Genomic DNA, 144,179 nt, shown 5'->3' with positions numbered 1-144,179 from the left:
GCAACCTCACAATTTTCATAGTTTCTAGAATTCTAGTTTTAAGCCTAAACCAAAATAGATTACTATGGCAACAAAATCCCATGTTACCTCGGGAAATTACAGTGTACTAGGATCACTTGAAAGAGAGGGTTAAGCTTAAAACAGATAAAAGAAACTTCCAGATAAAACAAGTTAGAAAACAGCCCCAACTGGTATTAAATATTGCTATTCTGTCAGTCCTGTCAACATGGCCACCATAATTCTTGCAAGAAGGATAAAATGTCAGATACAAAGCTTTATAAATCTGAACACATTTTTTTCTTCTTCAAACAGATTGATTTATCCTGGCTAAGAAACACCATCTTGGAATCTTCCTTCATCATTCAGCCAGAATATTTGTTACTGCCCCAAACCATTTAGATTTGCTATCTGAGAAACACTAGATAATTTTTACAAAAGTAATTTGCATGTTATTCTCACAACGATAATATAAAATAATTGACCACGATGTACTATGCTGTCTTTTGTGGAACTGTTCTTGAGTAAAATAGATTGCGACACAGAATCAAACAAGAGTCTATCATCAGCATATTTTATTTTTAGTGTGCCTAAATAAACTTGGAGCCTGATATGCAGCACAGAACTGAGACAAATACCATTAAAGCTTAGGACTTACTTTAACAACAGGAAATTCTTGTACTTTTCAGGTGAAAGAGTGAAGTATGCTCTCAGAATAAAGACACAAGGACACAGGATTTTAGAGTAATGTTAATGGGCAAAATTTAGGCCACAACTTTATTGGTTATAGAATGTGAGTGGTATTGGCTTAGGCATTGGCATCCACAGACTATACCTGACTCCTGCCCACCTTGCAGGGAGTCTGGTAAGGGTAAACCACCAGTAGGGGGAGCCCCACCGATGTGGATTGGGTGTGAGGGCAGGAGATCTGCGGTGCGAGGCTGAAAGGGGGGTGATTTGGTATTGCGCCGTGGTTTAAATTGGCCCCTGCCATGCTCCCCCCGAGCCGCCTGATTGGCCACTTGGCTACCTGGTGTGGCCGGGCCTCCCCAGCATAAGGTGGGATGCAGTCCCACCCCCCACACTGAGGGGGGAGGCTTGGCAGCTCGCCCACAACGCATCCCCACTAAGAGGTGGAGCCGATTTATCAGTTGTTTGTGAAATGCTTCCCTAATTGTTCTTCCCAGAATGCTCTCAGTCAGTCTTACTACTAGTCTGGTATAAAACTCATGAGTAACCTCCCAAGGCAGGCAGAGCCATACGTAAAAAGGGGGGGGTGGGGCTATGGCTCTGGATATGAATATTTACCCACATTGTAGCCATGCAAGAATCAATTGGCAAAACACCAAAGAAGAATCAAGACAAGGAATATGGACAACAAGCTGTATTTATTAAAATACAGTGGTACCTCGGGTTAAGTACTTAATTCGTTCCGGAGATCCATTCTTAACCTGAAACTGTTCTTAACCTGAAGCACCACTTTAGCTAATGGGGCCTCCTGCTGCCGCCGCGCCACAGGAGCACAATTTCTGTTCTCATCCTGAAGCAAAGTTCTTAACCCGAGGTAATATTTCTGGGTTAGCGAAGTCTGTAACCTGAAGCGTATGTAACCTGAAGTGTATGTAACCCGAGGTACCACTGTATAACTATAGAATCTGCAATCAGAATGATTCAACCCAGTTTACCAAAGTCAATGAGGTCCATGCCGTGAGGAGAATTGGTGGAAGCAGTTCTCCCTTCTCTTGAGCCCACTGTCAGCCACATGCTGTGATCACACAGCAAGGCCCGAATAAACTCCTCCCCACACACTCCACGATCCTTGGGTATATAAACCTGACATATCCACTACGGCTCCATTGGCCAACGTTCACCCTGATGTGCCGGACAGTTCCAAACACCACTTTGGCTCCAATATTAGTTGGGTATTTTCAAAAATCCACCCAACCACCAAGACCAAATGTCCATTAGCCAAATTTAAAGAAAAACACCACTCCAGTCACACATCCAACACCCAACAGTGTGAAGCAGATGAAAAAGATGTGACACAAGCCAATTAGTGTCACCCCCCAAAAAATTCCCACTCAAGTCTCCTTAAAGAAGTCAACTAGCAGAGTTCACACTGGAAAACGGGTGGGACGATGGGTGTCTCAATGAGAAGAGGGAAGAGTGAGGTGGAATGAACTTAAATAGCCTGGGCTTTACTTCTCCCCTATAGGGCAACTTGTTCATGTGGTGCCCCATGTTACCCCTGTGGGATAGTCCGTCTCTCCTCTTCCTGCAGGTCCAGAATAATTATTTTTTGGAAAAACAACAACAACCCAATTTTTCCAGTATCCATACAGGCAAGCAAGAGACCTGATCACAGTTCAAGGACACATTATGACAAGGTAGATGCAGATGAGGATGATGTGGAGCAGGACCAGTGAGAACTGTGGCCTGAAGAGAAGAGGCGCGTCCTGGGAAGAGATCAGATCCTTTGCCCTTCTCAGAAGTCATCAGAAAAGTGTTGTGGTAGGCGCCTGTGACTTCAGATGAACTTTGCCAACTTTAAACATATTTAATAGAATAAGAACCGGATTGGAATTGCTTGAAAAGAACGTGGGTTCATGTTTGTGTTTCAGTTCCAAGAAAATGGAAATGTCCATACCTTCAGCGAAGGAAATGAAGCATGCTGATCCACTATCAATATAACTTCCCAGTTTCAGGTAGAGTGATAATGGACTCCAAAGAGAGCCTGGTCTGTTTTGTTCTTTAGTGTAGATTTTATACATGCTGTATTGTGCCTTGTGGAGACATAAAAGTGTGGGAAGCAATGAGCGGAAAGAAAAATGACAAAGGAAAGAACTTTAAAACTTTTTTTTTAAAAAAAGATGCTAATTGAAGTAAGGACTGAGCTAAAAGAAACTGAAATAAAAATAGTTTAGCTTGGTGTGTTTATTTATGTATAGAGGAAGGTTGAGATATGTGGCTTGCAGAATGTGTGTGTGTGTGTGTGTATGGCCAGAAATATCAGAATCCATTATCTGACTAAACACCATATTTGCATACATGCCTATATAAATACTAATCTAGTCCAGAGCTTGAATTTATCTGTTTCAGGGGGATGTGGAGGCAGTGAATTTATATCCCCGCCTTGTGAGCCCTTGCAAATGTGACAATGTGCTCCATGTAGTATTGCAAGGACATAATTCCCCTTCCTTCCTTCCTTCCTTCCTTCCTTCGGCCAAGATCCTGCAATGGGTGTATAGGAAGGCACTGTGTCCAGCCCTGGGAAAGGGGTGCAGCACTGCAATATTAGCTGGCATGGTGGCAGGTCTTAGGAAAGGATTTAAAAATTGATTACCCCATTGCTGGCTCATTTATCATTTTTACAGAACCTGCCCTTGAGATCCCCCCGGATCTTCTAGAACTTCTTCCTGTCTAGTCAGAGCCCATCAGTGTATATGCAAAGTTAAGACTTTTTTTGCCTCAGTGTGCACATAGAACAATTTCACATTATTTAATTTCGCAAGTTCTTCAAGTACTCTTGGGTTTATGATATCCTGACCTATTGACTTCCTAATTTTCAATATGCCATTTAACTATGAGAACTTCAGCCCTTGTCACCTCTAATTGACATAGCTCTTCAGACACTCTCCCCAGAAAGAGTGATTCAGCTCAAACATTTTATGTGGTAATAATAGAAATACAAATAACCAATTTAGTTTATTTGGAATCTCCCTATCCTATCCTCCTCTTTCTCCTCTAATGGTCCTACTGCTTCAATGGCTGTTGTCTACTTCTGGTGTATTTCAAAAAACTGTTATCATTTGCTTTTGATTCAAATATGTTTTTCAACAACGCAACAGAGAGGGTGGTGGTAAAATAGCGAAATGCAATGTAACAAAAGATAGTATAGCCGGGGGAACCATTACACAGTTAGAAATCTCAACAACCATGACAATAACAGAAGCAATCTTTTTCTTAATGAACATTCAGATATTTGAACTTGATAGAAGAAGAATCCTCTCATAAACCAACAGTTACCCCACATTCGGACGCTGTTCCGGTATACATCACATTTCCTCCCCCAGAGGAGCTTAATCACTGAGCTAACAAAATTAAAAATAAAACAAGATTCCAGTCAACAACTATTTCCATATGAGGTAAATAAAGTGTGAAGAGAATGCATACGTGCAACATTACATGTGTAGTAAAATGTAGACAGCACACAACTGTTAGTTTAGAACAAGGGTAAATCTATAGAAGTAAAAAATGTCAAAATCATTGAAGGATATAAAATTAATATGACCCACCATCACTGATGTGACCCACCATCCATGCTTCCTTTTAGATTGCCTTCTACTCAACATTGGTCTTGCCAGAGTCTGTGTTCTTCTTCCACCCCATCAAAACCACACTCTCCCCTCCCTCCTCATGAAAGCCACCCCTCCCATTAACTTCATACCACCCTCCACCCCTTATAGGTTTCCAACCCCCTTTCTTCTTTTCTGACCAGAGGGCTAGATCTTTATCTCCTGCGCCCCTGGCAACCCACCTGTCAATCACACAGCATCTTAGTGACACCAGGGGATGCTTCTTCTTGAAGCCTTGCTTCAAGGGCTTTCAAAGAGCCCTTTGTAAACAACAATGTATATGTGTGTATCATCGCAAATAAAAGTGTGCTTGTTATTGAAATGCAAAGCCAAAGAAGCTCAGGAGTCAAATTACAAACTGATATCCATGGCTATAGCTGCATCAAAGGCCTGGGAACTGATACTTGGTACGTATGAAAGTGAACATAAAAAGTGGGGGCAAAGGGAGTTAAACTCTCATAACTCAGAGTCCTAAATCGATTATTTTCGAGAGGTGGGGAGGAAATTCTCTCTGTGTGGGTGAAACATTGCATGCCAAGATGCAACCCGAGGGGATCTTCACACGCTAGACTTTGAAAATATGAGCTAATGCCAGAAATGTTGGCAGTGTTCGCCTACTAATACATTCAGTGCTATACTCTGACAAACTCTGTATGGGAGTTGCTAACACACCCTCATATTCTCCTCAGGCCTGCCACTTACACAGATGCATAGAACAAAAGTATTTCTTTAATGAGTCGCTGAACGTTTTGAAGTGTGACTTTATTGGCCCATAGAGGAACTGTTATACATCAGGAAGGACAACTTTTTACATAAAATCTGGCCATTTTTCTGTTCTTTCATTATGTCCTGCCAAATGAGAATAATCCAGAGAAGTTAGTCATACTTAAAGTGGATTTCAATGGGATATAAAGAATATTTATCTGTCTATGGATTGCTCCCTATCACCCCACTGGGTTCATCACGACGCTGCCCACTTTTGGTGGTGAATCCTGCCAATATAATGATGTACAATGCTGAAAAAGAGTGGGTGCTCTTCGTGACAACAGATAGAAGCCACTTCCAGTAGTTCTAACCACATGGAATAAATATATCTATACTGTCGTACCTTGGAAGTCAAACAAAATCCATTCCTGAAGTCCGTTCGACTTCTAAAATGTTTGAAAACCAAGGTGCAGCTTCTGATTGGCTGCAGGAAGCTCCTGCAGCCAATTGGAAGCTGCGGAAGCCCCATCGGACGTTAGGCTTCCAAAAATAGTTCACAAACTAGAACAGTCACTTCCGGAGCTGCGACATTCGGGAGCCAAACCGTTCAGAAACTAAGCTGTTTGACTTCCAAGGTAAAACTGCATAGGAAGTTGTACTAGTAGCTAGGAATGTTAGAGAATACTAACAAAAACAAAAAATGAGTGAAAATTGCCGATATCTGCTTATTCAGTCTGTATCCAGAATGGAAATCAAGCCAGCAAATACAATCGTTTTTTTGCTGTGTTCAGTCCCCAAAGATGCATAATTGAGCCTTGTTTTCCACTATTTGCATTGCATTTCATCTGCGCTGAAACGAAAGGGATGGAGCAACGTAATGAAAATAGCATGTCTTTAATTGCCTAAATTATGCAAGTTACATAAATAACTCACTACAGGGGACAAAATGATAAATAATGCAATTTGGGGTGGAAGATGAACTGCAACAGAACAGAAATAGTGTTGCATGTGATGAATATAGGGTAGGAAACCATAGCTTCTTTACATTCCTAGTAGTAGCTTAGTTATGTCTCTACTGGTTGCACATCAAGGTCCCCAAGACACCCCAAATAAGAACACAATGACACTTGATTATTTTTTAAGGTTTTGGGCATAATTTTGGCCACAACTTTATTAAAAATAAAGCAATGTGAGCGGTTGCTTAGGCATTGGTAGCGACTAACTGACCCCGCACGGGGACAGCTCTGACATTCGCACCCCCTGCGAAGTCAGAAAGGTAAGTCACCTGGGAAGAGAGATGGGCCTGGGAAACATGCCTCACTTCTCCTCAGAATGCTCCCAGGGGCTCTTGCGTGGCCCTAGCCCCTTGCCAGGGGGTTCGGACAAAAGCATGGCGAGCCCCTGGGTTCCTTTAACGGAAAATCCTTGAAGCAGCAGCAGCATTTTGGAGGGGCAGGCACAGCCAAATCCATACCCCTCCACCAATCAATGCCTAACCACAACCTTACAAGTTGTGACGATTTGCTACGCAGTAGGCAAAAACCAAATGGCACCAGCCAATCAGCCAAATGGACAAAATTCCTACCAGGCCCCTGCCCCAAAGCAGACGACCCCATGACAGGCATAGCAAGGTCAAGCAAACAGCCTAACATTAGGGAGGGAGGGCGGGTGATCCTAAGCACACAGCGAAAGAGGAAGCTTGTCACTGCGTGCAGTGTATTTAACAAACAGGGCTGTCAATCAATAAATGGCAACATATAAATCTCCCTAGTAACAGCCCGCCCCTGCTAAAGATGGCCAAACTCTTTTGCTCAGCAACAGTGAGGTGTCTTGTCAGCCCCCACCGCAACACATGCTCTCCATGAGGGAGAACACGCTTTGGCAGTAGCTGTCTGCATTTTGAGGCAGGAGTCTTTGCTTGCCCTGCATGAAGATAGGAAGGACTGAGTTTTGAATCCTTTGTATGCAAATCATGCAAGCTATGACCTTTCCCTGAAAACAAGGTGGCATCAGAGTGATGGGAGTCAACCTCTATAAGGCTTGATAGGACATAGGCTCAGAAAGAGATACTCTGTTCTCCATATATTGCCAAGAATGTGCTGTAAGCCATAAAATGGTGTTTAACAGACTAAAGACAATGTATTATCCACATGGTTTAACTTGCTGCTCTGAGCTCAGATGGAAAACCGTTCACAATTTTTTATACCTGACTTAATTCACAACCAACAATTTTTTTTAAAGGGCTTGGAATTTGACTTTATATTTAATTTCCTGTGTTTATGGTACTTATAGCAAGTTGGTATGTTCCTTCACATCTGCATTAGCTTGCTTTTCTTCCTCTGTTTTTACTTACATAGCTCAGCTTCAACATTTTTCAATCTGCTGTGTTTTCGTGGACTTCTGAAAAAGATTTTTTTCAAATCAATCAGGGTTGGTAAACTGTTTCGTAGGGATGTGAACAAATCTGTACATTTTCCCAACACAAGCTCTTTAATAGATTTTTGCATATTCTAGCAAGTCTCCTTGATGTGCCTTCCAGTCTGAATTTCATACTTGAAGTGTTACATCTGCTGCCGTTTCCACAAATGTGAACCTCTTTTCATTAAAGGAGATTTCCACTGGATTAACCTTCAGCATTTTGAACGTGTCATTTAATCATTGCTGCTATTTTCTCATAATAGAAAAGAGCAAGCCTTATGACTGTTGGCTTTATATAAGCAATACTGTACAAACAATGAGAGCTTTGTGCTTATGCTGCAGAAATGTGCAACCGTGTTATTTCAGATACCCAAGGTTTCGGAATTCTCATGGGTAACTTCCCAAACATTACTCCACTGATAAAAACACATGGCCAGTTTTGCACCCATTTTAGTCTTTTTAGCCTTGGGTTCTGTACCAGGTGTTTCATTAAATAAGCCAGATATTCCGAACTATGGCAGGATCATTCTTTCCCTATTGGCTGCATGCGCCAATATTCCTGCTGCCCCCTACAACCTGTCAAAGACTGTCATGCTGTACTTCTGACATGCTAAAATCTACCAATGCGACCTGACCCTCCCAAATAAAATCCACTAGTTTCTGCTAACTGATCTTATCAGTTAAATCCAGCCTTGTCTCCTACCTTTGTAGGAAATGTTTAAAAGGCTGCATAAAGCAGAGACATCACCTTGCCAACAAAGGTCCATATAGTTAAAGCTATGGTTTTCCCAGTAGTGATGTATGGAAGTGAGAGCTGGGCCATAAAGAAAGCTGATCGCCGAAGAATTGATGCTTTTGAATTATGGTGCTGGAGGAGACTCTTGAGAGTCCCATGGACTGCAAGAAGATCAAACCTATCCATTCTTAAGGAAATCAGCCCTGAGTGCTCACTGGAAGGACAGATCCTGAAGCTGAGACTCCAATACTTTGGCCACCTCATGAGAAGAGAAGACTCCCTGGAAAAGACCCTGATGTTGGGACAGATGGAGGGCATATAGAGAAGGGGACAACAGAGGACAAGATGGTTGGGTAGTGTTCTTGAAGCTACCAGCATGAGTTTGACTAAACTGCAGGAGGCAGTGGAAGACAGAAGTGCCTGGCGTTCTCTGATCCATGGGGTCACGAAGAGTCGGACATGACTAAACGACTAAACAACAACAAAATCATATTTGATGCCTCCACAGCACAGGAGTTAAGCCTCACCTCAGCGCCTTACTTTGTGGTGGCTATTTTTGCTTTGGGGGTCTCCTGAATAAATTTGTAGGCTTCTTAAACCCAGAGTCTTTTGATTCTATAATACACATTAAAAAGGGGAGGGCAGGACTACAGGGCAAAGCAAATGGACCACAGAGGAAGTTGCATTAAGCTATGAAACATAAAACTGCATTTGAGATATTTTTAATGACCTATGGGTCCTTCATATCATAGGGGGCATTTATATAAAATAAATGAACTATGACAACTAGAGCAAGTAAAGGGAAATTTTATGACCAGGATGCATGACCAACAAAATATCCTGAACACAAGTAGAATACAAGTAGAAGCATTCTTGAGCATTCATCCTTTCACTGGGTCAACTGGTGTCAATAATAATAATAATAATAATAATAATAATAATAATAGCACCTTAATATTCACAACGTAATTTGGTCAAAAAAGGTGAGCATCAGATTTGAGTAAATGTGGTAATAATAATAATGGAAGCAGCTCTCATATTACACCTACATTTTATTCAAGCTTAGGTTATGAGGGCAAATATAAACATGAAAGTTGCAAGGGTGTTAGGCTGATAATTGCCTGCTTACAGTCATTTACTGGCCACTGAGTTGGCATGGGGACAACCTAGGTTAAATGCAAACAAGACATTCGGTTGTCATGCATGATATCACAAACAACACAAGCTTTAAGCATTGGTAAAGTGAGAGACAGTTAAACATCCGGCTGAATCTGATTTATTTGGAGGCCGTATAGCCTTTTATTATAGGGGAACAGGTTTATACTGCTTTGTGGATTTGGTTACCTACTCACTGAAATGAACTCACTTCAATCTGCTTCTGGTCTGGGTTCAGCACTGCAATAGCCTCAGAAGCCCTGGTTGATGACTTGTTTTGGGAGATAGGGGAGTGTGACCTGGATTTCCCCAGCAGCTTTTGATATCATCAACCATCAGGGCAGATACTGAGATTTCACTGGAAGAGGCTACCACATCTTCTTGTTTCTTTGGCAGCAGGGGCAGGTGGGGTGCTCGTGGGGGCACTGCCCCATGGGCAGTGGCAGAGGAAGCCTCTCCGGCACCCGGGGTAGGGCGAACCACCCAGCGCCTGTACGGACTGTGCATGCACGGCAGCCCATACGGACGCAGCGCTCGCAGTGGCCATACTGGCAGCGTGCATGCCCTCGGCCACTCTACAGCTAGGGGGGAGGCAGCAGGCCATCTTGTCACCCCCCAGGGTGGCACCCGGATTGGACCACCCCTACCCCCCTCTGTTCTGTATGCCCCTGCCCATGGGATTCCACTGTCTGAGGCAGCTTCCTCAGTCTGCCTTTAGGCAGCGCAGCCCTGTCAACCTGTTAGTCTTTCTGGGCTAACTCTGTGATGTGGGCATTGCAGATACTATATTATGGTGGCTCTACATCTCTCGGTAGTACCATTTTCGTAAAATAGCATTGGGGAGACCTTTGCACAACAGCATGTCAATTGCATTGTGGGGTCTTGCAAGGTCCTTTCCTTTGCTCATGCTCTTTAACATCTATATGAAGTCACTGGGAGAGGTCATGTTGTGAATTAGGGCAGGATGCCATCAGAATATGCACACAACACCCAGATCTGTCTTTATTCCATCTGAATCAGGTAAAGCTATGCAAGGTGTTGGATCATTGCCTGGAGGTGATAAAGGGCTGGATGAGGGTCAGTAAACTTTGTCTGAATCCTGACAAGATGCAGAAATTATTGATGGGTTGAGCCTCTGTCCAGGATGGTCTGTCATGAACAGAGGTGACATCCCCCTTGAAGGAGAATATGTAGCTTCCATATTGTGTACACATTGTCACTGGAGTTTAATGTTGTAAACCCATTATGATTATTTTGACTGAAGGTAAACACTCTGCAGTCTGGATCAATGTGAGTCAACATATAATTGTTCTGTTTTCCAGTGGCTACAGGCTTCACATGTATATCACTGGACACAGAGATGTGTGGATGTGACAATTTCAGTTTCCCCTCAGTTTCTATTTCACCCCCAATCTTAAATGTGGTTCTCCATGTTTCCACATTTGTTCCCAATATTATATATTGAAATTTAGTGTGATTCTAAACACATGATATACACATTTCATATGCCATTTCTCCTAATAAACACATTTTTGTAAATAGTTTTCTCCTAATATTATGAATTTTGTCACCTATTTTCACCAATATATACAGTTTCATGTACGCTATAACGAAGTACATGCATGTTTTACATATTCCTTGGCTGGAGAACTTCATTGCACAATTCAGAAACACGTGAATTCTGAAGATTGACTGTGTTTCAATCCTCATATTGTTTGGGAAAGTGTGAATTAAGTGCATTCACCTTTCAGTATGAAGAATATCAAATTTCTCCCCATCTTTAGTTGTTGGAACAGGTTGGAACAAGAAAGCTCCATGCTATGGGTGCAGTTTCCTGGAAATCACCATAGAAATGACTGGAACCTTTAATAATTATGATGTCAGGCTGTCAGCATGTTAGGATTTCCCCCAGCTACTCACAATGCCACATTGGGTCTCCCTTACCATGTAATGGAACATCTTTATTATGATAATGATATCATTAAACAGTCCACTTCTGGACAGCAAATCCATATGGAAAATCAGGCTTTATTTCTGTATTCCAAAATGACATTTAGTCCAGAATGATTGTGGAGTAAGTTATTCCTTTTACCCCCTCTGCTTGTGAACATGTGTGAGCCAAAGACTAATACAACATGATATAATCAATCCATTCCAACACTAATGGTTAGAAGACTGCCTCCTTTCCTACAAGCCCTCTTGGGTGTTAAGAGGAGACCCTCTCCAAAGCTCAACCGCCCTTAGAAGCTAGTGGAAGTGTCTTGGGAGAAGAATTTCCCTGTGTTGTAGATCTCCTTCTCCACAGAAGTGTGACTGGCACCTTCCCTGTACAGTTTTTGGCCAATGCTGAAGATGCATCTCTTTAGCCTGGTTTTTGACACCTGAGATGCATACTTGTATGTCAGGGATTGGACTGAGGAGGAATGGTGGAGACTGCCCCTCTCCTCCTGAACCTTCCAGAGAAGAGGAAGTCCATATAGATTTATAACAGTGGTTTGCAGAAGGTCATGGCTCAAAGATACAAGAGGGGCAAATCTGTGAAATAATGGGAGAAGAGGAGGGGGAAGAAGCAGAGTCGGAGCAGCTAGTGGACACATTATCACCAGAAAGCATTCCAGACCCCCCCCCCTTTTTCCCAGGACCCGGCGAGCAGTGAAAGTGGGAGAACAAAGAGGTAAGAGGCAAATGGCCTTAAGCTAAGGTTACCAGACGTCCTCGTTTCCTGGGGGCAGACCCCAGATTTACAAATCAGTCCCCTGACAACATCCTATCATTCCTACTGAAGTTGAAAAGCGTCCCCAGATTCATTGAAAAAAATCTGGTAACCTTACCTTAAGCAGCCACTATAAGGGGGGGGGGGTGCTGTTGACAATTAAGATGGGATGGGAAGGGGCGGAGATTACTCAGAGCAACACCATTACTCCAAGAGGCAGTATTCCTAAGCCTCTCTCCGTGAATATTGAATAAAATACTTGGTAAAAGCTTTTCTTGTCTACTTATCCCTGGCAGCCTGCCGTGGGGAAGAGGATCAGATTTCCTGAAGTCTGACACCCTACTTTTGTGATTGTAATGTGTTTCATGCTGTTTTTATTGTTGCAACTTTAATTGTTGTAACCCACCCTGGGACCTTAGAAGAGTGGGTTAATTATAATTATGTTAACAGCAACAACAATGCATTGCGAGGTACCATCAGAGTTCGCTCCTTCCCACATGGCTTCCATGCCAACATTTGCTCTAAGAAGTCCACAACTTGCTCACCAGGAGCCATCTTGGTTGTACTACCACTAGATCTTTCAGAAATAGACATCATCTCTAGGTGAAATTTTGTCAACCATATCCTAAGCGGAACAGGGGTATGAATCCCAATTTAAAAAGCCAGTAAATTATTAAAGCAGCAACTAGAAATTATGGCCAGTTTAGAAAAAGAAAGAAAGTGGAATTGTGGGGTGATGTAGTTAGGGTATTAAAAACACCACTTTATTTCTCAGACTTAATAATTCACTCCCTGGTCTTTCAGATTCCATATAGATTCTCAAGGATTCCACAAGTGCCATAAACATGTATTTTATTTGCTACTGGGGGGGAAAAGCCTCTATAGCTGCAACCTGCTAATTTGTCAAAAGTGGACAGAATTGTCAATATTTGCAATTAGCCCAAGTGTGTACTTTCACAGGTTGTCTTTTTCCAATAAGTCATCTTTTTTCTGGTGCTTGGGGTTTTCTTAAAACTGCTGCATGATTTCTCTCCCCCCCCCTTAAAGTGGTAAAATGATATCTGGGGCAAAATTACATGTGACTTTTATCACGTATTTTGCCCTCTAGTGCAAGCTTTCTCTTCCACAAATTGCCAGTGTGGGAGTCCAAAGAAGGAAACTGACACCTTCTCGCCCACTTCATTTCTCTTCCAGATTTGGGTGGGTACTTGCCTGCAGTTTTCAGTAAAAGTTGTGTGACTTCTAACATTTGAATGTTCCAAGTGATGGCTATAAACTTGTTGTTGTTGTTTAGTCGTTTAGTCGTGTCCAACTCTTCGTGACCCCATGGACCAGAGCACGCCAGGCACTCCTGTCTTCCACTGCCTCCCGCAGTTTAGTCAAACTCATGCTGGTAGCTTCGAGAACACTATCCAACCATCTCGTCCTCTGTCGTCCCCTTCTCCTTGTGCCCTCCATCTTTCCCAACATCAGGGTCTTTTCCAGGGAGTCTTCTCTTCTCATGAGGTGGCCAAAGTACTGGAGTCTCAGCTTCAGGATCTGTCCTTCCAGTGAGCACTCAGGGCTGATTTCCTTCAGAATGGATAGGTTTGATCTTCTTGCAGTCCATGGGACTCTCAAGAGTCTCCTCCAGCACCATAATTCAAAAGTATCAATTCTTCGGTGATCAGCCTTCTTTATGGTCCAGCTCTCACTTCCATACATCACTACTGGGAAAGCCATTGCTTTAACTATCCCTTCATGGATCACTGCCTTGCTGTGGCGAAGGGGCTTGAATAACTCAGAGAAGCTATGAACTATGTCGAGCAGGGCACCCAAGATGGACAGGTCATAGTGGAGAGTTTTGACCAAACGTGATCCACCTGGAGGAGGAACCAGCAAGCCACTCCAGTATCCCTGCCAAGAAAACTCCATGGACAAAGACAACAGGCTATAAACTATGAAGTGTTAAATTGTTTGGAATCAGACTGTTTGGAGGACAATTTTTTCCTTTGTGAGCTTCCCTGTTAGTTACAGTCACCTCTGGAGACCCCTCTCTAAATCATTCCTCTTGTCAGAGATCCATTGGTCTCTGAGACACAGGACAGGACCTCTTTGGTTGTGGTGCCAAGCAATGTCTTTTCTCCAAGCAGCTCAGTTAATTTCTCCAGGTCTTTGGCTTGATAATGAGCCCTTTTCTCCCTTCAGAGAGTCGTTTCCACCTGCTCAAAGGTTTGCTCCAAGGTCATTCAAAGTTGCATCACAGAAACTGTGTTTGGTAAACTTCTAGTCATTCCAGTAACAGAGGCATTCAATATATATGAATACAAGTCTTTTCTGTTTGAGACCACGAAGACAAAATGTTTTTCAAAAAGATGTACAAGGAAACAATCAAGCAGAGACCTTGTATTTACAGAGAATCTGAGATCAAGGGCAACTCACATTATTTTTCCAGATGTCCAATGTCATACCAACACACATAAATAGTTTCTAACCGATTTACTAGATCAGACCTGCAATTGGCCATTGAGATATAAACCTATCTGTCCTTTTAGGGGGGGGGGGATGTTACAAGTGTGTTGAAAGGAGAACATTTTGTTCCTGCTGCTGTTAAAACAAGATCTAGGGTTGTTTCAGTATATTTGGCAAATTGTAAGCGGGTGGACTTTTTTGTGGGGAGGGAGTTATTAAGGTTTTTACATTGGTTCTTGTTTTGCCTGACCACATTTTATCATGGTTCTTGTATTGCTTCTATATATTACAGAATGTCTCTTTGCTTTGCTAGTTTGAATTGTGGCAGAATTTCTTTCTGATGGCTTTTGATATGGCCTATTGGTTTAAACACACATATCTATTGATCTATAAACAGCAGGGGCTGCCAAAGTGGTCAAAAATTGACAATGCACAACATACTGTTTGCTCTACCTGTTCAGCTCCTCTTTGTGCTGACTCAGGTTCCCTTAAATTGAACACACACTGCTAAGCATTCCCACATTTCGCTGTATTTCAGGAGTGAACACCCATCTTCCTTTTTTTTCTGAGCAGAGGAAAGATGCAAAAAGCTCTTCTCTATGAGCAAATGTAGTGGTGGTTTATGTGGGTCCTGTTCTCCACTGATAGGTTGAGCCTGCAGGGCAGCATGCCCATACAGTGGTACCTCGGGTTAAGTACTTAATTCATTCTGGAGGTCCGTTCTTAACCGGAAACTGTTCTTAACCTGAAGCACCACTTTAGCTAATGGGGCCTCCTGCTGCCACTGCGCCGCCGGAGCACGATTTCTGTTCTTATCCTGAAGCAAAGTTCTTAACCTGAAGCACTTTTTCTGGGTTAGCGGAGTCTGTAACCTGAAGCGTATGTAACCCGAGGTACCACTGTACCATTTTGTGGTCTTGTCTCTTTTTCTGCTCTTTTGGGTGTTGCAACCATTTTGTATTGTGACATGGCCATCTTGCAATGATGCAATAACCCCTTCCATGAAGAGCTATTGGGAGATATAGAATTCCACCCACTCCGCCCCCACCCCTGAAAATCTGCATGTTTAGCAACTATCTGGAACCAAAACAAAACATTGGCACAAGGAAAGCAACTTTGCCAACTGGGTTGATAGTTTTGGCCAGTGCTATTTTTCTAGAAAGAGGTGTTAGAACTCACCATGGACACCTTCCTTGTTCTCTTATAATGGCAATGGCACCCAACTGAGAGGTGCCGGAACTGAGTTCTGGTCAGTTCCAGCTGAAAAGAGCCCTGGCTTTGGCAACTTTAAGGCTGCCAGATATCTTCTCCAGTAATATCTGGTTCGGGTGAGTGGTCAACATCGCTTTTTTTCATATACATGCATTTAGGATTGAGGTATTTGTTATATGTTGTTGTTGTTGTTTAGTCATTTAGTCGTAACCGACTCTTTGTGACCCCATGGACCAGAGCACGCCAGGCACTCCTGTCTTCCACTGCCTCCCGCAGTTTGATCAAACTCATGCTGGTAGCTCCGAGAACACTGTCCAACCATCTCGTCTTCTGCTGTCCCCTTCTCCTTGTGCCCTCAATCTTTCCCAACATCAGGGTTTTTTCCAGGGAGTCTTCTCTTCTCATGAGATGGCCAAAGTATTGGAGCTTCAGCTTCAGGATCTGTCCTTCCAGTGAGCACTCAGGGCTGATTTCCTTAAGAATGGATAGGTTTGGTTATATGTTAGGAGGCTCAATTTGTTCGGGGGCTAGGAAGCTCATGCTCTGAACTGCATTGAAGAATATCTCCCCACGATGCCAAGGTAATATAAATTAAACATTGTTGCTACTTTTTGCTTGAAGATCTATTCCACTATAATTTGCCATGCCCACTGGTTAATGAAAGCTTAAGGGATTTCACTAAATTGTAGATGATTGCAATTTTTGAAATTTGTATGTTTTTATTGCCATGGCAATTAGGATCTGAAAATCCCACTTGTAATGAGTTTACCTTTGCTGTGCTATTCTCTCAGGCCTATAGTTACACTAAGTCTTGTGCTTAAGTATCTTGCTAAACCTATGAATTAAACTCTTATAGATTTTTGCTCCTTTGTGTATTTTTTAACTTGGTGCATATGATCTCCTGTGAGTCTTCTTCAAAAGGATGTATTTTCCCATTAAGAAAATGATAATATTCATTATGGTTGTTCAGTGCTTGCTTTTATTTCCCTTGCTGGCAGAATTTGCAACATTATTTAGGTATAACTTCCTCTTTCATTGTTGGGTTTCCTGAAACCATCTCCAATTGTAACTCATTAATGGTCTTATGGATTTCAAATTGATGGACTCCATTGATTTTCTTCTCCCATGAAACCACCTATGTCATCTGTACTACATTTAAAAATGTTACCAAAAAAAAAAAATCAATCGAAAGGAAGTTTTCAGATGAAAATGGGTAGGGAAGAAGGCTCACAAAGTAGTACTGGCCTGTATTTTCTATCCATTGTTGTTCTCAAATTAAAATGTTGTCAAAGCAGTGAACAAGTTGCCCCATGGCTGTTTCAATTACTATTGTTTGCAATTATCATTATGGCTTTTAATATGCAATGCGATTAATGATCTTTGTGTGGGATAAATCCAGCCTCACATAACCAACATGTGCAACTCTAATTAATGCACAAAGGGTTTAAAACCATAGAGTAATCTGTCTTGCCAGGCTTAGTTAGGTCATACAGGCATACATTGGGAGTAAAGGTTAGCAAAGTCTTTGTTCTTTTTATTTCACCATGTGAATCCGTTGTGTAAGGCTATCTAAGCTGAATGCTCCAAGGTTAGACCATGTGGCTTTAGCAAGCCATCTTTTGTTTCTACACTAAAAAATTAAAAACATTTACAATTTTTGAACCTAAGTTGTACTGCCCGTCTTTTCCTGCTACTGTATGGAAAAGCATGTGAATATGACATTTTGTTGTTGTTGTTTAGTCGTTTAGTCGTGTCCGACTCTTCGTGACCCCATGGACCAGAGCACGCCAGGCACTCCTGTCTTCCACTGCCTCCCGCAGTTTAGTCAAACTCATGCTGGTAGCTTCGAGAACACTATCCAACCATCTCGTCCTCTGTCGTCCCCTTCTCCTTGTGCCCTCCATCTTTCCCAACATCAGGGTCTTTTCCAGGGAGTCTTCTCTTCTCATGAGGTGGCCAAAGTACTGGAGTCTCAGCTTCAGGATCTGTCCTTCCAGTGAGCACTCAGGGCTGATTTCCTTAAGAACGGATAGGTTTGATCTTCTTGCAGTCCATGGGACTCTCAAGAGTCTCCTCCAGCACCATAATTCAAAAGCATCAATTCTTCAGCGATCAGCCTTCCTTATGGTCCGGCTCTCACTTCCATCCATCACTACTGGGATGTAGTGATGACATTTTAAGAATTAGTAAATAAACAATTTTTAACTTACCAAACGTGTGGTCTCTTTCTATGCTAAGGGAAGTGGGAAACTCTGGAAGTGGCTTAGAAGGGGATATCTTAAAGGTCTAACAACTTATATTTCCATGCTTTGCTACATGTTTTGTGATTTTTATATCTGCTGAGTACTTGCCCCAAACCTTGATCTAGGCATCTGGGAAATTTTCTTTTTATTCTTTAACCAAATTATCAAAAAACCAACACTTTGTGTTCAGTTGGACTTACTTCCAGATATGTGTGACACCGCAACCTTGCTCTCTCACAATGGCAGAAATGGGTGGAGGGGAGACCTAGCTTGTAACATTACCTTGCAAGCCTCAGTCATAAGGCCTGGCCATGTCCTTTTCTGCCAAGCTGCTTGAGGTTTATAGTTTCCAGTGTTTCACAGCCCAGTTAATTTTATTAGGAGGCAATAGAAACTATATCTCATGTACAGCACAGTCTATAGCATATGCGCCGCTGGGGTGCAAAGATCACCCCAGCACCTCCAAATTTAGTTTAGCCCCCAAATTAACTTTTATTATGATGTAAGAGTTAATTTTGTGTGCACGGTGCCATTGAGAATGACAAGCGCCGTCGCTGAGTCAAGCGCCGCTGTTGTGAATGACAAGCGCCGCCGTTGTGAATGACAAGTGCCGCCGCTGGCACGGCGTGTCTTTGGTAAATGAACACACTAAGTCGAAAGTCCTTTAGAATCATAGAATAATAGGATCATAGAGTTGGAAGAGACCACAAGGGCCATCGAGTCCAACCCCCTGCCAAGCAGGAAACACCATCAGAGCACTCCTGACATATGGTTGTCAAGCCTCTTTAGTGAAACAGTAGGTATACATTTCAGTAATACCTAGGTATATATGTATTTTGTTTTTTTAGCTTGATCAAAATTATTTATTATTTCATAACTGGTAGTTAAGAGCTTAGGCGGCATCAGTGGTGGGCACCTGGCACCCCCCAGAATTCGGCACCTGTGTGCCCCGCACCCCTTTCACCCCCCAAGTAAAGACGACCCTGCTCATGTATCCTGAGAAGAAAGAATGCTCCTGAGTATTGCAGGAATATTCAGTCATTCAGTCCTCTCCTGCTATTAGAAAGCCATCATCACCATCAGTTTTCAGTCCTTCGCATGTTTATTTAGGAAAGGGATGGAGGAGCAATAAGTAAGAGGATGAAATGGCTGGCATAAAATCAACTATCAGTCAGGTCAAAACTTTGGAAGTGATTTGGACTTGGTTCATAATGGGGTTAGGATTTCCAATCTGGAAGCTTTTGCTTCAGATGCTCAAAATTCAAAAAATCTCCAGTATCAAGGGTTAATGCTGTTCAGTGCTCTTTTTGTGTAAATCCTATCTATATATGCCTATTCAAAATCAGCCACTTTGGTCTCAATAGGACTGCCACCCAGGTAACCCTTTTCACTCAGAGATAAATCCCCATTTGGGCTACTTTCCAGGGATCACCTAGGCAGCTTCAGAGGCCATATTGAACATGGACTGCCTTCACACTATAGTTTATTCCGTTTTGTTGATGACTTCCTAAACTGTTATTTTGGACATTATATTTGAGCTTTCACATGATATACAGGCCACTTCTGGAAAACTAATGAAATGGAATGGAGTATAGTTCAAGTTTAGCACTCTTTTCCATGTTATTTAATTCCAGGGGGAAATCCATTTGCAGGAGTTTTGCTTGACTATTTCACCACCTTTTTCATGGGTTCATGCTGCAGCTGGTCATGTGACAAGCTATCAGATGGCATACCGGCATGCACTGCACTCACTCCCCATTTCAAGGCTTGCATATCCCCCCCCCCAAGAGAAAGCATGCTGATATTTCAGCATAGAAAATCAGGTCAAGAAGGTAAAGCAAAGAACAATGGGGAATGTAAAGAGAGAGGGATGGCATAGAGGAGTTACATGTGTAAATGGTATTTACTGCAACGTGGAGGTATATCAGTTGAGATGTGTTAGAATACGCATGTGCAGTGTGAAAGGAACATTAAAAAATGGGACAAAAGCTCCAGCCTTATAAGGTAAAAAGGTAAAGGACCCCTGGACGGTTAAGTCCAGTCAATGGCCACTATGGGGTGTGGTGCTCATCTCGCTTCAGGCTGAGGGAGCTAGCATTTGTCCACAGACAGCTTTCCGGGTCATGTGGCCACCATGACTAAACCGCTTGTGGTGCAATGGAATGCTGTGACAAAAATCAGAGTGCACAGAAGCACCATTTACCTTCCTGCTGCAGTGGTACCTATTTATCTACTTGCACTGGTGTACTTTTGAACTGCTAGGTTGGCAGGAGCTGGGACAGAGCCTTATAATCAGTAAAACTAATGCAATGAACCCCACAGGCAAGTGGTGCCATTGTGAGAGGCAAAAATGGACAGAACATCAATATGAATGTTAATTTTCTACAATACACTAGTTGTTGTTGGGGGTTGTTTTTTACATTTTTATGCCCTTCTCTATCCTCCATCCAGCTGAGGCTTGAATACTTTGGCCACCTCATGAGAAGAGAAGACTCCCTGGAAAAGACCCTGATGTTGGGAAAGATGGAGGGCACAAGGAGAAGGGGACGACAGAGGACGAGATGGTTGGATAGTGTTCTTGAAGCTACCAGCATGAGTTTGATCAAACTACGGGAGGCAGTGGAAGACAGAAGTGCCTGGCGTGCTCTGGTCCATGGGGTCACTAAGAGTCAGACACGACTAAACGACTAAACAACAACAACATCCTCCATCCATGCAAGCAAAAATTATTATCATATTTAAAAGGCTCATGAGGATGTGTAACCTGAGGAGAATTTTGAAGTCCAGACAGAGAGACCTGGAGAGCTGCATTTGGGCCTCAGGCCTAGAATTCCCTGTCACTGGAATATAGGATTAAAACCTGTTTCAGTTATACTCGTCACATCAGACTATCCTGACCAACCTTTGTGCTATTTCTTTAGCCGTCGATGCCTTATATCTCAGGTAGTGGGCTTTATACACAGGGGATGAATTGGGGAACCAGTTGCTCAAGTTGTACTTCAACTTCATTTGCTACAGCTTGTACTGCAAAAACTCTGTCTACAACAAAGGCAGAGCAGAGGAGGCAGAGAAATCCCGGGAGATCAGATTGAGTAAAAAGCCTCATTCTGGTACTCTGGTGAAATGGAATATTGAAACGAAGATTCTGCAAAGGCTTGAAGAGTGCCAGATCACTCAATGGGTGTGAGAGTGAAAGAGAAGTGATGGGGTCCATTTGTCTTCTTCCATCCCTTCCTTTATCTCAAATCTTTGGAAGAAAATGAAACAAAGTACACACTTTCCCCTTTTGTTGAAAACACAGGCTCAGCGGTTTTTTGTGCCAGTTTCTATTTTCAATTTGAATTATGTCCTATTCTGAAGGCTCAGCATAGATTACAGTAACAAAACCAAACAAACATCCTTGCCAATATTTAATACTTTAAAAAATCTTATCTGAAATCTTCCAATACCAAGTGAACACCAATCTCAATCATTTCTTTCCAAAATGCATCCTCTCCACACTTTCAGTACTTTCCATATTCCTTTTATATTTATTCTCAACCATTTGAGTCTTTCCATTAACCTATGTCCACTGTTAAGGATGTGGCTTCATACCTGCACCAGTGGAGTAGATGCTGAGAGAAACCACCAGCAAGAAAGTTACTATAGCTACTGGAGATAAGAGCAGGGTTGATATAAGGCATATAGGCTAAGTTATCAGTTTATGATGGAGATGTGGTTGTTTTACCGCTTAGACCTTGTGGCAAGGACTGGTTTATATCTGGATAAAAGCTTGGTCCACTCAGATGATGAACCATACAAAGTCCTGCTAAAATGTTATTGTACAGACCTACTCTAATTGGGTGAAAACATTTATGCATTCCATGCTTCATAGTGCTGCACAGAATGTCCTAATTTTATTTTTATTTTAGGACACAAGTGTGTAAAATCAGAGTCGTCATAGTGACCCATAGCTAAAAGTAAAAGTCGGCAATTGTGTCCTCTTTGTTGCTCTTCAAAATATGGCAACCCTAGTTAAAACTACGGTACAAATGAGCTTCTTGGTGGGGAAGCGGGATATAATTGCAGTTAAGTACATTTTAAAAAGTGGGAGTGAATAGGGCTGCAATGCTATGCCCATATACCTGGGAGTAAATCTCATTGAATTTATTGGGACTTATTTTTGAGGAGAAATTACTAGGGTTGTGCTGCGAATGTGCAAACATATTTGACAGATTAAAACTAGTAGAAATACTTCAGAACCAAACATTTCAGCCCTGAATCCTTTTCTTGCAAGAACAACCTGTGACAGCAGACATTTACTTTTCTAACATGTCACAAAAAGCAATGTGCGATATGGCACAGGTGTTTTGCTCTTTAGAGGGAAACAAGTCAAATATCCCACTGGGTGTGCCTGAGCTCTTTGGAATCTGGCTCAGCTTCTAGCAAAATTGTGAGATTGAAGAGGTGTTGCCTTTAGAACTGGTTAATGCGCACGGACTGATGAAAATCTTGAAGGAGACAGGGGCTAGGTGAAGAAAGGTGACTGTCAAATGAGTTTACACAGACATGAATAATTTAAAATTTGCAAGCAACCTTTGTTCACAACATGCAGCTTACAGTCTCAATATATCTGAAATGTCAAGGCTTTTTCTCTGAGTTAACAGATGCTAAAGGTCCAAAGTAAAGCGTTAGTTCTTGGTATAAATTAGCTGAGTGCAAGGCTTCTTTGCCAAAAAAACAGGAAAATGTACATTTTGGGGGGTGGGGGAGGACCAATGCAACCCCCAAATAGATCATGTACTTATTAAAAAATGCCTTATCCCATTTTTTTTAAAAAAATGTATAATTCAGTTTCTGAAAAAAATGAATGGAAACTTTTAGGACTGAAACCTGACTGAAATCATATGTACATTGAAAAAAAAGGAAAGACAACATGATAGATTTTTTTTTTAATTAATAGATGTTGGAAATCTTCCTGTAAAGGCAATGCTGAAGTCTGATGGGTCGCTCTAGCTAACATTAACTTGATTTGGGTGTCTGTGTGCAAGTTTTCCTTAAGTAAGAAGGAACTTTCCCTAGTATTTCCCCTAGTATAATACAATTCTGTGTGTTATTTTCATGAATGCATGCATTTCTTTGTGTACTTTACTTTGGTATATGCATTTTTGTACATGTCACTTAGCCAGAGAACTTTATTGCAAAATTCAGAGAAGTGGGAATTTTTAAAGATAGCTGTTTTTATTTGCCTAGTGTTTCAGAAAGCATGAATTGGGTAGATTTCTCCCTCTTTCCTCTTTGTGAGAGCATGGAGCCTTGTACCAGTCAGTCTGGTTAGCTATCACACTGCCCCATCTCAGATATGTGGGCCTCTCTCTTTCTCTTCCTCCAGCATAATGTATGAGGGAAGGTATAGTTCATTCAGGGCCTCCCATAACATACTGTGTCCTGTTCTGTGCAGGGAAGGGACTGGGACAGAGGAGGAAGAGGAGGAGGAGGAGGAGGAGGAAAGAGCATTGTGGATCGAGGGCCCGACCCCCGCTATGTGAAATAAACACACAAGGACACGTGATATAAGGTTAATGGGCAAGGAAAGGCCACAACTTTATTGATTACAGCAGTGAAAAGGTATTGGCTTAGGCATTGGATGACTATAGGAGGTGGGTTTATTCAACAGTAGGTGGAGCCTGTTGATGCTAATCCAACTATAGGCTCACCCCTGATGTCACCGAGGGTCGTGCCATGGCCTCCCGCCAAGCAGGCATCGGACGGAATACACGACCGCCAGATTCCTTTAACGGAATAACCCACGGTAGATAGCATAGGCGATGGCCACACCTAGCCCTTGACACACATGAATCCAATGCCTAACCTACCCACCAATACCACAAAAGTTGTGACGATTGCTACGAGGTAGGCGAAAAAACCAAAAAGCCTAATGCCAAATGGAAAAATTCCTACCAGGCCCCCCAGACAACCGGGGCAACCAACCTAAGGTCCATAGCAAGGCCAAAAAACCTAGACCCTGAGCTAAATGGGAGTGGAGGGTGGGTGACTCGCTGCGGGACGATGACGACTGAGGAGGAGGCGGAGCTGGAGCCGCAGCATTAAGCTGCTAAACACGCCCCCCGGAGACACCTGGTTGGCTGCCTCCGGTGGGCGTGGGCGCCAGCCAGGTGAGGAGGGGCGGGGGCTAAGGCCCCCGGCCAGGGGCGGAGCTTGGGCTCCCGCCCACAACCACTCCCCTCTCTTCCAGGGAGGAGAGTCTTTGTCACTCTTCCATTTCTTCTGTCATTATAGCTGCTCCTGCCAAGCCAAAGCAAGGTAAAGCAAGGGAAAGTGAACGTTGATGGGTTTGTTTTTGAGAGAGGATGAGTTAGAGATGTCTTGATGTACCAACAAAGATAAGAAGAGGCATAGAACTTCCTCTCTAGGTGCTCAGATATAATACAAGCACAGGGAGGGAGTTTGGTTTTTAAGAAAACATAATTTCACATTTCGGGAAGTCTTCCGAATCCCCGCGATTTTTGTGTGAGGCTTAAGCAAACTCCTGTGACAGCTCTAGTTAATACCAGTAGGAACAGGAAAAGACTTGCCATGCTGTTGGGAGCACAATGTATTATCATGATATTACAGTGGCATAACATCAGCATTGCCATGGTGTGACAGCTAGTTGGTGTAGCAGAGGGTTGGAGAATCCATGGCTCTCAAAATGCTGTTGAACACTAACTTCAATCAGCCCCATCCAGCACTGCCAATGGTCAGGGGTGATGAGGGTTCAGCAACTTCTTGAGGGTCCTAGGTTTCCCACCAGCAAGACCATAAGATTGTATTGCTCAGATATGAAGGAGATGCTACTGTCTGTGGGGGAAAGTGCTATTTTCTTGTTTCATTAGAGGTGAAAATTTAGATGATGATGTAAATATGCAATTTGCAGAGAGATACAATTTGCTGACAACAGAAAAATCGGGCTAATTGCTTCTACAAGATTGTTGGCCCACATAATAGGTGACCCGCTTCTCATTCTCTCTCTCTCTCAAACAGACACATTAACCTTACATTCTCGCTCATCACCGTACTTGCAAATGTACCTTGCGTGAAGAAAGCCAAATAACTTGTTTTATCATTCATGAGTGCTTTGGTGTGTTTAATATTTTTCACTTGGAGCTATAGAGGGAGATAGTAAGAATTAAGCCACTGAGCTGGAAAATCAGAAGGCATACATGGAATATAATCCTACTGCCCAGTGTAGCTTCAGTTATCAACTTGCAATTGTAAAAACCACTACAATGTGATTGATGTTGCATAGGAGGAAAGCATTTGGTGACCATCAATGGAAAACTCAGGAGCTGGATCCTGATATCTCATCTCTATCTATAAAATGCATCTACCATCTGGAAATGTATTAACAACGGGTCAATTGTGTGCCTGTTCAGTGATTTATGTTAGCTCAGTAAGGGGTGTGTGTGTGATTCTCTACACATATAACCAAACTGAAGGTGAAATCAAAATACAATAAAGAAGTATTGGGGGGGGGGAATTCAGAAAAAGTAGCAAGTTGTAAATGGGCTGTTGTTGGAGATGTAATCTGAAAAACATCCTTGATCAATGTCAAATAAGAATTTGAAAGGTCTTATATTGTTGTCTGGGGCGCGGGTGGCGCTGTGGGTTAAACCACAGAGCCTAGGACTTGCTGATCAGAAGGTCGGTGGTTTGAATCTCTGCAATGGGGTGAGTTCCTGTTGCTCGGTCCCTGCTCCTGCCTACCTAGCAGTTTGAAAGCACGTCAAAGTGCAAGTAGATAAATAGGTACCACTCCAGTGGGAAGGTAAAGGGCGTTTCCGTGTGCTGCTCTGGTTCGCCAGAAGCGGCTTAGTCATGCTGGCCACATGACCCGGAAGCTGTATGCTGGCTCCCTCGGCCGATAAAGTGAGATGAGCGCCACAACCCCAGAGTCGGCCACGACTGGACCTAATGGTCAGGGGTCCCTTTACCTTTTATATTGCTGTCTAGGAACAAGCAAGCAGGACAGGAACATCCTCTTAACATTGCAGGGCCATACCATGATTCTTTGCAGGACCTGCAGCCACGAATCATAAAGCCACTGGCCAAAGCTTGAACATCTACTACAGGAGTGGGGACCATTTTCCCTTGTGAAAACCCTTTCAGGGACCACATGCCTCTGATGGGGATGGCAAGAGGCCAAAGTGGGTAAAGCAACAAATGAAATTCTACTATAGGTTACATTCAAGCCACATGATTGCCAGAGGTTTATTTTAACACACATGACCACACATGTATTTCTCCATCTTACATCTGGGCAAGGAAGAGGCATTTTCACCGTTCAAGAACTCACATTCCAGACACTTGCTTTGGGGCCTGAGGCTCTCCACCCCTGGTCTAGCAAATCCATAAATTCTGCCCAGTCCTGATAGGATTGTCAGAAATTGTTCTGGTTGATGCATATTTTCCATCAGTTAAGTTGCTCATCACAAAAATGCAAACAGGTTGATGCACATATTTGCATAGCTGGTCCTCAGCACATGTTGTGTAATTAAAATAGGAGCTCTGTCCAGAATAAACAGAAAGCTTGTGATGGGCATGTTTGGGGCATAATCTTTGTTGTCATGATTTATGTCACATTAAAAAAGAAAGAAAAAAAGAAATTCTGTTGGGTAAACTTCCTGAATGGCTGCTCACTGATGATGGATTCACTGCTTTGATGGGCCAAATTAAATTATGCACCCTCTGTTGATACAATACAGTCTGCAACACCTTTGTGTCTTTTTGATATAGAGTTGTCATTCAGGGCAACTCCCACCGTGTTTAATTCAAATAATTAGAAAACTGTGATGATACTGTGCTTGAAATGAGAGCCCTCATTTGCTCCTGCTTTTGTTCTGCAAACACAATGAATGGCTGGACTGCCTGTTTCAGGCCACATTTTAGAAACTAACAACCCAAAGTTCTCAATGATCAGAATCTTTTGCTTTGGTTCATTCACTTCATAATGCAGTTTCAATTCCAGTGAGTTTCTCCCACCAGTTAATAGAGTTCCTCTCCCTTCCTCCTGCCCCAAATTTGGGAGACTTCAGCCATTCCAGGCAAATGAGTACACAATTACTTACATTTATCTGTACATTTAGCCCCCAAACCTTATATTTTTGTTACATGCTTCTTAGTTCTCTTTCAGGTCACTTGAGGTGATGTTACTGAGTTACTTTTGAAACAGTCGAAAGGCTTTCTAAGCTCTCAGCAGGGGGACTGATACGCTACTCCAACTTGCAGCGTAGCATCCTGCTGAACAAACCCCAGGAAGAAGACTCTAAAGAATGGAAGTCATCGCCTCCTTCCCTTACTGAACAGTATTTCATTACACTTGTATATGTTGGCAAGTGCTGGCTTTTAGCGCTGGTAATGTGATGTAACAAGGCACAAGGCTTTTAAGTAATCATAGACAACTTCTCAATAAAATAGAAAGTCATTGTTAAAAACCTTCCACAATAGCTGGGTGACGGATGGGATGTCAAAGAACCCATTAGATGTTACCTGAAATGTATGTGTATTGCTCTTTAGCAAAAAATGGATAACTGCTTCAAAATCAATTACTTTTCATTCGATCTCCTTGATTAAACTTTGACCAACTAGCCTAGCTTTTAAGGCACTGGGTCTGCGTGTGTCGGCCCTTCCCCCACCATTCTTCTTCAGAACTGTTTGCCTGCAATTTCAGGAGACCATTATACCCTGTTGTGCAGTGTTGTCCTAGACTACTATCAAAACGCAGGGTAGCTGGGGATAAAAGGTTCTATTTTACTTAAGACTGTGAGGTTTGGGAGAATGGCATGCTGTGTTCACGGGGAGTAAAGTTAAGCACCTGCATAAATCTTAGACAGATTGGAAGTTTGCATTAAACGCCTAGGAGGCACAAGTGATGGCAGCAAGGGGGGGGGTAGGAGAATAAACAGAGAAGCTTTATAGTTTCAGGTGTATAATATATCAGGGACGGAAAAGCAGCTTGATATAAGACAAGCTGAACCTATCATAAATATGACAATTTTCTCATACAGCAGAAGTATGATTTTAATATATATTGATACAGAAACGCAATATGTGGAAAACAATATTCTGTAGCATCTTGAAAACACGTTCCTATTTGAAGCTGTCTGGCAAAACATTAGGTTCCACTTTAGCAGCATTAGGGTTTTCAAATTTGCATGGTGTGCACTTTGTAAATTCCTTAAAATAAACACACATATAAATAAATTGCAGTTATGGCCAGCCTTAGACCTTAGACTGTTTCCCAGCCAAGGAACATATTTTGCTTCCTCTTGTTTTGAACACCAATTTTTAAAAGCTAGGCACTTACCATTTCACAACAATGTTTCACATTTTGCTGGTAGGCTTGATCCTTGGCTTGTAAACTGATAAGCATGATTGCATTTTTGTATTTTTAATGCTGTATATCAGGCATAGGCAAACTTGGCCCTCCAGATGTTTTGGGACTACAACTCCCATTATCTCTGATCACTGGTCCTGTTAGCTAGGGATCATGGGAGTTGTAGTCCCAAAACATCTGGAGGACCGAGTTTGTCTATGCCTGCTGTATATAAACATTTTTTTAAAAAAAATACATCTAATAGTGGAAAACATGTTACCTCATGAAATTCAAGACAACCATTGTCTTTTTACAAACTTATTCTGCTTATTGCAGCTACCTGTGCCCTATCCCATATTGTTCTGAAGGGCTCCCAAACCACAGATGCAGCTTTTCAGTTTTAAGACTAATATATGTGCTAGCAGCAAGAAACTGAACTATTTCCAACTTAAGTGGATAAGTATTAAATAGTGTTACAGCCTTCAAATGTTAACTGTTACTTCAGTATATCACTTTTCTTACCTTTGTCCTTGTAAACTAAAGCACATTGTCAGAGATGGCGGGTCGACAACACTGGGCAATGTCTTTTTCAAAAAGAAAACAGCTAGTGGCACTAGTCTTTGGGGCATAGTTAAACCTGGCATACCCTGAAGCTAGTACCAATAGAAGATCAATTTCAGCCATAGAAAATAAACCAAGCACAAAATTGGTTTGATTTCCAATTTATTTCAAATAACTTGTTATCAAACGAAATGCTTCTATATTGCTTAATAAAAATTGATGGGTGAAAAATTGTTGCAATAGCATACCAAATCCCAGTGCTCCAGGTGGTTGCTTCAGTGACCCATTCTTATATCTAACTGGGATGAAGATGGACATACTTTTAAGTATGATGGAAACTGTTTCAATGTACGTTTTCTGCCCTCTCAGAATGCAACAAATGTGTGTTCAGATTCAGACCATTTCCGCAAAACTTTGGTGTGTCTGCTTAGCCATGTTCAAGTGTTAGTTTCCACGGGATTCTGATTATGTGTTGAGAGATAGCTGGGCTCTAAACACAGAGGTCCATCTCATGGGGACAGCCTATGCACGTCTGATAGGTTCCATAGCTACATGCAGTGCTTTTCTAAAAAATAAAATAAAAATGTTTAGGGATACTCTCATTTCCCTACTCATATTGAAATACTGCCCCTCAATGAGGCCAAAATTAGATTCACAAAATGTTTAGGGGCATGCGTACCCCATAGTCCCCCCAGGAAAAAAAAGCACTGGCTACATGTGTGTACAACATAGAGCCATTGCTAGTGTGAAATGCAATGGTAGTCCTACTGTGCTGTCTCTGTACACAATCTGACTTAGGCCAAATTCCCACCATACACTTAAAGCACTAGTAGATTCACTCATGGCTTCCCCAAAAGAATGCTGGGAACTGAAGTTAAAAAGACTCCTAGTCCTGCTACACAGCTACAATTCCCAGAGTGGTTTAACAATCATTCTTCCCTGGTATCTCTGAAAATTGTATCTCTCTGAGGGGAATTCTTCTTCATCATCATCTTCATCTGTGATTGCTTGTAGGCGAATAAGATTGCCTTCTGTGAATATGGTCTGAGAGGCATCTCTGTGACTGTGGAGGCCAATTCTGGATCCACACGGTCAAGATTTGCTAAGTGTGCCTTGCTCTTAGCTCGTTTCTCCCTTTTGTCCCCAGTTTGTGCTTCTTCAAAGTCCATGCCACCTTTGGTAGAGGTTATTCTCCAATTGAAGTGCTTGTAGGCCAGTGTTTCCCAATTACCTGTGCTTATATTACATTTTTAAAGATTTGCCTTGCAAGAGTCTTTAAAACTCGCAGCACCTATAACTAACTATAGTTCTCGGTATCCCTTGGAGGGATCTGTTAGAAGTGATATAATAATGCTTTAATTGTAGGGTATGGGTATAGCCTTAAAGCCTGAATGAGACTTGTACCCTAGTATGTTTTTATGAAGGTCAATAAAGAAACATTTTAAATAAAGTGATAAGCTAAAACCATAAATTAGCCACACATTCTAGGCCATTTCCTCATTTTCAGTCTGGCAAAGGAAAGTAAATATAGACTGGAACTGAAAGCTGGGAAAGAAGTAGAATTTCCTACACTCATGTTGACCTGCTTAATACAACATTGGTAGTAAAAACTGTTATTACCTCTATATCCTGCAAATCAATCCATGCTGTAAGCATGATTGTAGAGACTATTGAGTGACTGTCAAGTCCCTCAGCTATGAGAAGGCTGAATAGTAGCTTTTAGCATGTCTGTCATTTCCACAGGGATATGCCTGTCAAAAGAATACCATCTGAAGAAAAGCACAGTGTGTCACGGCTTAAAAGGATGGTGCCATACCGAGAGAAACTGGAAAGTTCACAAGTCATATTAAGAAGCTAAATGGAACTCCCTCTTTAGCTCTGTGACTCACAGGGAGAAGTCAGACCAGAAAGCACAAGGCTAGCTGCCATTTATAAAACTCCTGGATCTTCCATTGCATTATGAAAGAAGGATAGAACATTCTGAGGCAAGCTCAAATCTCAGCTGGAAGTTCACCTTGATCTTGAGTTCTCAAACATCTGGAATCCAGTGGTCATTTGCTTTTTGACAGGGCAAGTGGGGTAGTAGCAGGGAAGCCATATTCCATAAAATGAAAAGAGAACAGTCGTGTTACCTTAGAAACTCCCAGAAAGATGAAAATCCCCCTGAGGCTGCTTCTTCCTTCATTGGTTTTGTTTGTTTGTTTGGATGTAGTCTTGCATCAGTGTTCTTAGAACGAAGGTAATGAGAAATCTGGGTTCAAATTCACACTCAGCTGTGAAGCTCATTGAGTGACTGTCACCCTCTCACTTGGGCCTGTCACCATCTCCCAATCTAGCTTACCTCAGATGGTTGCTAAGAAGTTAAAATGGGGAAGAGAAGAGCCATCTATACTATTCTGAGTTCTAAGTAAGGCAGGCAGGGAGGGAGGTTCCCAATGAAGTGCTTTTGCTGGTGCAAGGTTTTTCACTTGCAAAATGGAATTTATCTCCCTCTCTGATACCTGTGCACCCCTGCGTCTCCCCCAAATCTGCCAAAGAGGCTTGATGGAAGCCCAGGAACACATTGGGAGTGTGGTGCATGTGGATAGAAGAGGGGTGATAAGTTCCATTGAGCAGCCAAAAGCCCTCAAGCTAGTCAACTCACTTTATTGAATACCACCCATTGAAGGGAAATGGAAACTCCGAACCAGGTGGCCATGGGGGCCACCAGCTTTATTTCCTGCAGTTTATACTCAAACCTCAGTTGTCAAATGTAATCCGTTCTGGAAGACAATTTGACTTCTGAAACGTTCGACAACCAAGGTGTGGCTTCCGATTGGTTGCAAGAAGTTCCTACACTCAAGCAGAAGGGCATTCGGGTTCCGAAAAATGTTCGAAAACCGGAGCATTTACTTCTGGGTTTTCTGTGTTCGGGATCTGAAATGTATGATAATGGAGGCATTCAGGAACCATGGTTTGACTGTATTTATTTCTTGAAACTATCCCTTAACCACTCTCCATCAAAAGATTCTAGGTTGCTGAACAAAAGAGGGAATGTCTCTAAGCCCCAATGCCCCTTGGTCCCTATTCCTGACATAGCAGCATGAGGCTAGGGTCAAGAGGAACAGTGGGGAAATGAGTTTCCCTTTTCAATTCAGGGCCCTAAAATTAAAAAATAAAGTGTTTTCACACAACCTGCTACTGCACCCCGCTGCCCCATAAGTTTATTCAAGAAAGTATAAAAGAACCTAAAATGTAATAAATGAAAGATACCTTTTACAACATGATAGAGCCAGAAGTTAAAAAAAAGATAGTAACCTTCAGTCTCAGCCTACTTTAATCAACCAAATCTTTAGCTGACTATTCTACTGATTAAATTTATTAATGACTGCAGCCCTGATCTACTGATTAAGTTGATTAATCAGTAGATGGGGAGTGCAAACCTGAATCAATTTAATCAGCAGGTTAAGGCTACAAACTTCAAAGTGGTTCAAGTTTGCAACCCTACTTTCTGCACTACACAATTGGCTCAGAAATGCCCTTAACAGAGTGGCCCTGAGGACACAGCCACATGGAGGGTATAGCTTATGAGATGGCATAGCCACAATGACAGGTACTGCTTTCTAGGTTTATTTTTAACTGAGGTAGCACAAATTCTCTGACCCAAAAATATGCACAAGGTTCCCCCAAATGGCAAGATGAAAAATGATACGATGATACATCGAGTCATTAGCCAAGGATGTACAACACTGCATATTTCCAACTTGGACTCATGCTGTCTCACAGAAATGCTAGCAAGCCTTACAATGATGCTGTTTCTATTCTCAGGGAGAAGAAAATAAAGCAACATCCCGTCTCTGATTTGATCAGACTTAGCATTATATTATTTTTATGATGGATAACTTTACACATAAATATTAAAATAAACTTGTTTCTTGCTTTATGCAGTGTGTGTGAAAGAACTCTCAGTAAGAGCTTTTGTGGGGGGGAAATGTAATGCATTTGTCTCCTTAATCATATTTTAGTGATGGATGATCAACTCTGATTTCCTTTAAAATGTTTTAAAACTCTGAAGCCTATGAAGAAGAAAAAACACCCAACAATAATGGTAGAACAAAATGTGCAGATAAGAAAATGATGGAGCGTTCCCTAGTAATTCAGCTATACGGGGTGCGGGTGTTGATAATATAGAAGTCCTCTCCTTGTTCAGTCATAGGGAACACAGGAATGATAGGCACTCCAGTGGCTTGGAGCAGAATAACACAACACAATGTTCCCATCTAGTTTTTCTCAGCATGTGCTCATAATATATCAGGGAAAGACCGTGTGACCTCATTTACCCCTTGCTAGGTTCCATAGCATAAGAGAACATACCAAACAGCTTAGGTGAGTCCTTATGAGTTTTATGTATGCCGTTGTTGAGCACCAGCCCAATGCATTTAAGAAAAGGGATGAACGGAAGTATCAAGATATAATGTAGGTAACCTTACTTTGAAACACATGGATATGAGTGCAGTGAATGATCCAAGAGCAGCATTGTTCCAGTTTGGCCATGCAGCTGCTGTGATCCATTGTCTCATTGCTCGGTTTTGATCAGTACAACAGCACTCTTTCTAGGGAAAATAACCAAATTATGGCCAGTGTTACAAATTTGCTGGACACTTATCTACACCCTGGGTGTCCTTCAATACTGTTTTGAAAACACAGGTGGTTCAAAATGCTGCACCAGAATAATTTCTAGTGCTCAGCCCCTCCCTAACCAAATAACACTAATCCTACACTAAAATCACACTGGTTAGGGATGCTATACAACCAGAATTTCCCAGACATTGCCGGAATACTGCCTGAGAAAATCCAGATGTATGGCAACTTCTGTTGGCAGTGTTGTTTTTTAAAAACAGCTGAAAACCTTCACTTCTTTTTTTTTGCTCAACAACTACTTTGGGGGGAAATAAAAAACCCCAACAACCTTTGTATCTGGATTTTCACTTTTTGAAATATGGCAACCCTATAGGCTACTGATTAATTTCCAAGCTGGGTTCAAGCTGCTGATTAGTGTTCATCCAGATCTAAATGGCTTGGAATCAGGACAGCTGATGGATTGCTTGTTCCTTGAACCTGACCATCAACTACAGCCATATTTTTAGTCCCTTTCTGTGTTCTGCCAACAAAGGCTCCCTTCCAGCCCTACAATTCTATGATTCTAGATGTTGTATTTATTTCTAAACAAAAAAACAAAAAAAAAACCAATTTCCAGCTGTCAAGAAATTACTGACCATTTTAAGTGACTTGCATACTATAGGAAAGAATGACATACAAACAAACACCTTGAAGAAGAAACTGGTAAATTGGATACATTTGTTCTCTTCTACCCCAGTGCTGTTTCAAAAAACAGACTTTTACCAGATTAAATCAGATAAAAGCATACTAGAGAAGCAATGAACATTCAACTGGTACTTAAAATGAGGATACTTATGCACTCCTTTAGTGTAACAGACCCCTTTACTTTTTATTTTTATTTTTTCTCTGTTCAGGGTGTTCTAATATTGCACTGATTGCTTCTCAGTACAATTATGTTTATAATTAAAAAACATCCCAAGGCAAAATATGAATAGATCCTCAAAAATTCAATTCAGAAACAATCTGGAGTTAGCCTGCTATATTATTGGATGTGCCAAAATTTAATCGAGACACCAGATTAGAACTGGATCATTTCTCAAGACATCCCTCGACAGACAGGGTATTGCTCAAAAACTTCAATTCCCTGGTGTGAAGCAATGAGATGATTACTTACACCAGGGTCTGAAATTTCCTGACTCTGCCATGCTCACAGATCTAAAGTGGGCTCACCCTATTGCAGGCTGGGAAGACCACATTGTCCCTGAAAATAAGGTGAGAGCCATGTGTAGGGATGCTGACGACTCTGGGAACTTTATTTCATGGTTAATATACATATCATAGGAGCCCCAAAGGCTTCAGCAAAGAATAAGGTTTTCACATTATCTCCCATCTATGCACACTACCTCTCGTGTCTAATGCTAGCTGAGATAAAGATGGAGAACAAGGAAGCTACTTTATATTGAGTCAGACTGTAGCCTTATTAGACTACCAATTGGTGGGCTCTGCATTGCTCCCGGACGGGAGGAAGGAAGTCAAATGACACCAAGGGTTGGTTCAGAGAAAGAGTTCTTTATTTCTGCTCTCCGGAGCAGCAGAAAGGCACTTGTGTAGTCAGTCCACAGCAAGTCCAAAGATTTGAGAAATTTCATGCAGTATATATATCCTCCAGGCACCCTCTCCCTCCTTCCCCAGGAATCCAACCACGTCAGCCTATACACGCAGGATGACATCACATATGCTCCTGCTCCGGTATTCTTAACCATAAAAGGGTTTTCCTTCCTGTACTTCTCACCATAAAAGGGTATTCCTTCCTGTACTTCTCACCATAAAAGGGTATTCCTTCCTATACTCTTATTTTGGAGCAAGAGGTCACCAACTCCAAGAACACACTCTGGTGCTGTTCTCGGACTAGGTCTGTGCGTCAGGATGTAAGATAAGACCTAGACGTGCCATCCCTATTCCACTGGAACAGCCAAGGCCATCCTTGTCGCCATGAACTGATAAAGGAGAGGGCTCTGAGCACTTGTTTATACAGCTGGTTTTTTGTTTATACATTGACTCAGAGCTCAAGTTAATGAATTTTAGCTAAGGAAAAATAGAGATTTTGGTGCCTGTTTAAAACTGCCTGCACAGTCAGTTTTGGGTTTTGGGAAACCCATTCCTTCAAGACCATTGGTCCATCTACTGCAATATTTTCTCTACAAATTGGCAGTAGCTCACCAGAGCTTCAGGCAGCAAATTCTTCTAGCGCTACCTGGAGATGCCATAGTTTGAAGCTGGGGCCTTCTGCATGCAGAGCAGTTCTACCTATGAGCTACAGCCCTTCCCCAGCAAAAAGTCTGCCACAGTTTCATTTCCAAGTTCTAACTCTCACCAATTATGTAAGATCTTTTCTGGTCTGCAACACCATAGTTTTCATGATGATCAAACTGGGAAAAGAAAAGTTAGAACTAACAAGGAATTGCCTCCAAATACTGATTTGAAACCATTATTATTGTTGCTGAAGCGTGTTTGCAAACCAAGGGTTTGAGGCAATCCTTGCTATTACTGACCATAATTTAATTACAAACAAACTCAGACCCAGCTGTCAGGAAACAATGGTCATGCTGGCTTGAAAAAAGTAAAAACTGAATTTTAAGCAACTTTATCACCTGGAAAATCTAGAGCCTTGCCACTGGTTTGACAGGTGGGCCAAATTCTGAACAGGAAACATCAATAGTTGATACTGCCATGGCATTTTCAATCCATCATGCCGTGTTAACAATATTAGCCTTATTGAAATGAATCTGGCTAGTTATGATGTTTTGGCAGAGGAGCAGCTCATATAAGAAAAATTACATTTGGGATAAGGCCACACATAAAAACCCCCACATAATATATATATAAGCGCACACACATAAAAGTCAAAGATGGAAATAAGACAAATAGGTCTGGGATTTGAAGAAATACAGAAGCTAAGCTAAAAATGAATTAAAGGAGCTACCACAATAGGTGGAGGGAATAAGTCTGATTCTGTGAATAAATCAATTATGACAGGATTAATGTTCCAACTTCCAGTAAACAGTTATACATGGCTATCCTCCATATCTATATTTCTTAGGAAGAAAAATAAAAAACTTTTCCCAAACAGCAAGCAATAAATGTAGATGAACCACACACACACACACACACACACACACACACACATCTTCTTCTTGTTGTTGTTCAAGAGAAGCAAAAGATGACAAAGTCTTAGGCTGCAATCCTAACACTTACTAAAGAGTATATCCTATTGAACTGAGTGGGGCTGCACTCTCAATAGACATACACAGAATTGTGTTAGTATTTTTTTTTAAAAAAGAAATAAATTCCAAGACATACAAGCAACAGCAAGGAGACAAAAGGAGACTGTCAGAGCATCGAACCTCCTTCCCAAAGCTCTGGAAGCTTCTGCCCAGCTTACGGAGGTAGGTGTGATGCTCTGGCAGGGTTTGAGAACTCTCTCCTCTCCTTCCCTAAGCCAGGCAAGAGCTTCCTGTCTTAGGGAAAGAGGCAGGAGGGTTAATTACCAGCACTTTTTTCCTAGGAAAAGAAAAAGCATTGGGCCTTCCTATTCACTTACACTTGGGAATGGGATGTAGGCTGGACAGTCATTCCTTCAGTTCCTGCAGGCGGAGATTTGGTCACTCTAGTGGCTGTCGTTAATTCAAGCTGAGGGTTGCTCCCATGCGTGTAGAGTGCTTCCTCCCTGCATAGGTTTTAAATGAGTTTTATTCTTAAATAAAGTGGTTTTTGCTCAAACCCAGCCTTTGTGCCTTTGTCCTTATTCTGCCATCAGTTTGCAAGAACTAGAATTTTTCGGGGGGGGTGTGTGTGTCAAGGACAAGACATTTGTTCTACCCAGCTCATCAGATGGTGCTGGAAACCAGCCTCAAATCTTGTAGAACTCCAGGAGTTGTGAAGCCCACATGGATGCAAATATGGAAATAATACTGTCAGAGCGACAAACTATTTCAGCTGGAAGAAACAGGGGGATGCGGAACATTTTGCTGCTGTTTCTCCAAGTTAAATTCCCCCCTCTATACTTAAAATATATTACCAATTTTCCAAGGCACTTGGTAAATGGTATACACTTAGACGTAATTTACAGTCTGCACGAAATGCCACTCTCAGCTTGATCTAATTTACAAATAGCACATGCCTATGGTGCCTGTCTTCTTACTTGTCTGCCACCCACAAAATGCTTCCGCTATCAGTGGAATGGGTTTGGTGCCCTACAAGTTATATTTCTCATAGATTATTAAGAGGGAGAAAAACATTAACATATGCTAAAAATGAACCATGAGTATGAAATGCTTCTGACAGCATTGGGAATGGAGCTGGAAAAAAGAGATACTCGGAGAATTGGTCTCTGCCTATGAAACTAGGCAAATTTCAAGGGTTTAATGGAAATACAGAAACATCATGGTGGTAAGACGAGCCCTTTTAGATAGGACCAAACCCCCATCTGGTCCAGGATCCATTTCTCACTGTGGCTGTCCATATACCTACAGGCTTGGAAGTAGAACTTGACTACATTGGCACTCAGACCACATGTGATATCGAACAACAGGTATAGAAATATATACTGAACCTGATACTGGTATTAGTACATACAGTCATCGTGGCTAGCACCCACTGATATCCTTTGTTGATGTATTGCCACAATAAACTTGAAATGAGCCTTGAAGCACAGCCTTGAAGCATGCCTGAAACACCTGCTTAGCAATGGGTATTCTCCCCAGCAACAGGTGTCCTTATCAGCACATGTCTGGAGAGATGCAGTTGGGTGTGAGGCAGTCAGTGTTGTTCAGTGCGGCTGCCAGAATATGTGAAAGTCTGTGAGTCTGTCTCTCTGGCTGAAGAGAACAGAGATCTGTATATCGTTCTGTTTCTCATTTCACATGAAGACCAGTAGTGTTATGCTACTTGTAATGTAAATAATAAAGACCTTAGAGAAGAACTTTAGAGCAGAAATAGGATCAAGGAGCAAACAAACAGAGGTGAAGGGAGGAATCCATTCCAAGATGGCATTCTTGCCTCTTCTGTTTTGTTGTACCTAGAGCAGCTGGCAAGACATCTTACCAGTGGCTCACAGGAAGTTGAAACTGGAGATAAGGGGGTTGTCTTGCCCCAGGTATAGTCTCAAAAAAAGAAGAAGTTCACTTCCTTCCAGTGGTGAGATGGGCGGTGACAACCCACACAAGATCACATTACAGCAGAGGAACTGGATGAGTGAGGTGATTATTTCTGTCATGGGAATTTGCCAAGAGAGAGCTGTGAAGACACAGGAGGACCTTCTGAGTAACTCTACTGAGACAGAGAAAAGGAACCCCAAGAGCTGGCACTCAAGCACTAACAGTCTTATCCTCCATGAACTGATCTAATCACTGTTTAAAACCCATCCTGCATGGTCACCATCACTAGATCTTTTGGTAGAGAGTTCCATAGTTTAACTATGAACAGTACTAAGTTGTTGTTTAGTCGTTTAGTCGTGTCTGACTCTTCGTACTAAGTAGTAGTACTTCCTTTTGTCTGCCCTGAACCTTCCAGTATTCAGAGCATTGGATGGCCTCAAGTTCTAATGTTATGAGAAGCTATCTAGCCTTGTTCATGCATAGAAGGAAAGTGAGTAGCAAGGAACGTGGCCCTTCCACACGGCATGTTGCTGCACCCTCAACAGCTCTGCTGGCCTCACATGAGGGTGACTGACAGAGGTGGGAAAGCCTTCATACATTTATTTCTTCAAGTGGAAGCTGATTGTTCAGGGAATCAAGAGAAGTCTCCATGTGTAGAGGTAAATGTGCAAAGGCTACCCCACATCACATTTGTTGTTGTTGTTGTTTAGTCGTTTAGTCGTGTCCGACTCTTCGTGACCCCATGGACCAGAGCACGCCAGGCACTCCTGTCTTCCACTGCCTCCTGCAGTCTGGTCAAACATGGTCATTCTGTTTTTGACCATTCACATGGTCATTCTGTTTTTCCATTATTATTTTTTAAATAGACTAATAATAATAATGTCTAAAATAGGTTCATTCCTTTTAGTGAATCTCCTCTGAGTAGGACTAAGTTGAATGTCACCCATTATTATGATTATGCAGCTGTGAGAGCTGTTGATCTTTTTCAAAGATCTATCCTGAAAGTTTCATATAGGTGAGTCTAAAAATTTATAACAGAAATAAAGATAAGAGTTATTTTAAGAGGAGAGAGAGTGACCTTTCTCTTCCACTTTCAGTAATTGGTAATTTGTCCCTAATTGCTCATTTGGCTTATTTCCTGTGGTGTTGTTTCTTTTGATTATGTTGTCTGTGAGTTTCTTAGATGTCAAATTTATTTAATCAAACTAGGCAATATACTTGCATCAGATAATCAAACGGTTGTTCTATGAAGCTAGCTCCCCTTCTGTGAAGGCAGCTGATTGTTATGTGAAGCAGTTCTAGTTTTCCTTTGGAGAAGAAACATCTGTCAGTTATGCTTATATTTTGTTGCTGAGAATCAGAATTAGTGGGCACTAGGAAACAAATTTGCAGGTATTAACAACAGGTGTGTTTAAATGGAAATCATACAGATTTTATGATACCTGACCATTCAAATAAGCCAATGGTTGGTGCCAAACTAAACATAAAAAGGCAAAAGTTCAGCCCAAATCTGTTGGTGAGGGGTGTCCAGTACTGAAAAAGCAAGATGGAAACAATTTATTAATATTGCACATGTGGAAACAATAGGGTGAATAAAAACTGACTCTTCTTGAAATAAAAATTGTCCAGTCCAGAAATCTGGTTCAAAAGTTTTACTAACAGAACTTGTTCCAAAACAGACACTCCAAACAATTACATTAAATCCAAAGAGTTGCATAAAATCATGGGCTTCTCCAAGCACAGGTAAATCATCATAGAAATACAGTGGTACCTCGGGTTACATACGCTTCAGGTTATACATGCTTCAGGTTACAGATTCTGCTAACCCGGAAATATTACCTCGAGTTAAGAACTTTGCTTCAGGATGAGAACAGAAATCGTGCAGCGGCGCAGCGGCAGAAGGAGGCCCCATTAGCTAAAGTGGTGCTTCAGGTTAAGAACAGTTTCAGGTTAAGAACAGACCTCGAGAACGAATTAAGAAGAAGAGAAGAAGAAGAAGAAGAGTTTGGATTTGATATCCCGCTTTATCACTACCCGAAGGAGTCTCAAAGCGGCCAACATTCTCCTTTCCCTTCCTCCCCCACAACAAACACTCTGTGAGGTGAGTGGGGCTGAGAGACTTCAGAAAAGTGTGACTAGCCCAAGGTCACCCAGCAGCTGCATGTGGAGGAGCAGGGAATCGAACCCGGTTCCCCAGATTACAAGTCTACCGCTCTTAACCACTACAGCACACTGGCTCTTAACCCAAGGTATGAAATTACTTTATCCAGAACTGAAAACAAAACTCTGTCTCTTTCCACACAGCCTGCACTCCAAACTGAGGCTGTATTATGCTAGAGCAGGCATCCCCAACCTTCGGCCCTCCAGATGTTTTAGACTACAATTCCCATCATCCCTGACCACTAGTCCTCTTAGCTAAGGATCATGGGAGTTGTAGGCCAAAACATCTGGAGAGCCGCAGGTTGGGGATGCCTGTGCTAGAGAGAGTCACTGGCATAATCCTTTCTCTTCAGCTGCTTGAGAGAGACAACAAAGGCCACCTCACACAAAATGGAGATTTGCAATTGAATACCTTTCTCATTTGATCTAAGTTAAACACCATGTGACAGAGTAGCAGAGATATGTCATCAGTCAATCATTAAGCTGTTAGGCACCCAGAGAGCTCCAGTACAGCTCAATGGAATTGTCCAATACCGTATTTGCACTAATATAAGCCGTACCCGCAAATAAGCCACACATTTAAAATTCAAGAGGGGGGGGGGGAGAAAAAAAGACAATATCTGGGCTGCTTCCTGGGTGGGGAGCTGCGCCGCTTTGCCAGCAGCCTTCCCCCCTTCCCCCTTCTTTCCAGTGGCTTAGAGGAGGCTTGGGAGCGGCAGGCAGGCTGTGCGCTGTTGCCCCATGCTGCTGCTGGGGGGGGAGCCATGCCGCAGCATGAGATCATGAATATAAGCAGCATGAGGTCATGAATATAAGCAACACTTTAACTTTCCATAGTTGGAATTTGGGGGGGGGAAGTGTGGCTTATATTTGGGCCAATACGGTATCAAACCTTTAGCAATACACATACCGAGTTATTTTCCATTTCAATGTACAACTGAACAATTATACTTTACAATGAGAGGGACATGGGTGGTGCTGTGGGTTAAACCACAGAGCCTAGGACTTGCCAATCAGAAGGTTGGCAGTTAAAATCCCCGCGACGGGGCGAGCTCCCGTTGTTCGGTCCCTGCTCCTGCCAACCTAGCAGTTCGAAAGCACGTCAAAGTGCAAGTAGATAAATAGGTACCACTCTGGCGGGAAGGTAAATGGTGTTTCCATGCGCTGCTCTGGTTCGCCAGAAGTGGCTTAGTCATGCTGGCCACATGACCCGGAAGCTGTACACTGGCTCCCTAGGCCAATAAAGCGAGATGAGCGCCACAACCCCAGAGTCGGTCATGACTGGACCTAATGGTCAGGGGTCCCTTTACCTTTACCTTTATTTTACAATGCTTGTTTGTAGTATCTTTGCAATGGAGTAAGATGGGAGGAAGCCAAAATGTTGTCTTGTGCCCTGCCTATGCAACATGACCCATGCCCAGAAGCAGCTGTTCACTGCTGAACAAAACCCACCCTCTACCAGCCCTCCTGGGCTAGGATTTCATAACAGGGGAAGGAAGATGCAAACATTCCCTTCTCTTGGTTGATGTGCAAAATACAGATTTTCTTTCTTCACTCACAGTCATAAGAAGAGACATTTTGCATGTTATTCTATTTTCTAAAAAACTAAACCAATGCACAAACCATTCTGCCTTAGAAATTGACAGCTTTATATTTGCATGAGGGTCAGAAGAACCAGGTTTTTTTTAAATGGGAATATGGCATGCAATATATATTGTCCATGCAGATATTTGAAAGAAGAACATACATGCCAACAAGTACAGTTACCAATTATGTTAATATTAAGACATAAATCACCTTCCCCACCTCCTTTTTTTCCTCCCATTTTTGGCATCAGAAGCCCAGATGGAGTGTCTAGTGCATGACGACGTTGTTTGTTTTGCCTCTTTTTAAATGGAACCGATTTTTCCATTGGTATTATAAAATGCCACCAAAATGATTTACAGAGATAATAACATATTGTGCAGGCGGGCTTCAATTCAAAATTGTCTTTTGAAATATCCTCCCAAAATACCCTGCATATAAAGCATAGCTCTCTAATAGCCAGATGTCAGCTGTAAATCCCCATTTCTGGAGGAAATAATTATGACATGATCTGGAGTAATAGGCGACTACATTACTTATTAAGAGCTAAAGTCATCAAAAATGTATGAAATTTGATATTCACATACACCCTTGCCCAGGAAGAAAAAAAGTAGAAACCTACTTTCTGAAGCTTAGCTTTACACTCTTCCTTTAATAAATCCTTTCCATCTTCGTATAAATGTAACATCTTTTCCACCCATTTGAGCAGCTTAGAGTCAATAAAGCTGTCTGCTTTTTCTATATTTTTGTATACATCCCTTGTCATCAGCTAAACTATAACATAGGCCATATTTAAAACAGGAAAAGTGCTGAAACACTAACTCCTAGTATATTGAGATGTGTTTCTTTGTTGGTTTTAAGTACCTATAAACAGCTTTTCCAAACATCAATAACTAATCTGCTGTTGTAGGTTCAGTTCCTTGAAAAGGAACAGACCATGTTCACATCTGTGCCATACACATTCAATGTGCATTTGAAGTAGGTGGCTCCCCGCAAAGAATCCTGGGAACTGTAGTTTATTAAGGGTGCTGAGAATTGTAGCTCTGGGTAGAGTAGGCTACAGTTGCCAGGATTCTTCAGGGGAAGAATGTGCTTTGAATGTACTTTTGATGTAGGTGTAGATATGACCTATGTTGTCGATGCTGCCACTGCTGCCATGAATGGCACTGGCCCAAGAGATCTTTGCATAGGAGTGGACATCTGCCTCAGGAAAGCCTACACTTGAGCAGCTACTGTTGCATAGGGACTTTCCTCGAACAGAGTATCAGAGGGGGAGGAGAGACAGGAGGTTTGGGACTGTCTTGCTGTCTCTGTCTGAATCTGTGCTCACACTAAGACTCTTAGACTCTAACCCTGTCCTGTAATGCCCTCCTTCTCCTGACCCCCCTTGATTGCTCAACACCCCCTGCTACTAGCACCTTCCAACTCTTGAAAGACCTACACTGGCTCCCATTATGTTTCCGAGCACAATTCAAAGTGTTGGTGCCAACCTTTAAAGCCCTAAATGGCTTCGGTCCAGTATACCTGAAGGAGTGTCTCCTCCCCCATAATTCTGCCTGGACATTGAGGTCCAGTGCCGAGGGCCTTCTGGCGGTTCCCCCGCTGCGGGAAGCCAAGTTACAGGGAACCAGGCAGAGAGCCTTCTCAGTAGTGGCACCCTCCGTGTGGAACGCCCTCCCACCAGATGTCAAATAGAACAACAACTACCAGACTTTTAGAAGACATCTGAAGGCAGCCCTGTTTAGGGAAGCTTTTAATGTTTAATAGGTTACAGTGGTACCTCAGGTTACATATGCTTCAGGTTACATACACTTCAGGTTACAGACTCCGCTAACCCAGAAATAGTACCTCGGGTTAAGAACTTAGCTTCAGGATGAGAACAGAAATCGCGCGGCAGCAGCGGAAGGCCCCATTAGCTAAAGTGGTGCTTCAGGTTAAGAACAGTTTCAGGTTAAGAAGGGACCTCTGGAATGAATTAAGTACATAACCAGAGGTACCACTGTATTGTATTTTAATATTCTGTTGGACGCCGCCCAGAGTGGCTGGGGAAACCCAGCCAGATGGGCGGGGTATAAATAAATTATTCTTATTCTTATTCTTATTCTTATTCTTATTCTTATTCTTATTCTCCCTTCTTCAGACTGCTCTTTAGTGTCCCACCACCACAATCCAGGCTCTCAGTCATCATCTTCTTTGTCTACCCGGCAGGGGGCAGCTCTTGAGTGGACTGCTTCCACTACTCTTTCTCATCCAACCGTTCCCTGACAGTAATGAGCATTGATACTTTTCCAGTAAATACCATTGACAAGGGCCTTTGGGAATACTAAGATGAAAATTAGCAATTAGCAAATATTCTCTGAAATAAGACAACAACCCTATCCCACATACTAAGTCCCATTGAATTCAATGAGATTTACTTCGGCGTAGACATGTTTAGTATTGCACTGTAAATTAAAAGTTAAACAAGGACTTGGGATTCCTTGATTGTTACACATGCTCATTGACTTCAAATGTATTTAAAGAATTTCACATGGACTGGCAGTGGGCCATCAAATCAATGTAATTCTGATGAAAAGAGCAATACGTGTTTTAATGGCCTGTTGCATGTTGAAGCATCTCGGTTACAATTATGAAAAGGAGAAAACCTTCCCAATGGCCACCTTTGCAGATAAAGTGAATTACCAGTCTGCAAACATTTGCCACATTCCTCCACTGTATTTGCTGGTGTCACAATAATGGTAGGAAGGAACTGAGTTAGACATAGCCCTTCATACTCAAATCCATACAATGATAATCCCACATAAGCAAAAGCTCATTCTATTCATCAGTCTAGAGATTCATAGATCTTCAAGCTCTGACAGCTTTGTACACTCAGCAAATGCAGTTTAAAGAGCATGCATGTGGTTTAGAGGTGCCAGAGTGAGCGGTGATTATTCTACAAACACCTTTGAAGGTTTGATGAAATGTCAAAATCTATGAATGTGCATAGTTCAAAAAGGTGGGGTTATTATTTTGGGGGCTGTGAGTAATGCTTGCTAAAAGCACCGCTATGCTACTTTTTTCACTAAGTGTTTAGGAAATTGTGATGATGTATAAGTGGCTAAGAAATGGCAACACTCATGAAAGGCCAGGAGGCAGCTTAGGAAGTCAGTTGGGGTGAGGTGGGAGGACAGACTTTCATTATTAGGCATTTTAATCCAATTCATGTTTTTAGGACATGCGATCATCTCCAATTGAGGAAAATTTCCCAGGTCTCCAATCGTTAAAACCTGTGAGTCTCGTCCTTCTGTCTTCCTGTGAGCTCAATAACTTTCTAAGTCCTTAAGGGAAATGGCTATATCTCATTGCTAGGGCATCTGCTTTGCATGCAGAAGGTCAAAGCTTCAACCCCTGGCATCTCCAGGTAGGACTAGCAACCATCCCTTGTCTGAAATGCTGGAGAGCTTCTGCCAGTCAAAGTTAACAATACTAAGCAAAATGGACCAATGGTCTGACTCAGTATAAGGTAGTTCCCTATGTTTCTCCTCCCAATCACAGAGAAGCAAAAGATGCACAGCTCCACATGACACCACCGCCGCTGCCACCACTCCCTTATCCTTCACGATGGGGGTGAGTTTGTCCCCCTCACCTTAACAGAGAAAGCTTTGTGAGACTTCTTTCTAAGAGGGGAAGAGAAAAGACATCAATGTCCATGAGTGGCCAATCAGTTGTTGTTGTTGTTTAGTCGTTTAGTCGTGTCCGACTCTTTGTGACCCCATGGACCAGAGCACGCCAGGCACTCCTGTCTTCCACTGCCTCCCGCAGTTTGGTCAAACTCATGCTGGTAGCTTCGAGAACACTATCCAACCATCTCGTCCTCTGTCGTCCCCTTCTCCTTGTGCCCTCAATCTTTCCCAACATCAGGGTCTTTTCCAGGGAGTCTTCTCTTCTCATGAGGTGGCCAAAGTATTGGAGCCTCAGCTTCACGATCTGTCCTTCCAGTGAGCACTCAGGGCTGATTTCCTTCAGAATGGAGAGGTTTGATCTTCTTGCAGTCCATGGGACTCTCAAGAGTCTCCTCCAGCGCCATAATTCAAAAGCATCAATTCTTCGGCGATCAGCCTTCTTTATGGTCCACTTTTACTTCCATACATCACTACTGGGAAACCATAGTTTTTACTATACGGACCTTTGTTGGCAAGGTGATGTCTCTACTTTTTAAGATGCTGTCTAGGTTTGTCATTGTTTTTCTCCCAAGAAGCAGGCATCTTTTAATTTCGTGGCTGCTGTCCAATCAGTGGATGGCCTCAAAGAGACCTGTGACACCCTGTGCCTGCAGCATCCTGCTGACCCACCAGAGAAGTATTAACTTAGCAAGTATCCTCTAAGGAACCGAGTATTCTTTTGGTTGTGACTGGTTGGCTTTTGTTGCAGCTTTTTCTCCCCATCTACTCCATACTTCTCCTCTTTCCTGGGTGAGATAACACTTCATTGGCTGCTTATTTTTTTGTCAAGAATTTGGCATTTGACAACTCTGATGCAGTTGTCCATCACCATTACTGGTCAGCATCTGAATGCACTTGAAGTGAGGGCTATCTTAGCAACCATCTTAGATTCCCAGTCATGTGAATTGAGAGGTTCTGATGCTCTTGAGACCTGAAAGACCCACTTTGTTGAAAGCTGGACAGTAGGAGCAGGATGGAGGAAGCAAGTGCTCCCTCTTCATGGTGAGCTGGCAAATGAAACGTTCACATTCAACTAAGAACCAGTGCTGAGCTTCAAGCCAGGGTGGATTTGCCCGGAGGGAAAGACAAGGGGAATTTTTATTACATCCTCATTGTCTCTACAAAGTGGGAGTTCCACAGCTAATGTTAAAGTATTGCTGCAGATCCTGAGTTATTTAACAGTTGTGACCTTTGCTACCATATTCCTATCTCATGTGTTTTCACTCTGGCATGCCTGGAGCAATATTGTACAGTTTCATTCTTAATCAAGATGTAGAGTTAACTTTCTAAAAGGATCAATATTCTTTTTCAAAAACAAGACAAAATAGATACTCAAGGCAGAGACCCATTCATCCAGCTGGAAAAGCCCATTGGAATAAATAAAATATCTTTAATTATTTCCAGAAAGTACCGTATTTTTTGCTCTATAAGACTCAGTTTTTCCCTCCTAAAGAGTAAGGAGAAATGTGTGTGCGTCCTATGGAGCGAATGCAGGCTGCGCAACTATCCCAGAAGCCAGAACAGCAAGAGGGATTGCTGCTTTCACGGCACAGCAATCCCTCTTGCTGTTCTGGTTTCTGGGATTCAGAATATTTTTTTTCTTGTTTTCCTCCTCCAAAAACTAGGTGCATCTTGTGGTCTGGTGCGTCTTATAGAGGTGTGTCTTATAGAGAGAGAGAAACGGTACATGACATAGATTGATGGGAATGCTATTCTACAGAAAAGGGGATTTCTAATATGAAGATAACAATATGCTAGATTATAATTATACTTTGGTGGTCATTCCTCAATGAACAGGGTGTGTGTGTGTGTGTGATATCATAGAATTGTAGAATTGGAGACTGTCTGCAGGCAATGGCTTCCACCTGCCTTACTACACCCCCCAGCACTGGGAGCCATTCACAGACCATGACTTTAAGAACAGCAGAGGCAGCTGGGAGGAGAGTTCAGGGATAGGTTTTTTGTTTTGCTTTGTTTTAAATATTTTTTAAGCTGTGTGTCTTTGTTTCTGAATTTAATCCTTCCACATCGTTTTGTGTGATATGTGGTATTTTGTGTACTGTGATTTGCTGCTATTTTTATCAATTATAGATGAGTAATTCTTTATTGTAATTGATGAGTGCAAACTAATTATTACTTGCTGATATTTACTTTTGTGTTTACTGTTGGATTCGAATGCATTATTGCACATTGCTTTATTTGGTATAAGTTGTTTATTTTAAAGTTATTGTGACTTTTTATATAGGATCTGATTGTTACTGTTAATGCTTGATGTTTGTGTGTGTTGGAAGCTGCCCAGAGTGGCTGGGGTGACTCAACCAGATGGGTGGGGAATAATAATAATAATAATAATAGTAGTAGTAGTAGTAGTAGTAGTCCAACCCCCTGCAATGCAGGAATCTCAACTAAAGCATCCATGAAAAGCGGCCACCCAGCTTCTGTTTAGAAACTTCCAGTGAAGAAGAGTCCACCATCTTCTGGAGAAGTCTGTTGCTTCACTGTCAAATAGCTCTTACCATCAGAAGGTCTTTCTGATGCTTAGTTGGCATCTCATTTCTTGTAGCTTGAAGCCATTGGTCCAGGTCCTACTATGTGGAACAGGGAAAAAATAAGCTTGCTCCATATTCCATGTGACAGCCCTTTAGATATTTGAAGATGGCTATCATAACTCCTGCCAGTCTGCTCTTATCCAGGCTAAACATACAACAACTTCCTCAACCATTCCTCATAAGACTTGGTTATAAGACACTTGACCATCTTGGTCTTACTCCAAAAGTCTGGGTTAGGTTTTAAAGCACTGGAAGCTTCTATGACCATGTGGAATTAGTTGCAAGAGTCTTTAGATATTGTCTGTTTGTTGTAACCAAATGGATTCCTTCATACAGGGGTGTGTGTAAGTACCCAATCAATGAATTAGGAGGCACCAGAAAATAAATATGGGGGCCAAATATAGATGAAATGGCCTCCATATATACACCAGGGATTTTCACCCACCCATTTAAAACCAAAAACAGAACACTAAATGTAATAATTCATGAAAAGTCACATGTGAGGGTAGACAGACCCTTCAGCGCAGTATCCATTGCAGTACAAAGCTACATCTGTTCATGACTAATATCTGTAGGAATTTTTGCACTAGGTTTGCAGGAGTCTGGCTCAAAAATCTAGGACTAAGCTGCTATTGTAAAATATTTAAGCTGAATAGATATTCTGGGACAAAAAAATGTAGCCATGAGTGGCTTGGGATGATTAATAGTTCAGAAGCTGAAATTGGTCATAGTGTAGCATGACAACGCACAGGTACTCATCAAATTGTCACCCATCCAGAGCGACAGTTTCTGATTTCAGTCTAGTGCCACACTGTCACTCATCTCATTTGAAATGTCACTCATAAGCAGAGCTTCAGTGGATGAAGTGCTGTTCTGGTGGCAACTTCTTTCACCTTATGGATTGTTGAGCCTTCTGATAGGAATGGTTGAGCATGGTGCTTCTGAGAATCCTACAAATTTTGCAGCCAGTCACCAAACCCATGAGAAGTTAAAGTACTTCAAAAAGAGGGGATGTTTCTAGGTGAATGCCCTTATTGTCCTATACAGATGAAGAAGGGACCATTAGAATCACATATATTTATTTCATGGATGAAAGTTTTGGGTCAATTCCACTGCTGCTGTGGGGTGTGTCAATATTCTGAACGATTTGGCACTTCTCCTTTTTTAGCTATTAGTCCTGCTACTGAACTTCTATTTCCACCAACTATTATCTATTTTTGCCTCTAGCTTATATGACAAAGCACACCTGCAGAATGAAGAAATGCTATTTTCAACCCCCAGTCCGTATTAACCTGTTTACATATTGTGACAGTTATGTCTATACATAATTTTACGGCAGTCCAGCTAGGGATATCTGTGCATGGAAGCAAGCATTTTTGTTTGAGAGGTGTGGGGGTTTTTTATTTAAAAAAATGTCCAAGAACATCTGTTTTTGAACAGAGAAGCTCAGTAAGGATACAGCATGAAGCTGGATGAAGAGCCGTATACACAAATGTGAGCCACGCTGGGATGGATCTTTCAGCTGGGATTCTGTATAAGGGATCTTCTCCCAGGCATTTGGAGTAAATTAGCAACTACTTTGGTTATATTTTAATTACACATTTCACCCATTTCAGTTCTACATATTTCTACATCAGTGTGAGATTTATTTATTTTTTAGAAGTCCTCATGGAAATTTATGCTTCTATACATTTTTTTTTTTGCAAAGCAATTTTCCCCCAATACAATCCATTTCAGATGTTATTTCACTACATAGCATGTGTATTTTTGTTCACATTAGTTGACTGAAAAACTGCATTGCAAAATTCAGAGAAGTGTGAGTATTGAAGGATGGTTGTGTTTATTGGAATCCTCTCTTCACTCCTGCTAGTCAAAAAGAGAGGGGGGCAATTCTGATTCCATTTCCAATGAAATTCCATTCACAATTGCAGCGTGTATATGTTTTACCACCACACAGTGGTACTGATTCAGTTTGCCCCACTAATTTTTATAAAAATCAGCTACACAAAGGACAACCTACATGCCAAATATCACACACAGTTTGATCATTATATATCAGAGAATAAAGCAAGATTGAGCAAAACAGACAGGATTCATTATTCATAGAGATTAATTAAGGAAGCAGATATTATTTTCTGTGAAACAGTATATACTGCTGCATGCTATTTTGTGTATGTGGATGGGTGATGGGGGGAAGTTGTAATAAATTTAGAGAATCAAATTGGAGGTATGTGAGACACAGGACAAAATGCATGTGAGACAGAGGGCCCTGGAAGAATCTAAACTCATCACAAATGACAGCTTTACAGAAGGTGATAAGTATGACATTTCTCAACTTGCCTGGGAGCAGGTCTTCAAGACGGGTCTGTAGCTGCTCTCATTTCATACAGCTGTACAAAGTCTGATCCCTTCCTGTGTCAAATGCTATAAACACTGGAAGCATGCTGTCTTGCCTTCTGCATGGGCATGTTTTAAAGAATTTCATCAAAAGGAAGCCACAACAGTTTATCTGAAAATATGCCAGATGACAAGCTCCCAGGGAACTGAGCAGCCTTGCAGAGTCCTTGGCAATTTGCTCTGGGTCTTTTGGCTTCACTTTCCTTTGGCTTCACCCACTTTCCATGTTTTCCTTCATAATGTGTGCAACGTTGAAAACATCTGTCTCACCCGTCTCAGGGCAATCAGCAGCCAATGATGATAAATTCCCAAATGTCATGAAAAAAATGTGTTCCCAGCAAAAAGAAACTATCTTTGTCTTTCTTTGCCTGCTAGTTGAATAAGAACCAATCATCAACTGTGAAAACGGAGGAGTTGGGAGAATGAAGTGACAACCTTTAAAGCAAGAGGCAAGCCATCCAGATGCCATCAAACTGCAATTTCCATCAGCAGTGGGGGACTTAGGTACTATGGTGCTCTGTGGAAGGCCAACCCCCCCCTCAAGCCCTTGCACTGCTTTCTGAAAGGTGGATGAAGAGGTGACTGGCCCAGAGAAAGCATTATCTAGGGTTTGGGAAGGAGGACTCCCTGTCAGAGTGTTAGGGACTAGCTAGATGACGAGAAGTGCTGGAGACCGCCTGACCAAGAGGCCTCCATGGAGAGTGCAGGAAAGGACAGGTTGAATCCGGGTTCATGGTGGTGGGAGACAGGACATACCCCAGAGGAGGAGGAGAGCTAGGAGATACTGGAGGATGAGGAACAGGGGAAAACAAGCAGATGCTCCAGCCCTGAGCAAAAGCAGGAGTCAAGCTTAATAGATGCAACACGGGCACCAGCTGACAGGGTGTCTGTTGAAAGCCTGCCAGCTTCTTCTCCCTCCCCTAAAACATGGCAGTTCTGCTCCACGTAACAGAGCAGAAAACTATGCAGAAACAGAGAGGGTCCCTTGGGACTTGCCATAGGTAGTGGGAGGGATCTGACAAAGAGAAAATATACTAGATGGGGAGGAGCAAATCACTCTGAGCAACAGTTTACGGTGAGGAGTATACTTCATGAATCTCCAGGTGTTTCTGTTTTGATTCTAAATAAAAGCTGCTAGCGGTACGTTCGTTGTGTGACGTTCTCTCTCTCCGCTCTTAGTTAGTTTTGTTTCCTGTCAAGCTCCACTGTGATGCAGAGCCCTTGTGCCTTCTTCAATGAGCTTTGAGATGGTGTTCACACGGCCCTAAATCCACCCCTGTCATCCGCCTCAGCCAGCATGGCCAGAGGATGATAGGCTTTGTAGTCAAACAGCTGGAGGGTCACAGGCTCCCCATCCATGCTCTAAAACAGGATATGACTGGCTGCATGGCACCTGACAAAGATTACATGAACAAGTTTCCATTCGAGGTGGGATCCTGTATACATTTCTTAGGTCTGTCAGATCTAGGAACTGTATGGTAATGGAAGAAAAGTGCTTGTCTTGTACTAGCAAAACTAGCCACTTTAAATGTCATTGTGTCCATCTTGCACCAATCAGGTCAGAAGGTCAAGATTTTCAAAAATTTCAGCAGTAGAAAACGAGAGGGATTCCTAAGTCTATAACTGAATGTGTGTTTGGAGCAATCTTTTCATAAACAAAAGCTGTGTGCATTCACGGATATTTGTACTAGTATTCGTGGCACAAATTGATATTGTTGCTAACCCTAACCCAAGATATCCTTAATTTTCTGTTGTGGTTGTTGCTGTTGTTGCTGTTGTTGCTGCTTTCTTTCCAGAGTAATTTCTGGCTCTGCGACCCTGATAAATATGAAAAAAACTTACTTCTGAATATATATTTTTTAATGAGATATAATTAATTGATGAGTCTTTGGATATGTTCCAGCTAATTCTACCCTTCTAACATATTTATTTTCTATACTAGAACGCTAAGGCAACAACTCAATATGTTAGTTTACAAAAGGTTATTTAATGCACTTTGCCTTCCTTTCCAAAACATTTGATTTCTTTAGTTTAGTGCCAAATGCAGTTTATTCTGAAAGTCGCTATGACCACAAAAATAAATTTCCCTAGAAACAGAAATAATCCTCTTATCAAGAGTACCACCTAAGCCTCCTGTCTGCTTGTCATCATAAACAGATTTTTTTTCCTAATGCCAGGAATTTCTCTGTCTCCTTCTTTTTCAAAGAAAATGTTGTGGTAAGAATTTATATTTTCATGAACACCAGTAAAGGGATATGCAAGAAAAGCCAAATAAGATTCAAAACGCCAAATACAATCATGGGGTGGATGAGTGCTAATACCCTGAAATTGAGGGTTTGAGTTGGTTTCTACTCATCTCTGTAGTAGATCTCTGCATCTCCCTTGCTGTTCAATGCTATTTTCTCCAGGGTCTTCTTTCTGATCTTTTCGGCTGCCAGAGCAAAACAGGGCTACTTTGTGAGTCACTGAAATGTTTACATCACTAAGAAGCCATAGGGCCTTCTCTGCCAGGGAGAGTCATCTTTCCTGTACAGGTGATAGGGTAAGAAATCACCTCCTAGGTCCAGTGTATAGTGGGCAAATCTGTAGTATAAACACTTACAACTGGGAAACACTGACTTGCGAGTACTTCAGTTGGAGAATAAAAGGTAAAGGGACCCCTTTAGTGAGATTTAGCTGGACCATTAGGTCCAGTCATGCCTGACTCTGGGGTTGTGGTGCTCATCTCGCTTTATTGGCCGAGGGAGCCGGCATACAGCTTCCGGGTCATGTGGCCAGCATGACTAAGCCGCTTCTGGTGAACCAGAGCAGCGCACGGAAACACCATTTACCTTCCCGCCGGAGTGGTACCTATTTATCTACTTGCACTTTGACGTGCTTTTGAACTGCTAGGTTGGCAGGAGCAGGGACCAAGCAACGGGAGCTCACTCCGTCGTGGGGATTCGAACCGCTGACCTTCTGATCGGCAAGTCCTAGGCTCTGTGGTTTAACCCACAGCGCCACCCGCGTCCCTTTAGTGAGATTTAGCTTTGAGTACATATGGAGAGGATTCCTCAGCTAATCTAGGTTCTTTTAAATCTGGGTATATTATTAACTACCCTGGCAACCACAAGGAAAAAGTCAAGCCAGTTGACTTCATCCTAGCTTTATATTTCTCTAACACTTTTTATCTCTTTGTCATTTTGACATATTTTTTGTTTCCTTGGTACACACAGCCAGAGATCAACCTGGGGGCAACCTGTAGTCAATTTCACCACTGAGCTAGTCTAGCCAAAGTAGGAAGAGAAGGATCACTTTATGCATCTCCTACTGAGGCACGTATAACTAGGGGTGCAGGAGGCAGGCAAGTCTGACAAGGAAAGGCCTTGGCTATTGTCATTTGAAATTACATATAAGCTCTGTAAATCCTTCAGTGTTCAGGCTTATATTTGCCCAAAATGCCAATTCCCGTCCCCCTAAATGAGACCATTTATGACACTGATAAGGTAAACACAAGGGAGCAGTAAGTGGATTCCCTTGAGTAATTACAGCCGTCAACAGTGGCTAAGCTTATAAGACAATCATTAACTGAACCCAGCATCTGCTCATTATGTATCTGAACAGGAAAAATAACTCTGCATGAGCCCCTCTTTTTGCCAGTCACACAGCACCCTGAGGACAGGCAGTAAATAGAGGATTTTTTAATGGATCAAAGTGGTGCCAGTCAATTCTCTACTGCTCTTAGCTGGTATTGAGAGAGCTAAAGCTCGGAACACCGTTGGATTCATGTTTATGAATAATTGGAACAGAGCCTTAGCAAATTTGCATCTTTTTCAACGGGGGGGGGGGACGGACCTATATCATATGTCACATTTTTAAAATAACTTTTAACTCTGCAAAACACCTCACTTGTCATACTTTGCTCTACTTTTACCAAAACCAGATCTCTTCTTAAATTCTTCCAAGCTAAACGCACCCCATTTTCTACATATTATGGCATGGCTCATTGAGAGCTTCACAGTCCCCCCTCCTTTTTGTAGATCTGGGAAGAAAGCAGAGGCAAAATTTTATCAAAGTCCTGAAGGTTATGTGCCTAGAAGATTGCATTTTAATGAATTAATTTATTCATTTATATTATTTGTATTTTATTTGGGAAGTATATGCTCATTTTATATGAGTACATCTATGCCAATTTTATACCAAAGCATTAATCTTGTCAGTATTTGAAAGTAGCAATGTAAGGGTTCTTTGTCAATTCAGCCCATCCTTTAAACAAGAAAGGACCATTGTCCTGTCTCTTAACTGAGACACCAACTCTCAGCTGCAATGTGTCCACAATGTACCAACACATGCTGATCAATTTGAAAGAACAAATTATGACTATTGTTTAATCACAAGAGACTATATGTTTTGGCTTGTTTATTCGCACCATTTCCGATTCCATCTACACATAGTGAAAAGTCTCACACCTGCACATAGCGCGAAAGGTAAGGTGTTAAGAAGACAGAAGATGTTCTGAAATCTGCCTTTGGAGTTGGCTCTTATCTTCATTTCAGAGTCTACAAGTGAACAGCTGCCCAGCGTTCAGCGGCGCCTATCAGCAGCATTCATCTCCCTTGAAACATATCTGTGCTTTCAGGAGGGAGTCAAATTTGTGATTCCATATGATAAATTTGCCATTCACTGTATTAACCATTTCTTTTGTTATTCAATATTATTGTGTTATAAGAATTCTGAGTCTCAAATATAAATAAAATGTTTATAAATGTGCAAGGCAATCACATACATAAATATATAAACCACATTGCTGAAATAGTACAGGAGAGCAATCCTGATGCCATTTTGACTCTCCCAAATTGACCTCAAATATTTCTCTGCAAGGAGGAAGGAAATGAGAAAGCCTCCCATTGTCTTTTGCTTGCCTGCCTTAAGGATGTATTTGTGTATGAATAAGGTGAGCCTGTGACCTGGATTCAGGAACTAAAGTATTAACCATCACAAAAAAATGGCCAGACTGCCCAGGTAATGCTTCCTCTGCTATAAACTGCCTCCTTCTGTCATGTATGTATGGTGTTTTAGGGGAGTGGTCTTGGGCTACAGGGTGGGCAATTTCAAAAGTCTATAGAAGGGCTTGTGGACCACTGTTCAGGGTTCTCCTCCCTCCTGTGTGTGGTGAGTGGGGATGCTGTTGCAACAGCTTAATAAAAATCAGGCTTACTAGCTGCTTTGCTTTTCAATATACTCTGGTTGGCCTCTGTTATTTTCTCCTGCCAATAGGGGACCCACTTAAGGACTCTCTACAGGCTCTTGGATACCCCATAAAGGAAAAGAAGCCGTTTTTTCTTATAACAATTGGCAATGGAAGACTTTTAGGTATATATTTTCATTGCAATTATGCAGACACATGTATTTACATAAGCTTGTTAATCATGTGCACAATCTCATTAATTGAGCAGACTTTCTCTTACTTATCCTCATATCAATCCTACATTGCATAGGTCTGTGTTCTTCTCTTTTTAAAAAACTGAGCATACCAAGCAAGAGAGATGGTGATTAGCCCAAGGCCTCCTATTAGACCAGAGAAACACTTCAAAGATAATGTCACACAGATGAGTTAACCTTGAACACCATCCTGCTATGCTTAGGGAGACAATTGAAAAAATATTCAAAGGGTAGTTCAGGCCTCCACAACCTGACACAACCTCCACAAGCTACTAAACAAAATACAGTTCATGAGGCATGGCTGGACATCCACAAGAGGATGGGTAAACCTCCTGTTTATGCCACCTGCTTGGGACGCTACAACACTGGGGTTGACAAGCACATGAAAGGCCATACGGCAACTCTGTTGAAGCTTGGTGCCATTGTATGATCCTTCAGTTTCCAGATTTCCAGGTGAAATCTGTTGCATTTCAAAGAACCTTCCCTCTTCACTTTAGCTACTCTGAAGCACAAATTCCAACCAGACATTTGTCAATCAGGCCTTCACTCCCTGGAGAACAGCAGCAGCTGTATGATTAGCAAATGCTTGTGTCACTCTGCCTTGTATGAATTCAGCCGCTGCTCATACATGAGTACTGAATCTGTAACCAACATCCTACTGTGCCAATATGGGTTTAAAGATTTAATTCTGACTTTGAGAGGAACAACTACTAGCCTTGCCAGCAATGTCAAGGCAAGGTGTTTTTGTTGTTGACATGCCTAACCATATCACTGAACAACTTGCCACATTAATTCCGAATTGATCTTATTTTTAGGGGTGAATAATAGACCGTACATGAGTGGCTAGACTCTTGTGAAGGAGATTTCAGCAATACTGTATAAACATACTTTGAAAGTCAAATAATATCTATCTATCCATCCATCCTTCCATCTGTTCACCCAGCCATCCATATATCTATCTCTTAAGTCTGGATATAAACCTGACAGATAATTCATTCTTTTACCCTTCTTCTCTCCTTCTGCTCAATCTGGGACTTTCAGTGTACCTGAACTTTGTTGTGGTGCAAGCCAAGCAGGCAAGGTCTTGCTGGACAATGAGGGTGAGGATTCCAGCCAAGCAGAGACCCACAACCCAAGCTTGGGAGAGTCTTTTTTTTTTTTTTAAATATTTTTTATTAAACAGTTTTTATAACCACACAAACATAACATAGAAGCAACAAATACATAAACAAACAAAAACAAAAACAAAACAAAAAACAAGTACCATTTCATATCTTAATTTCTTATACCTTTCTTCCCCGACTTCCTCATGCCTCCCTTTTCTGTATTCCAAATTCTAATCAATTACTCAGCAAATCTTCCCTTATTTTACTTTAAATTTAAGCTAATCTTCCTTATTCTCCTTGTCTTAACCATTACTAATAGTAACCATTTACTTTCCAGTCCAACATCATTCTAACTTTCATTAATTTTGTAATATTTCTTTAGATAGTCCTTAAACTTTTTCCATTCTTCTTCCGCTGCTTCTCTTCCCTGGTTTCGGATTCTGCTCGTCATTTCTGCCAAGCCCATGTAGTCAATCCAAGCTTGGGAGAGTCTTGTGGCCAATCCCACCTCAGGTATCTTATGCCCCTCATAGCCTTTACTATGTTGATCCTGCCAAATGCTATTTCCGCCCTATACAAAATGTTCTTCCACCTAAGAAAAGGAAGCCATAATATTCACTGTTGGAAAGATAAACAATGCCCAACCAAGTGCCAATCAGGTTGGGTGAAGAAGAAGAAGAAAATTTCTGGCTCTGTTGACCAGCAGCCCAAATTTCATAGTGAAGGCTCTCACCCAAGGGTGGGTAGGAAGCTTGTGGGATGGAATGACCCAAACTCTGGAGGGGGAAGCTTTATAAAAGCTTCTACCCCCTCCTCCTCCCCCAGGGATCCACAAGAGAGTTTCTTCCTGTGGGTCCTGTGGGAGCATGCCATAGGCAGAATTGTGTCCTCAGTTACTCCTGTTAGGATATTTCCGTTCCACCTTAAAAGGGAGCAGGATGTTTGTGTCACAGCCTGCGTATTTCCTGTCTCACAGGATGTTTATGTTGTCAGTTGCTTTCGTTTTCCTCCTGTTTGCCTGAGCAGACCGAAGCAGACGGTCATGGTTTCTTTGTTCTGACCAATGCTGAATAAACTGTAAATATGCTCTCCTGCTGTGCATCTTTTGCTGTGTGAATTCTGCTGATAGAGTGTGCACAAGCCTAAGAATGTGGCTATCTATTCTTGAGGCTTCGTGTCACTATTGCTGATACTGCGTGACTACGGGAGATCGATGGAACGTCCGGCAGGAGCTTGGGGGCTCAGATGGACTTTGTCTCCCTGGCAGTATCCCAACAACTCCTTCTCTAGGCCTCATGCCTCTGGGCAAAGGTATTCCAAGCCAATTTTGGCCTGGAGCGAGACTTACTGATTTAGGCTACAACCTTAACCATGTCTGATCAGAAGTAAATCACAGTCAATTCAGCTATGTGTGGTTAGGATTGAAGTTTCCTTTATTATTTAGATTTGTCAACTTTGAGATATATATTATAGAGAAAGAGAGTGGTGGAGAGGGAAAGGGATACACATTTATACCCACACACTGCCAAATTCTAAATAATAATAATATGGGTATCTTCCAATAAAATATAAAGCAAAGAATAAAAGTTCAGCAATACTCATTGTAGTACTTATAGGTAAAGGTAAAGGGACCCCTTGACCATTAGGTCCAGTCATGGCCGACTCTGGGGCTCATCTCGCTTTATTGGTCGAGGAAGCCGGCGTACAGCTTCCAGGTCATGTGGTCAGCATGACTAAGCCGCTTCTGGCGAACCAGAGCAGCGCACGGAAACACCGTTTACCTTCCTGCCGGAGCGGTACCTATTTATCTACTTGCACTTTGATGTGCTTTCGAACTGCTAGGTTGGCAGGAGCAGGGACCAAGCAACGGGAGCTCACTCCGTCATGGAGATTTGAACCTCTGACCTGATCGGCAAGTCCTAGGCTTTGTGGTTTAACCCACAGCGCCACCCGCATCCCATTGTAATACTTAATACCTTGTAATTAAGAGTTACAGGAAAAATCTTCACGTAGCACCAAATAGATCATAAAGGCCCTGGATTCAGATCCTTCCACAGTTAGGGTGCCACCACCCAAAATGCCATTTCGCTACACATACCACTTTCATATCATTTCATTCTCTTTCAGAGAAGAGCTTCAGTGTAGAAATACAGGGGCCAGAGGGAGGAGGCAGTCCTTCAGGTAACTATATTCATGTTCAAAACTTCAGAAGTCAAAAACAGCAGTTTGAATTATGTTGTGTAGTGTTCTTCTCTTGTCTCCTTTATGCTTGCATTTCTTTCCCAAATATGAAAGCACAACTTTTTACCTATAGATAATAGACTCAGAAGCTTCACCAATCACAGATAGCACACCATCACTTCTCTAAAAGTGGGGAAAGTAGAATTTCTGAGTATTGTTTTTTTAAAAAAAAAATGTATAAGCCTGTAACAAATAAAACTACAACTACACATTATCAGCTGTGGATTTGCTGACAGAAGCCAATTCATGACAATCAGCTAGAAATACATATATTTCTCTGCACAGAAAATAGAGTTCTTATTTAAACAAAATAACATTGTCCCATATCCAATAAGAGTAATTTGAAAGGGAATGATTTGCTTTTGGATTCCTGCAATTTATAGAAACTATTAGATTTGTGCTAGTTATTTGTATGGCATTTGGGGGGGGGAAACAAAACAAAACAAAATGGCACATTTATGTTTTAAATGTGTGTTGATTGTTCTACTTGTCTGGGGAAAGTAGTGCACTGTCTGTTTGCAAGCTGTAACACTGTATTTATTTTACTGCCATTCTGTTAAATTAACCTTAAAGAAGGAATAAATTCTCTGCAGTCTAAATTATCTCTAAAAATATTCCAGGCACATTGCTGATATAATATGGAAAGGAGCTTACCTTTAATGAGCTACTGAATCCTGCAGCTACCAAGCACCATAGCTAGCAGAAGACTGTTATTTCCCACAAACCTTTAATTTCAACTTAAACGTGCAGTTTCTTATCATCTCACTGTACTAACCTTTGTCTCACTGTGTTTGCCAACAAAACAGTTGCTGATTGTTCTGACAGCCTGTGATGATTTTTTTTAACCCCCTTAGAAATATTTGCAGCACATGTAACACTGCCACAATGATTTAGGTCACTGTTTTTTGATAAAATTGGTATTTCCTTTTTACTCCTCGAGCATTATAATGGTGAAAGGAATCTTATTTTTCAGTCTCCGCATGAATGTCTACTGCTGACATTACTTCCTAAAATAATTCAAAAGCCACATGGACAGTCATTTGATTCTCTTTGTAAAATATTCCCCAAATGATTCTGACATGTGCTAATTATTCTAGAGTCAGAATAGTATGGTGTGTTTGTGTGTAAGGGAAGAGTTAAGGATATCATGTATACTCACGACAAATTCAGGCGTTTGAATGCACACCAATTTAGAAGTGAAAGAGACCATCCAAAAAGCATGGTACTGGAAGCCTCTTACACTTCATTCTTCATGCTCATCACAAATGGTGGGTATGCCACAAGGTTCCTGTAGTGGTTCTAGGGGTTGCTCGTGCGTAAATCGACACCACACCTGGCTAGGTTACCTGGGTGAACCCTTTCTGTCTGGACAGCCTCTCACCTGTGGCTGTCTCAATCACTGGCAGAATCCGTCAGTGGGCGTTTCTTGAATTTCTTCCAGCAAAGAAGCTCTTTGACGCCTAGTCGCCGCCTACTCTCCCTGCGCGGAAGCCTTCTGCGCAGGGAGGGTGTGGGCAGCGGAGGATCCGTGCTCTCCCCTCTGGTCTCCGGTGAGGAGTCATGGAGCCAAAAACTTGATGGGCTGCTTCTCTCCCTCCCGGGACGCTCTCTGGAACCCCTCTAGAGCCCTCCCTCTCCCTCAGGATCCGATGGCAGTTCCCTGACAGTTCCCTATATACTTTCCTATCTGTACTATTTGGAGAGTTTTGGAGAGAGTAGAAAAAAGAAATTATACCTTTCTCTTTGATGACTATCTCCTTGTGCTGTTCCCGGCGTGTTTCTCCTGCTCTACCTCGCTCCAAATCTTTTGCTTGTTTCCTATGACTATTCCCCAATATGTAAGTGATTTACATTGTCTTACCCTACTCCCCCCCCCCCGCTTCATCTACTGTGTGGATGTGATCCTGTACCAGACCTCATCCTGTCAGCTCTTTGGCTGTGTGGAAGAACTGGGTCTAGTTCCTGTAAGCCTGGAAATGGCGCCCATGTGTGTCAGTGCTATTCCATCAATTACATTATACTCAGTGCTATTCTTTCTAGAAAAAGAGGTGCTGGAACTCACTATGAATGCCTCCCTTGTTATTATAATGGCAATGGTGCCCACTTGACAGGTGCTAGAATTGAGGTCTCGGCTGGATCTACACTTGTCTGTAAAAAAGCTTTTTGAAAAAACAAACAAAAACAAAACATAATATACAGTAGCTCTCAATGCAATTTCTCATTGGTGGCAGATCGTTGCTCACATTTTTCTAATGCATTTTTAATGTTTTAACTGACCAGTGTAGATTAGTCCCTGGTGAGTTCCAGCTGAAAAAAAGCCCGGATTCTACTCCTTCTCTACTAAAAGCCAGAACATCTCTGTAAAGGTCCCAACTCACTGGCACGGATTAATTCAAACAATGAAATATGCCTTCTAACTCAGTGGTACAGCTTTGCATATATAGTGTGCCAGGTTCAATCCTGGTCCTCTGGATTGGGCTGGAAAATCTCCTTACCTGAAATGTTGGACAGCTGTGGCCAGTCAATGTAAACTATACTGAGCTAGATGGAGCAATAGCTCTGACTCATTATAAGGCAGTTTCTCACCTTCCAGTTCTTCAGTCCATATATATTCTTCATTACACATCAGTTTGCTAACTGTAAGCCACCAAATCACATTGGCAGGAAAACAATGTTTGAACGACATCGAACATTGTGAATTTCACAGTGTACCGCTATTACAGAAACAATTGTGCTAAATGACTTTGTGCTGATCCACTTTGAAGAGTGGCAGAATCAATAGTACTCAACCTTTCTCATATCATACCTGCGGTGTATAAATGTGCCGGCTCAGGAAAGGCAGTTTAGAAAGTTCAAGGCCTACATACCCTGTGTAGGGTTATATGTGTTGCACTGGCTATTTTAAAGTTTGGAGCTTCAGCAAAGCCAGTCTATGCATAGTTTTCAGCACAATGTTTAATCTAGAGATACCTAAAGAACAGACAAAATGTAAGAAGAATCCTTATGGATCAGACTAATGGCCATGGCTGTCAACTTTTCCCTTTTCTTGTGAGGAATCCTATTCAGAATAAGGGAATTTCCCTTAAAAAGGGGGGAAAGGTGACAGCTGAGGTCCAGCGCTGAGGGCCTTCTGGCTGTTCCCTCATTGCGAGAAGCAAAGCTACAGGGAACCAGGCAGAGGGCCTTCTCGGTAGTGGCACCCGCCCTGTGGAACGCCCTTCCAGCAGATGTCAAAGCAATAAACAACTACCTGACATTCAGAAGACATCTTAAGGCAGCCCTGTTCACAAGTTTTTAACGTGTGATATTTTACTGTATTTTTGGTTTTTATGGAAGCCGCCCAGAGTGGCTGGGGAGGCCCAGCCAGATGGGCGGGGTATAAATAATAAATTATTATTATTATTATTATTATTATTATTATTATTATTATTATGGCCCAACTAGACCAGCATCCTGTTGCCACAGTTTTCCCCCAACAGCTGGTATTCCTAGTCATTGATCCTCCATGCAGCAGTACCAACTTGATTTTTTTAAAAAAATGGGGGGGGCAAATAAGTCCAACCCTCACAATCAAACACATGATGTGGTGCACTCATACCATTGGAATGTCAATGTCCATCAACTTTGGGGGCCCCAGCCCCCTCAAATATTTTATTGAGGAGCCAAAGGGATCTCGGCCTCTAGGAGGTAGCTCCTATGCCTCCACAAATTTATCTAACACCCTCTAAAATCCATCCAGGTTGGTTGCATTTCCACAGCTTGTGGCAGTGAATTCCAGTAGCCGTGAAAAGCGGAAGTGGGTGGTGCTGTGGTCTAAACCCCTGAGCCTCTTGGGCTTGCCGATTGGAAGGTCGGCAGTTCAAATCCCCGCAAAAGGGTGAGCTCCCGTTGCTCTGTCCCAGCTCCTGCCAACCTAGCAGTTCGAAAGCATGCCAGTGCAAGTAGATAAATAGGAACCACTGCGGCGGGAAGTTAAACAGTGTTTCCATGCTCTCTGGTTTCCATCACAGTGTTCCATTGCACCAGTAGCAGTTTAGTCATGCTGGCCACATGACCTGGAAAGCTGTCTGCAGACAAACACCGGCTCCCTTGGCCTGAAAGTGAGATGAGCGTCACACCCCATAGTCACCTTTGACTGGACTTAACTGTCATGGGGTCCTTTACCTTTTTTATATATACCAGTAGTGGTGTATTTGCTGGGGCAGAGCTGCAAAGCCAGTCTCCCGACATCAGAGTCATGACTGCTTCCCTGGATATATATATTTAAAATAATGTTACTATTTGTACCCCACCCATCTGACTGGGTTGCCCCAGGCACTCTGGGTGGCTGGATGGGGCTCCGGCAGATGGTGGTGTCAAGATTGAGGCCATGAGGCAAATCAAAACTTTATTGTTACAGGCAATGACCAGTGTTAAGGAAACAAGATAGAAACACATATATAATATTATCCGGATGTGTATAGAAGGACAAAATAGAATAAAGTAAAGAAAAAAGGTAGCATAGAATAAAAATAATAATAAAAAATGGGTTTCTCATTTTAAAAGTCATAGTCATGTCATGAACTCCAAAGATGAAAATTGTGAGGTGTCTGGGGTCAGTCCCTGTTTGGTTTTGTTTGCTACAGCACAGTACTTGGCCACACCAAGAGTGATAGATGCATTTTTATTTGAGAGGAGTAGACGGACATAAAATGCACCTGAACATCCTAGCAGATTTAATAGTAAGGGTTTGCTAAATATTTTATTCAGATCTTTGTAAAAGGAGTAAAACAAGAGGAGATGATTCCCTGGCTCGACCTCTCCAGAGTTGCAGGGGCATGTACATTCATGGTAGGAAACTTTTAAAGTATCTTCCCTTCAAAACTGCTGAGGGAAGGGTATTTAGGCATGCCAGGGCAATTCAGCTTTTGGACTGAAAGTGCAGAAAGATAGCTGGTTTATTGAACTAGAATGGTCTGTCAATTAGAGGATACTTGGAGGATGAACCTAGGCCATGTTGGTGTTCAAAATCTACAATGCATTGCTTGAGAGCTGTTCTAACCTTTCCATATCCCAGAAAGATGAGGGAGCTCAAGGAGAATCCATATAGCTGAAGTTAGTGTGGCAGGGTTTGGTTTCATAGAGATTGAAAGCTGTCCTGAAGGGCTATTGGGGCTAAGCTAGTTGACTGGAAGGTTAGCTTTAACTGTAAGTAGAAAAATGTGGCTGCACAAGCAACAAAAGTCCTGCTGGAGAAGAAAGAGATGAGGTCAGCCTGCAAATCCATCTGCTTGTCTCTACCTGGTAGCCATACTGACCTTCTGACCCATGACTTTCTTCAGGACTCAGAAGAGGGGGAGAAACAACAGTTGTGGTTTACTACCTGACCGCTTTTGCCTTGCTGCTACTGTAGATATGGTGTGGGAGTTTCTTACTGTAGATGTTTGTGGGTAACCATTTATACCAGTCAGAGTAAAGCCTAGGTGGGTTGGAGAGATGGAAGCTGTTAAGTTACTCAAAAGCCACAGAGTAAGGATGTGTTGCCACAGTGTGGGACAGAGGCGGAGCAAGTGAGTTGCTCGGAAGTTTAAAATTTGAGTAGGAACTGTTATTGTTATTGTAGTTTTGCTTGTTTGTCTTATGACAGTAATGGTTATCTGTTGTTTATTGGACACACAACTGGGAAAAGAAGCAAGTACTGGAAGCAATATCCCAGGGATGGGGAACCAGTGGCCCTCCAGATGACCACAACTTCCACCATCCCTCACCATTGACTGGGGCCAATGGGAACTGGAGACCAACAAGATCTGGAGGGGGGCTAGCAGGGACTGACAAGACACTGAAGAGTGTGCAGCAAGGGAAGATGGGCTGAAGTCTGACTCAGGAGAGGGGGGCAGTGGTTTGTGGGGAACTGTAGCAGCCAGGAGGCCAGAATCAGAGTCAGGGGAAGCTTCAGAGTTGGAGCATAGAGTATGGATAGGATGGGTCAGAAGAAAAGGAGGCAGAGGCAAGTCAGACAAGTGAAAGGCCAGGTGCTTCCTATTCCCTCCTGCACCGTTGTGATGAAGAACCAGGAGGAAATTGAAAAGAAGAAGTTGCCTCACAGATGCAGTCTCCAGCTGTGTTCATGCAGACCACTAGGGGAAGTTCCATAAGCTGGTGGAGGTGGAGTGGTCACCTATTGCTACAACTGCTCCTTAGGGTGAGGACCTGGGAAGAGCTGCCTAGCCTTGAGTGGGGTGAGTAGATATCTAGAGCTGTAGAAGTGTCGTCTTTGACAATAGGTTCAAAATTGGGAAAGGAGTACGACAAGGCTGTATTTTGTCTCCCTGCTTATTTAATTTATATGCAGAATACATCATGCGAAAGGCTGGGCTGGATGAATCCCAAGCTGGAATTAAGATTGCCGGAAGAAATATCAACAACCTCAGATATGCAGATGACACAACCTTGATGGCAGAAAGTGAGGAGGAATTAAAGAACCTTTTAATGAGGGTGAAAGAGGAGAGCGCAAAATATGGTCTGAAGCTCAACATCAAAAAAACGAAGATCATGGCCACTGGTCCCATCACCTCCTGGCAAATAGAAGGGGAAGAAATGGAGGCAGTGAGAGATTTTACTTTCTTGGGCTCCATGATCACTGCAGATGGTGACAGCAGCCACGAAATTAAAAGACGCCTGCTTCTTGGGAGAAGGGCAATGACAGGCCTAGACAGCATCTTGAGAAGTAGAGACATCACCTTGCCAACAAAGGTCCGTATAGTTAAAGCCATGGTTTTCCCAGTAGTGATGTATGGAGAGCTGGACCATAAAGAAGGCTGATCGCCGAAGAATTGATGCTTTTGAATTTTGGTGCTGGAGGAGACTCTTGAGAGTCCCATGGACTGCAAGAAGATCAAACGCATCCATTCTTAAGGAAATCAGCCCTGAGTGCTCACTGAAAGGACAGATCATGAAGCTGAGGCTCCAGTACTTTGGCCACCTCATGAGAAGAGAAGACTCCCTGGAGAAGACACTGATGCTGGGAAAGATGGAGGGCACAAGGAGAAGGGGGCGACAGAGGACGAGATGGTTGGATAGTGTTTTCGAGGTTACCAGCATGAGTCTGACCAAACTGCGGGAGGTAGTGGAGGACAGAGGTGCCTGGCGTGCTCTGGTCCATGGGGTCACGAAGAGTCGGACACGACTAAACGACTAAACAACAACAACACTATCCACTGTGTGCATTCCTTAGGCTAGGAAGAGCCCTTGACAGTTTCCCTCTGTAACCCCTTGTGCTTTCAACCAACTACAGGTTCCTAGAACCAAGGCAAGAGATGGAGATAAATGCTGAGGCATTTTCTACGGTGTTCAGTCAAGCACCACTCACAGGGTATTCTTGGACCTCACCATCTCCATGGTGAGCTGAGGTTATGTCCTAGGCTACACCCAACATTCTTGGGCTGTGCACTACAGAGGCAATGTTTATCTGGCAGCCTTTGATACATAGCACACTTGTATCATTCATCCTCATATGACCATTAGGACTTAGCTCAGTGATTTTCAAACTGTCATCTTAAGAACTGTAACGTTCCTTGAAAGCTTAGCAGGCATTCTTGACGAAAATCAGTAATGGAGGAGGACAAATGTCCCTGAAAGACACATTCCATCATTACTAATCTTATCCTTCAGTACAGTACAGTTTTAGACCAGATTGTGAGTTACAGTTTTTTAGGGCAAGGAGAGACACTGAAGACCAGTATTTTGCCCCATGTAAAGAGGAGGCGTATGGGAGGAATTGCATCCAGTTCCTAGTTAAAGGTGAACAGTCCTCCTGAAACAATATGAGAACCTAAATACAGCCATATGTCAAATAACAGGTTCAAAAATGCATATACTAAGCCTAAAGTAAAGTTTGGATTAAAATCATATTAGTAAACATAACAATGTGGTTATTTAGGGGGAATGCAGTTTGCAAAAATGTGTGTATTTTCTTTTCTTTTTTTCTTTTGTAAAATTTAAATGTCATTGAGGGACAAGGAAAATCTGTTTTTGCAAATGTTCATGAACATTAAAAACAATGAGGATGAATACTTTGCCTTTTCAGATCTGGTAATTGCTAACCATGTGAGTATGATGTTTTATCTTTTTGTCCTCCTCTAATAACTGCAAAGAGAAATCACACATTGTCTTTCCATTGAATTGGCTTATGAAGTCTGTTTCAAGGATATTTTGTAGTGCACAAATTGTGCACGTATTGTGCACAAGGACCTCCGTTGTGGCAGAAGTGGTTTAGTCATGCTGGCCACATGACCCGGAAACCTGTCTGAGGACAAACACTGGCTCCTTTGGCCTGAAAGTGGAGATGAGCACTGCACCCCATAGTCGAATTTGACTGGACTCAACCATCCACGGGTCCTTTACCTTTACCTGTAACAGACCTAAGAAGCAATCCTCTATGTGTAGCAAGCTGGTGTAAAGCAAGCCGATGCAATTTAAACCAGAGTAAAGATGTACCAGATCCAAACCCCCATTCAGCTGTGAGGCTAATGCTGACGCTTTGCCTAAGCCTGGCAGATGGAAAATAAGCCTTTAAAATAATGTTTTAAGCTGGTTGGCAGGTCACATGACTCATACTCTCCAACATTTCTCAGATGAAAATAGGGACCTCCTATTCCATTACAGTCGTACCTCGGTCTAAGAACAGTCCTGTTAACAAACGATTTGGGCAACGCACTCCACAAAACCAGAAGCAGGTGTTCTGGCTCGGGAACTTTGCCCCAGAAGACGAACGGAAGACGACTGGTGGAAGGGCACCAGTGGCAGGAAGCCTCATTGGGGAAAGTGCACCTCGGTTTAAGAATTTTTTTGGTGTAAGAACGGGCATCCAGAATGAAATAAGTTTGCAAACGGAGGTACCACTGTATTATTATTATCCTGCTCATCTGATTGGGTTGCCCCAGCCACTGTGGGCAGCTTCCAACATATATAAAAACATTAAACAATTAAACAATTCAAAAATACCTTTGCCGTACAGGGCTGCCTTCTGATGTCTTCTGAAGGTTGTATAGATACTTATCTTCTTGGCTGAAGGGTTGCGTAACTCCATATCCTCCAACATTTCTCCAATGAAAATAGGGACATCCTAAGGAAAAGTGAGATATTTCAGGATCAAATCAGAACCTGGGACAGCTTCTGGAAATTCGGAAGTGTCTCTGGAAAATAGGGACACTTGGAAGATCTGCACGACTGAGCTGAATGGACTGGGGATCCAGACTAAGGCCCTGCCCCCTCCAGATCCTGGCCCCAGAACATCTCTTTTCAATGAAATTGCACCATCTTCAGATGGCTTATATGGCTATATCACCACATTTCAATATCATGAGGTTAAAAAAGAATCCTTTATAGATCTTTCAAATATTATTAGCGGTAATTATGTTTCCAAGATTTGTTCTGAAATTCCAAACAATTACGAAAAAATTGTTGAGCACTTTGAGACAGAAACAATTAATAAGTGGCCACCAGATGCATTCCTGCCACTCCATGTATTTTAACACTCACCCTGTATTGACTAAAGTGTCAGGAATGGCATGTAATAGTAGGCCGGGCTGGGCTTTCAGTTGCTCATTGATTTTTGTCCTCTGATAGTTTTGAAATGAAAGTGAAGGCAGGATGATGAACATCAAAACTGAGATTTACCAAATGGAGAGTAAAAATCTTTACGGGAAAATCTGTGATTGCCTCTGATAGAATTACCTGTATTGCTGTAATAGCAAATGATATGAATTATTATTTTGGATGAGAATGACAGACACAGTCAATACTAATGGCATCAGAAGTGGCTGCACATGACGAGTGAGTCCCTTTTTCACATCCGGTAGACAGAGCTAACATTCCTACATATCTGCTCTGGTCGACAGTGATGCCAAAGGATCAATGCTCCAATCTGGCTAGGAGCATAGAGACATATTTCTGCAGACATGCATTTCTAGTTAGATGAGGAACTGCACACTCAAATGAATCCCTAACCCAGATTAGCAGCTGGGGATGCTTAAATGAAGCTTGATAGTATCACAAGCAATAGTTGGATACAATTCTTTCCCTTAAAAGATGGCAGTTGGGTGTTAAATACCTCATTCAATTAGAATTATTTGAGGGGGAGAGCAGACCATGATCACTATGCCTGTATTGTTGTTACATCCCTGGTCCCACTGCTGTCCAGATTGAGGAGAAAGTCTGAGGAGAGAATACTGCTCTGCAAGTGAAGGCCCCTTGTGCAATTTAAAACCTTGGCCAGGTAAACCAGGCTCCCCACTTCAAACCTTCTCTTCAGGTATGTGGATGGCAGTGAAGGGATATGTCTGGGCATGGGTTGAGGATGCGGCAAGCATAGCCCTGTTCTCCCCTTATGGGATTCTGATTTTGTGTGGCGATGGATACTTGTACATGGCTATTGTTCATTCCTACAGTGAGATCTGGGCCCAAGATAATTAAGTGTAAAGTTATCGACCTACATGCAAAGCATATTCTGACCTAATTATATTTTCCCTGTCAGAATGTTATTAAAGAAATCACTTAAAATGCATTTAATATCATTTACAACCCTGTGTTTATCTGGTCTAGCTGAGGCTATATCTACAAATTGATTGACTCTCTAATACAAGAGAGGATTGATGCAATTTATATTCATACAGAAACAACAGAACCATTTCAGACAATGACACAGAGGTCTACACCTTTCAGGTGGATACTGAAATTGCTAATAATTTTAGATAGAGAGATTCTTTGAGGGAATAACATTTACTTTATATTCCATCTGAGCATTAGAAGACTGTCAAATTTGCACTGGTATAATGCAATCAGGTAATTTTGAGATTTAGTGAGATCACTAATTAATACTGCCTATTCCTTGTGATGTCATATTTGGTCAGGGTAACACGTGGCTTAGAGTTGTGATAGCATGAGGGGATGTATCAGAGCATCACAACATAAATCATATAGAATAATAATTTTAAAAAACCAGTGAAACAATTACAATCTACAAAACACAAAGCAGCAGCTAAAATATAAGCTGAACATCAGAATTAAAACAAAAGTCATATTTCATTACTAACAAATCAATACAGCCTTTGTAATCTATAAAACAATATTAACAACATGAACAAAATAGCAGCCAAAAAAGAAACTAAACATTGTTAAGTCCATGCACATACTCTCCACACCCCATTGACTCATAATATTTCAGTCTATTCAGCTCAATAAAATACAAAGACACATAATGCTCATTGCAGCAACTCTGTTTTGGAAGGTTCCTTGGACTGAAGGTCCCCACAGGTGAAACCAACCACCCATTGATGGAAAACGTAGTCTCCCTCTCGCTCCCCTCACAGTTTTTTCTCTGGAAATAACACACTTATGAAGGCTCCTAGGGCTGGAGGGTGGGGCAAGGCAGCTGGAAAAAGCCTCTTCCTGCTGGCCAACAAAGAGTCTCTCTCACTCTCACCATCTCTGTATACCAGTACATATACCCCCCTATGTGTACAACACTGACCTTTTCCCACTATGAAATAGGGGTCCCTGTGGACAGCAACGGAGCAAGCCGATCTGGTGCCTGGGGCAGCACGTGTGCCCTGCACCCAGGGGCAGGGCCAGCCACCTGTGGGGCAGGGCGAGCTGGGACAGGACGCTCCGTGGGGCCTCCGATCACTCTGCCTGCCTCCTCCCACTCAGCTGCTCCACCAACGGGCGGGTGGACCGTTTGGGGCAGTGCGGAGCCTGCAGGTGCCCAAGCCACCACGTTATTCCCAGGAGAGAAGCGTGTCCCGGGCGTGCTGCAGGCCCCACAGTGAGTGTCACCCAGCATTTTGTCACCCCCCTCAGTGGTGACATCCGGGGCAGCCCGCCCCCACCGCGCCCTTCCTCTGCCCCTGCCTGTAGACACCCAGACAGGAATGGTATAACAATGTAATTATCCATATTCCCATTATAGAATCATAGAATCATAGAGTTGGAAGAGACCACAAGGGCCATCGAGTCCAACCCCCTGCCAAGCAGGAAACACCATCAGAGCACTCCTGACATATGGTTGTCAAGCCTCTGCTTAAAGACCTCCAAAGAAGGAGACTCCACCACACTCCTTGGCAGCAAATTCCACTGTCGAACAGCTCTTACTGTCAGGAAGTTCTTCCTAATGTTTAGGTGGAATCTTCTTTCTTGTAGTTTGGATCCATTGCTCCGTGTCCGCTTCTCTGGAGCAGCAGAAAACAACCTTTCTCCCTCCTCTATGTGACATCCTTTTATATATTTGAACATGGCTATCATATCACCCCTTAACCTCCTCTTCTCCAGGCTAAACATGCCCAGCTCCCTTAGCCGTTCCTCATAAGGCATCGTTTCCAGGCCTTTGACCATTTTGGTTGCCCTCCTCTGGACACATTCCAGTTTGTGTGTCCTTCTTGAACTGTGGTGCCCAGAACTGGACACAGTACTCCAGGTGAGGTCTGACCAGAGCAGAATACAGTGGCACTATTACTTCCCTTGATCTAGATGCTATACTCCTATTGATGCAGCCCAGAATTGCCAAAGAAATTCAGTTTCTTTGTCCTATTCTTTTCTGCTTGATTTTATCTCTATCTTCCCACCCCTGCCTGCCTGCCTGGAGCTTTTGCACTGCTGTCCACTTCCTGTCTTCTATGACCCCTCACTTTGCATGGGCTTCTCTTCTCTTACCCCCTTGGAAAGCTGCTTCCTCCTCTCCCTGCTTCACCCTTGCTTTGCGTTGTGCTCAACTTACCATCCCTGCAACAGTGTGTTCATTCCTTCATTCGCTCATTCTTAGATAGCTCAGTAGGCCATAGCATGGTGTGGATAACATCAAGGTTGCAAGTTTGGTGATCTTCTGGGTCATTCCAGCTATATAATTCCTTCTCTGCTGACTTATTAACCTGATGGTGTATTTTACTCTATCTCTCATTAATTCTATTACTTGGTTGTTGATTTTATATATACAGTGGTACCTCTGGTTAAGAATTTAATTTGTTCCAGAGGTCCATTCTGAACCTGAAACTGTTCTTAACCTGAGGTACCACTTTAGCCAATGGAGCCTCCCGCTGCCGCCAAGCCGCCACATTGCGATTTCTATTCTCATCCTGAGGTAAAGTTCTTAACCCGACGTACTACTTCCAGGGTTAGCAGAGTCTGTAACCTGAAGCTTCTGTGAGCTGAAGCATTTGTAACCTGAAGTGCCACTGTAGTTGGTTGGTTGCTGTAAATTAAGACATAATTTGACTTGGTGTTGCAGCTAAACTCAGGCTCATGGTTTCCCTGGGCACACCATGGTGGTAAGCCATAGAACAAACTTGGGTTCCAGCTTGTGGTTTGTCTGGTGTGAAATAAACCACAAACCCAGCTTGAATGCAACATGGTTTGACTTAGTGTTACATGCAAACCATGTCACTTATGTTCTCAGATCAGCAAAACTGGGACATTGTTGACTGGATCAAATTAAATGAGAGTTGTTTAAGAAATTAAGAAGTGTAATAGAGATACTGGGGAAACAGTTTATAATTAAAAGCTTGTCAAGTTATTTGTTACTGAAGTAATGTGCAATGAGCCCTATTTGCTTCAAGGAGTCTTGAAAGAGTACGTTTTTTAAAAGAAATATGAGTGAAAAGGCTAAAATTACATGAGAAATGGATGAGATTTAAGATGACAGAGAGCACCATAAAGTGCAAGAAATAAGGCTTTGTGAAATAAATTAGGAAATATGGTGAGATACCTTATTATGTGTTTCCCACTCTCACTTATTTAAGTGAATGTGTAATAAAGCAAAAATACTGGATCAATTTCACATAAGTATGTGGCCTTCTTTGGGGGAGCAGAACAGAAGAATCAAATGGAAAGCTAATGCAATTGGATTAGCAAAAATTCTGTGTTGCGAGCATTGAGTGAAAAGTTTGTTGTATGATTTTAAAAAACCCATGGTGCGGTAAGGAAGCCCTATCACCTGTATAATAGGCAGATATTTATTTGACATAAAAAAGACATGGCTGGAGGGATGCATTGAACTTGGTGACAGTTTCTTCAAGCATAGGTTATGGTGTCATATATTTTGCTGATTATGTAGTAAAGCTTGATATATTTTTTTTTAAAAAGTACCCATTTATTTACTCCTTTATAGAGTTTTAAGGTTCTTAAAATATCCTCTTGTCCTTTCAATTTTTCTTAGTTGCCTGTCGGCATTTGCAACTTAGTAAAATGCAGTGGTTACAGATACTTCAGGTTACAGACTCCGCTAACCTGGAAGTAGTACCTCGGGTTAAGAACTTTACCTCAGGATGAGAACAGAAATCACATGGCAGCGGCGCAGTGGCAGTGGGAAGCCCCATTAGCTAAAGTGGTACCTCAGGTTTGATGCAGAAATTACAGGGAGGTGGGCACATCTTTAAAGTTGTTAAATGTTACAAATATTGTGCCTGAATGTATTCTTTCAACTTGACAGCTCAGGGAAGTTACCTAGCTTTAAAAATAATATAAAATCAACTCCTTTGCCAGTTTCCTCCATTCCAAAGCTATTTTCCTCTTGAAAAAGCACTCCAGGAAGTTCCCAGAGGTGAGAATTGCTGGGCTTATTGTTAGCCAAGGGAAGCCAAATCTCATCACCTGACTTGCCTCAGGCTCCAGACATGCAAAGGAAGTTCTATTGTACTTTTGGGTGGTGGGTACTTAAGACATATTTGTCTATGCTAATCTTATACCTGAGTCTGCCATGTCTGCTTATGCTAATCTTGTACCAAGGACTTGTCTGGACATGTTTGCCAAAGTTAACCTCTCCCCTTTTGCGACATGTCAGTGATGTAGCAATGATGCTGTACGAACTGTATTCTGGGATATGGTGGGAAAGTTTTAAAAGTCTTTGTCACCCCATCCTCAGGGTTCAAAATTCCTCTTTGAACCTATTGCGCAATAAACTTTGGTCTACAGCCACTTGCTCCAGTTGGTTGGAATCCTTCCTTTATTCCGTAGGGACCTGCAGGCTCTGCCCGGCAAGCTGGGTGACTGAGCAGCCTCATACCTAGATTTTTCCGTGACAGGTTAAGAACAGTTTCAGGTTAAGAACGGACCTCCAGAACGAATTAAGCTCTTAACCCAAGGTACCACTCTATAACTAATGTTACTTATCTCTTTTATGCTATCAGCACCACAGTGAGGCAGGTCACCTGTCTTACAGAGGGCTTTTGAACAAAGATAGGCCAAGCAAGAACAAAGTCTTCATGGCCATGTTTATCTGAAGTGAAAAACAAGCACAGAACAAGTGTAGCTATTGACCCATTTCTGAATACAGTTCCAAGTGGTGGTGTTTTACATTTGAAGGCCTAGAAATCTTTGGTGTTGGGTATCTGGAGAAGAAGAAGAAGAGTTTGGATTTGATATCCCGCTTTATCACTACCCGAAGGAGTCTCAAAGAGGCTAACATTCTCCTTTCCCTTCCTCCCCCACAACAAACACTCTGTGAGGTGAGTGGGGCTCAGAGACTTCAAAGAAGTGTGACGAGCCCAAGGTCACCCAGCAGCTGCATGTGGAGGAGCGGAGACGCGAACCCAGTTCACCAGATTACGAGTCCACCGTTCTCAACCACTACACCACACTGGTTCTCAAGTGGAGGAGTTCTTCCTTCTCCTTCAGGGTGGCAAAGGAGGCATTTTTGGTCCTTCAGATGTTGCTGAACTCTTGCCAGTATGGCCAATGGTCAGGGATGATACAGTCATACAATGTCTGCAAGTTCACCACCCTTGTGCTAGGTCAGGCTTCCTCTACCTTGGCCCTCCAGATGTTTTTGGCCTACAACTCCCATGATCCCTAGCTAAGCAGGACCAGTGGTTAGGGATGATGGGATGTCTCAAAACATCTGGAGGGCTGAGGTTGAGGAAGCCTGTGCTAGGTAAACCTGCCTACTCAACCAAGAGCATCAGAGGGACTTCTCCAGCTGCCTCCTCCTTCACAATCAGTCACAGTCAGTTTATTTATATACCACATTGCCCAAATATTGTGCTTAAAGCATTTTATGGAAACTGGTCTGGCTATAATAATGCTATAACCATATTATGTAATGAAAGTCTTACCACAACAGTTAACAATTTAAGAAAAGTTCATTGAATATAGCTTTAAAAAAAGTAGGCATTAAAAGATCATGGCAAAGTTTTCACCTTTTGCATTTGCCATGAATGGAGTAGGGATTCTTTAACATCCAGCCCCACTTATTATGTATAAATATTTGCAGAAAACACCTTCTAAGGTGTACCTGATCTCAGGCAAACCCATCACAAGATAGATGCATCCTGGTTGCTAGGAAGGGAAAATTTTGAAGATTCTAATCACAAGCAAATGAGGCATATATGGTAAAGAAATGCTCACCAAAGAGGAAAGGGAAATCTCTCTAGGATCCCAGGGATTCATAGAATTCACTTGTCAATAACAGCCTTGGCTACAATTGCCAAAAGCAGGAGCAGCCATGCTGTGCCATCTCACAAAAAATTGCTTAGAAGGTTGCCAGCACACTTTGTGTCATAACTTCTGTTCTAGAAGGAGTTAGGTGCTTAGTGGTCACGTTTATTATTTTATTAAAGGTTTGCCTTTAAAAGGTGGGGTAGAAATATATTTTAAAAATGTTCTTGACTGCTACCCACCCTGGAAATAACAATTCTGAACAGTGTAACATGATACTTTCTTGTTGGGGGTTACTGCCCCCAAAGCTTTTCATACAACCTGTCCCCTGCCAAAAATGCAATCTGTATGCTCAAGGAAGCAACAGAACAGAAAACAAAATGAGCAGTTATAATAACATATTTGGAGATCATGCTTGCTTCACTGCCCTCATTTCACTATATTTTCTTTTCCATTCTTTCAAATGAAGGGAGAGCAGAACTGCCTAAGCTCAAGGCTCACTGCAGCGCATCCTCATAATACAAAACCGATTTATTTTTTTTTGAATTTACAGGTGAAACTTCCATTGATTTTGCATGTTTAAATGAGCCAACACAGGTTAATCGCTGCAGGAAAAACTTTCATTTCCTATTATGCCATCTCAAGCATAATACTAATCCAATGGAAACATCGAGGTCCATGATTATGTACTGAATGGTCAAGGAATGAGAGATCAAGGGAAATGCATGTATTACAGAACAAGCTCCTTTCTTGGGTTAAAAAATAATTTTAAATCTAGTTAAAAGGAATTGTTCTTGTTTCTGTGGTTTTGCCATAGTGACTTCCCTTATTGAGTTAAATATTGCTTATCCCACTCTTCAGGAAAGAAAGTCTCCCGGAGCAACTTACAAATATAAATAGGACACTAATATGCCCTACCCTCAGGCTTCGAGTCTAAAAGCTATGATATGACGGGAGAAGGAACAAAACAAGCCCATGCAGCAGTTCTGAGTTAGAGAGTTCTCTTGTGACAACCATAAAGACTAGAGAACAGCAGCTACAGGTATCTGATGGCCTTTCAGCAGAGGTGATGGAAATGCCCTGAAATCTCTCCTCTCTTCCTTTCCATTCTTGTTGCCTAATGAGGGAATGTACTGATGAATTTACTATTCAGGTAGGAGTCTGATGGAGCTTTTTTTAGCAACAGAATGAATGGAAAGACCTTGAGTCTGTAGTTCACTGGAACATTTTACCTTAGTCACAGGTTCAAAACCAGTGTTTTACTTACTAAAATACGTAAGAGCATGGGGGTGTCTACACCAACCTTTCACTCGAGAGAGGGTTTCTTGGGAGATGCTGTGGCTTATCATTCTCTGCCTCTGTCTTCCATCCATTTTTCACATCAAAGCTGCACTACTAAGCATACTTGCCAGGGGGGAAAGTCACACTGAACTCTGGAGGGATTACTCCTGGATAAACATATTTTGGATCAGTTTGGGCAACTAACCAACCAGGATGAGGGAAATTCTCCATGTGAGAGGCTACTGCAGAGTGCAAATAGCTTATTAAATGTCTTAAACCGTTTCTCATTTATTGCATCTGTTATTTACCAATTGGCTTGCAGCTGAGATTGCTGCCAAAAAAAAAAAGAGAGAAAAGAAAAGGTCCAGTAAAGTACTATAAATCCACTGATTATTTTTAGCCCTAGAATGCAAAGCTGGGTTTGAATTCAATATTTCTTACAGCCCATTATGTGTATGCACTTGTTTGTTTTTCAAGTTAGAAATGGGTCAATCAATGCCATGCCTCTATTTGAAATAACATTTGTATAGCAAACACTGTGTATTTTTAAAATTACCTTACTTGTCATGCATACATTCCTATCAAAATGCTCTCTAAAACCCAGCTATTTGGACATGATGTTTTATAAGGCATTTTTCGTCTTAAGGGGTGAATCTCATTTTAGAAAGAATATCCCTTTCACACAGTAAATTCCTGTTCTTCCAGACTTTCCATATCCAGATAGTTGTGCATGCATTTTATAGCTTCATCTATCCAAAATGGTATATACATTAAGTCATCTTATGTTTTGATTAGCATTCCACATCTATGGTGTTGATAGCATGACTCATACAGTATGGTTTACCATAATATAATTTTGTTTGTTTCTTCTTTCTTTCCTGGCATATACTTATCTCTAGATGTGGCTGGCACCTGGATTGGGGAAAATCAAATGCCTAAAAGGAAAAGAAATATTTTCTTGAACTGCACATGGTGAGGAGAGTACAGAGATATATTTTATGGGAACACAGCAGTGATGGACAACCTGTAGGTCTTCAGAGGTTGTCAGACTACAACTCCCATCATTCATGACTGGGGTTGATGGGAGTTGGAGCTCAACATCTGAAAAACCTCAGGTCCCCCATCCTTAGACTATACAATGTCCCTGCCATTCTCTGCTTTATCTCCCTAGTGCCGGGCACATTGCAATGTGCATAGATAGCAAATTGAGATTATCTTGCACATCCCTTGAGGCATCTGAAGGCCAAGCTCTTCTTAGGCCCCATAAAAGCAGAACAAGGATTTCTGTAGAGCTCCATTTCAGTATCAGGGAAGGTCTGACCATGAGCAGCGGCTGCCAGCAGCTGCAACACACGACAGTGGGCAAATGCAGGATATCTTTGGACAACTGCTGGGCATTTTGGATTTGGATACATTCTGGGACATTTCTGGAAAATTTAGACTAGTGCAGTCGCCCATCACACAAGGTAAACACCCACACAAAATCTGAGGGAATAGCCAAGCAAGTTGACCCCATCAGGTGCCAAAAGGTGTTCTGAATTGCTAGATGTTGATATCAGACCTGAATGCACTAATCAGAACCACAGCTGTAGCCCAGTACTGGATGACTTTTGCTGAAGTAGGCAAGTTTTGCTTCATCCATCTAATCCTTTCTGGATTTTAGGAGAATACATTTTACACAATAACTGATTCAACCACACACAGAGAGAACCTAAGACAAGACCACAGGCGCCGAGTTGCGCCCAACATTTGTGAGGGGCTGTGTGTGCATGTGATGACTGTTGCATTAGGAGAGGTCGGCCAGGCTTCCTGCCGGTGCAACATTCACACACCAGGCTGTGTTGGTTGGCCCAGGGCAACATCCTGCCAGGCCTCCTCTGGCCACTCAAGGTTGGAGTGGGGGCTGAGCCCTGCCCCAGCAGATATTGGGGGTTGTAGAGGCCCATAGAGTTGGTGCATCTAGACAAGACTATGGAAGATGGGGAAGATTCCAGCATTCTAACTTTGATCCTCGCATCAGGTTCAGTCTACACCTGCAGATGAGGGAAATAAAATGATGAGGTGCACACAGTGAGTGGGATAATATTCTATAGACTCCCATGTTTAAACCTCCCCAGATATACAGTGGTACTCGGGTTAAGTACTTAATTCGTTCCGGAGGTCCGTACTTAACCTGAAACTGTTCTTAACCTGAAGCACCACTTTAGCTAATGGGGCCTCCTGCTGCCGCTGCACCATCGGAGCACGATTTCTGTTCTCATCCTGAAGCAAAGTTCTTAACCTGAAGCACTATTTCAGGGTTAGCGGAGTCTGTAACCTGAAGCGTGTGTAACCTGAAGCATATGTAACCTGAGGTACCACTGTACAAAATTAGCACAACCCAGCTAAGGGCTATGCTGGAACTTTTCTACCTGACCTGGTATTTTATTTGCAGTGTTTTGTTGTCTTTGTTTCCATGGAGGAACAGTCATTGTTTGAGAGACTGGAGATGTTGCAGCTGCTTTATTTTTCTCCTCAAGAACCATTTTATCACAACTGTCTTCATATTTCCTTCTGCTTTGTCCATTCCTCAAGGCCCATCTGATTTTTACAGCACCCATTTTATTTTTATTGTACTGTAGGACTTCTCCCATTTTTCCCCTTTGGAGTATGATCTAATTTTCTCTCTCACCTAAAAATGACACAGCCTGTGGTAAAATACAAACATTTTCTCAAGGTAACTGGTTGCCAGAATTCAACTGCCTGAAGTAAAGGAGTTCAGTTCCTTTCAGAGGAATCCCTTTCCCCAGTTGTCTGCCTTTATATTTATCTCCGGGCTCCTAAAATAAACAGAGCTCTTTGTCTGCATTGTAGATTATATCAAGATAGCAAACAACGAATGGAGCACCTTGGAAGCAACCTTACAAAAAAAATGCTAGTAAATATACCTCACACTGAAAAAGCATTGATGTCTTCCTGGTTGCCTCTAGAAATCGCAGGAATCCCAGAGATGGCAGCTCCAGCTACTAGAAGATTGTTAAAGCATGACAGAGAGGGTTCTCCCACTCCTTTCCTGCTATCATATTGCACCCATATATATTACATAGGTGATGGGATGTCTGCATGCATATGGAACACTGCGGGAACTGTCGCTGGAGAGAGCCTGACCCTGCACTGAACAGCTTGTCGGCTTCCATCTCATCCGGTCATACCTTTTGGGGGGTTAAGGGAAGCTCTTTTGGGTTACTCCCCCTGCCCCAAGCCCCAACATTGTGGGTGTATTAATCAGTGGCGGAGCAAGCCGATCGGGCACCGGGGCAGTGTGTGTGCCCGGCACCCAGGGGCAGGGCCAGCTGGGACAGGATGCTCCAGGGGGCCTCTGAGGAGTCTGTCTGCCTCCTCCCATTCAGCTGCCCTACAACTGAGGGGGAGGCAGCAGGCGGACTGTTTGGGGCAGCGCGGAGCCTGCAGATGCCCAAGCCGCCATGTCACTCGGGTGCTCTGCAGGCCCCTGGTGAGTGCCTCCCGGCATTTTCTTACCCCCTCAGAGGTGACACCCGGGTCAGACTGCCCCTACCGCACCCCCTTCCTCCGCCCCTGGTATTAACCAGACAAGCTCTAAAGAGTCTGCATGTTTTCTTCATTTTTTTTTAATTAGGCGTAAGATCATTTCCCACCCTTTTAAAGAAACATAAAAATAGAAAAAATAACAGAAGTGCAAAGGAGGCCACATATCCATTCTTTTAGATTTTCAACAACACATGAAGTTGGGAGGAAACACATGTCAGTAGAAACATTAAGAAGTCCATATTTCCCACACTGGTAGCACCAAAGAGGCAAGTTGTATTGGTATAAATAATAAAGTCCTACCACACAGTATAAAAATGTTCTGGATATTCTAAGCCTTTTGAAATTTTCATATTGTGGTTTATCTTTTCTGTGATCATCAGGTTCCATATGTTTTTATACCACAAGGATATTTGCAGGCCCTGCAAAGTCTCCCATTTTTGTGCAAGCAGTACAGTCGTACCTTGGAAGTTGAACAGAATCTGTTCCGGAAGTCCGTTCGACTTCCAAAACATTTGGAAACCAAAACACGGCTTCTGATTGGCTGCAGGAAGCTCCTGCGGCCAATTGGAAGACGTAGAAGCCCCATGGGAGATTTGGGTTCCTAAGAACGTTCGCAAACTCACTTTTGAGTTTACAACATTTGGGAGCCAAAACGTCTAAGTACCAAGGCATTCAGGATCCAAAGTACTACTTCTTTAGATTGCATTCTTTGAGTATGACCATCTCATATATTTAGAAATTAAATCTAGGTGGGTCATTTGTACAGTAGTCTTCAATGTAATAGATACCTCCTGATGCTCATTAGACAAAAACCGTTTTGTCAGTGGACACTGCCTCCATAACTGGGTGTGTGTGTGTGTGTGTGTGTGTGTGTGGAAATCCTCTCTCTAAATCCCTGCCAGCAAAGTGGTGTCATTCTTGAAGTCACAGAGGACAACTGTATTGGTGGACAGTGACACCTATTTGCAAGCTTCAATGAGCATTCCTGGATGTATGGGGGAGAGAGAGAGATGTACGGCTTAGAAGACAATATATTGTTCCATTGTTCCATTTACCATTTGGTATGCTAACCCCCATCTCCTGACACTTAAGTTAGTCTAAGCTTGTGTGAGGAATCTCGGTGCTTCCATCAGTATTTTATGGAATGGACTGAGCTTATTTTGTGTGAATATGTCTTTCATAATTTCCATCTTGCCCTGTAGGCTGAACTTTCCTTTCCAAAGCTTGCCATATTGGAGAGATCTTCACATCATGATATTTGCAGGCCATCCACATCAGTTAAATCCAATGGAAACGACAGACAAGACTTTTCTACAGCTTTAGTTCTTAGACAAACAAGCCCCAATTGTCTAGTAGAGACAATCAAAGAATAAAAATAGAAAGCATTTTATTGGAAACCTGCAGCAAAGACATCAATTTGTTTGATCTAAGTTGTCAGCTATGTTGCTTTTGAGTCAATCTTTTAGCTTCTTTTGTATAGCTGAGTTGCAAAAGATACCGAACATTCTCAGACTAAGGTAAATAACACTGAAGCATATACTTTATTTCTTTTCAAGTGAAATAAGTGTTCTGTGTCCATGTGTGCCTTTAATGAAAAATGTAATTAAACGTGTCAATTTAATGGAAGGGGAAAAAACTTGTGGCAATTTTCTATAGTAATTCTGTATACACGCAACAGATACAGAATGGCTTCATATAATGAATACTCATACTATTGGGGCAGAAGTGAAAGTACATTCCTGGGATCTGTGACTATATGGTACCAGAATTTTTACTTTGTCATTTTGCTGCCTGAACCAGAGTAGCAAGTGACATTTTCCCCACCCACATACACCTAGTTTAAGTGGCAGGCAAGTTTAAGTGGCAGTGTGGAAATTATAAAAGATATATTCACACAAAAGAAATACAATCCATTCTACTGAGCATGCATGGAAGTGCAGAGATTTTCTGCATTAGCATCGCCTAACCCATTCACTTCAGGGACTGTTCATTGTAAAATGCTATTTTGGCACATGAGGCAGAAAATCCCACACATGCCTCTTGCCCTCCCTCACAGTTAAAAAGCAGCAACAATAATGAACCATATGATATCCTTTCTTGACACCTCAAATTTGTTTGTGCCTATGACAACTGCACTACCAAAGCAGTTCCTTCAACAGTGAATGTCATCTTTAACCACATAATAATTACAGTAAGTCCAGTATCTACATAAGGTTCATGCTCGTATGTTTCAATCTCCGATCACCTGCAAGAATTAGATTCAGTTCATTGATGAGAACTCAGATACTCTATGCCAGATTCAGTTCAGGGCATCCTGCTGTTGATTTTCAATTTCTCTTTTATTGGCCTTAATCCTATAGTATAATCAATCCTTTCAGTAGCCTAATTCACACCAGCTGTGCATCTGTGTCTTGAATTGTAGATTGTAGCAATAACTCCCCACTCACCCACTAAGAAGAGTATTCCTATCGTGAAGAATCTCCACTTGCAGACTGAAGTTCATACAGTTCAGACATATAGCAAGCTGATTTAGGAACTGAGAAACTCCATTTTGGTTCCTCTCATTTCTCATTTTTTTCCAATCTTACATTTAGTTCTCTACATCAGGTTGAAAATTAAGTGATAAAAAGTTCACATGGAACTCCATCAGCATTTTAGTGCAAATATCACCAAGTGCACACAATTCTATTTTGCATAGGTTGTTTTTTTTTTGCAAAGCATTTTCCCTTAACATAGCTTATTTTTGTGTGCTGTTTTCCCTAATATATGCAAACATATGTACAATTTCCCCTAGATATATGCATTTTTGTACCCATTACCTGACTGGAGAACTGCATTGCAAAATTGAGACTTTAAAAAAATCCTAAATCATGCCCTAAATTGTTCAAAACTTCAGTTTCTTGAGCTGATGAAAGAATTAGGAGATTTTCAGATAACTATCAAATTTTTTTAAGGTAGCATTTTTATAGTAAATAATACAAATGTATTAAATTTAAAGAGTAAAGTCATTCATTGCTTTGAAGACCTAACCTCCATGGAGCATAATTAATATGGTGTTTCCAAATGTTATACTAAGCAGTTGAATCTCTGACTGAGCTGACAGATGGTTAAAATCACATATATTAGTGAACCACCATAATGACTATGCATCTGGGGAGGCTAATTATACCATTAAAAGTGTGAAATGGATTAAGCACAATTAATTTTCTCAAGAAAAGGGGGTGTTTTCTATTTTTAAAGTTGGTGAGGGAGTGTTGCTCGGAGAATCTTCATTCATTAAGAATGGGAAACTGCAAGCACATCTTCTGACACTAAGCCAGGGAACATTATGAAATCTGGAATATGTTGAGTTCATTGAGACAATAAATAGATGAATAATTTGGCCCAAGTAAAACTTGCATTTAGCTTTTGTAGTTTTGCTGTGATTGGGGATGCCTAACCTTGTTTGCTTCAGACTACATTCTATTAAAAGCAATGTCAATTGAGGCTTCAAATAGCCATAGAATTGTAGAGCTGGAAGAGACCTGAGGGTCTTGTAGTCGAACTGCAGGCGATGAAGGGATCTCACCTGAAATCCCCCATGGCAGATGGCCATCCAACCTCTGCTTAAACATCTCCAAGGAAGAAGAGTCCACCATTGTGGTGTTTGCTCTCCTAGGTGACATCATGCTGGGTTATAAGGAAAGGGTTAAATGAGTGTGATGTGATTGGCCAGAGAGAAACTGATAGGAGGAGTTAGAGTGAGAGTTGGAGTTGTGTGGAAGTCATTTGAGAGTTGAGAGTTGGAAAAGGAAGAGGGAGGATAGGTCTGTGGGTTGGTCGAGTTGTGTTGTGAGAGAGTGAGAGGAACTGTTAGGTGGAGTCAGATAGATAGTTGGGATAATCAGTTTGAAGTTGTTAGGTCAGTATAGAAACTAAGATTAAGAAACTGACAAGGAAAATTAACTGACACTTAAACTCGTATGTGCTTATAAAAATAAACTTGATTATTTGTTAATGTTAACAACCGTCTGGACTCCGTGTGTACCCGTGGGAAATGGGTTGGTGGCAGCAAAGAGGCAATCACAGTGGTGGCACAGGGATCAATAGACCATCAAACGTCCAGGGACCCTGTGTGATCGCCACAATTTTTTGAGGGAGTCAGTTCAAATGTCAAACAGCTCTTACCATCAGGAAATTATTCCTGTCTTGGAAATCTCCTTTTTTGTAACTTGAATCCATTGGTATGAGCACTACCCACCAGAGCAGGAGAAAACAACCTTACTCCATCCTCTGTGTGACAGCCCTTTAGATTTTTGAAGATGGCTATCATGTCTTCTCTCAGTCTCCTCTTATGCAGGCTAAACATACCTGCATCCATCATCCCTCATAAGGTTTGGTTTCAAGACCCTTGATCATCTTGGTTGCTCTCCTCTGCACACGTTCAATCTTGTCAATATCCTTCTTAAATTGTTGTGCCTAGAACTGGACACAGTATACCAGCTGTGGTCTGACCAATGCAGAATAGAACAGTAATACTATTTCCCTTGACCAGGACACTACACTTCTGTTGATGCAACCTAGAATAGAATTAGCTTTTTTCTTGCTGCTGCATCACACTATTAACCCATGCTAAGCTTGTTGTCTCCTAAGACCCCTAGATCCCTTTTATATCCTCTACTGGCATACCAAGTGTACCCATCTGATATTCGTGCAGCAGTTTATTCCTGCCTAACTGTAGAACTGTACATTTGTCCCTGCTGATGGCTTTTGTTTTTTGTTTTGTTTTTGCTGCGCAATCCAAACCCTGGCTACTGCCTGGCCAGGATTAATGCAGAGGTGAAGCCAGCTTTTCATGCCATTCTGCAGCAGAAGGTAGGGCAAGCTACTGTATAACCCAAACCTCATTTACCTAGAATAAGCACCACTGAATTCAACAGGACTAACTTCTGAATGGATATGATTAGGATTTCACTGTTATTCACTCTGCTGACTATAAAGTTTATAATGCACATTCACATGAAGGAGTCAGATGATACATTCACTACAAGCACCTACTGTGATCTTAGAAAGGTTAATAGGCCACAATCCTTCTGCTGGGAGTGAATGTACAGTGTATTTTTTCCATGTATGTTTTCATATCAATGCTAAGTTCGTATTCTTTTAAAAAGCAACGCAATATGAATTGTGTAAATGCAGTGTTTTTACTGCCCTTTAATATGTTATAGTTGTGCTGTATTTTACTGGATACTTCATAACTATGCCGGCAATCCTATACCAGTTGTACATCATAAAAAGCGTGCAGTTCTTTGGGTCGGCATTGTCAATAATGCATGGATGTGTGCCAGCAGAGAATATTGGCAAAAATAAAAGGGCAGGCATTCCGAAATATTTATTCTGCCATGTGTCCACGATAAAATCACAGTATGAAAAGCCATGATTAACCATGGCTCTAGTGTGCCTTTCTATTGCAGAGAAAATGGCCTCTATAACCATATCAACTGCATAGGCAGATAGGTGATCAGGAAACTACTACCATTTCCCAAATTATTTCACGAGATAGATTCTGCAAGTAAACCAAATCCAGCACTGTCCACAGCAAACTACTGCTATAGATTAAGGCAAAGAAAAATTTTTATTCCAGATATTCTCTGGTGCTCATGCATACAGAAGTTGTCTGTTGTTAATCCCTATTGTAAATCTCTTACATGCATTTATGAGAAGGTTCCTTGCATCTAATGTCACATATAGAAGAGAGGCCACATGAAGGCATAGCTTTGGAGATAGGAAAGAAACAAGAAATGAAAAGAAAGCAATTCACATACTGCTATGTACCTGAATTTCCACATCTTTTAAAAATGATATGTTTTGCATTTTAACTGATCATCTTAACAATTAATAAGTAAAATAAGTAAAGTATGGGGAAGTGGTATGCCATAAGGGTAACAACCCCAAATGTAAGCAATGTGTTAATGATAAAAGGCACAAAGATAAATATTATTTTTGCCTGACTGGTTGTGCTTGGTTTTTATGCTCATCAAGCGGGCAACATCAAAGGCCCTTTCTTGTCACACTCTAAAGTAGCTAGAAGGGGAAAATGCAGGGAGGGAGGGGGAGATATTAAAATAATAATAATTTAAATACTCAAACTTCTATTCACAAGACTGGTGCATTCCTTATGTCCTTTTCTTTCTTAATTTCAAAAAAATGTATTTATATGTTTGTTTGTTTCAAAATCTATAATAAAACCTTTAGATTAATAAGAGTTTTCAAAAAAGATAGAAAGAATCTGAAAATATAATTTAAAACATGAACATTAATAAAAATTGTAACAAAAAATAGATCAGAATTTTTTCATCATCAGAGATGGCAGACCAGAATGCAACTTTTTGGCATAGATCCCTCCATCTAAAAAAAAAAAAAAAAAAGGATATTGTATACATGGACCAAAATGATCGAGGGGTTCAATTTGGAATGGGAGAAATCACTGTTATAAAATTACTAGCAGGGATTCTCAGCACTGCCTGGGAATCCATGGGAGGGGGAGGGGTAAATGGATAGTGTAATTTATGAGTTTGAACCCATCATATAAAGAAAAGGATGAAATCACACCAAAGTTGCATTTAAGTCCTCCATCTTGCTTTGAAATGGTGACCTGCATACAAACCCTCATGCTAAATTTGGCAACAATATCTCAAGAGCCAGCCAAAACTATGGAGAACAGATGGACAGATAGACAGATAGACAAACTCCTTTCAATAATAATAATAATAATAATAATAATTTATTATTTATACTTCACCCATAAATATAGTAGAGGAATAAATTGTATGTAGAAAGTCATTATGACACTGGTCAAAATGAAATTGGTCAGGTGTAGATTCAAAATAGCAAAATAAAGAACTCAATACAACATCTATGTAATGTGTGGAATTTGTTGCCATAAAGTGAAAAAAAATGGGTATTAGTTTCATTTTATTTAAAAGAGGAATAGACAAATTCATGGCACACATGTCTAACAATGGCTATCAGTCATGATGGCTATATGGAATGGCGAAAGTAAAAAACAGAATGCCACAGAATACCATTAATCAGCGGAAGGCTACTTGATCGACTTGACCGTTGTAGAAAACAAAGTGCTGGACCAGATGAAAATCTGGTCTAATCCAGAGTTGGGAAACCTTTGGCCCTTCAGGTGTTGTTCGAGTCCAACTCCCATCACCCTCAGCCATCATGGCCAATGATCAGAGATTATAGGAGTTGTAGTTCAGCTACTTCAGGTGGGATTACATTCTAATCCAACAGGGATTTCTTGTGTTCTTATGTATACAGAACTATAATAAAAATGAATGCATGCGTCCCTAGGTTAAAAGCTGGTGCACCAGCTGTGCTGCATTAATTTGACCTCACAGCAGTATTTAAAATTCCATCTCCAGCCCTAATTGATTTGATAAGGCTGAGCAAGATTATAAATAAACTGAGTCTGGCTTGTGCACAGCTGACAAATAGCCTTTTGGTTTTTAAAGCAGAGAGGAGTGAGGAAAGTGTCTCAGCAAAAGTCTCAGGTGCATTTCTTCCACATCTTAATGGTGTCACTGCTTGACAGCTTTTGTTGCAAAGCATCTGGAGTGATAAACTGGCATCTCTTTTGAAGGTGTAAAACCGTTTTTGTCTCTGTTATACAGCAGATTTCGCTTTATTGAAATGCGAAGCACAAATGGTTGAAAGGGATTTTAGTGTTTGCATGTACATTTCAGAGACATGGGATTTTTGAAAGAATTTATCCCAGCTGCATTTGATCAGAGATACCAATTTCAATAGAGCGGAGAGGCAAAATAGGAGACTGGACTTGAAGGCCAATCTTAAACAGACAGCAATGTCAATGGAAAGTAGTGGGATTTTCTCAGAAATAAATACTTGAAACTAAAGGTAAAATGTGAACTCTCACAAATTTAGACTGAATATTTGACCATTTCCCCACCATGTCATGACCTATGAGAATCTACTCACAGTGCAGATCTTATGAGTAATTCAAAATGCACTAAACTATGTTTCTGTCACCTTTCCATTTTTTGTACTTTGTATTGAGTTTTTGAAATCCACATGGCTCTTGTTTGTGAGTTGATAGCCTAAAAGTAGGGCTGTGTGTCCTCTGGGTTAAAACAATAAAGAAATCAGCAGATCAAGAGAAGCTGGATTCTGCAACTTGGATCAATAACACTTTTCCACATTTTGATACAATCTATTCTGTAATATTACTTCATTGGCATAATTTTTGTTGCTTCTGCCAGCCTTGAGTCCCATGTGCACTGTTACTTCAAGGTAGTATCAGACCACTTTAAACCATCATGTCTTCCCTCACTGAATTCTGGGAAGTGTAGTTTGTTAAATGTGCTGAGAGTTGTTCAGAGACTCCTATTTTCCTCATAGAACTAGAGTTCCCTGGGAAGAGGAGTTGGCTGTTAAACTACTGTAAGTACTGTAGCTCTTTGAGAGGAATAGAGGTCTCCTGATACCTCTCAGCACCATACTAAATGTATGTGTTGGGGGCTCACCTTACAACACATGTGCATAAATCAGAGGGAATGGTAACCTATTTCCAAGTACCCTGGTGCCATAATCTGCCTTAGAAGGGCGACTATATGTCTCTCCATTTCTGCAGGCAGATGCTCCTCAGGCTTTGTGAAGCAACCCAGTTACACTAAACTACACTACCAGTGAAATCATTGTGTCTTTTCTCCCACTCAGTTCAACCAAGAGGATGAGGTTCTCATCTAGAGGCTTATTTCCAATTATACATTATTAGAGCCCTTGGTGGGCAGACTTCAAACTTGCAGGATTTACTTTGCATTTTACTGGACTGCTAAGATCCTCCTTCTGAGGCCTGGTGCAAAAGAGTCAAGAAATAATAAAAAATAGATAAATAATAATAAAAATAGTAGTAGTGGTAGTACTACAACAACTGAACCATACCCTCCAAGTGTCGCTATTTTCCAGGGACAGTCCTGGATTTACAGAAGCTGTCCCAGATTCTGATTTGATCCTGGAAAGTCCTGCTTTTCCTTAGAATGTCACTATTTTCATTGGAGCAATGTTGGAGGGTATGGATTTATGTGACCCCTGAGCCAAGGAGATAAGTAACTACAGGTGAAACTCAGAAAATTAGAATATTGTGGAAGAGTTCATTTATTTCAGTAATGCAACTTAAAAGGTGAAACTAATATATGAGATAGACTCATGACATGCAAAGCGAGATATGTCAAGCCTTTATTTGTTATAATCGTGATGTTTATGGCGTACAGCTGATGAAAACCCCAAATTAACAATCTCAGAAAATTAGAATATTAAATGAAATCAGCAAAACAAGGACTGCAAATAGAGCAATATTGGACCTCTGAGAAGTAGAAGCATGCACATGTACTCAGTACTTGGTTTGGGGCCCTTTTGCATCAATTACTGCCTCAATGTGGTGTGGCATGGATGCTAGCAGCTTGTGGCACTGCTGAGGTGTTATGGAAGACCAGGAAGCTTCAATAGCAGCCTTCAGCTCTTCTACATTGCTCGGTCTCATGTCTCTCATCTTTCTCTTGTTAATGCCCCATAGATTCTCTATGGGGTTCAGGTCAGGTGGGTTTGCTGGCCAATCAAGCACAGTAATCCCATGGGCATTGAACCAGGTTTTGGTACTTTTGGCACTGTGGGCAGGTGACAAAGTCCTGCTGGAAAATGAAATCAGCATCCCCATCTGCGGAAGGAAGCATAAAGTGCTCCAAAATCCCTTGGTAGACGGCTACGTTGACCCTGGAAATAATGAAGCACAGTGGACCAACACCAGCTGATGACATGGCTCCCCAAATCTCTTTTCTGATGAGAGCAGCTTTTGCATCTCACTTGGAAACGAAGGACCCAGAGTCTGGATGAAGAATGGGGAGGCACACAATGCCAGATGCTTGAAGTCCAATGTGAAGTTTCCACAGTCTGTGTTGATTTGTGTGTGTGTGTGTGTGTGTGTGTGTGTGTGTAATGTTGTTGCACCCAGACCCACGTAAATGATGAGACAGACATCTTGGTTTGGAATTTAAAATGGGTAACAATTTTTATTCAGTATAATTGAAGTTCTGCTGAGGGAAATGCTTAATTACTTATTGATGAACAGTGCGGGCTCTTATAAGTCTGAGAGCTGTAAAAATTAAACCAACTCTGCAGGTTTTTGACTGAGCTTGAGACCCCACAGTAGTTATTTACCTATTCCTGGCCTTTCGTTGCTGGCAAGCTACTTGTGCCTAGGGAATTCTGCCCAGCTCACTATCTGTTCCGGCATTGAGGCATTGAATCTGTGAGCTGGGCAGTCCTCAAGGAGGGCCCTTGTCCCTACCATTTCTACTTGAGGCATTGATGGGTAAGTCTGAAGTTGCTCCCCTCCCCCTTCAGCTTCTAGATGATGCCTCAAGGTGCTCACCAGTTTCCAGTGTAACCCCTTTCCTACTAACCCCACAATGACTCTGTGAAAGCAACTGATAAAACCTATTTAAAGAACCATCCTGACCCCAATTCAGTGTGATGCAGGCAAAACCAACCAGCCACTCAGAGCTGTATAAGGCCAAACTGGACACTGAAAGGTGGGGGATCCTACTGGGGCCCTATAAAAAAAGATGAGGCACTATAAAGAAGAGGGGGGTAGGCACCATCATGACCTGACTGTGCAGTTGGCAGGGAGGAGCCAGAGACAGGTCAGCAAGCTAACTATGTACACCTCCCCAGACAAACTATACATCTGCACTTAGCCCCATGGGACATGCCCCATTGGCAATTGGCCAGGGGCAGAAAGTGCTCCCCACCCCACGCATTTCATTTTTCATTTCACTTTCAATTTCTATACCGCCTTTCTATACCACTATACGCAAGGCAGGTTATAGCAGCAAAATATGGTAACAAAGAACACACACCTTATAATAATCTGATCCAATACAAAAAGCCATAATAAAACATAACTTTATAATATACAATCGTACCTCAACTCCTGAATGCCTTGGGAGTCGAACATTCTGGCTCCCGAATGATCAAAAACCAGAAGTGAGTGTTTTCTGGTTCTTGAACATTCTTTTGGAAGCTGAACATCCAACGGGGCTCCTGAGGCTCCCGATTGGCCCCAGAAGCTTCCTATAGCCAATCAGAAGCCGTGCTTTGGAAATCGAATGTTTCGGAAGTCTAAGATTTCCGGAATGGATTCTGTTCGACTTCCGAGGTATGATTGTAGAAATATTCTGAGGACTGGGGAAAATGGTCAGAGTTGTTGCCATTGCAAAGCATTTAGGAGTCAGAAATCCATACCAATCTACTTCAAATCACCCAAAGAACTATTCAGTAGATCCTGTTCTACTTTCTGCCCACCCTCACCGTACCAACATCCCATACAGGAAATGTGCAGTTAACATAGTTTCCCCCCAGATCCTTACTGGCCTAGTTTTCATTCAGGTGATGAATTTGTTTCTGCAATAGAACTTCAGACTAGAGGTAAGGGTACACATAGGTGAAAGCTCCCTACCCCCCACAAAAAAACCATAAAATGTAGGAATCAGGGTGAACTAGTTTTCTATCAGGAGTGCATTATTTTTAGATGGAGAACTATTCCATTAAGCAAACCTTCAGCAGTAGTCTGAAGTGGTATATTCCGTACATAGGCTTATCACTCAGTGAAGCCACTGTAAAATTTCTTTCTGGCTCTTTTCATGCACATAGAAAATAATCTCACTCTTAACGGCATTTGTAGGTTCTAATTAGTTGGTGTTCAAAATACTCAGCTGGTGAGTGAAGGATCAAAGTCAAAACCCCTGCCAGCCTACTGAGGATGTTTCGACACATCAGAAAGGGAACACTTTGACCACATGCCAGGAGAGTCGCTTTCATTATTCATTTCAACCTGCATTGATCTTAATAGAAAATTGTTGTTTACAAAACACTTTTTTTCCACTGCACAAAGGGCTATGACACAATCTGTCATACTTCCCATGTCCATCCTGTGTGATAAAGTATTATATCACTTTCTTTTTCTGTTTAAGGCGTGGGCTGGATATATCATGGTTACAAGCCATAATTCATTTATATTTTCCCCCAGAAACAGGGAATCAACATTGCTTCTTTATCTCAGAATCCTAGGCATGCAGTCTGACACTTGTACCAGGCTGAGACTTATTCAGCCTGCAGTCTCCATCTTGGAATGGAATCTATAAGCTAACACAATGACTACAACATCCAGACTAAGCTTTGTACTTTGGTGTTTGTTTGTTTGCTTGCTTGCTTGCTTGCTTGCTTGCTTGTGTAATGCCTTGCCTGATTAAGGTTCTGGAGAACTTGGAAGCTTACCACTATTTTGTGATCTTTGGTCAAAATAAAAGCATCACTCAACTGTGAATTTTGAAGGTTTTTATTTCCTTATACACTGGATCAATACCAACTATTCCTTTTTATACAATTAGCAAAAGAAGGCTTCCTGTCTTTCTAAAGGAACTCTGTTTTCAATGTTGTTGTTGTTGATTAGCAAAATGACAGTTAAGGCAAGGAGGGTTAATCTGGCCACATGACCCCTGGATGGTTAAGTCCAGTCAAAGGCGACTATAGGGTTGCAGCGCTCATCTTGCTTTCAGGCCAAGGGAGCCAGCATTTGTCCACAGACAGCTTTCTGGGTCATGTGGCCAGCATGACTAAGCCTCTACTGGTGCATGGAGGACAGTGACGAGTGCCAGAGTGCACAGAAACACCGTTTACTTTCCTGCCACAGCGGTACCTATTTATCTACTCAGACTGGCATGCTTTTGAACTGCTAGGTTGCCAGGAGCTGGGACAGAGCAACAGGAGCTCACCCCGTCATGGGGATTCAAACCGCTGACCTTCTGATCAGCAAGCCCAAGAGACTCAGTGGTTTAGACTACAGCTCCACCTGCGTCCCTATCTTTTACCTTTTGAATGATTGCAGAAACTGCAGAGAGATGCATCTCTCTATTTTTGCAGACATAATATAATGCCACTGCCACCCCAAGCTCTTCTGTCACTGGTGCCTGAACCTCTGAATACCAGTTACTGGCAATCACAAGTGGGATGGATGCTGTTACGCTCATGTCCTGCTTGTGGGCTTTCCACTAGCATTTGGTTAGGCAGGATGATTTACCCTTCTTCTTAGTTCTTAGGACTCCTACAATGGAGGTTTCAGCAGGATAAATAATCATGGACTCTGCTGCATATGTTCACCTGAGCAGAACATCTAAAGACACTGGAAGAGAACAATGATTTGTATCCATTTTCTACCAAGTCTATTGACCATTTATGTGTAAGCCTTTTGATGTCCTAATTTAGGCCGTGGTGATGTAATGTTCTAGTTGATTCACCACATGCACAGATTCATATTTATGGAGATGCAACCCATTTAGGTGTACATGGGCTTGCTGGCAATCTGTCTCTGAGCCACAACACAGATGACAGCTTCATTGTTGTTGTTGTTTAGTCGTTTAGTCGTGTCCGACTCTTCGTGACCCCATGGACCAGAGCACGCCAGGCACCTCTGTCCTCCACTACCTCCCGCAGTTTGGTCAGACTCATGTTTGTGGCTTCGAGAACACTATCCAACCATCTCATCCTCTGTCGCCCCCTTCTCCTTGTGCCCTCCATCTTTCCCAGCATCAGTGTCTTCTCCAGGGAGTCTTCTCTTCTCATGAGGTGGCCAAAGTACTGGAGCCTCAGCTTCACGATCTGTCCTTCCAGTGAGCACTCAGGGCTGATTTCATTAAGAATGGATGCGTTTGATCTTCTTGCAGTCCATGGGACTCTCAAGAGTCTTCTCCAGCACCATAATTCAAAAGCATCAATTCTTCGGCGATCAGCCTTCTTTATGGTCCAGCTCTCACTTCCATACATCACTACTGGGAAAACCATGGCTTTAACTATACGGACCTTTGTTGGCAAGGTGACGTCTCTACTTCTCAAGATGCTGTCTAGGCCTGTCATTGCCCTTCTCCCAAGAAGCAGGCGTCTTTTAATTTCGTGGCTGCTGTCACCATCTGCAGTGATCATGGAGCCCAAGAATGTAAAATCTCTCACTGCCTCCATTTCTTCCCCTTCTATTTGCCAGGAGGTGATGGGACCAGTGGCCATGATCTTCGTTTTTTTGATGTTGAGCCTCAGACCATATTTTGCGCTCTCCTCTTTCACCCTCATTAAAAGGTTCTTTAATTCCTCCTCACTTTCTGCCATCAAGGTTGTGTCATCTGCATATCTGAGGTTGTTAATATTTCTTCTGGCAATCTTAATTCCAGCTTGGGATTCATCCAGCCCAGCCTTTCGCATGATGTATTCTGCGTATAAATTAAATAAGCAGGGAGACAAAATACAGCCTTGTCGTACGCCTTTCCCAATTTTGAACCAATCAGTTTCAGTTGTTCCATATCCAGTTCTAACTGTAGCTTCTTGTCCCACATAGAGATTTCTCAGGAGACAGATGAGGTGATCAGGCACTCCCATTTCTTTAAGAACTTGCCATAGTTTGCTGTGGTCGACACAGTCAAAGGCTTTTGCATAGTCAATGAAGCAGAAGTAGATGTCTTTCTGGAACTGTCTAGCTTTCTCCATAATCCAGCGCATGTTTGCAATTTGGTCTCTGGTTCCTCTGCCTCTTCTAAATCCAGCTTGCACTTCTGGGAGTTCTCGATCCACATACTGTTTGAGCCTTCCTTGTAGAATTTTAAGCATAACCTTGCTAGCATGTGAAATGAGTGCAATTGTGCGGTAGTTGGAGCATTCTTTGGCACTGCCCTTCTTTGGGATTGGGATGTAGACTGATCTTCTCCAATCTTCTGGCCACTGCTGAGTTTTCCAAATTTGCTGGCATATTGAGTGTAGCACCTTAACAGCATCATCTTTTAAAATTTTAAATAGTTCAGCTGGAATACCATCACTTCCACTGGCCTTGTTATTTGCAGTGCTTTCTAAGGCCCATTTGACTTCACTTTCCAGGATGTCTGGCTCAAGGTCAGCAACCACACTACCTGGGGTGTACGAGACATCCATATCTTTCTGGTATAATTCCTCTGTGTATTCTTGCCACCTCTTCTTGATGTCTTCTGCTTCTGTTAGGTCCTTACCACTTTTGTCCTTTATTATGGTAATCTTTGTACGAAATGTTCCTTTTATATCTCCAATTTTCTTGAACAGATCTCTGGTTCTTCCTATTCTGTTGTTTTCCTCTATTTGTTTGCATTGCTCGTTTAAGAAGGCCTTCTTGTCTCTCCTTGCTATTCTTTGGAAATCTGCATTCAATTTCCTGTATCTTTCACTATCTCCCTCGCATTTTGCTTGCCTTCTCTCCTCCGCTATTTGTAAGGCCTCGTTGGACAGCCACTTTGCTTTCTTGCATTTTCTTTTCATTGGGATGGTTTTCGTTGCTGCCTCCTGTACAATGTTACGAGCCTCCATCCATAGTTCTTCAGGCACTCTGTCCACCAAATCTAAATCCTTAAACCTGTTCGTCACTTCCACTGTGTATTCATAAGGGATTTGACTTAGATTGTATCTTACCGGCCCAGTGGTTTTTCCTACTTTCTTCAGTTTAAGCTTGAATTTTGCTATAAGAAGCTGATGATCTGAGCCACAGTCAGCTCCAGGTCTTGTTTTTGCTGACTGTATAGAGCTTCTCCATCTTTGGCTGCAGAGAATATAATCAATCTGATTTTGATACTGCCCATCTGGTGATGTCCATGTGTAGAGTCGTCTCTTGTGTTGTTGGAAAAGCGTGTTTGTGATGACCAGCTTGTTCTCTTGACAGAACTCTATTAGCCTTTGCCCTGCTTCGTTTTGATCTCCAAGGCCAAACTTGCCAGTTGTTCCTTTTATCTCTTGATTCCCTACTTTAGCATTCCAATCCCCTATAATGAGAAGAACATCCTTCTTTGGTGTCACTTCTATAAGGTCTTGTAAGTCTTCATAGAATTGGTCTATTTCAGTTTCTTCAGCACCAGTGGTTGGTGCATAAACTTGGATTACTGTGATGTTAAAAGGTCTGCCTTGGATTCGTATCGAGATCATTCTATCATTTTTGAGATTGCATCCCAGTACAGCTTTCGCCACTCTTTTGTTGACTATGAGGGCCACTCCATTTCTTTTACGGGTTTCTTGCCCACAGTAGTAGATGTGATGGTCATCCGAACTGAATTCGCCCATTCCCGTCCATTTTAGTTCACTGATGCCCAGGATGTCAATATTTATTCTTGCCATCTCATTTTTGACCACCTCCAACTTACCCAGGTTCATGGTTCTTACATTCCAGGTTCCTATGCAATATTTTTCTTTACAGCATTGGACTTTCCTTTCGCTTCCAGGCATATCCGCAACTGAGCGTCCTTTCGGCTTTGGCCCAGCCGCTTCATCAGCTCTGGATCTACTTGTACTTGCCCTCCGCTCTTCCCCAGTAGCATGTTGGACGCCTTCCGACCTGAGGGGCTCATCTTCCAGCGTCATAACTTTTATATGCCTGTTGTCTTTGTCCATGGAGTTTTCTTGGCAAGGATACTGGAGTGGCTTGCCGGTTCCTCCTCCAGGTGGATCACGTTTGGTCAAAACTCTCCACTATGACCTGTTCATCTTGTGTGCCCTGCTCGGCGTATTCATAGCTTCTCTGAGTTCTTCAAGCCCCTTCGCCATGGCAAGGCAGTGATCCATGAAGGGGGACAGCTTCATTACATGTATGTAATCCTACACACATTTACAATGGGGCAAATCCCAGTGAATTCAGTGTGTACAGAATTGAAGCCAAGATGTTTATCAGCAGAAAAAATAATAATCATTCTCTGGAGTACTTTATCTGTGGTTTTAGTCAAGTTCACAGGCACTCTTTGCAAACATTATTAGCTTTTGCAAGTGTGAGGGGGTGGCATTGAAGAGACTGGCTTTCTCTCCCTGACTTACACAATTTCATTGTAAAGAAAGGAGGCTACTGCTGTGATGCTTCTTACATTCCTTGCACATGCTAATAATGTGAAAATGATGAGGGTCATTTTTTAATAGCTCTGTGAATAAGAGGTTTGTGTTGTGTGACTTCTATATATAAGTATCACTTTTCTAGAAATGAAATTTCCCCATGAGACACGACGTGTTTCTGATGTGCGATGTAGCTCTGTTTCAGACCCACAAAATAAATTATAAATGCTCTTATTTGTATTACAGTATAAAGCGCATGGTTCATTGTCTTGCTCTAAATTAATTATGCTGGCATACTTAGCTGTTTTCACTTTAATCTTTGGTGCTATGAGACATCACATTCTTACTTATCTTGACACTTTGTTGTCTTCCAAAGTAAAAGAATTTCTGGGGGAGTCTTTTCAAAATCTATTTCTGATCTTCACTGATTCCTGTTTGTTTTTCTTGGATGTTTCCAGCATAACAAACAAATCATGCTAGTCAGCCCTAGGGCTGCATTCAGACATGAGGTTTATTGAAAGTCCTACTAGTTATAAAGCTGGTGTTTCTGTTCTGATTTATAACATTTCTGTTACACTGCGGTACCTGTTGTGGCATCCACTCACCCACTTCTACCTTCTTCCGGAAAGACAATTCTATGGGATAGGTAAAGGTAAAGGGACCCCTGACCTTTAGGTCCAGTCGTGAGGGTTGCGGCGCTCATCTCGTTTTATTGGCCGAGGGAGCAGGCGTACAGCTTCCGGGTCATGTGGCCAGCATGACAAAGCGTACAGCTTCCGGGTCATGTGGCCAGCATGACAAACCAGAGCAGCGCACCGAAACACCGTTTAGCTTCCCCTGGAGCGGTCCCTATTTATCTACTTGCACTTTGATGTGCTTTTGAACTGCTAGGTTGGCAGGAGCAGGGACCGAGCAATGGGAGCTCACCCTGTCACAGGGATTCGAACCGCCAACCTTCTGATCAGCAAGTCCTAGACTCTGTGGTTTAACCCACAGCGCCACCCACGCCCCAATTCTATGGGATACAACTAGGTTAATCCATCCCAGTATAAATGGCTACTAGAGATTAATCGATCAACCTCATTCTGCCCCCAAGGCATTTTCATGTATTCACAAAGCCTGTTCCATGTAATTTCATTTGTGTGAATATTTGGGGGGGGGTGGGAGGGGGGTCCAATGTTTTTTAACCCAAAATACTTACTAAAAGGTCTGAGGTATGCTACTTCCTACCTACCTTAGTACCTACCTACATTTTACAGATGCTTAAAGCTGCTAATCCTTTCAAAAATGCTTTTCGAGTGCTCCCAGGAAGTGACTCTACATCAGGAGTCAGCAAGGTTTACCTCACCTGGGCTGATTCACTCCAGCAAAGATCCCTCCATGGGCCAGATTGCACGTGTGCTCAAGTGCGAGCGCCCACGATTTCTGGCATCTGTGTCTGTGCAGACACAATTTCTGGCACTGCAGAAGCAAGTCCCCACACTGTGCTGCACCAGTTTAGTGCAGTGTGTGGGGACTCGCTGAGCGGGTGGCTCGTGGGCCAGTTAAACAACCACTGTGGACCGCTTGTGGCTCATAGGCCTTAGGTTGCCTACCCCTGCTCTACATTGTAATGTTCAGTGCCTTCCTGATTAATTGTGCTGAGAAAACTTCTACTTTCCCTGGCATAACTAGAGGACCAGTCATATTTCTGTCCTATCATTGACTTTCTAAGGCTACCAAGCGCATTGTATGGGGGGGGGGGAGATGGAAGCCCTCACAGTTACATGGGGGCAGCCATTTGCAATTCTCCAGGAATACAATGCACTTTTGATGTACAGTTGCTGGGGCATTGTGGAAATGTCACTTTTCAACCTTCAGAATGAGTACTTTTTCTGTTGTTCAGGAGAATCTAGAAGCCCCCTGGGAGACATGTCAGAAGGCAGTTGCAGCTAGATGATTTTAGTAAACATAAAAAAAAAATCTCTTTAGAGAGGTCTGTAGTGATAATGAAATTATATGCTACAAGTAATTATTTGACTGGTCAACATTCATATTCTGCCCCTCTGCCAAGAGTTTGAGAAGGACAGTGTGCATAGAATTCACTGAACCCTGTCAGGTAGGAGTATAAAGAGATAAACAATTACCTGACATTCAGAAGACATCTTAAGGCAGCCCTGTTTGGGGAAGTTTTTATTATGTAACGCTGTACTGTTTTTAACACTTGATTGGGAGCCGCCCAGAATGGCTGGGGAAACTCAGCCAGATGGGCGGGGTATAAATAATAAATTTATTATTATTATTATTATTATTATTATTATTATTATTATTATTATTATAATATTTTAATGCAAACCTTTTTGCTGATTTGACTATCGCAGCCTGATGGATGCTATTATTTTCATATTGTTCACTGTTTGAGTACCAGTATCCAGTAAACAACCCTGGATAAATAAATAGCTAAGGGCGCATTCCAGCTAAAGCTGTGCTCCTTTAAATCAGATTGATTAAGACCCAATGATTTCTCTGGGAGAGCTAAACATGTGCTTAACTCTCTCCCACAGAAATCAGTAGGAGTTAAAAGTACTTAACTTTGGCTGGACTGAATCCTAAATAAATAACTCGCCCAGAAAGTGCAATCTTCAAACTTCTTTGGATTATGTGATGTCCTCCAGTTGTTGGACTACAAGCTGCATCATTTCTCACCATTTTGGCTGGGTCTGATGGGAATTGTAGTTCAACACCATCTGGAAGACACAATATTGAATAACCTTATTGTCTGTTTATGCAGGGCGGCTCAGGAGGACTTTTGAGGTTTTCTGAGGCCGCCTGAATATCCACAGACCATACCAGGTAAACATGTGTGTCTGTATAGCTACCTATGCAATCTGTGGCTTTTTTGTCCAAGAGAAAGTGCATTAAATTGAGGCAATATCCAATGCACTTCTCTTAGCACAAAGATTTCTGTTTCTACAATAGAACTCACCTGCCTTCTTGTCCCCATGCTCCAAAAGGTTGCTAAAAACAGCATAAAGGTTTAGGGGGCACACCGAATGCACAAGGAGAGGAGGAGGAGGGGAAATTTCATTGCACTGACAGAATGAGTGCATTGAGTACAGCACTGAATGGGCTTTGATCCTCAGATGGCTTAATTTGCACTAGGGCTCATTAGGATTTAGTAGAAACTCCTATTCATTTTCAGAACTGAGTTATGTAAAAGAGAGAGTGTGCTATTTGAACAGTTGATTTGATGTATTTTGATTTCTTGCATTTCCATGCCGCTTTTCATTCAAATGAATCCCAAAGAGGCTAACAAATGATAAAGAATAATAACATAATTGAACATCACAAATACAACATAAAGCACATGTAGAATAATCAACAAATAATCAATGAAACAATAGCAATCTATACAACACTGTTAACAAAGCAACTACTGAAAAATAAGCTACAGTTAAAGCAAATGTCATATTATATGATTAACAAATCCATAAATCATTTATAATCCATAATACAATATTAACAACATTAATAAAATAGAAACCAAAAAAATAAACTAAGCACTGTTAAGTTCATACACACACTTTCCATACCCCCAGGGCTCATAAACTTCCAGTCTATTAAGCTCATTAAAATACACCTACACAGTGCTATTTTTCTAGAAAAAGAGGTGCTGGAAGTTCACCACAAATGCCTCCTTTGTTCTCTTAGAATGGCAATGGTGCCCACCTGAGACGTGCTTGAACTGAGCTCCATTGATTTCCAGCTGAAAAAAAGCCCTGCATATACACATAATACCCATGGCAACAACTGCCTTCTGAAGGTTCATTGGGCTGGAGGTGGGGTGGTACAGGTGAAACCAACCACCCCCTGATGGTAAACAGAGTCTCTCTCTCTCTGCTCACACCTTATGAAGGCTCCTGGAGCTGGAGGGTGGAACAAGGCATTACCTGCTGGCCAACAGTCTCTCTCACCCCTACCATAGCCATTAGAGGTAAGGCTACTAAGATAGAACAGCTCTTCTTTAAGTAATGAACTTCTTTACACTTCCATAATTATGTGTTCTGCTCCAAGTGCTTTGAACTCAAGCAGGGGTTCCAGCAGGAGTTCAGATTCAGACTATGGTCGGGTATAGTCAGGACCCTGGACAGCTCCAAGTGGAGCTCAGGCTTCAGACTCCCACACAAGTAGTCTCACAGGTTGCTTCAACAGCAGCAATCTAGCAAGAGTGGAGAGCCTGTGCTACTGAAATACAAATCCCATCAGGCCCAGCAAGCATAGCCTATGGCTAGAAATAATGGGAGCCCCCCCCCGAAAAGTATGGAGGCCCCACCCTTGCTTTAAAATCTAGAGCAGTGTTTCCCAAACTTGGACTACAACTCCCATCATCCCTAGTTATCAGGACCAGTGGTCAGGGATGATGGGAATTGTAGTCCCAAAACAGCTGGAGACCTAAGTTTGGGAAACACTGATCTAGAGCAGGCTTCCTCAACCTTGCAGATGTTTTGATACTACAGTTCCCATCATCCCTGACCACTGGTCCTGCTAGCTAGGGATCATGGGAGCTGTAGGCCAAAAATATCTGTAGGGCAGAGGATGAGGAAGCCTGGTCTAGACGCTAAAATAAGGCTTCAGTTTCATCTGGGCAGCTAGTTCTGCTGCATCTAGAAGAAGCCCCTTGTAATTAAAGTGGCATTGACCCTGTTGTGGTTTCCATGCTGGAGCCTTGTCCTCTCACGATGTTGGTAGCATCAGGGGGAGAGTGATAGAATGAGCTCCATGTGTGCCAGGGCTTCTGAGAGGGTGAAGTTATTCAGAGTTAGTACTTCAGGCAATTCTATTCCATCTCCTCCTTGTATTCTATGCAGAGGCAGAGCAAGGTGGGTGTGGTGGGTGTCGTCCACCCTGGATGTCATCCCTGGGGGGGGTGACATCGCCGCCGCCCCCCCAGGGATGCGCACCATGGGTGGTGCACCCCCTGGGACACTCGCCATGGGCGGCACTCTGCCACTGATTCTATGGCTTCTTCAAGTCAATACATTCTATTACTACACTGTGTGAGAATGACTAAATATAATGAAATTAATGAAATTATGCAGGTGGCAGAGATATGCTTTAGGGGTATACTAGCCCCCCTGCAACCCCCCAAAATTAATTTTGAAATTACTCAAATGTCTCATCTAAGCAGGAACCTACATATTTGCTTTGATGTTCAGCTTTGGGTGAAACCCTTGACCGTAGCTGTTATTCACCTAGATGGCACTGTTGAGATAATTCATTAAAACTGCTTTTATGATGAAGAGTTGTCTGTCATCCCTGCTTTTCTCAAGCGTGCATCTGCCTCTATTCTATTCAGTAGTATTTTGGTTCCATTGAATTTTATACTTTATATTAACAAAAGGGCCTGTAAGTGCTGTAACTTTCCCAAGGGTGTTTAAAGCAATTAAAAATACCTTCTAGATCTTTTATTTCCAGCAGCTAGAGAACTGTAAGGTTTTTGTGTGTGATCTCAATAGACTTTCCCCCTTTCTTCCGAGCCTAGAGCAAGCATTTTGCAGACTTGAAAATTTCCCCAGTGCTAATTTGTGGTTCTTTACATTTTGTTTTTGGCACATTTTAATGTCACACTCAATAACATTTTGAAGCAGAAATGGCAGCCTGAACGTCATTTTCGGCTGGAGGGCACGCAAGTAAGAACTGTGTGCTGATGCAAGTATATTTCTTAGGATCCAAATAGTAGGACAAGTAAGGAATTTATATGATGAAGTTGCCTTTTGAGATGTCTTCGCTGACTCCTATATTCCTTGCAATTCTGTAGATAACTTTGTAAAATGAATGCAATGGCCAGATCCCTCTAGATGTGTATGGACTCTTGACTCCCACCATCCCTGACCTTTGGCTATGCTGGCTGAAGACGATGTGAAGGAATGGGTTTCCCAAACCCAAAACAGGCACCCAAATCCCTATTTTTCCTTAGCTAAAATCCATTAACTTGAGCTCTGAGTCAATGTATAAACAAAAACCCGGCTGTATAAACAAGTGCTCAGAGCCCTCTCCTTTATCAGTTTGTGACAGCAAGGATGGCCTTGACTGTAACAGTAGAACAGGGATGACACGTCTAGATCTTATCTTACGTCTGACCACACTCTGACACACAGACCTAGTCTGGGAACAGCGCCAGAGTGTGTTCTTGGAGTTGGTGACCTCTTGCTCCAAGATAAGAGTAGGAACAAGAATACCCTTTTATGGTCAGGAGTACAGGAAGGAAAACCCTTTTATGGTTAAGAGTGCCAGAGCAGGAACATCTGTGATGTTAACCTGCATGTACAAGCTGACGTGCTTGGATTCCTGGGGAAGGAGGGAGAGGGTGCCTGGAGGATATATATACTGCATGAAATTTCTCATTTCTTTGGACTTGCTGTGGACAGACCACGCAAGGGCCTTTCTGCTGCTCTGGAAAGCAGAAATAAAGAACTCTTTCTCTGAACCAACCCTCGGTGTCATTTGACTTCCTTCCTCCCGTCCGGGAGCAACGCAGAGCCCACCGATCAGTAAAGTCTAATAAGGCTACAGATGGGATTTGGAGTAAAACAGCATCCAGATGACAGTAGGTTGTGCAAGACTCTTGTAGCCTTACAAAGTAATGCCATAATGCAAAACCCAACTCAATAGTTTTGTATCTTTCCCATCGATACTTATTTCATTTATATCCTACCTTTCCTCCAAGGAGCTCAAGGAAGTATACATGGTTTACCCTGTCTATTTTGTTCTCACAACAACCCGTGAAGTAAGTTAGACCCAATGAGTTTCATGGCTGAGTGCACACTAGCTTTCAAACAACTTGCCACTCTGCCCAAAGGCACACAACATTAAAATCAATAATAAAGCTCACTGAACAGTAAAATTAACCAAAATCCCATCAAACATACCTTCTCCATCAAAAACAGTAACAGCACCAATGTCTCTCAAAAGTAATAAAATAATTGCTAAGAAATAAAAACAACAAAATATGGAAGAGTAAAACTAGTAGAAAAAACTATTAAGTAGCAGTAGTAATACTCCACTCATCTGGCTGGGTTGCCCCAGCCACTCTGAGCAGCTTCCAACACGTATAAAAACAATAGCAATGAATCAATGTTGTGGATCGAGGGCCCGACCCCCGCTATGTGAAATAAACACACAAGGACACGTGATATAAGGTTAATGGGCAAGAAAAGGCCACAACTTTATTGATTACAGCAGTGAAAAGGTATTGGCTTAGGCATTGGATGACTATAGGAGGTGGGTTTATTCAACAGTAGGTGGAGCCTGTTGATGCTCATCCAACTATAGGCTCACCCCTGATGTCACCGAGGGTCGTGCCATGGCCTCCCGCCAAGCAGGCATCGGACGGAATACACGACCGCCAGATTCCTTTAACGGAATAACCCACGGTAGATAGCATAGGCGATGGCCACACCTAGCCCTTGACACACATGAATCCAATGCCTAACCGCCACCCGAGCCGCAAAGGGGCTCGCCGCCAATACCCTCACAGCTGCAACCAATCCCTAATGCTACTAATGACGCTGTCCAACCAGATGTCATTCCCAATGTCTGTTAGATGAACTCAGTCATTCCGGTACATGGCTTGTTCGCCGATCCGGATACGGTCATGATAAATGACTTGGCCATACATAAAGCGTACACAACGGGCTACCGCCCGGTTCAAGAGTTTCCTGGTTTTTCCAATGGCCATACAGCTCTGCGCACCGCGCCAAGAAGGAGGACCAGAACACCATTGTTCTGGGGCACCAGGCCGCGATCGCCTCCAAGTCTCTCTTTATATTCCACAACAAGTCCACACTTCTCCTATTAGCAAGGTCATTCTCTCACAAGTGAATGATAAGGATGTCAGGAGGGCCAAACGTGGCTACTCTGTCAATCCGCAATGGTATAAGCTCTTCCCAACGCATGCCGCGTCTCGAAAACCAGGAAACTCGCATCCCAGGTGGCAAACCAAAATGATGGGTAAGGCCGCAGCTGACCGCCCGAACGCGGGCCCAATGGACTATACTGTGGCCACAAATCCACACACTTCACCTGGGAACAGCTGAGGACGAAAGGAAAAGGGGAAAACGGGTAAGTAGATTCAACATAGCGGAGGATATACTAGCGGATATACCCTTTATAAGCATTGGATTTCCATCGGCCCATTTCTTTAAACTTGTCCGCAGGCGAGCCCAAGCGCGCAGCAGTTGAGGCAGCGCCGTCCTAAAGGAGTGGGCAGCACCATCCCGGGAAGCTAAACCGCAAGCATCAATAGCTTTGCGGAGTACCCTTGTGAATTGGTGTGAGGCGGAGCTGGAGCCACAGCATTAAGCTGCTAAACACGCCCCCCGGAGACACCTGGTTGGCTGCCTCCGGTGGGCGTGGGCACCAGCCAGGTGAGGAGGGGCGGGGGCTAAGGCCCCCGGCCAGGGGCGGAGCTCGGGCTCCCGCCCACAACCATTCCCCTCTCTTCCAGGGAGGAGAGTCTTTGTTGTTGTTGTTGTTTAGTTATTTAGTTGTGTCCGACTCTTTGTGACCCCTTGGACCAGAGCATGCCAGGCACTTCTGTCTTCCACTGCCTCCTGCAAACTCATGCTGGTAGCTTCGAGAACACTATCCAACCATCTCGTCCTCTGTCGTCCCCTTCTCCTTGTGCCCTCCATCTTTCCCAACATCAGGGTCTTTTCCAGGGAGTCTTCTCTTCTCATGAGGTGGCCACAGTATTGGAGCCTCAGCTTCAGGATCTGTCCTTCCAGTGAGCACTCAGGGCTGATTTCCTGAAGAATGGATAGGTTTGTTCTTCTTGCAGTCCATGGGACTCTCAAGAGTGAATCAATATTGAATGAATCAATAGTGAATAACAAACAATAAACAAAACAGACTATTCACATTATTGACCATAATGATGGCTGACAAAAACACATGGGGGGGGGGAGTCTTCACTTGCTCATGGGATGCTTTCAGAGGAGTGGCCAGGTGAGTTTTATTTGGTAATGAGTGCATTTCAACATATGTCAGAACATATGGTAGATTTTCCTAGCAGCTGAATAATGTGAGGCTCTTGAAAGCTTGATGAATCTCTGCAGTCTCTAACTGCAGCTTTCATAACTCAATTCAGGGGAACATTCAGAGGTCTTAGCTCTGGGCTCAAAGGAATTTGAATGAAGACACCTGATTGTAATTGGTTATATGAGCCACAACTTTATTACTTAACAAGATGTATTATGAACATTAATTCAACTTAACATGCCTAACACTGATGGCAGCATCCTATAATTCAGGGAGATTGAGAAGAAAGCTGGAATCTAACTTAAGACTTTATGCATTCAGCGTAGATGCTCTACCACTATGGGCCTTCCCTTCCTTGCAAACATGCTTCTCCATTTCCCAGTTCTTATTTCTGCAAACACCAATCTACACACAGCAAACTTACTTCCTACGTAACGTTAACTTCACACAGTTACTGTTCCTTTTGGTAGCATTCTTGGGTTCTTTGTTGTGTGTTCACACACACACACACACACACACACACTGCTCGCCCACTCAGCAATGATTACTGATCAATTGATGGTTGGAAGATGAATTGATAAACTGACTCCATTTCAAGTGGAGACAACCATGCTGGTCATCAGTTGATGTGTGATGTGACCTGGGCCTGTGTTTCTCCAGAATTAGGAACTTGGCTCTCTGAGAAATAAAGTTATTTATTTATTAAATTTCTATACTGCCTGTCATCTGAAGATCACAGGGTGGTTCACACACACACACACAAAATACAAAAAGGAGAACACAAGATACATATTAAAACAAAAACCAAACACAACCCAATAGCTCCCCTTCCACAAGCACATTTAAAAGACCATAGAATGTTTAATCAGACAAAGATCTAGTTATAGAGAAAGGTTTAGTTATAGAGATCCCTGGATCTTAGAGTTATTGTTACTTGAATGACAGAGTCAAGTATGCTTTGCTCAAGGGTCTTCATAGGAGTGTGAAAACTCATTCATCTGTACCCTGATGTCTACTGCACTAATCTAAAGGTTGTGCAAATTGTAGCCATAAGGTCACACATTCAAATTAGAAACATCTCTGCCGTTTCCCAATGGAAACTTGGCACTAAACATCTTCTTTGACACCATTGAAAAACTTTTGCTACCACTACAGATTAATCAACCAGATAAACAATTCCCCCCACTCCCTCAACTGAGTGTGTCATCTTTAAAGTTTGCAATGTGTGCGGCAATAAAACTGTTAATGTTATTATCATCTAGCATATATGAATGCTGTTTCTTTTCTAAACTGTGTGCCTTGGGTTAATTGCTTTGCCTTTAATGTTGCTTAGACAGACAAAAGTTTGCAAGCTAGAGAGTCATGCTAATAACCTCCGCATTGTTCCCTCAAATTAATCCAGTGTTGCAAGTCAAGCTCTTTGTTTTGTTTTATTCAACAGTGATGGAGGCTTTCAATCTCAGTTTCAATTTTTTGATTTTTTAAATCAATTTTACTGTAGCACAGTATGTAAATTAGTTTTTTCCCTGATTATTAATTTAGGAACACAACTATACATTGCAATTTGCTTATAAAACTAAGGTGCATATTTTGATGAAGAAAAGCGTTGAAGCAAGTGTGGCAATTAAATGCTCTGGTTAGCAGACAGCCATTGGTCCGGTAGATAGAAGATATTATAAAAGATAGCTTTCTATGCTCTCAGAGATTTCTGCATTGCTTCCACATCTGTATATACAGATGGGTTTGATCAGGCTAAAGAAGTGAAGAAATTCTTTTAATTCAGAATGCATGAAATTAAGAGAGAGCATAGATCTACACAATCATGGGCTGGTTCACACATGGATTGTGAGTGGTAGTGCAGGAATGGAGTCTCTTCCAGGCTTGGCCCGAATGTTGTTCCACTGGAACATGTGCTCAACATTCCAGAAATGGGAGTGGGCAAGACATTAGGAATGAGGAGCATGCTCAAACCCCATCAGCTGTTGCATAAATGACTCGGGAGAGACAGGTAAAAAGGTAAAAGGTAAAGGACCCCTGGACGGTTAAGTGCAGTCAAAGGTGACTATGGGGTTGCAACGCTCATCTCACTTTCAGGCCAAGGGAGCAAGCATTTGTCCACAGACAGTTTTCCGGGTCATGTGGCCAGCATGACTAAACTGCTACTGGTGCATGGAGAACTGTGACGAGTGCCAGAGCGCACGGAAACGCCGTTTACCTTACCACCTCAGCGGTACCTATTTATCTACTTGCACTGGCATGCTTTTAAACTGCTAGGTTGGCAGGAGCTGGGACAGAGCAATAAGAGCTCACCCCGTCATGGGGATTCGAACTGCCAACCTTCTGATCAGCAAGCCCAAGAGGTTCAGTGGTTTAGACCACAGCGCTACGCATGTCCCTACTCAGGAGAGACAAGAAGAGGATTAACAAAGACCATATTATTTTCTGGGGATGAGTGCAGAAGTCAGATTTATTGTGCAGGGTGTGGGCATAAATCAGTGTTGACTTCTGTTATGAGTTAGTCCTCCCAAAGCGAGAGTCTAGACTCAGAGATATTAAGCTCTCTTGAGGCTTGACTGGATGCTAAATAGGTTCTGAATGGACTTATTTGAAAGAGGTTTTCAGATGCACGTTTATCAGCTTATTTCAAATGGAACTTTTTTCTATGTAGTCATTTCATAGAACCATAGAATTGTCAAGTTGGATGGAGACTAAGGCTATTGGTGGTTACTATTCACACACACACAAACACACATATATGCACAGACACCTTTTTGTATATAGAACCTCCAGGGACTTCTTACCACTGAACTCTACTTTCTGTGAAACAGCAATGGGAGTGTCTTGTGGGCATCTGACTAACCAGTGTGGGAGACACAATTCTATACTAGATAGACTTTTGGTCTGATTAGGAGAAGTCTTCTTATTTCCTTCTAACAAGACACAAATGTGGTATAATAACTGTGGTAACACAGACCCATTCAACATAGTTCATGGCTCTGCATATACCCAAAACAAGCAGAATCCATAGAAAGAATGCATTTAAGGGCTGGAGCGTCCAAATCTATTTGGGGTTCCCATCTGCAAAGAAATCGCTTTTGCAAAAAATGTTCTTGAATTGTGAGTGTAATCTGAATACCCATTGGCAACCACTAGTTTAATGAAGATTTCTAATAAGAGAAGAAAGCACAGAGGTCATAGCATGCAAAATGGAAGAAGAAGAAGAAGAAGAAGAAGAAGAAGAAGAAGAAGAAGAAGAAGAAGAAGAAGAAAAAGAAGAAGAAGAAGAAGATCATTGTGTCTTCTCAAGTGTTGCTAGGATGGGCTTACAGGATTTAGCATATTTACAAGTACTGATTCCCTAGTGCACACTATCTTAACAATTCCAAGATAACAGTAGTACTTTGGTTAAAACTGGACTATGCTCTGGCACAGCTCCAGGAAGCTTGTAATCAAGGGAGGTAAGCTTTAAAAATAGATATATCCATTCTGTGCAAAGATAGGGAGAATATAATGATGAACAGCAACAGATCGAACTGAATCGACAACCAAGTGAATATTTAACATATATCACGATTGTAAACAGATTGGGTACCTAATGCGAACTGTTGTTTCTAGAGAATGAGTCCATAAGTAAAAGGATATACTTTGTTTTGTGACTTGATTTGTCTTCTACAGCAAATTGGAGACTGTCAAGCATTCTGTACCATGAACTCTCTGAGCAGTTGAGATCAGCCTCAATAAACACATGTGGCCCCTATGCAGACATGGGGTGAAATCAATACAAGAAATATGTTGGGACTCAACTTCATTATACATAAATCCTCCCATCAGGGTAACCAGAGTAAGCCTTGAGTGTCCAAGAGCAATAGATCAGAATCCAATGAGCCATTAAGGACACCTGACACTAGGGTTGTCTACATTGTTTTCCCCAGGTAACAATTCATACAATTATCATTTTAGATGAAAAACATTTCATTTTAAATGTAAAGTTGAAGGAACAGGTTGCGGACAATATGCATATGTACTTCTTCTTTAGGATTATTTAGCTAGCACAAAACTAACTGCCTAAACATTGAATAAAACAGAAAGGAGAATAATTATGTACTATTTTTGCACTGTTTGAAGAGTCAGTGACTTGGAGGCAAATGCTTGAGTAGCCTCAATCCTACCAAGCTCAGCTCTATCACAAAGCCTACTTAGCTGTGCCTTGTGCCATTAGCGCTAGATTGTATTGCCACTAGCTAACCCAGTAAACTCTAAAGTGTAGTCAATGTTAGTTCTACTCAGAGTAGAACCACCTATATTTTTGGACATGACTAACTTAGGTGCATTAATTTAAATAGGTCTACTGTAACTTATGGGGCGTGGGTGGCACTGTGGTCTAAACCACAGAACCTAGGCCTTGCCGATCAGAAGGTCGGCAGTTCGAATCCCCACAATGGGGTGAGCTCCCGTTGGGAAGGTAAACGGCGTTTCTGTGTGCTGCTCTGGTTCGCCAGAAGCGGCTTAGTCATGCTGACCACATGACCCGGAAGCTGTCTGCAGACAAACGTCAGCTCCCTCGGCCTATAGAGTGAGATGAGCACGCAACCCCAGAGTCATCCACAACTGGACCTAATGGTCAGGGGTGTCTTTACCTTTTACTGTAGCTTAGCTGGATACTTTTATTATATATTCTCTCTCTCTCTTAAATAAAAAATAATTCAATTCACTTTATATGCAATTTTGGGGTTCTTTGGGACTGAACGAAGGGGATATAAGTTCCAAATAATATAAATAAGCAAACAGAGAAGCTGGCTTTAACTATAAATATAACTAGCTGTGAAAATTTCTGGTGGCGTAAGAAGCAAAACTGAGTGTTAAAAGGTTATTACGGCAGCACCACACCTTGTTAGAAATTCTTACAGCAAAAATGCAGTGTTGCCAATTCTAAGGCCAAACAGGTTTTCTTGAATGTAAAGGCTGAGATGCGGAGAGTGGTCTCCCTGTGGGAAATCATCTAGCCCCACAGCCACAATGTTATTACTTCCAAGGTCTTGCCACATGACACGGTGTCATCTTTATATTGTCAGCGAGTGTGATTTCGCCATCCCTCCCTCAAATACCAATATTTCCAGGCTTCACAGTAAGTGTTAACAAGGGTCTAGGTTTTATTTTGACATGTTACAAGTATTCCAGGAAGCCTGTATCCCATCCGTTTCACGTGAGGGAGTTCGGGTAACAAAGAGGAGTGGCGCCAGAAGTATTCTCCACCAGGACTTATTCTGAGGTAAGTGTGCATAGGATTGCAGACTCAAAACCTATCCATTCATTCCCATTTGTTAAGCCTTTTCTAGGTAAAGGTAAAGGTACCCCTGCCCGTACGGGCCAGTCTTGACAGACTCTAGGGTTGTGCGCCCATCTCACTCAAGAGGCCGGGAGCCAGCGCTGTCCGCAGACACTTCCGGGTCACGTGGCCAGCGTGACGAAGCTACCCTGCCCTGGCGAGGCAGAGACGCACACGGAAACGCCGTTTACCTTCCCGCTAGTAAGCGGTCCCTATTTATCTACTTGCACCCGGGAGTGCTTTCGAACTGCTAGGTTGGCAGGTGCTGGGACCGAACAACGGGAGCGCACCCCGCCGCAGGGATTCGAACTGCGACCTTTCGATTGGCAAGCCCTAGGCGCTGAGGCTTTTACCCACAGCGCCACCCGCGTCCCTAAGCCTTTTCTAGGAAGCATCTAAAAGCAGTTTAAGAATGAAAGCATCAATAATAATAATAATAATAATAATATAATAACTGGTGTGGGGGGAAGCTTTATACAGTGGATGCTCGGGTTGCGAACGTGATCCGTGCGGGATGCACATTCGCAACCCGCAGCGGTGCGTCTGTGCACGCACGGGTTGCAATCCAGCGCTTCTGCGCATGCGCAACCACCGAAACCTGGAACTAACCTCCAGGTTTCGGTGGTCCGCAACCCAAAAAAACGCAACCTGAAGTTCCTGTAACCCGAGGTATGACTGTATCTAAAATCAAGTTTTAATCGAATATAGATACAAAGTGGGATAAAATATCTCTGGTATGGTGTGTTCATTTTAAAAACAACAAGATGTTGGTTTGCACCTATGTGCACATGTATAGCTTCCAAAATACCCACTCGGGTGGGTACTGCCTTTATAAAGGCAAATATGAATGCAAGATTTAGCTAAAAATGGCAAAGAAATCAAGCTCTCTCTCTCTCCTTTAACATGAAATTGTGTGTGTGTGTGTGTGTGTCCGTGTGTGTGCGTGTTTTTTTAAAAAAACATTATTTTAATTGGCCAAAAAACCCCAAAAACCTTTGTTTGGTATGTAGCCTTGCTGTAGGCAAGGGTTTGATTAAGTTTGAACAGGCATCAAGCCATCCAACCAGATGTGATGAATGTGAAGTGTAAATAGCCCTTAGCCCCTGATTGTACAGTAATGAAAGATGCTTGCAAAGGGCAAGATTTTAACTCGGAAATGACCATATGCATACACGTTCCGTGCTATTTGAGAAAGGGACCTGTCATTTCTCATCTAGTTCTGAAATTCAGAATTCATTTCCAAGGAAGAATAAATGCAAGCTTGGCAAGCTAAGACAATGCTAATTTGCATAACCTTTCTTCCTGTTTCCAGTGTTAAGGCTGTGAGTGATGTTGCTTATGCGGCCAAAATGACAGCTTCCCCACACAAGAGGGAGGCAGCCCTGTGCTTTGGGGGTGAGGCCGGGGGACCACTTTTGCAGACACTCACGGTAAGCACCGCTGATGTAGTGAACCATTTTACTGTAGAAGAAATTGCTGTACCTGCAACACCAACGTTTATTTATTTAACACAACTTGTATCGCTAGAACTTCTAAGCAGTGCACAAGGAATACATTTTAGACATTAAAATTGCCAATAGAAAATCAGCATTAAAAAAACACATTTATAAAAATGTAAATAAAATCAATTAGAACTATACATTATAAGCTGCAATTAAAAATATTGATAGGCTTGACTAAACAGAAGTATTTTTAGCAAGCGCTGAAAAGAATACAGCCAAGGCACCTGCCTAATGTCAGTGGGAACAGAGTACACACAGAGACACAGAGATTTTTTTATTATTCTTCCCTAGCAGCAATAACAAAAATGAATATTGATTTTCAACAACAGTTCAAAATTGGAAGAACACAAAGATATAATGACAAGTCCATTTTGAGTGAAGATAACCCCCCCCCCATATCTTTCAAACTTTATTTCGTACCCATTTTCAAATTCATCCCATATTTTTTTATTTGTAGCACTTCCTCTCTTTTATTTAATAGATATAGATGAGCATTGTGGGAAAGCCTCTCCTCCTTCCAGAGGGGAGCGATTGTGAGCAGGAGCCAATTCGTGCATCACACATCTTGCCCCCTGCCCTGTCACCATCGCTGGTGCGCCACGCCTCCCAGCTGGGCACCAATCAGGTGACACTGTGGGGGCGTGGTTTAGCCACTCAAATGCGGCCGCACCAGCTCTCCCCGCCATTGTGCTTCAGATTTTCCCATGAGTCACCCACCCACCACTCCCTTTAGGGTGTAGCTTCTTGCTTGACCTTGCTATGGACCCATGGTTGGCCGCCCTGGTTGCCCAGGGGGCCTGGTAGGAGTTTTTTCCAATTGGCAAATTGACACCGGCCTCTTGTTTTTTTCCGCCTACCTCGTAGCAATAGTCACAACTTTCTTGGTATTTGGCGGTTAGGCATTGGAATGTGTTGTTGGTGTATGGAAGGGCAAGGTGTAGCCATCGCCTACCCCTTCACTTATGGGTATTCCGTTGAAGGAATCCGGCGGTCGTGAATCCTGTCCGATGACCTGTGTGGCAGGGGGCCATGGCACGACCCTCGGTGACATAAGGGGAGAGTTTATAGTTGTATTTGCATCAACAGGCTCCCCCTACTGGTGGTTAACCCCTCAGCAGACTCACCCCTCTCCGAGTGGGTGGAGTCAAATTTTCTGTGGTCCAGTGCCTAAGCCAATACCTTCTCACATGCTGTAATCAATAAAGTTGTGGCTTTTTTCTTTCCCATTAACCCAATATACGGTGTCCACGTGTCTTTATTCTCAAGCGGGGGTCGGGTCCTTGAATCACAAAAGGATGCTGGACTAGATAGGCCTTTGGTCTGATCCAGGAGGACTGTTCTTAAAATGTAGTTTGCAATGTGTATGATACAACATTTGTGCATGATTTCCCACTTTACATGTCAAGCATTCATCCTTTGGGGCTTCATCCATTGTCTAGCACCCCCTATACACACCATTAATGTAAACACACATTTGTGAACATAAGTATCAGCCTATGTTTCCATTATAATATTGCTGCTATCACAATAGCATGGTGCTTGGGTGTTCTTCAAGCTGTGCAGCAGCTCACATGAAATATTATGCGTGTTCTGTTAAGAGACATTATAAACACAGCTGTGAGACTTCTGACCGTGGTTGCTTTTTTTACCTCAAGATATGTTCTAATTGAAATGTTCAGCTTATACACGGAGTGATAAACACATTTTTCATTGCATCACAAATTTCTTAAAACAGTTTCATCTCAACTAGGTTGCTAAGTAATTAAGACAAAATGCTTTGATGATTTCATCCTTGTTAGGGGAAAATATTTTTAAGTAATTTGGCTGATCAGTGATTTGGCACCCTAACAAATATGATATTATTTGGGAGTTTTCTTGCCAAATGGATTTTTCACATAAATATTTTGAATATGTTTGTTAGAAGTGGCTGTAAGATAGTGATGAAAGCAACACACTTTTATATCTTCACTGAGATTCTAAATAGATAATTAATTAGGTTTGTGTTTTGTATATTATGGGGATTCGAGAATATTGGGCTTTAAAACATGAATTTCCCAGCTCTCAATACTCAGTTTTATTGCTAGATGAATTCCCTTGCTCTGAAATCTGTACTCCAGTTGTAATTAAAATCAAATACATTATGAGTACATGTGCCAATTTTGTGCTTGTGTGGTTGGTATTCATCAGAGGAGGCACCCAAAAGTGACAGACACTGTTAGGACATGCTCAGTTGCTGATTAATTTTACCCTTGTTCTCAAACAATATTTATGTTGACTGCAGAACCCATGTAAGAGAATGAACTTGAACAGGAAGTAAAAGGCATTCAGAGTACAACTCCAAAATGAATTTAATTCGCATCAGTTTATCCAGCAATTATGGGAACTACTTTCAGTTTAGAGATTGCTCAGTTAACAGTGGCGTAGCGTGGGGGGTGCAGGGGGGGGCGGCCGCACCGGCCGCAACATCTGGGGTTAGGGCAAATCCACGGGTTAGGGGGCGCAAATTACTTGCCTTGCCCCGGGTGCTGACAACCCACGCTATGCCACTGTCAGTTAATGTAGTGAATTTCATTAAACAAAATTAGTTCATCCCTACAGTTTAAAGATGGACACATGTCTGGGTTTATTCTATTATTATTATTATTATTATTATTATTATTATTATTATTATTATGCTATTCGGTATAGGAAAACTTCACTGCAATGTTATACAGTCATTTCATGGCATTTACCTTGTTTGAATCTCAAATAAAAACCTTATGTGTAGAGGAGGAGACAGTAGATAGGTAGTCCTAGGCCCACATGAAAATTCTGTTGAGCAAACAGGCAGTGAGCACAGCTATCTCATTCACCAGTTTTCCCAACCCAAGGAACTACCAGATTGAATGACTTTCACCAACAAAAGGATGAGAGAGGTGGTAGGCTGGGCTTTGTAGATGCCTGTTGAGCCCTCACCATCGTAACAAAGAAAATCGTTGTGGTGATGCATCCATTTTTCATTTGTCCACCTTATTTATGGCAAAATAATATCTCCCTTGTATTAACAGCCATGGCAGGATAAAATACTGCAAGGACAAGAGGAAAATGATATAAAAAGCAGTGGCAAGATGGGATTAATGCAATAGCTACAACAGCCATAGATTATGACAATCTAGTTGGACCCAGGGGACTAGAATCTTCTGAAAGCTGTCTGATTCATTTTCAAGGGCCGTACAAAAAGCCCTCTATTTAGCGAGCTATCAGTGGAGAGCTTTCCTCAGCCACATTCATTTTTTAAAGCACTCTTTACATTTTCAACCATCAACATTTGGAAGAGAGGGGAATAAAGAACCTTGCTTTCCAAAAGCTTAAAGTGGCCTTAGGGAACGTCTGAAAGAGGGAGCAGCTGAAGCAAAGGAACAAGGTCAAGTAGGCCAAGGGAACAGAAATCTCTCTTTCTTAAACAATACTCTAGTTTCACAACTCTCTCCAGCAGATAAGGATGAGATGTAGACCCACTGGTATAGTATCTGTGAACTAAAAAGGATTAAATCCATGTAGGTAGCCTTGCTCCGACTACTTATTCAAAGGCATCTGCAGAGCACTCTTTTCCGTTGCATGCACAAAGGTTGAGCAGAACCCACAGAACTACCAAACCTACTCACTTACTCACATTGGAAGTGAGGAATGGTACAGTATAATTAAAAGTCATCAAGATTTAACTATCTGCAAATGACTTAGTTTAAACAAGTTGGATCCTCCTACCCAAGGGTCCATGTTGCGCGCAGCCTTGGGACTCCCCCCAACCGGCCTGGAGACAGGGCTTTGGCCCCGCAACCGGTCGCTAATGCTGTGATCACGCCAGGGGCCTTTGCCCAGTCAGTGATGCTGGTGTGATCGCGAGGTAAGTATATATACGGCAGCGTGACATGTGTGTCTCTCTTGATTTGCCCTGCTGAACACCCGCCCACCCACCCATTGTTAGATCAGTGTCTGACCTTGCTTTGGACTTCAGTTGGTCACCTGTTTTGGAACGGGGGCCGGGTAGGGATTTTTTCCAATGTGGCAGATTGGCAGTGGCCCCTTGGTTTTTGCCTACCTCTTAGCAATCGTCACAACTTTATAAGGTTTGGCGGTTAGGCATTGGTTTAGGGGAATGTGGGGAGGGGAGGTGTGGCCATCACCTGCCCCTCCATTTGATAGGGTATTCTGTTAAAGGAATCTGGGGGTCTGGATCTTGTCTGAAGCCCGGGGAGGGGCTAGGGCCATGCCAGGACCCTTGGGAACCCCAGAGGTGAGCACCAGTCAATAGCCGTTTTTGGAGCTCCTTCTGCTGGTAGTTTACCCTTTGCAGGTTTCCTGCTGGGTGGGCAGGAGCCAGTTATCATCATTAGATACCAATGCCTAAGCCAATACCAGTCACACGTGTGTATTCAATAAAGTTCTGGCCTAAATTTGCCCATTAACCTTTAAACTAAATTCTGTGTCCATTGTGTCTTTATTCCATGGGGGCGGGTTTTGAGGTTTGACGAGCAAGTATAATTTTGGTTCTGGCTAGTATTTCTGAGACTTCTGGACAGCTTTGCAAGAAGTAAGCACTCCAGATTGAGGACACTATATGAAGAGAAAAAACATGTACTAGTCTGATGATGATATCTTTTGCCCTTAAGCACAATCTATTTATTTTTATTTGTTTATGCATTTTTCAGTTACAATCAGTTACATTTATTTCTGTTACACACATCTTCTCCTATCCCTTCTGGAAATTTTGATTGAACTAGGATTTCTGTATTTCATTTATACTCAGCCCAGCTGGGTTTGTTGAAACTAGCTAGCTAGCTAACTAGATATACAGATAGATGGCTGTGCTTTCCAAACTTGGGTCTCCAGCTGTTTTTGGACTACAGCTCTGATCATCCCTGACCACTGGTCCAGCTAGCTAGGGATGATGGGAGTTGTAGTCCAAAAACAGCTGGAGACCCAAGTTTGGAAAGCACTGATGGATTAAGATAGGCAGACATAATAAGCAAAATTTAATATTTTGTGGCTTCCTTATACAGTGGTACCTCAGGTTACATACGCTTCAGGTTACACACGCTTCAGGTTACAGACTCTGCTAACCCAGAAATAATGCTTCAGGTTAAGAACTTTGCTTCAGGATGAGAACGGAAATTGTGCTCCGGCGGCGCAGAAGCAGCTGGGGGCCCCATCAGCTAAAGTGGTGCTTCAGGTTAAGAACAGTATCAGGTTAAGAACGGACCTCCGGAATGAATTAAGTACTTAACCCAAGGTTCCACTGTACCAGCAATGTGCTGCAGAAAAATTACTGTATGCTTCTTTGAGTTGCTGTGGCATAAAAGCAACAAATAAATTTAAATAATAATGAAAATAACAATAACCATAGTAACCTCATATTTCAGAAAGCAGACTGTCCACACAACTCGCCCTTGCTGTGACTGTTTTTAGGAGGGTGTTGATTCATACACAGTCCAAATCTGGTTCTTAGGACAGACACTCCTGGTTTTCATCTGGCCCTGACAAAAAATTGTGAAGGTACAAAACATTGGTTGATAATAACACAGATTGCATTTTTACATGCAATCCTGATAGCAGATTTCATAAAGATTGATTGGTGATGGCAAGACTGAAACCACAGTCAGACAGTATATTCATGTAACTTGACTGAAAATGCACATACATTGATTGGCATTAGGGAAGAACAGTTAGAATACATGAGTCTATACCTCAGAGATTTGGAAACTGTGGCCCTCCAGTTGCTATTGGAATTCAACTTTTATCAGCCCTGACTATTGGCCATGTTTGAATCCAATAACACCTGAAGACCCACAGGTTCCCCATTTCTGCCTTACCTGTTTTATTTAACTGAAATGGTTAGCTTGTTCATTAACTGAGAGAGCATCAAACTGCAGTCAGTGAAATAAACACAGCAAATTGTGGTTTTCAGTAACGTGATATAATAGGTGAGTACACAATGCATTTTAGGTGGCTGAAGAGGATCTCAAGCAAAACGCGATATTTTAAGTCAGAAATCAAAGTTTCTCTCTGTCATCCTGGCAGAAGATGTGGTATGTAATCCATGGGCAATAGATTCTGCAAAGGACTAGGTTAAAATCAATTCAATGGCATAACAGTCTTTAGCAATGACTCTGATTTAGGATATAGACAGGAGAAGTCTGGACTTATCTTCATTTTGTTTTCAAGGTCTATGTGAAGCAAAGATCAGCCAGTGGAAGCAATTCAAATTAAGGTGGCTTGGCCCATGCAGATACAGACAAATAGGATGTTACATTTAATTTATTAAGCTACATTCTTAACTCTCTGTGACAGGCTGCCAATCCTATTTTAACATCTGATAGGATTACAAAGTTACAAAAGTTTGGTGTTGCCTTGATTAAAGGACCTAAGCTGATTAAATGAATTAAATGAATACTTATCAAAACTGTAACTGGGACATACAGTTGGCTGCAATAGTGAATGACCAGCTACAGCTGTCTGTATACATTAGATTATGAGCAATTTTATATGACATTTAAAATGCTGAATTAATCACTTTTCCTGCAGTCTAGGAGTTAAGACTTCATCACCACCATTCAATTTCTCTGTTCCTATTTAAAACCTTCGCAGCTGGGTGTTCATTGATTTGTCAAGTGTATTTGACCTTAGTGGGAAAAGATCACTTGGGCCCTGCATTAAGTATTTCAGATGCCTAACAGAATCTTGTTTTATGCATCCAGGAACAAGTACCTGTTAAGTACTGTAAAGTAAAGGTTTGGTTTGCCTGACTGGATTTGTAACCTACCCAATTCGCATTCCACAAATCAACATGAGAACATAAAGGCAGCCATCTTTTGAAATTTGCACATCTCTGAATTTTGTGATGCAGTTCTTCAAACAAACAAGAAATACAAAAAAGAGCACATACAGCACTAGGGAAAAGTATGGAGAAAAAATGCTCATGTTGTATTAGCAAAAATAATGTAGAAAAGTTCATTACGTTGGGCAAAATCTTTGCTGTCCCAAGCACTGACCACATTGGCTGCTTAAGGCAAAAACAGCCCTGCCCCCTGAAAACAGGTAGATATAGGTAAAGATAAAAGGCAAAGGACCCCTAGACAGTTAAGTCCATTCAAAGACAACTATGGGGTTGAGGCGCTCATCTTGCTTTCAGGTAAAGGGAGCCGGCGTTTGTCCACAGATAGCTTTCCGGGTCATGTGGCCAGCAGGACTAAACCACTCCTGGTGCAACGAAACACTGTGACGTGTACCAGAGCACACAGAAATGTCATTTACTTTCCCGTCACAATGGTACCTATTTATCTACTTGCACTGGTGTGCTTTCAAACTGATAGGTTGGCACTAGCTGGGACAGAGCAACGGGAGCTCACCCCGTCATGGGGATTTGAACCCCCGACCTTCCGATCAGCAAGCCCAAGAGGCACAGTGATTTACGCCACAGGCAGATATATTTGGCTGCAACCAACTTTCAAGGGTTCCCTCCAAAGAGATGGGGAAAGGATTACTTCACAGCCAATCAGAGTGGAAGGGAAGGATCCCCACAGACTTCTGGAAATGCCCTGCAGAGAAATATAAGCCCTGTGTCCCTGACTTCAGGAAAGTCTTGTCTCCAGTCAGGTTGCTTACATTTTTTCATAAAAGAAAAGAAACTCAGGCTCTGTGGCCCCTTGAAAGTGAGGGCCCTGGTACAATTACACCTAATCTGGCCTTGGTAGCTGGCAGCTAAGCTTGCTCGCAGCTTAACTTTTTTATTTTATTGACCCATATCAAAGCTGACTTGCTGCCAACTGTCATAACAGAAAACCACACAAAGCACATAATTGTGTCTTTGGGAACTGAAGCAACGTAGCAGTTTCTTGGCAAACTGGCAACTGTAGAACCATTGTAGCTTCCAGGCTTCAGTTAGAAGCAAACCAGCAGACTTTCCCCATTCTTCAGTTAAGCATAACTAACATCATGTTTTACTTTCAAATTTAATTTACTCTCCTAACATTGTTACAGGTGCCACCCCCACCCTCCGCTCTATAAAGATATAGAAAGGAATGAGAGTTAAGGAAAGGGTTTAGGAGGAAGATCAGTTTGTCAGTGCCAGGGTAAAAAAAGGTGAATTAACAGGCAGTCACACCCAGTTCGCACCAACCTGTCTTGCTGTTGATCTTTTTCGGAAGATGTTCAGCCAGTGGACCTTGATCCCCTGGCTAGTGATAGGGGCCACAGTGACCTTCCCTTCACCCCTGCATTATTTCACAGGGCAGTAGAAGTCGTGGCAGTTATGAGATTAGGAATTTCTAACTGCAGCATCATCTCACCATTCATTCCACACAGGAAGAAGAGCCCAGCTGTACCCAAGAATCTAGTGAGTTTGCCATAAATTCCTCTTCCGTTTCACATTTAACTTTGCTATATCTTCTGGAAATAGAACAGAGAGACATTGATTAAGCATCTTGCCACAATTTCTCTTATTCTTAAAGTCAAAGCAGCAATAATTAGGTGCATAAGACTGCCTCATAAAGTTTTCATCGCTGCACTACCTGCAACCCCACCACATTCTGTGGTTTTATAATACCATCCTGCTACTTAGTTTTTACTATTTTTGTCTTCTCTTGTTTGCAGTTTTCTCTCTCCCTCCCTTCATTTTTAGCAAGCACACTTCCCTTGGTAGCATGGCATGCTGTTTTATCTTGCACATCTTAACATAAAAACTTGATACATGTTTCTATCTTTAACTGTAAAGGGAGAAAATAAAGCTGTAGCAATTGTCTAAAATTCCAAATTATCGCGCCAAGTTTAGATACTATGAGTTGACTTTTGCTGGGATAATTGGTGGGGAAGTAGAAATTTGTGGCAGTTGTTATCAAGCAGGTTCAGTCTGTGGAATCAAAACATGGGGGAACTCCTGAGTTTGAGAGAAATAGACTTGACATCTTTCCGCAGGGCCTGCAAGACAGAGCTGTTCCGCCAGCCCTTTGGTCAGGGCGCAGGATGACTCCCTCCTTTGGCAATCTTTACAGAACTTTAGTATGGTTGCCATCAATTTTGATCTTAATTAATTTTGAGAATGTTTTTAGAATGTTGCACTACTTTAGTTTTGTTAGCCGCCCTGAGCCCGGCTTCGGCTGGGGAGGGCGGGATATAATTATTATTATTATTATTATTATTATTATTATTATTATTATTATATAAAATGAGACAGACAACTGAACGATGGCAGAAGTTTCAAGAACTTGCAAATACCTCACTCAAATTTTTCACAGAAGGGAAAGCAAATAAAAGTGACATGAGGGTGGAAGTCCTGTCCTTTCACAAAAAGTGTAAATGGCTTTTTTATCTTTATCCTTATGAAAGCCCAATGAAGTAGGCTAGCCTGACAGACAGACAGTAACTGGTGAGCTTCATGGCCAAGTGGATATTTGAATCCAAATCATTGATCTCAGACTACAATACTATGCATGCTTACTGTGAAATAAACCCTGTTGAACTTAATGTGCTTGACTTCCAATCAAACATGCTCAGGGTTAGTCTAGCATGCTCCTGCAGCCTGTCCCAGGGGCAAAATTATTCCTCCACCACCAGTCTTCCTCACCAAACAGAATTAAGTGAGGGAGCAATGATGTGAGCTGTTGCAGGACATTGATCAGTCAGCGTAACTGATTTATAAGGATTGTGTTGACTGTCAATTGTCATCAGAATGAGGCAGGCTGTTTAAAAAATAGCAGGTTCTTTTTGCCATCAATACAGTGTTGACTGTGAGATGAGCAGCCAGCAGTGGCTGAAGCTCAGATGACACAGTATAATCCATAGAATTAAAAAGGGCTGTGTCTTTTTTGGTGAATCTCTGACCAATCAATAAGTTTTGGAATGATGCAGTTTTTAATACAGTCATACTTCAGGTTGAAGTTGCTTTTGGCTGAGTGCTTTTGGGTTGTGCTCCACGGCGACCCGGAAGTAATGGAACACGTTACTTCTGGGTTTCGCCGCTCGCGCATGTGCAGACGGTCAAAATGACGTCATGCGCATGCACGAAAGTGGCAAATCGCAACCCTCGCACGCGCAGATGCAGGTTGCATTCACTTCAGGATGTGAATGGGGCTCCGGAATGGATCCCGTTCATATCCAGAGGTACCACTGTAATTATCCCTTCCACCAAACACAAGAAAGCAAGCAAAGAGCACCGTATCTTTCGAAACGCTTTACAATATTTTTCCAATGTTGTGACTATTGCTTTGCATGTGCCACAGTATTCAGCCCTGGAACTTACAAAGCAATTGTCAGGGAACTGCCATCGGAGCCTAGGGTGGAGGTAAGGCTCCCTGACGATGCAGGAGAAGGAACCAGCAGGGAGAGAGAGCAAGCTTCCTTTGAGGAAGGAAATAGGAGGGACACCAGGAAGCAAGAGGAGACTGCGGAGGGAGGGCTCCGAGACTCTTCCACAGAGAGCAGCAGGGAGAGCCCAGGACCTCCGTTGGGCACGCCCACTCTGCGCAGGAGACTTCCACGCAGAGAGGCTAGGCGGAGACTTGGAGTGAAGGAATTTTTATGTTGGAAGAAGTTCAGAAAACGCCCACTGACGAATTCTGCCAGTGACTGAGACAGTCATGGAGAAAGGGCTGTCCCGCCAGGGAAAGGTTTATCCAGGCAACGTTGCCTAGAGCTGCAGCACCCTTTACGCACAAGCAACCCCCAATTCCCTTTACAGCAATGCTTCCTGATGTCTTAATTGTTTATGACCATATGCCATTGCTGTTCTGCATGGCTGGTATTTCCTTACATGACACCTATGTGATACCAGTTTTCATTTCCCCTTCGAAACCTTTATCAAAAATCACCTTTGGCGTGATCCCTGCACACACAGGGAAACATTCATTTCCATTTATTCCTCACGTTTCCCTTTGCTTGAGTTTCCCTTCTTCCCATCCTCCTCTGTCCTTTCCCACTCTGTGACCTTGAGGATGTGTAAAGGGATTTCCCCTTAATTCTGAGCAACTGAAACCAGACCCCACTTATCTGGGGTTATGAAAAAGGGACTTCTGACTTACAAGTAAAGAATTACACAGTGTCCTGAATCACAGTATCTCTCACTTTAGAAAAGAAACAATGACAAAATGGGGGAGAATGCACTCCCAACTTAATGGGGGGTGTCTTTGCCACACCCAGGGCTCACCTAAGAAAGCAGACTCAGTGGTATTGCCCAAGGGGAGAGTAGACAATGACAGACAGATCCTAATGGGTCAATCCTGAGTGGGTGTTAGATGTACTTTATTAGGCAGCTCCTCTCCAGGACACCTTACTTTGGACACACCCATGGTCCCTCCTTAGGAAGTATAGGTGGAGCGTTTTGACCCCCATCATTCTACCCAGACACTGAGATCCAGTGCCGAGGGACTTCTGGTGGTTCCCTCACTGTGAGAAGCCAAGTTACAGGGAACCAGACAGAGGGCTTTTTCGGTAGTGGCGCCCGCCCTGTGAAGCGCCCTCCCATCAGATGTCAAAGAGATAAACAGCTACCTGACATTTTACTGTGTGGCATTTTAATGTATTTTTAATATTTGTTGGAAGCCGCCCAGAGTGGCTGGAGAAACCCAGCCAGATGGGCGGGGTACAAATAAATTAATAATAATAATAATAATAATAATAATAATAATAATAATAATAATATAGTTGCCTGTTTCTGGGAGCTGTGTGGGAATTTTTGGGGAGTCCTAAACTGGTCCAGGGACTCTTCTTTTTGCCTACTCTATACTTGTTTTGGAGTGGCATATTTTCTGTTTGGCTGTTAGTCTGGCAAGGAAAGTGTTTAAGAAGATGTTTGGGTGGCTTTATTTGTGACTTTATTGGGTTTGGGGAACTCTTGGGTCACCCATTGCTAGCTATTCTTTGGGATTCTGGGGTGCCCCTTAATCTTGGCCTATGCATCTGGGTGAACATCAAACTGGTGGGGTTAGTGTAATCTGTGGAGAGTTTCATGGGTCAGAATGAGGGGTCTGGAGATTTACATTTGCCCTCCAGGCCTGTGATTCTCCATCCCAGTTGTACACTAAAGATTATGCATAGAGTGAAATATAAACTGTAATTTGGAACAGCGTTGCACACAATCTGTGTATAGAGCTTGCAGAGTAAATAAACAAGCAGTTAGCAGGCTAAGATTAAACATGAAAGCAAATAAGGCATAAGCCATATGAATAACTGGATGTTTAGAGATATTTGTCACAGAAGTCCAGAACATACTGACATGGATACAAGTCTTATTGATTATACTTTAGAGAAAATCAGATGTTGTATCTGTCAAATGCTGGAGAGTTAATGTCCCTGTCTTTCTGCATTCACATAATATAGATTTATTTCCTGTGAATGTAGATACAGCAATAATACCAGCATTCACAAACAGTAACATATAATCTACAAATTCTTAACTGTAGAGGAGAGTGAAGGGAACACCTATCACATTCAGGCTGCAATACTGCATACACTTACATGAGAACAAGTACAGTGATACCTCGGGTTACATATGCTTCAGGTTACATACGCTTCAGGTTACAGACTCTGCTAACCCAGAAATAGTACCTTTGGTTAAGAACTTTGCTTCAGGATGAGAACAGAAATTGTGCTCTGGCGGCGTGGCAGCAGCATGAGGCCCCATTAGCTAAAGTGGTGCTTCAGGTTAAGAACAGTTTCAGGTTAAGAACGGACCTCCGGAACGAATTAAGTACTTAACCCAAGGTACCATTGTACTATTGAACTTCTGTGTAGACATAACTAAGGTTGCACTATAAGTGACTAGAACATATGATTTCTAGACATATAGAACTAGTGACCATAAAACAGTGATAAAATCATTGAAAATAGATTCACATGCCAATTATAATGATGCCAAACCTTTATCAGGGTTGTCAAGGCCTGATCAGAATCTTTGGTGTCTCCATATTCAGGTCCATGGTACCCTTTTTATACACCATACTAATTAGCCATCCTCAGAGGTAAAAAACAAAGCAAAACCCTAACTCAACAAAGACATCATGGGTAGAGTGAAAAGTCTATCGGTTGTGTCTAAAGAAAGAATATAAGAAAAGTCATGTTGGATCAGACCAATGGGGAAAAGCTATAGCTCAATGGTCACAGAGAATTGATTTTCCCCAATGCTTCCAGGTAGAGATAGAAATATCCCATCCGAAGCCCTGGAGAGGTGCTGCAGACAATGGTTTGGCTCTGTATATGGCAGCTTTAGAAGTGAGAGCTGGACCATAAAGAAGGCTGATCACTGAAGAATGGATGCTTTTGAATTATGGTGCTGGAGGAGACTCTTGAGAGTCCCATGGACTGCAAGAAGATCAAACCTATCCATTCTGAAGGAAATCAGCCCTGAGTGCTCTCTGGAAGGACAGGTCATGAAGCTGAGGCTCCAATACTTTGGTCACCTCATGAGAAGAGAAGACTCCCTGGAAAAGACCCTGATGTTGGAAAAGATGGAGGGCAAAAAGAGAAGGGGACGGCAGAGGACGAGATGGTTGGATAGTGTTCTCGAAGCTACCAGCATGAGTTTGACCAAACTGCGGGAAGCAGTGGAAGACAGAAGTGCCTGGCGTGCGCTGGTCCATGGGGTCACGAAGACTAAACGACTAAACAACAACAACAACAATGGCAGCTTCCTATGTTTCTGGGTCTGCCTAGCCTAGTGTTCTGAATACACAGAAATGTACATCTCTCTCTCTCTCTCTCTCTCTCTCTCTCTCTCTGAGACAATGAACTTTAAAACACATTTTCTCCCAGAATACTGGTTTCTCACCATATATTATTTCTGAATGCACTTCTGAATTTACTTTGATTTGTTCATTGTTTTCAGTGGAGAACTGAATCAGAATGTTTAGGAAATGTGAAAGCCACTGATCTGCCCATTAGTCCAGGAAGTGGTGATCAGGTTTCAGTGGTCAGTTCTGCCAGATGGTTCCTCAGAAGAGGAGCAATGGGAGCAAGATCCCGCACCCACCCAGAAGATCCCACCCTCCACATCCTCAGAGAGCCTGAAGAGCCTTCTGACCTAGACATTCCAGTCATGAGACTGGAAGTCTCTATACCAATTGCCTAGTTTCCCGACTGAATCCTGGCTGGCTCTTGTCATTCCAACCAGGAGCTGCATGGCTGTTTTCAGATGCAATTGAATCTATTTGGTAAGAATGGGAAGCTTATATGAGTGTCTGCACAGATCAGGGTCTACCTGAGAAGCATGAAGGGGTGGAACCTTAATTTGTTGTATATGCTCTCAGTCTGAACTGAAACATTGCTGAAGCCGCAGTTTCAAGCTTAGGTAGCCTTTCTTGAAATGGGTAAGAAAAAACAGGTCAGTTTGTATCAGAGAAGCAATGTGTAATTTGACTTTGGAGGCCATGATTTATCTGTAGGAAGGGTGCTTAGATCATGGGAGCTGCAGAGGCAGCGTAGTGAAGGGATTTGGGTTTGTTTTGCTTGCAAGATGTGAAAGACTGACAGGTCAGGATAGATATCAAGTAGAAATTGTTCCCGACTTCAAAACTAGAAACATGGGGGTTAAAATGAGTGTGGTCCCAGGGCATTGGTTGGGTGAGAATAGATTTGAATGCAACAGCCATGTCTTATATGGAAAGGAATTAATAAAGGCATTACATGTGGCAGGCTCATTTGCACAGCATCTTTTTGCATCGGTGCTAAAAGATGCCTCCAAGGAATTCACACTGTTTCCTAATATGTCTTATCCAAGGGATAATTTAATTTCATAGTGCCTCATAATGCGCAATCTTCTAAACAGTGCTGGATTGCTTTGTTTGAGTCATCTCGCTTAATAGGCATATGACAATGATGGCTGGATGGAATATTATGTCAGCATTAGGTTGTTACGAACCAGAGAGAATTCAGAGTAATTTAGCCCTCCAATTTTTTTAAAAAAAACAAAACAAACAAATCAGCATTAAAATGCCTTCCCTTTCCCCCTATTTTAGGAACAAATAAATGCCTTAGAAAAGAAATATAAATACGTAAAATCAATCATTATCATATCTTATCTTAAAAACACCACCACTATATACAGTTAACAGTAAGCCTCGTTCACACGGGCTTTATAACATGCTAAAAGTTAGATACACTTTGTTAAGAGTTGAGAAATCTGTGACCCTCTGTGACATAGCTCCCATCAGCCCCTCATCTGAACCCCTTGCTGTTACTTCTTCTTCTTCTTCTTCTTCTTCTTCTTCTTCTTCTTCTTCTTCTTCTTCTTCTTGCATTCTCAGTGCCACTAATTTAAATTTAAATGGGCCTAATCAGTTAAGCCTTAAATGGTGACACCCATACAATCTCGCAGGCTTACATTTTAGGGGTTAACGACTGACTGCTACTTTATTCAGTTTTTCTTTTTCTTTTGGGTTGTTGTCCTGCTTTATCCTTTCTATGTATCCAAGAATATGGCAGAGAATGATTACAGCAGCTTTTTATCCCTGCTGATGGAATGTGCCCCCTATTTTAAAATGACATGTTGATAGGTTTATAAACTTACCATTAGCAAGAATAATACTCTCAGGATGATATCGTACAACTTAATGGTACACTCTCTGTAACAGAGGAGGATTATGTCAAATTGGCATGACCTGTTGAGGCTGTCTGAGGCAACCTTAGAGCCTGCGGGGAGACAACAGCACACATTATCTTCGTAAAAATTGTTTTCTATGAGGAAAAAGGGGAATCTTAGAAAGGAAAGTGTGAATCTCCAGAGTGGTTCCATCCTGTTTCTACAAAATCTGCAACAGCTCCTAGAAAAGGCTCATAGAAAAGTCTCCCAGAACAATTATTTATTGTTGCCAGTTAGTGAAAAGGTCATTCCTCTAGTAGGAACCCATCACAGATACAGAGGTTCTATGGGATTAATGGGGAAGATCTTCCAGGAACCTGCAAAAGGAGTGAAGCCTAGCAGTGCAACAACTGGGCTAATTAAGAAATTTCATCAGGTTAGACTTAGATTCCCCAGGCATTCCTATAGTTTTTTCTTCTTCACCAAATATAGGCTTTCTACAGCATAACACAGAAAATTTCTGTTCCTAACTTCTGGGAGGACCATCAATATTATTTTTTTTAAAAAAATCCAATCAATATAGTTTCTTTTAGACATAAAGGTATTTCATTGAATTTTTAAAAACTGTTTGCTATTCCATTATTTATTTCTTCGAAATCATACATTTATCCCAGAATTAATACTGATAATATAAATCAATTCAGGTTTGCCTCAGGACTATCAGTATTTTGCTACAGAGATTTAAGCACGTAGTAGAAATTTAGGTTTGCACAATTAAAGTGGATTGAAATGCTATGCCAGCAGTGTTATTTTTCTAGAAAAAGAGGTGCTGGAACTCACAATGAACATTCTCTTAGAATGGCACATGAGAGGTGCCAGAACTGAGTTCCGGAGAGTTCCAGCTGAAAAAAAGCCCTGTTTGTCACCCTAGAACATCAAATCTGCTTAGAAAAAAACAAAACAAAACACTTCATGTGGTTAGGAAAGAGACAAGGAAAAGTGTGGGATGAATGAATTATTAACTTGAACATGTATAAACATTGCACAAGCAAATCACAGTGTATGTTCATTGTCATATAAACTCCTAGCAAACAAATCAGAACAAAAATTCTATAAGGACTAGACTATTTGTTGCATAAGCTCTGTGCAAGCAAATTCAGATAAATTTCCAAGAAACAGGTTGTCTGGAGTAGCCCCATATCTGTCAACAGTTATTAGCTATTATAGTTATCCCTCTCCCAATTGCCACCACAGGGCTACCTAAGGACCATATTGCCTTGAGGAGAGAAGAGAGAGAGACTACCGATCACCTCAGAGAACTGACCTCCATCTAGCTCAGTCTTGGGGAACCTTTGGTCCTCCAGTTGCTGTTGCACTACAATTCCCATCAGCCCAAGCAAGCATGGCCAACGGCCAAGGATGATGGGAGTTAAAGTTCAGCAGCATCACAGCTAGGGGGAGCTGAGGCTGGTCTCTCCTTCCCACAGAGCAACTCAAGAACTTTTGTTCCTTGCAAACATAGCCCTAATATCTGTGGACCAATATTAGTTTATAGTCTGTTGAATAACTTACTATGTTCCCCATAAGTAACTGCTGATTCATGAGTATACCATCTGAACAGTATGGTTCTTAATTCTCTGAACTGTGAGTAAGAATGAACAAAAAGATGTCTAGGCAAGTATATTACTTGTGCACAGCAGATATGTGTGTGTACCAACATATTAATTGTGTGTGGCCAGAACAGCCAATGAGTTGTCAGTGGACTTATTCACATTTCATCACCATCAGAATACAAATATCCCATGAGGCTGAGGAATACAAGGTCAGAATGTGTCCCAAAAATTCTTTTTCTTTACCAAGACTCTGTGGATGTGTTCAGCAAAAATCTGCAGAATAAGAAATAGGATTACATGCCCTGTCAATGATCCTACGCAGAATGTCAAATAGATTTAACTTCGCTTTTGGTTACATGATTCTTGATTGCAATCAAAATGTACCCAGCATGGACTTACACGGAGTGTTCATGATTTTTAACCTTGATTGGCACATCTCAGCTAAATAGCGTGCAGATTGAACATTCATGGATGGTGTTGTAAGTCTTGTTGAAAGACTTTCTCATTTTCATTTACTTACAGAAATATAAAATATAAAGGGCATAAAAGCTATTTTTTCATCCAACCATAGTTTCGTAGTCATCAGTATGACTGTTTTTGGCAGGTACCGCAGGACTGAAATCCTGTGCTTCAGTATTATAATCCAGGTCTGGGAGTCTCTAAAGTTTATATATATTCCTTCCTTCCAGAATCCTTCTCATTCTTCCAATATAGTTTAAGTCCTGGGATAGATTTGGCATTCTGAGGTCGTGGCTTGTATCAAAGGGTTGATCTGGCAAAAACATCACAGTCCGATACTGGCTGCCAATTTCCTGTGTAACCAGAGTTCCGTGATGAATGGTGAAATGGCAGTTAGCTAGATACTTACACAACAGCCCAGAATCCTCCTGATATCAGATGACCAATCCACTGTCTCTGCCTGATAAAAGCTCTCAAATTCACTGCCTTCTTTCACTTTGTACAACTTGTCATCGAAGGAGGACAGTAAGTGATCCCGTGATCCCTCTGTATTGCCAGACAACCTACAGTCAAGTAGCTGCAAATTCTACTGTTTACTGTAGTTTTTTGAACACCAAAGCCAGTGAAAATATTGGCAAGGATAATATTCTCCTGAATATTTCAATAATATTTCAATTATTGTATTTCAATAATTCGGGTTATTCTATTAACAGGAATTGCATTACAGAGAAGGAGATAATAGAGAGGAATTCCTTTATCTCAATTAAAAATGCAGAAATATGTGTTATATGTCCTTTGTGTGCCCAGTTTTTAACAAATGTCTTTAAAAGATTATGTGCTACCTTTTGCAGTCACTCTAACACCAGGATAACATCCCTTTGTATCCCCCCTCCCCTATTTACAACCTTGCTGCTGACTTTTACATTCTGTATTACTAATACAAAGCTGTTCTTAATTAACTAGATGTCTACAGAGGAGAATATCATTTCATTTCTCCCCCTCCAATCCTTGAATAAAGGTAACAAGATTTAAAGATGCCTTCTACAAAGTCATCTAAATACAGTTTGAATCCTGTCCTTATCTAAACAAATCATTCTTTTACATAGCTATGTAACATGATGCTAACATTTATATAACACTCCAGAAAGTGCAAAGCAGTTTATTCACAATTAAATTATGTCAGTAACCCTTACAAAAATCTCTGTAGTAGGTGAGTATTATCTGAGGAAGGACTCTCCTCCCTGCAAGTGAGGGGAGTGGTTGTGGGCGGGAGCCGAGCACCGCCCCTAGCAGGGGGCGTTAGCCCCCTGCCTCCATCTCACCTGGCTGGCGCTCACGCCCCTCGGCAGGCATCCAACCAGGTGCCTGAGAGGGGGCGTGTTCAGCAGCCTTTTGCTGCGGCGCCAGCCTCTGCCCGGCCTCATTCTTCGTCGTCTCGCCGCGAGTCACCCACCCTCCACTCCCTTTGAGTTAGGGCTTAGGTCATTGGCCTTGCTATGGACCTTAGGTTGGTCGCCCTGGTTGTCCAGGGGGCCTGGTAGGAGTTTTTCCATTTGGCATTAGGCTTTTTGGTTTTTTCGCTTGCCTCGTAGCAATCGTCACAACTTTTGTGGTATTGGTGGGTAGGTTAGGCATTGGAATAATGTGTTGTGGTGTGTCGAAGAGCTAGGTGTGGCCATCGCCTATGCCTTCAATTTAGGGGTATTCCGTTAAAGGAATCTGGCGGTGGTGTATTCTGTCCGATGCCTGCTTGGCGGGAGGCCATGGCACGACCCTCGGTGACATCAGGGGTGAGCCTATAGTTGGATTAGCATCAACAGGCTCCACCTACTGGTGAATAAACCCACTTGCTTGAGAGATCCAATGCCTAAGCCAATACCTTTTCACTGCTGTAATCAATAAAGTTGTGGCCTTTCATTGCCCATTAACCTTATATAACGTGTCCTTGTGTATTCTTTCCACATCGCGGGGGTCGGGTCCTCGAACCACAATAGTATGTTCTCTGCTCCCCTCCCGAAATGAACCTACATGGAACATTCACTCTGCTTTAGAAGTGGAGCTTATCCAGATCTTGTAATAATAATATAGTTTAAAACAAAAGCCTGAAGTTGACTAAGTACTCTGCCTAGCCATATAATTGCCTCACCATATGTTTAACCAGCACAAGCCCATGCTATAGATCTTTGAGTCTGGCTGTGGGAAGGGTTAGGTTTGAGAAATACAAATTCTCTACTCTCAGTGAATTTCAAAGCTCAGATGTGTCTCTGGCTTCTAAGGGAGCAGTTCTATGTGCTTAAGTTTAGCTAGCATAAAGTTACACCAAATCCAAATCCTATTCAGCAGCATGGCTGCTGTTACTGTCTAAACCGAACAAATTTTTTCTTCACCTTTAGTGAGCTTCGAAATGGAAGACCTTCGGTCCCTAGATGTTGTTGGACTACAGCTCCTATCATCCTTGACCACTGGTCCTCCTAGCTAGGGATGATGGGAGTTGTAGTCCAACAACATCTGGGGACCCAAAGTTGAGAAAGGCTGCCATAGACTGAGGTGCAGATCAAAATTTAGCAACCCATCACAGTTCTTTCTGAAGCTGTGACACAGTTAACATGTATCAGAATATGCAACTTAAATAAAAATCGAGTTCACACAAAAACGGAATGGGACGACAAGCAGAATAATGCAAACGTGATGTATACCAGAAATGTACAGATCCCTACCTATCCAGAAAAGAGTGATGAATATTATCTGGAACAGACTCCTGGGGAAATTATGCCTGACCACAATGTCCTGCCTTTAGGAGTAACCTGCCCTCTTGACAACTATCAGAAATTTAGGACCTAAGACACACCCACACCCATGGCAAAGGGTGGAGACAAGGAAGCCACCTGGGGAACCCACATAAATCTCTGGGGCTCCGTGAAATTTACAAGGGGATTGGCAGACAGAACAAACCTGCCATCTCTGCACTCTCAGCTTAAGCCTCCTATGCTTGCACATTGTCACCTTTGGCACATTCCATGGCTACGGATGGGTCTGCAGTGCTCTCCTGCTTTCTCTGTGGGAGCTGGTAGGAAACTGGAGGGGGTAGGAGGAGAGACAGAAAAGCATGGTCAGCATGCTCATGCTATAGAATAATAGAATTGCAACACGATGCAATGCAGAAATCATTTGCCCCATGTGGTGTTCAAACCCATGACCCTGAGATTGGGGCTGGATCTAGGCACATCAAAAAAGCGATTCAATTAAACGCATTGCAAACTCTTACGGGGAAATCCGGTAGGGAAAGACGGGACTCCACAGCGCCATCTGGTGTCACAGTGTTATATCGCATATACAACACACATAAAACATTTTTTTCTTTACCAATCTAGCTGGGTCCTAAGAGTCTCGTGCTGACTGACTGAGCCACTCTCTCTGTTTGTATGTAACTTTCATATTTGAGCAGAATGTCCAAATTGGGCTATGGAGGGAGAAACGAAGGTAGAAATGGGAGCATGTGGGCCAATAGAGTTACAGATGCTGAAAAACTTCAGTGACAGTTTTGAATAAGGGGATTCAAGATGAATTAAAGATTAAGCTAAAGGGCACCCAGAACAGTTGGTGTTTAGTAGCAAGGGAGAAAGGCTGAAATGCATATATTTTCAGAGAGGGGATTTCATGGAGCAAAGAAGGACTGGCAGAGTTGTTTGCCAAGTTCTTAGACTTCCATGAGTTGCCCCCATCTAGTGACTCTGCTTCCCTAATAGACTATCCGAGTTTTATTTGTAGGCGTTTGCTTGTAAGATTCTAAAAGTTAACAAATATATATATATATTCTTGGCTTACTTTAAAGGTAAAGGTAAAGGTACCCCTGCCCGTACGGGCCAGTCTTGACAGACTCTGGGGTTGTACGCCCATCTCACTTAAGAGGCCAGGGGCCAGCGCTGTCCGGAGACACTTCCGGGTTACGTGGCCAGCGTGACAAAGCTGCATCTGGCGAGCCAGCGCAGCACACGGAAACGCCATTTACCTTCCTGCCAGTAAGCGGTCCCTATTTATCTACTTGCACCCGGGGGTGCTTTCGAACTGCTAGGTTGGCAGGCGCTGGGACCGAGCAGCGGGAGCGCACCCTGCCACGGGGATTCGAACCGCCGACCTTTCGATCGGCAAGCCCTAGGCGCTGAGGTTTTTACCCACAGCGCCACGGCTTACTTTAGGTCCTCTCAAAATGAGACTTTCACTCTGACAGGGGCCTTTTGGTTTTGACAGAAAATAAATAATAAATGTATGGATTAATCAATGTTTGTCTAGGGGGCTTTAGCAGAATGTACACATGGCAGCCTAACCACCTGATCACTAGGTGACGACTTTAAAGCTGGCTTGCAGAAAGCTGTTACTCAAGATCACCATGTCCAAGAAGATTTTACATTTAAGAGACAGGATGAAGCCGTTTTAGTGGAAAGCAGAAAATCCTTTCATAAACAGGGGGCTGATCAGCCTGGCTTAGATAAAAATACACACAAAACTCAATATAAAGCTTACATTTCTGACAGCTCCATAACTCCTGCAGGGCAGACTCTCTGGAGTTACCTGACCCCTGCTTATTAGAGGCATTTTCAGCTGAAGCATTTTGAACAGCAACCCAAACTGAACTTCTGTGAGGGGACACCACCTTCCATGGAAATAGATATGCATACTCTGTCACAAGACCTGGGGCTATAGATGTTCTGTTCGGAAGGAGTTGCACCAGCTGCCCGTATGCTACCGGGCCAAGTCCAGTGGGTGGAATTCAACAGAATGTTCTTCCAGTCCTTCTGTCTGCACAAACATTCCTCTTTGCAAGACAGAACCATCCACCCTCTCCTACCTGTGCAAACTCTTCTGGCGGTTTTCTTGACTCCCCCCTGAAACAGGGGAAACCCCATTTCACAAGCTGTCAGGGCTGATGAGCTGTTCCCACCCAAGGTGTTTGTGTTGACATACAAAAACCTTTATGGCATGCTACCTCAGTGTCTAGGGGAACTGGCGGTTTGAATCCCTGTGACAGGGTGAACTCCCGTTGCTCTCTCTCTGCTCCTGCCAACCTAGCAGTTCAAAAGCCTACCAGTGCAAGCAGATAAATAGGTACTGCTGTGGTGGGAAGATAAATGACATTTCTGTGCGCTCTGGCTTCTGTCCCGGTGTCCCGTTGTGCCAGTAGTGGTCTAGTCATGCTGGCCACATGACCCAGAAAGCTGTCTGTGGACAAACGCTGGCTCCCTCAGCCTGAAAAGCGAGATGAGAACTGCAACCCCATAGTCACCTTTGACGAGACTTAACCGTCCAGGGTTCCTTTACTTTTAACCTTTTGCCTCAGTGTCTGATGCAATGCATTCTCCCATATGTAATTGTCCCCATAGTGAGACCTAATAGGGCTGCCCTTTTGACTGTGCCACATTACCTTGGAGTTCAGTTTGCAGCAACCCATGTTTTCAGTTCAGATAAGTTCCGTGATGAGTTCAGATCAGATCTGTGATGATAAGATCTTTATGAATTTTCACCATCATTTCAAGATACATATTTTCGCCCCGGGGGATTTCCCCCACTCCTATGCACCTGGTATTTTTATTTGTATTAAGTCTTCTAGATTATGTGATGTTGCTTTTAACCACATATTATTATTTTAATTTGTTCACAATGTTCTAATTGTTGTTGTAAACTGCTGTGGTCTGCACACTGCCTGAAAAGTTCCATACAGACTTAATAAGTATTAGTGATGGTTCTGCTATGAGAAAAGGGCTAGGGTTGAGATTGGCTCAGTGTCTTTAATTATATATATATGCAACTGTAGCTGAGCAGAGCCATAATCTTCTGTCACTATCAGTTTCTGTTTTTCATTGAAAATAAATAAGCAAAATACATACGCGCTTGGGCAAATTCACACAACAAATTTGTCTAGCTCTGGGACAGGGACATGACACCTTAGCATTCGCCTCAAGTATACAGAGAATTTACCTCCTGCGGTACAGAGGAACTTTTCTCACTTACCATATATTTTCGCTCTATAAGACGCACCAGACCACAAGACGCACCTAGTTTTTGGAGGAGGAAAACAAGAAAAGAACAAATTCTGAATCTCAGAAGCCAGACAGCAAGAGGGATCGCTGCGCAGTGAAAGCAGCAATCCCTCTTGCTGTTCTGGCTTCTGGGATAGCTGCACAGCCTGCATTCGCTCCATAAGACGCACACACATTCCCCCTTACTTTTTAGGAGGGAAAAAGTGAGTCTTATAGAGCAGAAAATACGGTATATTTCTCATTCCTGGTCCTCAGCAGCAGCTAGTACTAAGCACCTGTGTCTTAGGAGCAACCCCCTCCCCATTTTGCTACTTTTGGTTGGATAATCATTCTGTCCTACCCCCTCCATTCATCAGTCTTGAAAACCACCATCAAATGGTGTGGTTTTAAGTACTCTCGCTCTCTCTTTTTCTCCAAGAAGTGTAAGAGCTAGCTTTATTCAACTGTATTGCTTATATTTTATTTACTGCTACCATTTGTATTTATTTACTTACAGGCTTATACCGCCTAAAAACACACAGCACAAAGAAACTTAGAATAGCAGCAGCATTAACATTTTTATAAAAAGCACAGGCCACTTAAAACAAGTAAAATATCAATCTCTAATTCCTGCAGGCATAGAAAAGTCATCCATCTTCAAATAGCTCTCTGAAGGCCTTATTTAGGAGAGATCAGCCCAGTTTAAACAAATACTGTCTTAAAGTTTCCAGCATTGGGGCCAAATGCACACTTCTTGGGAGTCCTACGATCTATTATCACTTGACTTCTTAATAAAGTACTTAAATTAGAAGTATGGGAATAACTAAGTGCTTTACAAACTCAAGGTTCTCTTACCCAGATGTGTTTACCCAGCTTGGGTCTATGCTATATATTTGTAAGTAAAGGGAGCCAGCCGTGCAGTTAAGTAGTTTTAGACTGTAGGTGTAATCACTTTAACTGGAGTGGGTAGTTGCTCTGTAGATGGTAATACACATTACTTCACTTACTTCAAAATGTGGTAAGGCATCCTTGCTAAATTTGGGGGGCATTCTGCTGGATGGCGCCCTGGGCATCTCTCTCAAGGACTTCCCTGATGGCATCAATGAAGGAAACAATAACCAGATTCAGTCTACTGGGCAGGAACCAGATCTATAGATCAGAAGTGTGTTCCTCTTCAAAGCCGGCAAGATCACAGTGGCAATCCATTAGCATCTCCTTGTTTGTCACATCAGGATTTTGTACTATGCAAACCATTCTCTGCAGACCCTTTAAGTGTCCTTATTTTCCAGGGACTGTAGCAGATTTAGAGAAGTCATCCTGGTTTCTGATTTGATCCAAGAATGTCCCGCTTCTCCTTAGAAAATCCCTGTTTTCATTGGAGAAATGTTGGAGGGTATGGAGTTATGCAACCCCCAAGCCAAGCAGATAAGTAACTATACAACCTTTAGAAAACATTTGAAGGCAGTCCTGTATGGGGAAGGTTTTTTTTATGTTTAATGTTTTATTATGTTTTTGGAGAAATATTGGAGGGTATGTTCTCTGTAGCATGAAATATATAACAGCCTTTGGGCACGTTGTTGTTGTTGAAATTTGTATACCGTCTTATACCTGCAGGTCTCTGTTCGCATCCTGAAGAAAAGTACTTAACCCGAGGTACTATTTTTGGGTTAGCAGCGTCTGTAACCTGAAGCATATGTAACCTGAAGCGTATGTAACCTGAGGTACCACTGCAATGTTTATAATGTTTTATTTGTTCAACTGCTTCCATGCAGATTCTATGACTACTTTATGTTTTAGCCAATTTGTATTCATCTCTAGGATCATTTGGTGAAGGGCAGGTTATAAGCACAGCAAATAATAACACACAATATTCCAGCTGTAATTGCCAGACACTGTCACCTATCCCCTGTTTGGGGCATTTTGTACATTGGGTGGGAGCAATCCCTTTCACTGCAGTGGCAAACATGTATATTGGATTGTTCCTTCTCAACTGTAAGTTGTATTGAAAATTGCAGCTTACTTTGATATATTGATTCAGCTCTAGGAAAAGCAAACAAATCAGTAACTGTGTAGGTTTGGGTAGTAAATTAATTCAATGCCAGAAACACAGTCAGAAGCTGTCCCAGTAAAACAAAACACGCTCACACATTTTCCCTTGATGAAGAATGCTGATAAGACATGGCTGTTAGAAGTCAGCGAGGCTTGTATCTTTGTTTTGCTGTGGACCTTCTCATCAGGTGACAGTCTTTTGGTAGCACTAATTAAAGATATTGGCATCTGAAGCGAACTGCAGAAGGATTACCAATGGGAATTGTGTCCTTCCCTTTTAACTAGCGGTTCTAAGCAGCTGACAGCACCTCTAGCAAATGCACAATGTCTTCCATCTTCCACAGGCTCAGCAAACCCTCTGGGGGATTGCATGCTCAGCCCTGCACACGTTCTGCTCAGTTTCACCTCTGCATGCCTTGTGGCCCCCATGCAGCTGATCAGTTTTCTTTATTAGTATTTACTGGGCTGCATCTTTGTTCCTGTTCCCCTGCCTGGGGTTGCTGTGCCAAATTACTGTAATGGCGATGTCCTTAATCAACACCCTCTAATGGTTTTATAAAAGCCTAATGAATGAGGCCATTTTTCTTCCTTAAAGAGCTGTAAAATTCACGCCTTCATCTTAAAAGGTAGTTCCATTTCCCGGTAGATCTCACAAAAATAGACACTATACACCCATACTCCAAAACTTATGAAGATGCCCTATACCAAGTCAATGCAATGGGTCCATCTAGCTGAATATTGTTGGTACTGATTGGCAGTATTTCTCCAGCATTTGCAGGAAGGTATCTTTTCCAGCACTAAACCTGGAAAAACCAGAGGTTGAATCTGAGACCACCCCCACACAGAGTATGAACTCTTCCACATGCTTGAGTAACCCACAGTTAATCCCCTATAGCTCATGTTGTTAGTTAATCCAGAACTACCACTAACGCTTGGTTCTAGAATTCCAATTGCTAGCAAGGATTTGGCTAGAACATCCTGACTTTGGCTAGAACATCCTGATTTTAATTGGCTCTAATTCTGCAGCAAGAAGATCTCAGTTGGATCAGACCAGAGGCATATTTACAGATGAAAGGCAAATTAATACTACTAATTCTACTAATATCTGGCACCCTGAAAGTAATCAGGGCTCCTACCTTCTCCAGGGAAGATGCAGCTGGTGGTCAGGTAGGTCTGGATATTTTCACAGGGTTTCCCCTCCTAAGGCCAGCCCTTCCTTCCTACCTGATGCCCCACTCACTGACACCCTTGGATCATTCTGGGCCATCCAGCCATTACTTTCTGAATCCAACTCAGAGAATGCCCAAATCAGGTTGAATAGGTCTTATTTGGCTGGATCCAGTGGAGTCCTAGAACACAGGAAAGTGCTTTATCAGTGTTGACAATGCTAAGCTATCTAGACCAATCAGACCACTGGTCCATCTAGCTTCAGGTTACCAGATTTTTTTCAATGAATCTGGGGACACTTTTCAACTTCAATGGATTTTGTATAGAGACTGATTTGTAAATCTGGGGACTGTCCCTGGGAAATGGGGACATCTGGTAAAGCGTGTTCTCCCTAATAGAGAGCACGTGTTGTGGTGGGGTCTAGCAGGCCACCCCACTGTTGCTGGGCAGATCTGTTTGGATGGCCACAGGCAGTCATTGGGCAGTTGAGTTTCTGGGGAGATGTTCATGTTGCCAATTTGGGGGTGGGACACAAAGGTTTTAAATACAGGTCACACAGCTTTGGACTTTCTCTTTTGCTGCGTGCACCGGATCACCTGCCCACCCTCCCTGAAACGAGGGTTATTTCGCTTGACCTTGCTATGCTGCCTGCTTTTGGGGCAGGGGCCTGGTAGGAATTTTGTTCATTTGGCTGATTGGCTGGTGCCATTTGGTTTTTGCCTACTGCGTAGCAAATCATCACAACTTTTAAGGTTTGTGGTTAGGCATTGGTTAAAAAATTGGTTGGTGGAGGGGTAAGTGCCTACCCCTCCAATGCTGGTGCTGCAAGAGAATTCCGTTAAAGGAATCCGGGGGCTTGCCATGCCTTCGTCCAAATCCCTGGCATTGGGTTTGGGCCGCGCAAGCCCCTGGGAGCATGCGGGGAGAGGTGAGGTTCTGTTGCCCAGCTTCATTGATTCCCAATATTGTTTTCCCTGACTGGCTTCTGCTGGAATCCGGAAGTCAGTTCTATCCCTGGGGCATGGACAGATAGTCGTAACCAATGCCTAAGCAACCACTCATGTTTGTGTATTTAAATAAAGTTGTGGCCAAAATTCTGCCAAAAACCTTAAACAAAAATTTCTGTGTGAAGTGTGAGTTAATTTGGGGTGGCTTGGGGACCTCGACACGCAACCTTAAACTAGCTCAGTATTGTCAGTACTCTCAGGTTTCAGACAGGAAGCCTCTTCTCACTCTTCCTGGAGATGCTGGGGACTGAACATGTGATCTTTGGCATGCATAGCTTCCATCAGTAAGCTATTGCTTTTCATGCAAAATGCTGGTCAGGGTCTCAATACAGTTGATGCTGCTGCCATTTTCAGTGATGGTGGTGACTTGGTAATAAAGAAAGAATCTGCAGGTTATGTCCAGCCAACTAAATTCTACTCAGATTAAAATCAAAATTAATGGACCTAAGTGAGTCATTGCTATTGATCTCAATGGTCTACTCTAAGTAGAACTAACACTGGATGCAACTTTTTATTATTATTACTTCAAATGATGAATCCCATCCCTGAGAAACTGTGGCAGAATTTCTCCTCCCAAAGTACATTGACACATTTCTCCCCAAATTTCCCTGCCCTCATCTAGGGTGAAGTATTCCAAGAGACTACTTGCACCCAGCTCTAGCTTTTCTAACTCTGTTCTTTTCTCTCCTTTGTTAACTTTGGGCAGTTCAGAGCTGAGCTTGCCTCGTGCCTTGCCATTCCCAACAATTAAACCAAACCATTTTAATGAGCATTTTCGACTCAGCATCTCCATGCCTTTGCTAATGAAGCCTGCCCACCAGTCCTGTGTGGAAGAAAACTGCAAAATTGTCTTTGGGATAAATTCACATCGGGAGACTAATGGGAGCACAAGGCTGGAAAATAGGAACAAGCTTAAGAAACGGCAGTAAGCTTCTAAATGGAATCTTATAAGATTCATAAAGATTGCTCAGCTCAGCCTTTCTCTGATGAGGGCTGGTAATAGGAGCCATTGTAACACGGAGAGGGCAAAAGAAGAAGAGAGAAAAAAACAAACCAAGAAATGGCTGTTGAAGGAAGGGAATTTAACTGAAGGTGCCTTGAGACATTGCCTGAAACAGAAACCCTGACTGATAAATGTCATTCTATAGAACATCTATTAATATTTACCAAGGGCATCCTTTTAACATGAACATCTGTCAGGTGATTTAGATTCTAAATTCTTCCACAGTTCTGGTAGTGCACCTAAGGAATGGGCAAATCAAGTTTGTTTCTGGTCTGTGTCACTCGACAAATATTTACACATCTTTTTGCATCCAATTTCTGCTTTAATATACGTTTCAAAAAGTTACATTTGAATATACATGTCCAAATTATTATTATTATTTTCAAAATATGCATTTTAAAAGCTATTTTTCTCTCAAAATGGCATTTTAAAATGTATTTTAATACTTACCTTGAGCTGGGAATTATGTCAAAAAATTCAGGAAAATGTGAAAGCCGATGAATTATGCAGTTAAGATTAGTTAGCACTTTTCCAGTGCTAACTGTGTAACTTCTTTGGTCTGCTGTTGTGCTTAACTCCTGCCATGCATATGTATGTCTGTATGTATATCTATATCTATATCATCTATCTATCTGTCTATATCTAATACTACTACTATTTCTCAACAACTATGGCAAGATGTGGTAACTATCATATTGTGCTGATACTAAATTTAAGTACTTACAGATAAAATAACTTTAGAAAGACACACATTGAGGCAATACACTGGTCTCGTTCGAATGACACATTTGATCATTTGTGGTCCAGCTCTGAAGGCCTTCTGGCAGTTCCCTCACTGTGAGAAAAGAAGTTACAGGGAACCAGGCAGAGGGCCTTCTTGGTAGTGACACCCGCCCTGTGGAACGCCTTCCCATCAAATGTCAAGGAAATAAACAACTATCTGACTTCTAGAAAACATCTGAAGACAGCTCTCTTTAGGGAAGATTTTAATGTTTGATGTTTTATCGTGTTTTAAATATTCTGTTGGGAGCCACCCAGAGTGGTTGGGGAAACCCAACCAGATGGGTGGGGTATAAATAGTAAATTATTATTATTATTATTATTATTATTATTATTATTATTATTATTAAGATGCTCCTTCAGGTATACAGGGCTTCCAGATGTTGTAATAATAATAATAATAATAATAATAATAATAATAATAATAATAATTTATTATTTATACCCCGCCCATCTGGCTGAGTTTCCCCAGCCACTCTGGGCGGCTCCCAATCAGTGTTAAAAACAGTACAGCGTTACATATTAAAAACTTCCCTGAACAGGGCTGCCTTAAGATGTCTTCTGAATGACAGGTAATTATTTATCTCTTTGACATCTGATGGGAGGGCGTTCCACAGGGCGGGCGCCACTACCGAGAAGGCCCTCTGTCTGGTTCCCTGTAGCCTCACTTCTCGCAATGAGGGAACCGCCAGAAGGCCCTCGGCGCTG

Source organism: Podarcis raffonei, chromosome 4 (genome assembly GCF_027172205.1).
Source record: "Podarcis raffonei isolate rPodRaf1 chromosome 4, rPodRaf1.pri, whole genome shotgun sequence".
NCBI lineage: Eukaryota > Metazoa > Chordata > Lepidosauria > Squamata > Lacertidae > Podarcis > Podarcis raffonei.
The sequence above is the reverse complement of the archived record's forward strand: the minus strand, read 5'-3'. Positions refer to the sequence as shown.